Source organism: Corythoichthys intestinalis, chromosome 6 (assembly GCF_030265065.1).
Source record: "Corythoichthys intestinalis isolate RoL2023-P3 chromosome 6, ASM3026506v1, whole genome shotgun sequence".
NCBI classification, from domain to species: Eukaryota; Metazoa; Chordata; class Actinopteri; order Syngnathiformes; family Syngnathidae; genus Corythoichthys; species Corythoichthys intestinalis.
Genome location: NC_080400.1, coordinates 53,099,598 through 53,243,776, shown reverse-complemented (window position 1 = coordinate 53,243,776; position 144,179 = coordinate 53,099,598). Strand labels below are relative to the sequence as shown.

Genomic DNA, 144,179 nt, shown 5'->3' with positions numbered 1-144,179 from the left:
AAACCGAGGACATTTTCCTCTCAGGTAGAAGTTTTTGTAGCTGCAAGACGCTGAACACTGTTTTAGCATTTCTGGAGACCCAAGAGTCAACTACGCCTGTATTCCTCTGCAACTCTACTGAGCCCGATTATCAATCGGTAAGAGTTTTGACTGTTCTTGTGTGCTTTAACAGTAGCGCGGGGATTTTAGAAGCAATCTAGCGCTGGCGTCATTGTTCTTGTTTTCTTCCTTTTTCTATATTAAACATTGTATTATTTGCAAAAGTGTGCCTGTTACTGACTCGCTGCGGACCCGGAAATTTCGTAAAACACCATCCAATCCTTCAATTCAACTCGGCACATCATCTCCATTTCTTCTAGCATGATGCGGGTATGCTAATTCTTGCCTGGCACGGACAGACTGTTCTCCGTGTGTTTTTCAAATACTGAGAGAATAGTCTGAGACCCAGCCCATTAACGCCCTCTCGAGCAAGTACAAAATCAATCGATAAATCAGATTCATTTATTTGTGTGACGTGCTCTTAACGAGCGGTGTCACTCTTCCGCGTCGGAAGTCGTCTCCACAACACAGATGGCGAACAGGAGAGCCGAAAATATGTTCCAATCCACGGTAAAATCAGTTTTAAATTACCAAAAAGACATCGACACAAGTCAGTGACAACAGTCTGTCTCGCGCTAGCCATGTTGAATAAACTCCGCTCTCCTCGTATGTTTACTTCCGCGCGCAAGTCCCTCATCCCGCCCGTCGCTGATTGGTCCACTCCGCTGTCTGTTTGCTGTGGCTTGCTCCGCCCTGAAAATTTTATCCGCTTAATGGTGGCCAGACTCAATAGCTGGACCAGCGGTGAGTCTGGAGTACCAGGCTATGCTAATTCTACTAATGCACAAAGATGAAGGTCTGCTACTTTTATTCGTGCACAAAGCACAAAGTTAAAATACGGGTAAGAGTGCCAACTAGCGTCTTCCTCGACACACATATTCCACGTGTCTTATGCTTGCATTTTATGCTCGAGCGCTCCTGGCGGTCGTTAGAAAAATTGCCGCATCATTGCATACGCCGCAGGATTCAAAATGAGGGAAAAAAGTAGCGGCTTGTAATCCGGAATTCACGGTATATATATTTTCAAAATAAAAATCACTTAAATAAAAAATAAATAAATAAATAAAAAAAATCATAGAAAAAGTTTTTAAATGCGAAAACATATTTGAGACCCAAAAATTTGCATTTTAACATTTAGTTTTTCATTAAAAAAAAAAAGTTTTCTTTGATTTCAGCAATCCTTATTGTGTTTGGGCCATATTATGGGTAGGGCATTTGTGTCCAAATCATTCAATCCCCCCAAATGTTGCTTCAATCATAAAAAAAATATATTTTCAATCAAAGAAAAAAAATCATTTATAAAAAATATAATTGCCCTCCCCATTTTTTTTCTTTTTTTGAAAATGATATGCAAAGCAAATGACCGTCTAGGGTGTTAGTAACATGATGTGCTCGAAATATAATTTAGACCCATAATGAAAATATATTTTTTTGTTCATTTCATTCATTTTTGTTGCTTGTTTTCTTGCTTTACAACTTTTATATATACATAGGAAAGTCATTTACATGCAATGACACTTTTTCGGCCCTTAAACTCCGGTTATGATTGTGAGGTCACGAAGGGCCGACATAATGCGAACATTTTTAATAAATTGACGAACGAGACGCAACCTAAGAAGACTGAGGCGGCCGGTTGGATTGAGTGACCGACTTTGAAACGTGTGGAATGAATCAAATACTAAATTTAGCGCAAGCTAATGGATTATTTCATCAACTCGAGGAAGAGGATGAGCCAGATGTCTTTGTTTTCTACGGATGAATCAGCGAGTGAGAAGTGACAGAAGCGCGCAAATGGCGGAAGAGTGGGCTGTGTGATATAATATGTGACGTAAGTTCTGTGTCCTGTTCAAGGGGAAACTAAATGGCATTCCTGAAAAAATTGAACTGAGCTAGTTTATTGTCAATATTTTTGAAAATACTTTTTTTGAATGTTATATTTGATTTTTTTTTTCACTATCAATCGTTACAATTTTTATATAAATGTGTGTGTTCGAAAAGCTTGATTGTAGGAATGTAACTTTTGATAAGGTGATGGGGGCCATACCTAACCTTACAAAGAGATATCCTTCAAACCCTTTCTGTTTTAGATGGTACCGTATTTTTCAGACTATAAGTCGCAATTTTTTTCATAGTTTGGCTAGGGGGTGCGACTTATACCCAGGAATGACTTATGTGTGAAATTATTAACACATTATGATATTATTTCACATGTTATTCTGGTGTTTTGGAGAGACACTGATGGTTTGGTAAACTTGTTAGCATGTTCTTTATGTTATCTGAATAACTCTTAATAGCTATAGCCACGTTCGCATTTTGCCTTCGGCAATGTGTGTTCAATTGTATTATTGACTTTTTGATATTGAAATGCATGCTTTTAGTTAGTGGGGGCGCACTCGAACTTGTTTACGTGAAGAAGAGCGCTCACACCCTAGAAGAAGACGAACAGCTACGCAGCGTCTGAGCGAGAGAGAGAGAAACATGGCTGCGAACATACGTTCATTGTTTATGCTTGTAAAATATCTCTACAGAGGCAACACCTGTGTGTATCATCTTTTCTGTTTTTTTTGTGTGTATTCCATCCGCGATCGGACACTTAGAGCCAGTTGGGTGGTTGTTTGAACGATGTGCTAATGGTAGCGAACGCATGCTATCCGTTTGTGTCATTGCTGTAATAGCAGCTAATTATCATTTATTTACGTTGATGCGATCCTGTTTGGTATCGAGGACGAAAATGATATGTAATATTTCTATTTTCAGTTTCACTCTTCAACTGATGGTGCCATAACGACGGCCAAAATAAAGTCAGCAAATTATACGGACGTCCAGCATCGTCATTTGGGAGTTTAGCTCACTGTATAGCCAGGACCGAGCCGTAGCGTCCTGGTGAGGACAGTATATTCACATTTCGTTGTTCATGCATCATTTAACATTATCATACTGTACACTTATTCAGCATGTTGTTCTCTATTGTATTTTTATATTAAATTGCCTTTCAAGATGACATCTTTTCTATGTGTTGGATTTTATCAAATAAATTTCCCCCAAAAATGCGACTTATACTCCGGTGCGATTTATATACGTTTTTTTTCCTCTTCTTTGGGCATTTTATGGCTGGTGCGACTTATACCGAAGAATACGGTAAATATATATTCATTCACTATTTTGAACTGTTGGTCGACTGCATATCTGCTGTTTCTGTTGAATTATCAAACTATTCAGTCTGTTTTTTTCTGTTGAATGTTTGCCCTAACAAGTTGAATACATTTTATCAAGCTTCAAAACGGTTTGTTGAGCATGTTTGGTTGTCAGTGGGACATCAATATTACAAATTTCGACAAATAAATTTGGGATTAATTTTCTTTTTGGGTCCAAAACAATGTTCCCTCTAATTTTTCAAGTGTCTGAATTGAAGACTTTATAAATTTGCAGTGTATAGGCCTACAGGACAGGTTAAAAAAGGGGAGAAAAAAATGTTTCACCGCTTGTTCATCTTTATGCATATACTCCAACAGCCATTCCATCTTAAAAGAATCACATTTCTTTTTTACTTTGGCTTGATGAGTGTAATATCGCTGACCGTTCGGGTTTTTTTTTTTTTTTTTTTTTTCAATGATAAGGGGTTAGCATTTACGTCTCCTAACTCCACTGCACTGTTGTTAGCTAGCTAACTTGCACACTGCCTTTAGGCAGGGCCAGAGCTGTATAGAGTCGCGATACTCTTTGTTCTCGCCGCCGGTGATCACGTGGTTCATGTGGGGCATGAGTCGTTCCAAGCACAAGCAGCACTGTAGTGGTTTTCACTGGAATTGACAGCGGTTATTGTGACATTTATGGAAAAATGGATAAAATCACGTATCTAAGTATTTGATTATGTGATTGCATTATGACATACATATGTAAGTGCTAGTTTTACATTTGGAGTGGTCAGGCGACAACTGAAAACTATGTGAACTCTATCGCAGAAGGTAACTTTCCCATGTTGTGGATTGAGCATATCATGTTTGTGTTAGCATGAGCACGGGAAATCGACTTTTACGTTGAAATGCAAGATGATTTAGGTTTTTCTTTTTCTCAACTAGAATACTGTTTTCCAGAGAATGTCTAGATTTCCTTGATTCACCTACCTGTGGTGATAGATTAAAGATAACGCCATTTATAACATATTTTGTTCCCAAGTTCTAAGTGGTAGTTCAAAGTTTGTTTTGTCGCATTGACATATAAAAACACTTCTCTTTCCCAAAAGTTTGTGTTTGTGGTCACGACTTTTAAATTCTGTTTTCCACTTTCTACTGCTTATATATATAAAGATTATATATGTGTTTGTACAGTTTCCTTTTTATTTTATTGACTTAGTTTGACCTGAAACACAAAGAAATGACATGTAACAAATATTTCCTGCATAACTTAACTAAATTTTGAATATAGCCTCTAATTTTAGCAAAACCAAACCTGTACCACTTTAAAGACATTTTTCAGTTTGGACCCAAGCAACACAAAATGATTACAAGACAGGAACAACCTTTTATGATTTTCCTCAACATGGTGTAATGTATAACAATAACAACTTATTACCCTATGATAAAGAAAATGACATTATTTATTGAACAATTGGTGAAATTGTGTCATGGTTCATTGTACACGCCTAACATTTTATAGATCAGTGGCTTGTGATGTTTGGTTGTGCAGCATGGTTTCTCCAAGGACCAAGAGCAGCAGAAAAAATGGATGGATATAGTCAGTCATCAAAACGAAATAAAAGGCTGTTTTTGTTTGTTTGTTGCCTTTTAAAAATAGACTTAGTGCCCACAGCCAGCAGTAACCATCAGCAGGCACTAACAACAGCTTGATGTGGATCATGAAAATGTTACCTAAAAAAAATGGTTTAAATTTAATTAGTTTTTTATTTTAAAAAATGTGTCTATTATTTGTCACCATCACTTTTCAATCTGTACACATCAACATCACTTTTCAATCTGTACACATCTCTGAAATATAATCATGTCAAACATTTTGGTGTAAAGAATACAGGTTGTCATGTATTGACATGGTAGTCTTTCATGAGGGGGATACCTTAGTTAAAAGCTTACAAAATCGGGCTAATAAGCACATGAAAGCCAGTTGTCTACCAATACTCACAAATACAGATGAGTTTTTATGTCACAAACGGCCTCTGAAACAGTTGACAATTTAAAAGAGGTAGTGACTTAATGAAACTATCCCTGGCGATTCATTTCTAGTTAGCAGACTCAGCTTAAAAAGTAGGAGAAAACTGCTCGTCAACCATGATGAAATATATGTATAATCACGCCACACACATACAAATAAAGCTCAACATATGGATCATAAAGCGCCTCTGCTAGAATACAAACTGTTGAAAATTCAAAAGGGATCATTTTTTTCATCAACTTACCTCCGAATATACTTTACAGCCAGCCATTCGTATGAATGCTGTCCCCCCTCGTTGAAGCCATGTTTGGAACTACCCGTGGCTCCACTACCCGAAAAACCCGGAAGTAAAATCGTATAATTGATCCCAATGGGAGTGTCGTAACCCTCTTAACTCATTTGCTCCCAAAAAGGTATAAACACGTTCTATTTTTAATTGTTTCAGTGTCCCAAAGACGTATTTATACGTGTTTTACATTTTTTTTCATAAAAGACATCTCTGGGTCCTGATTCAACTGAGCTCCAAAGCACAAAGCTGACAATCAATTTTAAAGCAATAAAACTGGCCACTGGAGGGCAGTAGCGTATTTGGTAAGACCCCCAACCCAATTCAACAGCAACGAACGTCCGGGCAGCACGGTCGGAGCGCTGGCGGAATGATGCCAGGCAGCGGACAACCGGGCAGAACAACCGAGAGGACGCCCGGGATGCCAGGCGCTGGACAACCGAGCAGAACGACTGGGACCACCAGTGCAGCGGGCTCGCCGAGCAGACCCCGTAGAGAGTCAAAAAAATCCATCTTTATGAGAGAGGCAACGATGAGGGAAAATTTCTAAAGAATGGTAAAAGATATGAACTAATTTTTTTTCTGCTGAAAGAAGAGAGTCTAATCTTTCCTTTGGTGGGTTCCATGTTTATTTAGACCCCAATCACCAACGTCACACAATCACGTGATCGCTGTATTGTGCCGCCATATTGTCCGTCAGTGTGTGTCCACGTTGTCATTGATCGTAGTTTCTAAAGGTGGATTCACTTGCAAATTATGGAAGCCCCGGTGCTTTCAGACGCTGTAAACTCATTGGATGAGTTGCATAAAAGCCGTTTTTGGAAAAGCTTCGGTCGATCTAGTCGCCAGATCCATATTTGATGCCCAAACCGATGTTTTCTCCTGTCCGGTCCCATCCCGTGCGTCAGAGCTCGTCCTGAGACCACAACATTTCCAATCACACTCCAGTTTATGTCACGATGAGGAGCCAAAATCGGCACCGGCCCGAATATAAACCGACATTTGGTCAGCTGAGCATCACCGTTGTCACGATTGTAAAATGAAACTTGATAGACAACGGGCGGGTGTGTGCCGAAAAATAGCTGCCGCGTGAAATGTCCCCCCCTGACGGGAGCGCTTATTTATAAAGCTTTATTGACGTGAAAACATCAAATGTTTTCATGGACGCATTACAGTAATGGATTTACGACTGTAAGATCAGTTTTAAATAATTAAATTACACAAAATATTAGTAATGTATTTTAGTAACAAATCGTGAACTGGGCCACATAACAAATCTTTGAACAGAAATGTATTAGTCCACAGGTTTTCATGACCATATCCCAATGACAATCGCACAGGTATGACATTTATTAGTTCAAGCAGAGTAAAATAATACATATTCACGGTACAAGAAAGTCGTTTCTGTGTGGGCGCTCCCGTCAGGGGGAACATTTCATGCAGGGCGGCTATTTTTCGGCACAACACCTATTGTTGCGCTCATCTTCTTGCTGCGCGAACGTGGCGACGAGCTTCGTAGTCTCCGTCTGATGATGTCTGCGATCGTGTTGGCATCATATTGATGTTTTCGCTGCTGTCTAACGGCTGTCGACACAAACGCATCGTGGACCGAGATAAAACAAACCGTGCTGCTTTCGAGATTTGCCCTTTTAACAATGGGCAAACAGCAACTACTAAAATGACCGTTTCTCTTCTCTGTTACTGCAACCAACCGCCACACATACCTCCACCATTTTGATCAATCAATGTTAACGATTGTCAGGAAGGTTTTTGGGTTCGTTTACTAGGCGGTGATTCCTCAGACAAGCAGAAAAACACGCAGTAATAGGAGGAATGTACGTAGCGGTAATATGTAAACACGATGAGCTGACGGATAATATGGCGGCACCAGTCAGGGGGGCGGAGTTGTGACGTCACGTGATTGGGGTCTATAGCAATAGAACAGAATTTTCTGTGGGCCTTGCAAAATCAGTCAGAATTCAGTAAAATGGCCGGGAGCGAAGGGCCTTGTTCTGGTGAAAATGGCTGGGAGTGAATGAGTTTATATATGGCAATGGGCAGGGCAGACACTATGCACAACACTGTCAATGCTATGATTGGCTGGGCAGCGTAAGTGAACTGTATCGTATTATTGGCGAGACACTGAATGGGAGCGTTGATTTGGCGCATTGATCTAACCAATAGGAGCTTTGCGTTGCAGTATCGAAGGCACCAATAGACGTCACATGACGTCACAACCACGCCTCCGCGCCATATTGTCCGTCAGGTCGTCGCGTTTACCCATTACCGCTACGTAAATTCCTCCTATTATGGCGTGTTTTTCTGCTCGTTAACATTAATAATCAAAATGGTGAAGGCGTGTGTGGCGGTTGGTTGCAGTAAAAGAGAAGATAGACGGAGAGACTTGAAATTCTACCGTATTCCGAGAGACCCAGAGAGGAGAGCGAGATGGACTGCTGCCATTCGACGAGAAAACTGGGCACCAAACAATCACCACAGATTATCTAGTAGTCATTTTATATCGGTAAGATGCATTTAATATATATTTAGAGGGTTTTGGGCTGACAACCACAATTAAAATCATTGCGAGGCTAATCGCCGACAACATACAGTTTCAAATTCAAGATGCTTATTTCTTCCACCATCATTATATTTTGAATAATATTTAGCTGGTACCAAGTGAAAGAAGCTGGACGCGTCTACGGATCATCAGTTAAACAGGTGTGTCCAAACCTTTTGCAAAGGGGGCCAGATTTGGTGTGGTAAAAATGCGGGGGCTACCTTGGCTGATTTACATAGAGCAATATATTTAAACAAATTTTAGCAAGCCCTTCTGTGTGTCACATTTGCTTTAATTATTTATTTTTATTCATAATTTCAACAATCTCGTCTTTGTGACGTTCTCTTTCGACACTCGGGCTCTTGCGAAATACTGCTGCTGTGAAATTAAACTAGCTTCAAGTTGCTATAATTTCTCGCTGCGTATCTTCCCTGTAATGTCGTACATGTCAGCGTGTCTTGTTCGGTAATATCATTATCGCGTCACATCAAACTCTTTGAAAACAGCGACTGTCTCTTTGCAAATGAGGCAGACACAGTTGGTGCGTGTTTTATTGAAGAAATAGTCCAATATCCACCTATCCTTGAAGCGTCGGCCATCGCAGTCAACTTATTTTTATTGATTGTCGCCATTTTAGAAAATTGGAAGTAAAGGGTCACACGGGGTAATGTTGCTTAGAGTGCTGCTCTTAAAGTTTTTCAAACTTTCGTGAGAATAGGCTGATTTTGTGTGGACAAGATAGTTGTAGATATCAGGGTAGCAGATGTCAGGCAGAGGGGGCAAAGACAGCGGGTCGAAAAATATCGATTTAGGCATCAAATATGGATCTGGCGAATGGATAGACTGAAGCTTTTCAACATAACGCCTTTTATGCAACGCATCCAATGAGTTTACAGCGTCTGAAAGCACCAGGGCTTCCATGAATTGCACTATAAATTGCACGACAAATTGAAACCATTGAGAATACGGATAAACAATGACAGACAATATGGCGGCCGGATACAGCGACACGTCATTCTGTGACGTTGGTGAGTAGGGTCTGTAGGACTCAGGAGTGTTGCGCTGACACATCACTGCGGTGCTGACAGTGACACTGCGTTTCTGTTTAATTTTATTTTGTGCGCTGCATAGATTGTCTTGTTCGCTGAGTATGTGCAAGCAGTGTGCAATTGCGCACGCGCACAGCTGAGACGGAACATTCGTCCAAATTATTGATTATAATTGGTCAGTGAAGAAAACAAAAGTTTGGACATAAAGGATATGGTGTCCTGAAAAAAAGGGACCCAATCAGGCAATTGTAAACAATTTTTTCTTTGAAATATAAAAGGCAACACCAAAGGAATGCAAATTCAGACAAAATAGGCTCAGGTGTTGTAGGGTTAAAGACATTAGACCCCAATCACATTGATGAACCGCTTGATTTTTTTTTTTTTTTCAGCAAAAACACGCCAAATATTGCCAACAATCGCCCTGCTTTGTCAGTGTTACATCAGTAAACCAGCGAGCACTGTTAGCATCATATAAGGTGGCGTACCAAGTTGCTCAGTGCAAAATAACCCCACACCATAGCAAATAAGCTGCTACTGCCTGCAGCAAAAATAAAAACGGTCCCTCTTTCCAATGACACTGTTGTTTTTGTTATATTAATTTTTGTTTTTTCGGTCGAATTGTTTAGCATATTGTTCTCATAAGTTGCTAATCACTTTGAATTTATTATTATTTATTGATTTTATAAAATTTTATTTTTTTTACTATCAAATGGTCAAAAATGGACCTTGAGTGTATTTTTACAGTTTGGATGTGACTTTTTTTCTTTATTATTTATAAATTCACACAAATTGATGCACTTTAAGTCTTTTCTGTTACAAACAAAACAATGTTAATGTAGTTATACTTATTTGTAAGTTGATCTATATTATTTTTTCTTTAATATTAAAAAGGACACAATGTGATGCAGAGGTGTATTTATAATAATAGTTTTACAGACAAATGATACTATTTACAGTGGCGGCAGACAGTTGTGGGGGCGCAAAACATTTACATCTTCTTGGGGAGACAGAAAATAATTGAGAAGCACTGATATAGAATAAGCAATGGAGGAGCACGTGAATAGTCTGCCAGGCAAGAGAGAAAAAAAAACAATATTTGTGGTGACAAGCAACTACTTTGACCCAAGGGAGGTTCTAAATGGATAATTATCCGTTCATACATTATACTGTATTGTGAAAACATGTCTCTAAAAGTCTAAATCAGGGATCGGGAACTTTTTTGGCTGAGAGAGCCATGAACACCACATATTTTTAAATGTAACTTTGTGAGAACCATACAATATGTTTAAAACTAAAAATTAGTTATATGTGCATTTTATGTAATTTCAACTTCAATTTCAAGTACAATAAGTCTGTGAATTCTGTTTAAATTTAAATTAAATAATAAATATTAAATCATATTAAAATAGCTATTCTAATATTTTTTTGTGTCCACAGATAGAGTCACCCTGTGTTTAAAATGTTTCATCTTATTTCGTTTTTTGTGGAATATATACACAAGTTTAAGCCGGAAAATACTGTTGTACTTACGGTTTTGAACCAGCAGAAGGCAGCGTTCGCTTTGTAGCGTGCATGGGCAACAAGTGTTCGCATTTTAATGCGACTCTAATGCGAGACGGACATTGTTAAAAGTAATTTTTTCATGTTTCAGGTAAGAAAAAGAGTATAATTTGACTGTGTATATTAGCGGTTTGCTTTATTTTAGGATGATTGTGATGTGTACTGTGTGTTAATATAGTTCAGAAATATTTTAATTGTTATGAATGTTTATGCATGACTGCAAATGTGTTCGTAATAATAATAATAATGATAATACATTTTTTTTCTAGAGCGCTTTTCCAGCCACACAAAGACGCTTCACACGAGAGATGGAATCACAGTAAGAACAAAACAATCGTTAAAAAAAAAAAAGATATTAAAAAGATAAAGGATTAAAAGCACAATAAAGAGAAGTAAAAATTAGGGGTTGTTCAGATCATGTTTTTTTGCTCCCGATCCGATCCCGATCGTTTTAGTTTGAGTATCTGCCGATCCCGATATTTCCCGATCCGATTGCTTTTTTTTTTTTGCTCCCGATTGAATTCCAATCATTCCCAATAATTTTTTCCGATCATATACATTTTGGCAATGCATTAAGAAAAAAATGAATAAAACTCGGACGAATATATACATTCAACATACTGTACAGAAGTACTGTATTTGTTTATTATGACAATAAATCCTCAAGATGGCATTTACATTATTAACATTCTTTCTGTGAGAGGGATCCACGGATAGAAAGACTTGTGACTTTGTAAATTGTGACTAAATATTGCCATCTAGTGTATTTGTTGAGTTTTCAGTAAATGATACTGTAGCTGTGTGTCGTGCTACCAATTTATATATCTTCTCTGCGTTGGGAAATAATATAAGGTATTAAGAAAAAGATCAATTGCTACCTTGCTTCCCCACATTGCTTCCCATGATATTTCTAATCCTAGAGAGAGGGATTGCAAGGCTTTAGCCAATTAAAAAAAGGCTCCAAAATCTGCCAACATTCACTCTACTCATTTTACGCTGCTGTTTATCTCTCTATATAGGTGAAACGGCGCCATTACAGATTGAGCTCGACAATGCGTGAGTGGCTCGTGCAATGCGTGCATTAATTGCATTAAATATTTTAACTAGGGCTGTCAAACGATTAAAATTTTTAATCGAATTAATTACAGCTTAAAAATTAACTAATTGTAATTAATCGCAATTCAAACCATCTATAAAATATGCCATATTTTTCTGTAAATTATATATATATATTCTGTAAAATAAATTGTTGGAATGGAAAGATAAGACACAAGATGGATATATACATTCAACATACGGTACATAAGGACTGTAGTGGGCATTTCACTCTCCTGTCATTTAAATCTGTCTATGCTGTCCTCACTCTGAAGCGTCTACTTTTTCCAAAGCTAGACAGCTAGTGAACGACGCCTTAATAATCAGACTTCTTCCTTTTTCATCTGATTTATTAATAAAATGGCCTCAAACCATTGTCCTCTTTAGACCGTCGTAAAACTACAAAAAAAAGTACACAAGCATTGCATTAGCAACAACATTAGCTTAGCACGCTATAGAGGTTCACTAAACATAAACAAAAACCGTCTCATACAAAAAATATAATATTTCGCTTACTAACATAATATGTACATTCTTTACAACAACCATACTTACGGACAAATCTTGTCCAAGGATCATATAAGCACAACATTACAACGTAGGCGTCAGCCCGAGACGTCGTGCAGCCATATTGAACTGGCAAGAAAACAATAAACCATGTCGCAAAGCGACCACAAGAGTTCACTGTTAGACAGCACAAAAAGCCTTGCTGTAAAACTTACCAAAAGGCAGAATACTGTCTGAGCGGGACATGTGCGTTAATTGCGTCAAATATTTTAACGTAATTAATTTAAAAAATTAATTACCGCGCGTTAACGCGCTAATTTTGACAGCCCTAATTTTAACGTGATATATATATTTTTTAATTAATTACCGCCGTTATTGGGATAAATTTGATAACCCTACCTTAAGCCTAAACTAAAGACTCTGGATGTGTGTAACATATTATGTCTGTAACGTTAAATACAATTAGAAAACGATTTAATAAAAAAAAAATATATATATATATATATATATATATATATATTAAAAAAAGGCATGGCCGATATTTTTTTGCCAATCCCGATACTTTGAAAATGACGTGATTGGACCCGATCGATTGGCAGATCGATCGGGACATCTCAAGTAAAGATATAACAGAACTAGGGATCATGGTGGGTAAGAAAGAGTTAACTGGTGTGTTTTGAGTCTGGATTTGAAAAGTGAAAGGGTAGCTATACTGCAATACTGCAGATCATTGGGAAAGGGAGTTCCAGAGCTGGGGGGCACACTGACTAAAAGCTCTGGAACCAAAGGTGGAGAGACGGACACGCAGGACGGAAAGGGGGAGAATAGTGGAAGAGCGAAGTGGACGGGGTGGATTGTTTAAGCAGAGTAGATTGCAAAGGTAGGGAGGGGCCAAGCCATGGGGTGCTTTGAAGGTGATGGTGAGGATCTTGTAATTGATTCTTTGTTCCACGGGAAGCCAGTGATGTTGACTGAGGATGGGGGTGTTGTGGTGTGTGGCGGGGGTCCGAGTGATGAGGCGTGCTGCTGAGTTCTGGAGGAGCTGCAGTTTTTGGAGGGACTTGATAGGGAGACCAAAGAGCAGTGAGTTACAGTAATCAAGCCGGGAGGTTAGTAGACTACAGACCAGGGTGGAAGCAGTATGGCGGGTGAGAAAAGGGAGGAGACGAGAAGTTGCAAAAGTGGAAATAGGCTGATCTGGTGATGCTGTTGATATGTGACTGGAAGGAGAGCGTGCTGTCGAGGATGACACCCAGACTCTTAACCTGAGTAGAAGAAGAGATCGGTACATTGTTGATGGTAATAGAGAACTTATGGACATGAGAGAGCATTGTGGTTGTTCCAACTAGGAGGACTTCTGTTTTTGAGCTGTTGAGTAGGAGGAAGTTAGAGGAGAACCAGGAGTTAATGTCATCCAAGCAGAGGGTGAGGGGAGGAAGGTGGGAGGGAGGCGGTTGGTTTTGAGGAAATGTAGAGCTGGGTGTCATCCACGTAACAGTGGAAGTGAATGTTGTGTTTGCGGAAGATGGAACCGAGGGGGAGAATGTAAATAATAAAGAGGAGCGGCCCCAGGACAGAACCCTGTGGCGCACCAGCGAAGACAGGGAGGGATTTGGATTTATGGGGGCCAAATTTGACAAATTGTGTGCGGTCGGACAGGTAGGAAGTGAACCAGGAAAGGGGTGTGTGGGTTATATCAAGGGAGGAGAGTTGATCGAGAAGGATTGTGTGGGAATTGGTGTCGAAGGCGGCAGTGAGATCGAGGAGGACAAGGACTGATAATAGACCAGAGTCGGATGCTATGAGGAGGTCGTTTGTAATTTTAAGTAAGGCTGTTTCAGTGCTATGGAGTGGGCGGAAACCGGATTGAAACTGCTCGTTAATGTTGTTGGTAATAAGGTGAGTAGGTAATGGCGAGCAGACGACGAGTGAATGCTAGTAATGTCTAAAATGCAGAAGTTACATGTTTTGTCCCAAATCTTGTATTTGCTTATTATTATAATTGTATAAGAACTCTCATTTTAGAGCAAATAAGAAATGAGCTGTCTGTGTGCAGCAATGCGAGACATTATTTTTTTCTTGTTTCAGCTGTACAAGAAAAATGAAAATAAAACAAAATTAAATGTGTAGCAACAGACTGAAGCATTTAATCTCTGTCTGCACCACGCTAAAGATGCATAGCTATTATTTTAACCGACTGCCACACGCATCATCAGACTTTTGCGTTCTCCACTGCCGCACTTGTCCTGAAATTTGAATGTCGCCTGATCAGTGGCTTGCCAAAGGAAAAAATGTGAGTGCTCCTTTACTGGTTGCTCTTTTTAACGCTCCCTCTGTGGCCCTTAGGTTTCCCCGAGGTCCTAGCGTCCTTCCCATTACATAACAATTTTTTTTTTTTTTTCTTTTAACAATTGAAGATTTGTCTGCGAGCCAGATGCAGCCATCAAAAGAGCCATATATGGCTCGCGAGCCATGGGTTCCCGACCCCCGGTCTAAATCATACCAAAACATTTGGACTCCAAAGTACAACACAATCTTTCATCATGCACTATAGTTCAAGTTTTATGTCTTGTCACGAGTTTATCTTGCCCTCCTTTACCCCCCAAATAGTCTTCAATCACAGCTTCTGCTTTGGAAAATTTGAGTGTTTGTCAATGCACTAACAGAGCACATGTCCACCTCAGAAAAAGCATTGCTTTAGGATCCATTCCAAGCATTCCAATTAGACCCAGCAACATACTTTTGAATACAAAGATCTAATTGAATTGGAGCACACTTTTAGGAACAAATATTAAATGCCACTTATATTGTCAAACTCTAAATGCAAGTTTAGAAATACTTTCAGATGGAAAAATCCTTACTTTTAAGTTAAAAGATGATTTTGTTTTGGTGTTCAAAATCAAGAAAGAGTGACACCGAGATCGAGTTTTCAAAGCAGGACCAAATAGCAATGGAAAACAAATGATGCAATCTTGCTTTGACATATTGTAAATATTGAAAAAATGTATTATGAAGCATAATGAGATGCTGTCCTTCTTCAGCAGAGCCTTTTCTGTGCATCAGCACAATGTGAATGTGTTAGAACATTCGTATATCATTTATGATCACGTCTGTGCTCTTACGATAGGCCATATTGTGACGGCGATGTAGCAATTTTTGGCAGCTGAAGGGCAAGTTGAGCTTTGATATTTCATGACCATAAGTGTGGGTGTGGGGGGGGGGGCGTAATGGGTAGCTGCAGAGGCAGCGCACACATGAAGTTGTTCAGCAAGAGCATCTGCTAGCCTCTGGCACTCCATCAAAGGCAACGAGACGAGGACAGTAAGAGAGGAAAACATGAAAGTGAGACGAGTTGGGAGGGGGGCTGATGTTCCAAGGCATATGGTCAGTTTGGGGGAGGCAGATGTTCTATACAGAGAGGAGAGGTGAGTGGTCATACGTCCTGTTGCGTCAGCTATTTCAGTATCCCCTCTGTCCCCTGAGGGGACCGACAGACAGATGTGTTGTGAGGGTGCAAAGGCATGCTGGTTCTTTGAGGAATCCGCACTTCCCTTAATGATATTTTCCATCCTCCTTCACACTAATCACCAGCTCCTCAGCATCAACACTTATAAAGTAGACACTCATACTCCGAGACTTCAATGTTCTTATCCCAGCTATCCATATGCCCACCAGCTTTTGGAGGAATGAGCAATTATTTAGCCTGTTCTCTCGAGAATGAATGAGGATTAGCAGAAAAGTCACATACACAGGTGAAACATCTAGAATTCTCATTTTATATTTGGTGGACACACACACACAAGCAGCTGGATTTGAAATAGCTCATTTTGCGCTGCAGTGGGTCTGACCATTTGTTGACCCATTCGCTGCAAACGAGAAGATACCTTTTCCTCTTTTACTGCTGCTCCCACCACTTTCCCTACTCTACTCTTTATATTTCGTATCCATGAACCACCATCTTGCGCTCCTCACTTGCTGTCGCATTGAAATGAAAAACAAGAAATGAAACATATCCTCGTCTTCCAGTTCGAAAAATGCTAACTAAATACGGTGGTATGAAAAAGTATCTGAACCTTTTGAAACTTCTCACATTTCTGCATAAAATCCCCATCAAATGTGATATGATCTTTGTCAAAATCACACAGATGAAAAAACTGTCCGCTCTAACTAAAACCACCCAAAAATTTATAGGTATTAATATTTTAATGAGTATAGTATGCAGACAATGACAGAGGGGGGAATGGGTGGGGTAAGGTAACCATCAAATTTTATATTTTGTGCCCCCCTTTTGGCAGCAATAACTTCAACCAGATGCTTCCTGTAGCTGCAGATCAGTCTGGCGCATCGATCAGGACTAATCTTGGCCCATTCTTCTCTACAAAACTGCTGTAGTTCAGTCAGATTCATGGGATGTCTGGCATGAATCACTGTCATTAGGTCATGCTACAGCATCTCAATGGGGTTCAAGTCTGGACTTTGACCTGGCCACTCCAGAAGGTGTATTTTATTCTTCTGAAACCATTCTGAAGTTGATTTACTTGCCGTGTTTTGGATCATTTTCTTGTTGCAGCATCTATCCTCTTTTTAGCTTCAGTTGTCTGACAGACGGCCTCAGATTTTCCTGCAAAACATCCTGATAAACTTTTGAATTGATTCTTCCATCAATTATTGCAAGTTGTCCAGGCTCTGAGGCAGAAAACAGCCCCAAATCATGATGCTCCCTCCACCAAGCGTCACGGTGGGGATGAAGTGTTGATGTTGGTGAGCTGTTCCATTTTTCCTCCACACCACACATGACGTTGTTTGTTACTCCCAAACAATTCAACTTTGGTTTCATCAGTCCACAAAATATTTTGCCAAAAGTTCTGTGGAGTGTCCAAGTGCCTTTTTACGAACATTAAACAGTTGCCACGTTTACATGGAGCCAAATATTCCAATTTCAATCGGAATATTTGTTCAAACCGAATAAATGTGTTCCATATAAACACCTCATTCGGAATGAACAGGCCCAAACCGAATGGAATTTCATTCCGATTCACAGGGGTGGAATATTCCTTTTCCCAAACCGATTAGAAGTAAAATTATATCATGTAAACAGGGAAGCGGAATGGTGTCTGGCTGCAGTCTTTCTGCACATGCTCCGTACTGACATGGTGACGTCACTTGGTGACGTAAGTAACGTCACATGCAACATGGCTTCCAAGCACACGCACAGCGCACCCACACAACTTTTTAAATGAACGGCGTGTCATGTTTTGTTTCTACTCGAAAAGTTAGAACAGCAGCTGATCTGACGATCGATCTCCATGTTTTGCAACGTGACGCTTTGTTTTGAATAATCTGCGCATGTCAGACGGCAGTTGTCAAACGTCCTTTCGGAATAAAGGCAGACACATGTAAACGCTGGATCGGAATAGATGAAGTGACATGTAAACAGCTGATGTGAAATTTCCATTCGGAATGATTCTAATCGGTATGAAAAAAAGTCAGCATGTAAACGTGGCTAGTGACAATGTTTTTTTTTTTTTTTTTAAAGCAGTGGTTTCCTCTGTGGATCATTCTTGGCCTTAGTTTGACATATAATTGTGTGTGAGATATTGGACTGTGCCAGGGATTTCTGTAAGTCTTTAGCAGACACTCTAGGGTTTTTTTTTTACCTCCCCGAGTATTCTGCGCTGAACTCTAGCAACATTGTCAAACTTCCTCCATTTCCTCCATAGACAACTTCTCTGACTGTCGATTGATGAACATCCAGACTTATACAAATGGTTTTGTATTCTTTCCCAGGTTTATACTCGGGCTGTCAAACGATTCAAATTTTTAATCAAGTTAATCACAGCTTAAAAATGAATTAATCGTAATTAATCGCACTTCAAACCATCTATAAAATATGCCATATTTTTCTGGCAATTATTGTTGGAATGGAGGGATGGATACAACACAAGATGGATATATACATTCAACATACTGTACATAAGTACTGTATTTGTTTATTTTAACAATAAATCAACAAGATGGCATTAACATTAACATTCTGTTAAAGCGATCCATTAATAGAAAGATTTGTAGTTCTTAAAAGATAAATGTTAGTACAAGTTAATAGAAATTTTATATTAAAACCCCTCTTAATGTTTTTGTTTTGATAAAATTTGTAAAATTTTCAATCAAAAAATAAACTAATAGCTCGCCATTGTTAATGTCAAAAATTACATTACACTATGGTGCTTAAACCCATAAAATCAGTCGCACCAAAGCGCCAGCAGAGGGAGACAAAAAACACAAGTAACAATTGGACATGACACTGTTCTGTCATTTTAATTTGTTTGAGCGGGGCATGTGCGTTAATTGCATCAAATATTTTAACGTGATTAATTCAAAAAATTAATTACCGCCCGGTAACGCGATAATTTTGACAGCCCTAGTTTATACAAATCAACAACCCTTGATCGCAGGTCCTCAGACAGCTCTGTGTACCGAGCCATGATGCACATGAGACAATGCTTCCCATCAAGGCAATTCTTACCAGGTGTGTGTTTTACAGTAGGCAGGGCAGCTTTAAACCATTCATCACTGATTGGGTAATGGGCACACACCTGACTTAAATTATTTGGTAAAAAATGGAGTCAATTGCTCTTTAAGTCTCCATAGGCAGAGGGTTCACTTACTTATTTTTCCCGCTTTTGTCATTGTTTGCATGCTATCCCCTTTAAAAAATGAAAATTTATTAATGTTTGTGTTGTTTCAGTTAAAGCACACACTGTTTTTACATCTGTGTGATTTTGACAAAGATCGGATTACATTTGATGGTGATTTTATGTAGGAATGTGAGATATTCCAAAAGGTTCAGATACTTTTTCATACCACTGTTATATTTATTTAGCACTTCTATAGCAGTAAAATAATCTTAAAATAATGATCTCGTCAAAACGCTTTATGTTTTTCTCTTTCCAGCTGCCTTAAAAAGGGTTTATAAATAGGGCTTGGGACCACGTTGCATCATGGTCAGATCATCTACCAATCTGGCTACCGCTGACGTGCTCCTTTGCCATTTTTCCTCGTCATGAATTTCATATTCTGTCTTCTGAATTAAAATATGGTATGGCATTGCCTGATTATTTTAAGGTGAAAACATTGATAACAGAGAAGGGACTGCATTTTAATTGTGCTATTGTCCTTTTCCAGTGTTATAAATGCTTTTCATTATATGCAAGAAAGAAACTTTTACAAAAAAACTAACAGATCTGTGAAGTAAAATATTACACATTGCATTTATTACTCCCAGATTAATACCCACATGCACAGCATTATCAATCAACCAACAAAGTAAATGGTTTTTATCCATAAATATTCCCAGTTTTCATATGGAGTTTCAATGCACCTGGCACGGGTGAGACAGTAAGTGACAGCTGCCTTTATTGGCATCTTTTTTTTTTTTTTTTTAATCTCTGACTCAAACGTATCGATTCGCTATGAATTCGAAAATGATTTTTGTGAATGCTAATGCGTAAATACCAACTCATCTTAATCTTTGATACGGATGTCTAAAAAGCAAACAGACATGCTCCTTGGTTTAACTTTACATACCTTCACCTTGTAGACAGTGTTGATATTTTTTTTGCCTGCTTCATGGAATAAATTGGAGTAAATTGCACATTAGAGCTGTTTAATTTTTGAAATGTGATACTCACTAAGTCCATACTCAAGGTAAAGGATAAAAAATATCTCTCACACACCACTACTCTTATACTGTAAAAGATGTTTAGTACACATACAAATCATTAGGTTAGCATAGGTCGTAAGGTTTATTTTTTTTGACAGATATCAGTTTCCAATGATAGATTGTAGCTTTTCCAAAGTAAATTAACTCCCCTTTCTGTTTTTTTTAACATGTACTTCACGACCCAAAAACTGTAGCAGTCACCCTTTTTCATGCACATTTTGCACATTTTTCATGTTCTTGTAGCTAACAACCATCACAGTCCATCTTGACGGACGTCTTGATGGCCAATCACAGCCTGCCATTGTCAGCCAATTACATTCTGCAAGCCAAAGTCACAGACTCACCACTATACTACAAGACTATGATGCAATAATTGTCAGATTGTCAGTCTCTTTTGATGAACACAATCCTCTTGGGATTAGTCTGCAATATAGAAATTTACAAGAAATTGCTCTGCTTTGAGTTCTAAAGAAATTTGTTATTGTGGATACCTAAATCATTTAGGATATAGCCTGCCATTACATAAGATCAGTGTGTTGGTGATGGGGTCCGTGAACCATCCGCACTTTGGGTCAACATTAAGGCCGCCACAACCACTAAGGCAAAAGCGGTTCTAAAACCCTATGTTTTAGGTGTGGGCCTAGGCACTTACTATGTGATAAAGTTTGTTCCCAGAACAATCTTAAGAGGTTTACCTCCCTGCTTCCTCTGGAGTCAACCCTAAAAGGAGCCTTGCTTGTAATCAGACTTGAATCTTCTAAAACACTACTGTTCACTATTTGTCTCTGGCACGCTGACTTACAAGGTGCAGGTCATTTCGGTGGCATCTTTTGGAATTGGAGTCAGGCCAAATAGGTGAGGAATAAATAAGGTTCTTTGCAAAAAGTTGATAGTGGTAGGATCTGGGTTTTGGTCTCAAACAAAAGACAAAGGGGCAGTTTACATGGTGACACCAAGACACGATGACTGTGTTGTGGAATGGCGTCGCTTCATATGGTATCGGCGAAAACGGAAGGATAAGACACAAGCCATTGAATCCGGGCTCCAAAGTGGAAGGATTCGATTGCGGGGGCTTGGGGGGCTTGCTCCGCATCCATATCAATTGAAAGCTCCCGCGACGATAACGTCAGCACTCGCACACGTCTCATTGGCCGTGTGCAGCGGTGCTAATAAACATAAAAAAAACAGCAAATATGGCGGAACGTCAGCTTTAATTTACTGTTTTAAATAATATTTAAATTTAAATATGTTGAATATTTCCATTCTTGTGCCTTTTGGAGCAAAAGAAAAATGCACACATTTTCTATGGGGTTGAGATCTGGAGACTGGCTAGGCCACTCCAGGACCTTGAAATGCTTCTTACGAAGCCACTCCTTTGTTGCCCTGGCTGTGTATTTGGGATCATTGTCATGCTGAAAGACCCAGCCATGTCTCATCTTCAATGCCCTTGCTGATGGAAAGAGATTTTCACTCAAAATCTCTCGATACATGGCTCCGTTCATTCTTTCCTTTACACAAATCAGTCGTCCTGGTCCCTTTGCAGAAAAACAGCCCCAAAGCATGATGTTTCCACCCCCATGCTTCACAGTGGGTATGGTGTTCTTTGGATGCAATTCAGTATTCTTTCTCCTCCAAACAGGAGAACCTGTGTTTCTACCAAAAAGTTCTATTTTGGTTTCATCTGACCATGACACATTCTCCCAGTCCTCTTCTGGATCATCCAAATGCTCTCTAGCGAACCGCAGACGGGCCTGGACGTGTACTTTCTTCAGCAGGAGGACACGTCTGGCACTGCAGGATTTGAGTCCCTGGCGGCGCATCGTGTTACTGATAGTAGTCTTTGTTACTGTGGTCCCAGCTCTCTGTAGGTCATTCACTAGGTCCCCCGTGTGGTTCTGGGATTTTTGCTCACCGTTCTTGTTATCATTTTGACGCCACGGGGTGAGATCTTGCATGGAGCCCCAGATCGAGGGAGATTATCAGTGGTCTTGTATGTCTTCCGTTTTCTAATAATTGCTCCCAAAGTTGATTTCTTTACACCAAGCGTTTTACCTATTGCAGATTCAGTCTTCCCAGCCCGGTGCAGGTCTACAATTTTGTCTCTGGTGTCCTTCGAGAGCTCTTTGGTCTTGGCCATAGTGAAGTTTGGAGTGTGACTGACTGAGGTTGTGGACAGGTGTCTTTTAAACCGATGATGAGTTAAAACATGTGCTATTAATACAAGTAACGAGTGTAGCCTTGTTAGACCTCGTGAGAAGAAGTAAGACCTCTTTGACAGCCAGAAATCTTGCTTGTTTGTAGGTGACCAAATACTTATTTTCCACTCTAATTTGGAAATAAATTATTTAAAAATCAAACAATGGGTTTTTCAGTTTTTTTTTTCCACATTCTGTCTCTCATGGTTGAGGTTTACCCATGTTGATAATTACAGGCCTCTATAATCTTTTAAAGTAGGAGATTCTTTGGTTCATTTGGTGGTTGACTAAATACTTATTTGCCCCACTGTAAATGCAAATTTGAAATTTTTCGTATTCTCAGAGAGTCACCATGTAAGCGGACCCAAAGTAGTAAACTAAAATTTTTTTAGGAAAGAACTTATGTGGCTCGAACCTACGTAAAGATCAGAAACAAGATATGGACATAAACCCTAATAAATCAGGGAAGAACACACGAGACCTGAATTCACAGAGTGATGAGATACACATGGGAGCACATTGGTACACAAATAGTCTGAAATATCAACAAATCTTAGCTGCCTCTTACATTCCTAACCATAAAAAAGGACAAATTCTGCAGCAGGATGGTGCTCCATCGCGTACTTCAATCTCTAACTCCAAGTTCCTCAAGGCAAAGAAGATCAAGATCTTTCAGGACTGGCCTGTACAGTCACCAGACATGAACATCATTGAGCATGTCTGGGTAGGATGAAAGATCATGCTTGATCTTTCATCCTACCCAGACGAAACCCAAGAATGTTGATGAACTCTGGAAGGCATGCAAGACTGCTTTCTTTAATGTTCCTGATAACTTCATCAATAAATTGTATGAATCCTTGCCGAACCGCATGGATGCAGTCCTTCAAGCCCATGGAAGTCATACAAATTATTAAACTTGGATCTCACAGCATCACTACTTAATTGGCTTATGTTATGTAACATATTTTTGTATTTGAAGTATATTTTTTGTTCAATTTTCACACTACTTTCTGTAGGCGACAAAACTTTTGTCTTGCCAAAATTTGACCTTTATGTCTTCATTAAATTATAAATCTTTTTTCAGCGAAACAAATATATTTTTTGTACATTCAACATAATTTGGGAGGGTCTTAGCTTTCATATGAGCCATTTCTGAAACCAATTGAATAATCAAAAGTCAGGTTATTAGCAATTGTTTCTACAAAATGGATAAGCGACAAGACTTTTGTCAGGGACCGTATATATCTTGAGACTGTTCGTGTTCAATCCGCGGTCCAAGCTCAATTGTTATTGAAGCTTTTGAAAGCTTAGGTTTATAGAAATTGTAAACATCCATCTTGCCTCCTCCTACTTTGTATGATTCTTGTTCATTTCATTCATTTTTGTTGTTTGTTTTATTGCTTTACAACTTTCATAGACAACATTTTTAGCCTAATTTGAAAGGGGAATTTCAGAATTTGCAGCGTGTCAATTATTTGTTAGTTTCATGGCTCCGAAGTGGCTAAGATAGCGCGAGTCAATGGTGCCTGCTTAGCATGCCAATGAAAAAAAAAAAAAGTATTAACAGATCTAGCATAGTCAAATAATTTCAAAGTGCAGATCATTGTTCAAAATACCCACGCGGCCAAAACAATGTCACACCAAATTGCCGTAATTACTTTCAATCTGAAGGACTTTCACAGGAAGTTTTAATGACTTTATCCTGAAAAGAACCAACACTATTGATTGCATGGGTCATCGTTGATTCTCATGCATGCATATGTTGTTTTTTATTGGTATGCTAAGCAGGCACCATTGACGCACGCTAGCTTAGCCACTCCGGAGCCCTGAAACTAACAAACTGCACAGAATTTGTTGAAATCAACTCCAGCGACTAATTGAACCCCCAATAACTCGAAGTTTAAACGTTACGTCAAAAATTCTCAACTTCCCCTTAAATTTATTTATAGAGAAGTCAACGATATTTCCGGGGGGGGGGGGGGGGGGGGGCATTACCACCCATTTCCTCCCCTCAATCTCCGCCTATGCTGTGTCGGACACTTGTTAACCAAAAAGAGAGGGACAAATTAAGACATCCAACAGTAGAGACGAGAAAACCTGCGGGAGATTGGACTTAACTGTGGCGTGATAAACGGAGAAAGTGCAGCCAGACAGCTCCAGATGGAAGTGTTTAGTGAGTGCAGGTGTCTCTGGAAGTCAGAAAAAGGAAGAGAATGAAGGTAGAGTGGGTGATCAAATGTTGGAAGTTGAGATAGGAATGTCAAGGGGAGCTGAGAAAAGCCCCGGGTTATCTTGAGGAACAGACAGATAACTGGATCGATAAGGGATACAGGTAGGAAAGTTCCCAGTGTATCTTCTGGCCAGACAAAAGATGATAAAGACACTTGATGGTGGAATGAGAAAATTCAGGAAATTGTAAAGCAAGAGAGTGTTGCATGGAAAAGTCAGGGAACTGAAGAGAGCAGACAAGCGTACAAGGAGAGGACACGGTAGGTGAAGAGAGTTAAGTGACAAAGGCCAAAATGAAAAGTTGGGCAGATAGAAAAGAGAAAAGGACTTGCATAGCTTGGTAGTGCAGAAAGACTGAGATGAGAAGGATTAAGTTTGATTTATCAAAGTCCCTGTCAAGTCTAAAGTGAAATGTCTTATGAATAAGACAAAAGTCAAGATTGCTGTTAACAAGCCTTGCCCAATTGTAATAAAATCAAAATAAAGAACATATCAAATGAATCTGACACACTCTAACACATCTTGACAAATAGTTACCATCCTAGCTTTTGGACATGTCTAATTAATGCATTGAAAACAGGCTCAATTCTATAGAATGGTTGTGCAGTATTGTATGCACTCAAATATCTATTGTATGCACTCAAATATCTAGAATGCGAGCCAAAGCCTGAATAAGAGTTGCTGTTTTTAATATACAGCTAACTTTTCCATGAGTATCTCTGTTATGAAAACGCACACACAACACACTGTGAGGTGCTCGGTCATCCAAGTCTGAAGTCTGAAAGTTTTTGTTGTTTTCTTTAGGGTTGTTTTCTTTTTGTAATTTTCCCCGCTATCTGTACTTCACTAAATGACCTCCATGAAGTTGGCCCCCCATGAGGCGCAAATTTATAGAAAAAAAATTATGTCATTGAGATATTGAGATATTTATTTCACAGCTGACGAAGCGTACCAACTCTCTCAATCACAGAGGGGTGTCCCAACAACTAGCGCAAACAAATGGCACCCCATCAGGTCCATTTTGCAGTAAATGGGGGCTTAAGATATTGATTTCGAGTGATGACGTGACTCACAGCACAAGCTGAAATTGTTACAGCACAAACGAACACAAACATAGCATAAACGAATGGGACTATTTCGGGTCCATTTTGCCATATATGGGCATACGTGGAGATTAAGGGACGCCGGGGGGGCAGAGCCCTCCCTGGTGGCCGAAAATGTCATTGCATGGAATTGACTTTGCTATATATGAATGTTAAATTAAGATTTTGAGGGTAAAATGTTGTCTATAAAAACTGTAAAGCAATAAAACAAACAAAAAATGAATAACATGAACAAAAAAAAGTTCTATAATAAAAATTATTTTTCAAACAGATCATGTGACTAGCACCTTAGAGACGATCATTTGCTTTGCTTAGCCAAAACCACCTGAGGACAAAAGAGGCAAGATGGATATGGGTCATTTTTTCAAATCTAAGCTTTCAAAAGCGACAACTATTGAGCAAGAACCAATATTGAAAATGTGGACCATGAAATGCTGGAGAGCGCCAAAATGGTGAGCGGAGTTTCAGTTTGGCCCACTAAAGACGTTAATTGTACGACAGAGCCACCACGGGGCGTACCACATTCAATGGACAATCATCTTAGTCAGGGGTCGGCAACCCAAAATGTTGAAAGAGCCATTTTGGCCCCCCCAAAAAAAACAAATATGTCTGAAGCCGCAAAAAATTTAAAGCCTTAAATAAGCCTAATAATGAAGGCAACACATGTTGTATGTATCTGTATTAGCTATATTAGCCTACTATCAAAATGACTAAGTCGGCTAAAAACACATAATGAGCCTTCACGATTTAATGTTTATTTTCGCTGCAGTGCATCCAACGCACCACGTGACTACTCTGTTGTATGATGCAACCTCAAGTTTAACTTCATCACAATATTAATGAATTGTTTCATTCCGTTTATAAAATTACAGAAATGCAATAAGAAATCCGATTTTTGATGGTTTCGAAAAACAACAAAATGGAACGTGCATAACGTGCCCCTTAACTGGGCATGTCTTTGATTTTCTTTATTATCTCGGTTTTGTCTGCAAATAGGTGTTCTGATGTGCTGATGAATGTCTCCTTCATGTACTCACCAGCTGTGAACGGTTTTCCACGCTTTATTATCTCCCGAGTTGCAACAAAACATACAGCAGTAGTGGAGTTTGGCAGTGCAATTGTCATGTTCTGCTCCTGGTCAGATTTTGTGTTGTTGCAGAGCCAGCTGTGGGGCGTTCCCGACGTCGCACCTGCAGCTAATCACTGCTTATCAACAATAGTATAAAGACGCAGGCGATCCACTGGAAGGACACCGAGATATTTTCCTTGCTGGTCGCCATTCGATATCCTCGTATTTGAGTAGCTTGTTATTTGTGTAATTTCGCCCCTGCCGTGGGTTTTGTTCGCCTGTCGCTTTAATTTTGTATGCCTCTACCTTGTGCAGGTACGTGAGTGTATTTTAGTTGTTTCATTGGCTCTCTGCCTACCACCTTGGTTTGCCCTCGCGTTTGTATGTTGATCCCCGTCGACCTCCTGTCACGGACCCTTTTTGTTGTTTCCCTTTTTACCACGATCGCGTGTGTTTTTGTATTTAATAAACCCTTGTACGCTCCCCTCAGTCGTTTTTTGTCTGTTGTGAGTCCAACCTTGTTTCCGCGTTCGCGGACCCCGACAGCAATCCACTTCTTAAATCTATTTTTGCACTCCTCTACGTTCTTTAGAAGTAATGGAATCGCACTTTTTCTCTCACTCCCAATTGGGTACTCGGCTGCTGGACTGCTGGTGTGTTTACAATAGCCTCCCGCCCTGCTGGTAGAAATGTGTGTCGCAGGCTATGACGCAAATCTTTGTTGAGAGAAATTTTGAAATTTACAATCCACACATTTTTACAGCATTGCAAAACGTTAAGAATGTTTGTGTCATTTTTGTCCCCCTACAGCAATCATATCAAAACAAAAAAAATATTTCCCTCAACCATCTTTTTCCATTTTTAAATATTTTTGAAAATGCTCAAGGGGAGCCACTGGGACAGCGCTAAAGAGCCGCATGCGGCTCTCAAAACACGGTTTGCCGACCCCTGATCTTGGTCAAAAGCATAGCTGTCCTAAGCAGCCTGATTTAGATTTCCCCTAAAAAAATGATGGAAAACAAATAAAAACAAATAAAAAAACACTCATTTTCAATGCCTTATTATAAAAAAAAAAACTATCTGGGTCTTTGAAAAAAGACCCAGACAAATATTCGACTGTTGTCGACTGAAATGACTGGACTGTTACACAATATGTTGTTTGTGCGTCCCTGGCTGATGGGGGACGGATTTCGATAAGCATCTGCTTTTCCCGTCTTCGTCTTTCCTTCGGGTAAAATTCCACACTCTGAAACTGTCAATGATTTTGATGATGATGACAATGACAATAAATTCATTCATTCATTCCTGGCTGGAATATTCAGTCAAAAACGGTGCGGCGTCAACTTCCCCAATAAGTAAGACAGAAAAACATGTGCGCTCACACAAGCACATACACACAGCTGGGATGCCTGTATGTATGAGCATGGGCTAAGCTACTATCCAAGCATATATCTTGTATGGTAATTTTATTGCTGGCACTGCGTTTTGGGGTCATCAACATGCTTTGCCCTCCCTGCCACAAAAGATGATGAAAAGCCAAACTCAGCCTATGTAAATAGGGGTGTGTGTGATGTCATCACTCTAAATTAATATCTCAAAAAGCAGCACAACCAAAAAATTTTACAGCACAAACGCAGGACAAACAATTTACACAATTTTTAACCCTTTTTAATCAAAATGGGGGGCTGGTTGACCTCAGATTGGCCCAAGGGCGCAGGTTGGTCTCAACATTGGTAGGGACGCTATAACAACCTGCACTGTATGCACATAATACTAACAATGATCCAAATGAGGGATGGCTAGCTTGACTTAATTGTTCCTTTTGGCTGGCCTGACCGCAGTAGTTTTGCAGGTTAGCAAGTTCACAGTTTAAAGGGCAACTGAAGAGCTTTTCGGATTTCGCTCTTGAGTGTTTTACTCAGTTGAATTGTATTAAATGCATCATTCGCTGTCTCAAAAAGTCACATAAAAAAAAAAAAAAATAAATAATTGACCGCGTAGTTTTTGAGTTATGGCCATAGCAACACCATAGCAACGAGGGACGCGCCGCCCTGCCGACCGCTACCTGATGACGTAACTTCCAGGAAGCGTCGCCACCACTCTGAACACGGAAATATAGCACCACGCTATCCTCGCCATATATTGCAAACATTTTCTGGGTTTTCCTCGCGAAATTTGTCATTCCATCTCGATGTGTAGCGATGAATTGCTCACAGGAAGACTTGAGACTCTATGAGTGGTCCAAAAAAACTTCTCCTGCAAAGGTTTGGACCGTTTTTGTGAGCATGCATACAGGTCCCCAATCGGCTCATTGTTTTCATCATTTCAGAGACGACAGCTTTGAAAACCTTCAACAATGCAACCTTGGTTTTACAAAGACGTAAGTAGAGACCCTTAATGGCTTTTTATATGATTCTTCTATGATGCACTTCTGTTGATAAACGAGGGGGACTCCTACTGCCTGTTTGTTGAAGCGCGACATTTTTTTTTTTTTGCTGTTGCCCTGTCATAAGTAGATAGGTTTGCTGACAGGTCAACTCATGTGATTTTATTACTATATCAATAGGTATTATGTAAATTCAAATGTCCCCAGCACCAAATAAGTCCTTGGCTCGTTGTTTTTTGGCCTGTCACAGGGTAAATATAAAGCCTATTTATAAAACAATCCACCTGCCAGGCCCTAATGTATCAAATACATCTCAATAAAACAATAACTATTGTACTACACATCAACATCAAGGTCTGCCTATTTGAAGAGAGAACAATAGCATCAAATAGATGCTGCTTTGACTGGGGCATTATTATTTGATCACCAATAAATTATTATTAAATTAAACTAAGGATTCATCCAATGTTTTCATGCTGCTATGATTTTTTTTTCTCCAGGAAGCCAAACATAAAAAATTAAGCGGCGGAAACCCTCAACACGATGAAAAAAGCGTTGCAAGTCAGTCGCCACCCAGTTTCCCAAAATCAAGAGAGAGTGGGTCGAGTCATATGACCCAAGTGATGCGGTGTCCAGCGATGACGACTGAAGAGATGCTGAATTTCTTCCGTCTGCGACATCAGATGACGATGACTGAGGAGAAATAAATGTAGCAAATTTTGATGACATAAAATCATAAACTAGTCATATATACAGTACACATTTTTAAAAAGAAAAATCTAGTTACCTTCATATTTTAATGATAATGATTTGTCTTTGTATAGAGAACACTTAATGCTACAGAAAAGAGTAAATACATATTTCCCACTGCCATTATCATTTTTCAATGTTGCGCTAGTCCGTTGCTATCCTAACTTTGTGTTGCTTACTAAATTTATGTTCTTTGATGTGTGCCATTGTGTGCGTGGTATAACTTAGCTTTCTATGTTGTCACAATCTGACAGCGAAAGCTGATGCTGATTCAACATAAATCTGGTATAATTTATTATTGTGGCCTATTGAATATTTTTTCAGAATGTAATATATAATTACAATATGGCAAATGGTGTTATACTTATATAGCGCTTTTCCACCTTTCAAGGCGCTCTACACTATCTCGCCATCTACCTACTGGTGACGGAGCACCAGGAGCAATGTGGGGTGCAGTATCTTGCTCAAGGACACATAGATGAGTTCATCAGGGCAGAGAATTGAACCCTCAACCTCTGGTTTGGGGGACAACTACTCTACCACTGAGCCACGCCACCAATATATTACATAGCAATAGAATACTTTAAACAGTCAACAAAATGTGTCAATGTTGTTTACAATTTATGGTTTTATTTTTTTAATGTAATTCATGCCCCTGTCAGTGCTTCAGCCTCCTCAAGTTTGGCTCTCACGTCTGGGATCTCCTGACGACACAGGCATACTCTTGGAAGGGTAATTACTTGATGGTTTACAGCAAAACCTGGAAAATAAAATCGTTTTATCATTTATTTTGAAAAATCAATAACATATCATTCATTTAGCCCCATTTGGGCTAGCTTTACCATATTTAGATCGGTAGGAGCTGTCCCATTACCTAATATCCAGTTTTAGCTATGTGGAGAGCATGGAAAAATATACAACCATGTAATCGCATTCTCTCAAATAAAAAAATCACAATGCTGGACTTAGGCTTACCACTCACTGTCCCGTTCGTGAAGTGTCGAGCTGTCAATTGGCGTCATGACGACATCTGCTGTGTCAGGTAAATCGCTGTCATCTGACGCCTCAGGTTCAAACATGTAGGGATTAATTGTAGTTCATCTTTCCTGGGAGCCTTTGCCATCGGTAGCGTCACGAAAGAGCGATCTGAATGGTTACCTTTGGTGGAAATATCACTGACATCGTTGTTGCTGCTATGCTAGCTGTGGATAGTCTTCTCTGTTGCGTCGGGGAATCTACGTCACACTTCCGGTTTTGCGAAGGGACCATTAACGGAGTGCAAAAAAACTAAAAAAAACGCAAATTATCCTTGCAATTACGTGTTGATAATGATCATCATGGTTGTTTTGACGAACTCGTCCAAAGTTTATATTCGTAAAATTACACCAAAATCCGGAAAGGTTTTCAGTTGCCCCTTAATGTGATGCCAACGCTGACGAAGATCAGACTTTTAGTAGCAAAATTATTGGTGTCTTCCCCACCTCCACAACATTGATGTCTTTTTACATTACTTACAGTGGCTGCTGCTGGCAGAAAAAAAAAAAAAAAACTCTAATATCCCTCCTCTTTGAAGGGGCGGAGGAGGCGGCATGTTGTCGACATGAACCCGTTGGTGAGTGCGCTTGTGTTTGTGTGGTGGTCATGTCATCAGCCAAAAAACGTGTGTTGGAAGGGGGGGGGGGGGTCGACCAGCACATTTAACAAGTGAAAATGGGTCATTGTAATCTATTGTAATTCTGTATCTGAAGATAATGAAAATAATTAACTTAATAATGGTAGTGTCTATTCTATCCTTACAACATCTAAGAAGACAATCTACATTACCTATATAACTGGATTTTGCATATAATGCAAATAAGATTGTTTAAAAGTTTGTGGGGACAATTTGAGCATCCTGAAATGGTAATGGTAATGTTATGTCCCTACAGGGCCTATAAAAGAATTGTTAATATCCACAAATAAATAAAAGCACAAAAAATGTTTTTTGCACAAACCAAGCACAAACGAATGACATAATTTTTCTATAAATTTGCATCTGATGGGGGGCCAACTTCACGGAGGTCACAAAATGGTATGTTTGGAGGCAATGCTGAAGAAACCAGATTAAGAATGGTTTGGAGTATGAATAATGGATCTACAGATGAAGCAGTGTTGGAAATGAGGCCTCCAGAGGAAGACCATAGAGGGGATTACGAATGTGATACTAACAGATACTGTAGCTGAAGATAGAGAAGATGCTGAGGACAGGGGTTTGCGGTGGCCACAGATGAAAAGGGTTCAACGGTTAAGCCGAAAGGGAAAGATGAATCAATAACTCATTTATTGCCAGGATTCCTTGTCATCTTAATTGTAGGAGTGGAGCTAGTTACCTAATTTGATGTCATCGCTGAGCTACTTTATCTTCATTTTGCTGTGAACTCTCTGAGCTCAGGCTGAGACACCCCTTTCATCAGAAAAAAGGTATGATTAAAAGACAAATAGGTGCAAAATTAATGTAACATAGACCACTTGAGGATTTTTCACGGACTACCAGGAGACCGAGCTTTGATAAACACGGCCATAGACTTCAAAACTCTATTGACGTGACACTTCGTCATTCTTTGCATCACGCCTTACCATAGGGGGCTGAGCTTCATTTAGTAATAGTCATTCGAAGACAGCACATGTTCATGTCTAAGCCGGATTTAAGCTTGGATTTTTGAAGAAGTACGAAAGCTGTACCACATACAAACAGGAAGGATTGTCTCAGGAGTGATTTGTTCAAGGATTCAAGGTAATTATTATATTTTTCATACCATGCATGCATTTTTAAACGTTGTGAAAAAGATCGCTGGGAGAAATCATCCGCTACTGCATTGGCATCATAGTTCGCCATAATTACGTAAAATAAACGCTAACTGCACAGTTTTTTTGCTTTTAACAAAGAATGGAGACTGCTTTACGTCTATATCTATGAAGAATTCGGGGATTTAAGTATTTATTCACAAGAATTTTCACCAGAAAAGCTCTGTTTACGTCAGGTGGCCGCTAGCTCCATTCGCTATGAGAGTAGCATTGTACTTCGACATATTTACGTAAAATAAACGCTAACTTTACGGTTTATTTGCTTTTAACCAAGAATCGAGACTGTTTTACGTCCATATCTATGAAGAATGACAATGAATGACAATAAAGGGCTATTCTGTTCTATAATAAGTTGTCATTGTATATAGAATGTATTAATAATCTATTTATAAATTATTTATAATTGATTCTGAATGTTTTCCTCAAGTACGAATGGGTGAATGGGTGTGTGTGTAGGGGGGGTCAAGACATTAGCAAATCAAACGTGTGTTTGAGGGGAACAAAAATCAATATCCAAGCCTTTTTTTCCTGAGCAGACGGACTGCCACTGTTGGAAGTGGCTTGCTTTGTCCCTGATCTGTGGTTCTTGTGGGTCATGGCTATCTGTGCCTGTTCTGTTTGTGTGTGCTAACATAAAGTTTGCGTACTCTCTGGCTTGGCAGGCTACATGGCATAATTCCCCTTGTGTGCAAACTGTGGATGTGGACACAACAGTGTGTGAATGCAATTTGCATTTTCATCTGACCTTGTGCTTTTTGTTATAGCCTTAAAGCCAATTAATTCCCACTGGGCATCTGTGATTTTGGGTTTATTACACATACGAGCACAAATGTGCAAGCCTGGCTAGTTCTAGACACACACAAGTGAGAAAAATGCAACAAAAGAGGCATGTATTTCATAAATTAAAAGGTGTGTGAATTTGGTCTGCTTTAAAAAAAAAAAATGTCACATGGCGGAAAGACCAAGAGAAAGCGGGAGGGTGGACGAAAGGTAAGTTGCCAGGCTGTGTGCGACTCGTCTCCTAATTCTTTGTTTATATGTGAGTGCGTGTCTATGTGGGCGGGTAGAGAACAGAGCATGAGACCCAGCGAACGCTTGTGTGGAGGCAGTTGCCATGGCAACAGAGAACGTCCTTTCTGCAGGAGGTCTCACGACTGTCCCAGAATCCTACATCTCTGCCGTACCATGTCCTTTTTAGTTTGTATCAAAGATTTTGATACTGTTTTTACTATTTTTCTTTCTTTTTTTATGTGAAACCCAAACAAAATAAACACTCACCAATCTCTATTCAAGCCCTTATAAAACCAGGAACCTCAGCTAACATGCTAACTTTTTTAACTAACTTTTATATCGTATTTCAAAAACATTTTCCCCAGCCAACCAGCAAAGAAGCAGTAATACAAAAACTTGTACTTAGGTCGACCGGTTTATTGGTTATACGCAGGGCCGGTCCTGGTAACTAAGTGACCTAGGCGAAGGTTTGGCTGTTGTTGGGAAAAACCTCCGTAAAGTTGTGCCCCCATCAGATGCAAATTAATAGAAAAAATGTCATTTGTCTGCACTAGGTTGGTGCACGTTTGTGCTGAAATTTTTTTAATTTGTGCTGTTGTCATTTTTGAGATATTAACAATTCTTTTATTGTTCAATCTGAGGTCAACCAGCCCCCATTTTGATTAAAAATGGCTAAAAATGGTGCCATTCGTTTATGCTACGTTTGTGCTGTAAAGAAAATTATTTGTGCTGCTATCGTTTTATTAGATATTGACAGAGGCGTTGCGTCCCATTAGGCAAACCAGGCAATTGCCAGCCAGCAGGGGCCCCCAGAGGGCCAACAGATTTAGCACACGCAGCTTTACTGCACTGTCGCAGCGACAAGTGTAGGGAGTGTTTCAATACCATGGAATCATTTGATAGATTATCTAACGTTTCTGTTATCAATCCCAATCAGCACTAACCATGTCACGTACTGTAGATTATACATACTTAAGAAATTCCAATCATCTAACACCTTCTGAGGCTAAAAGAACACAACTACTTTCAAAATGCTTGCATAATGTATCAGGTCATCCATAAACTAAACCGTAAATTAAGTGACCTCATCCCAATCAGTACTCCTCAGCACACATATACTACTAGAAGAAAACATCACATCACAGGAAAAACCAGACTAAAGTCTACAAGCTTTGGGATTGTATGCAGAGGACCACAGATCTGGAATGAACTGGACGAAACACTTAAAATGTCACACTCCATCTCTATTTTTAAGAAAAAACTGAAAACTCATCTCCTTGCTATGTATGTTTAATATGCTGTCTTTGAATAACATTCCTAAGGTATCACATGTCAAATCCGATGTAATCAGAATTTTGAAATTTCCCATAGTTAATTGCATGTATGTGTATGAATGAGTGTATGTGTGTGTTGTTTGACTGGGCCCCTACTAAAAGCTTTAAATAGCTTATTCGGAGTGTCCCTTTCATACATCTTGTCAGATGAATTGCTTGTATATATGACCATGTTCATGTGTGTACCATGATACGATGTGTGAATAAACTAAACTAAACTAAACTAAACTAAACAATACCACAAAATTGTTTAAAGAGTGAGGCGCCTCATTATTCACGTGACTACTTAAAGAAATAGTGATTTTTTTTTTTCAAAAAAAGTCTATTAATGGGTCAGTCGTATTCCTCGTCGAATACTCTATAAGAAAAATATAACATATATGTATCTAAAATAATCCTAAACGATTTTATTAGCAATTTTAATACTCTTTTTAGCAAGGTTCTTTGGGTATGCGTATGTTCCCATAGCAACCAGTCCTGTTATTGTCCTACGTCACAAGCACTGCGTATTCTGGGAGGAAGAATAGGTGCGCATTTCGAGCAGAGGACGGCCACCTGTTAAAATGTGTGCGTCCATGAACGAATGTAAGTACATCCATATGAGTCAGTGTAAAGTGCTTAGTTTTCGCCACTTTTATGCCCAAGATGACCGCAAATGCACGCAACGTGCACTTACACCCCCCCTCCACCTTTGTGTTCATTAAACTGCGCGAGTATGTACCTGTATGTGTGTCACGTGACTGAAAGTGAGAGTAGGCGGCGATCTGGCCTTTTTTAAATTGGCAAAATGAAGTTACCCTTCTGGAAGCGAAAAAAGAAAGAAAAAAAAGAAGAAGAGGAGAAAAGGAAGCAAGACAGCGGTGAGTGTACTATGTTACTGTAGTTTTATGTCCTAATGTAGTAGAAGCACTGCAGACTAGTAGTAGTAGTAGTATTTTTATGAACTAAACCAATTAACTGCCTTGACTTGTTGTAACTAGTTTTTTTAGCGTTTGCTAACAGCATTGCAGCATGCTAGCATTTCTTCATTCATAAAGATGTTACCTAAAACATAAAATCAGTGTTTAGAATCAACATACGCACACATTTTCATCTGGGACTTTTTTCAGAAGGTGTCAGTCTCCCCCAGGGCAGCTGTGGTTACAAAAGAAGCTTACATCTACTGAGTGTGGAGTGAATGAATAATGCAATGGGGGGGGGGGCACTTTGAGTGTCCTAAAAAGCGCTTTATGAGAGCGAGGCGTTATTACACTTTTATTAAATATGCTATTGCTCCAAGTCCAACTGGCCCCTTACTTGCACAAGCTCGAAGGGCCCCATGTTGCTTGTTGCCTGGGGGCTCCGGGGACCCTTGCTATGCCTCTGGATATTGAGATATTAATTTCGAGTGATGATGTAACTTGTAGCTTTCCGTATCCAACTCCATCGGCTGACGAAGTGTACCAACTCTTTTAATAACAGAGAAGTGTCCCGAAAACTAGCACAAATGTAGCAAAAACAAATGGCAACCCTTTGGGTCCATTTTGCAGTAAATGGGGGGCTTGAGACCAGGGGTCGCGTTAACCGAATATTTTCCGTCGTTGACCGATTTTTTAAAACGGTGACGGAAAAAACTGAAGTCCATCTGTCATTTTGACAGGTTGCAATTCACACCCCAGACCACAAGGTGGCGAGTGATCATATTAATTAGCTATTGTCTCTCTTGATGCATGACATCGTTGGCCTTACTCTGAAAAATGTCAAGGCAACTGAGTGTCCGAAGTTTCTTCAAAAAGCCCCAAAACGACGATGGTGTTGATAAAAGAGGTGAAAAAAGAGGGACTGCACAAGCGGGCACGCAATTTAAGTCCATGCGCACCAGGAGGAAAGTGTGTTAATTTCATTGTTCCATATGTAACCTCATCTGCTTGATGTGTGATGATGGCACGGTGTGGATTCTCTGTTAAGCTTGTTCGGACAGAATATTGATTTAAAATGAAGGAAAACTAAATACTATTGAATATGTTGAAGCGGTATGCAATGTTAAGAGTCTTGTTAGCTCGAATTGCTGTGTCCAGCCCAGAGGTTGCGCTAGACATTTTCGTAGTCTGTCATTTTGACTGACAGGGTCATAAAAATCCAGTCATAATCTATTTTTACCAGTCACTTAAATTTTTAAAATGATAATGATGACATATTCAATAGTATTTAGTTTTCATTCATTTTTAATTAATATTGTAACGCTTGCTTGGCGGCGAAAAATTAGACACGGAAGTTGTATTTTTCTCCCTCTTTTTACTCTGCTTACCGCCAACACCAACAAAACAACTCCACTCCCAAAGAAAAAGAGGCAACTATATAGACCCCAATCACCAATGTCACACAATGATCTTAATTGTGGTTGTCAGCCCAAAATCTTCTAAATATATATTAAATGCATCTTACCAGATATAAAATGACTACTACATAGTCTGTGGATCGTTTGGTGCCCAGATTTCTTGTCGAATTACAGCAGTCCATCTCGCTCTCATCTTCGGGTCTCTCAGAATACGGTAGAAATTCAAGTCTCTCCGTCTATCTTCTCTGTTACTGCAACCAACCGCCACACACTTCTTCGCCATTTCGATTATTAATGTTAACGAGCAGAAAAACACGCCGTAATAGGAGGCATGTACATAGCGGTAATGTGTAAACACGACGCGCTGACGGACAATATGGCTGCTCCAGTCAGGGGGCGGAGTTGTGACGTCATGTGATTGGGGTCTATAGACAAGTTTCCTGAGCGAAATACGGGCGCCGCCATCTTGGAAAATGTCTGCTTCGCACTTCCGGTCCGGTCGAGTAGCAGTGTATTAGCAGTGTATTGACGACGATAAAACTACGAAATCAAATCAGAGCAACCCATGGAATCTTCAAAAATTGATTCAGCACGACCTAGATGACACGTAGATGAGATTGGATGGCAGTTCGTGTCACTTCGTTGATCGTGGACAAAATTATTAACAACGGTCAGCCTGTGTTAACGTGAGGAATGGATTGATACTACGGCCATTAGTGACCAAAATATGGTGAAATTACAAGTTATATTACATTTGCCGACTGCAGAAGGGCTGACATGGATTGTTTTGTTACAAGGAAATGCTACAAGGTTATGTACATATGATGTAAACACAAATAGTATGTCATTCTTTTTTTTATTGCAGGCATTGATCGCAATAAAACATTTAGACATGATTCAATTTCTTGTTTTATTTAAAACGATTGGTGCACTCCAAAACAGGTCAATACATCACATTTATAAAAGTATTGCAAAAATAGCATACGAGAATGTGATATCAGACCGCAGAGCTCCGGAGCCCCGTGAACAAATAGCGCCATCACGGAGGCCCTCGGCGGCATTTAGATGTGCTTTTTTCCCGTCCTCGGTAATTCCAGCTCCAATAGCATATATTTAAAGATGCTACCGTTCACAAGTTCGTAGTTGGATCACGGCGATCTCGGCGAACCACTGTCTGTCACAATTCTTGCCTCTCTCGGCCTCTCCCGGGAGTCGAGCTGTCATCATCATTGTGGAACGCAAACGATATATGTTCGATATATGTCCATCAACGTACAAGTCAAGTTGTCTTCTCTTTTATAACAGCATTTCCCAGCTGTAAACAAACGAATAAAAAGTTGTAACACTTGGATTTATGCGGTGCATTCAAACACGATTAGCAACAGGCGGCTAGCAGCAGTAGTAGCAGAAGCTAGTTGTTGTAAAAATGATAAAACTTCGTAATTACAATCATCATCGTAATATCAATAGCAAAGGCAACAAGTCGTTTCATGCGCCAGATTTTAGGTTTCGTATTTTTAGAGCACATTACCTTCCATAACAGCGGGGGCATGACTGCAGGAGCTGTCAGTTTTGTACATCTCCTTCCCTCCCACCTGTATGACGAGTACGAGCACCCATGGTTTGGAAATCGACATGGTACGAAGCATGGAGGCCTTGGCTTGGTTCTCCACCCGCCTACATCAAAATAACATTCCCGGGATCTTGTATAAAGACCTTCCAACTTCGATTCCACCGCCATTGACTTCAACGGTAAACAGGCGGAAACGGAAGGGGAAGGAAGACATAAGGAAGTAAACCGGAAGTACCTCGGAAACTTGTCTATACACAGGCGGCAATCTAGTCCACCAATTGGATGACGCGCTGGCACACCGGGTGCACCAATAAGAACCTCGTGTTGATGTGTCAATCACGGTGCTGCCGCCAGACCACGGTGACGCTACAATATTCTGACGGAATAGCCAATGACGTCATGCATTAAGAGAGACAATAGCTAATTAATATGCCACCCTGTGGTCTGGGGTGTGAATTGCAACCTGTCAAAATGACGGACGGACTTCAGTTTTTTCCGTCACCGTTTTAAAAAACCGGTCAACGACGGAAAATATTCGGTTAACGCGACCCCTGGTCCAGCCGCTGTAGCTCTGCTGCTCTCTGTGAACTCTCTATTCAAGCCGGAACGTGTGCGGCTCTTAAGTGTCTCTGTCACGTGACTGTGTCGTAGCCGCTAACTCGCTCAGCCAAATGGACACACAAGTACGGAAGGTGAATTATGGCAAAAAAAGGGTCACCACAATGTCATTATCATCATTTTAAAAATTTAAGTGACGGGTAAAAATAGATTAAGACCGGATTTTTATGACCCTGTGAGTCAAAATGACAGACAACGAAAAAGTCTAGCGCAACCTCTGCTTGAGATATAATTTCAAGTGATGACGTGACTCACAGCTACGTTTGCGCTAGTTGTTGGGACACCCATCTGTTAAAGAAAGAGTTGGTATGCTTTGTCAGCCGCGACGGCATCTGTTAAAGAGAGAGTTGGTATGCTGTGTCAGCCGCGACGGAGGTGCTGCGATTCACGTCATTACCCGAAATGAATATTTCAATATCTCAAAAATGATAGCAAACGTAGCACAAACGGATGACACAATTTTTAGCCATTTTTCTTAATCAAAATGGAAAGCTGGTTGAACTCAGATTGGCCTACAAAAGAATTGTTCATATCTCAAAAATGATAGCAGCAAACGACATTTTTTTCAGCACAAACGAGCACAAATCCAACACAAACAAATGACATAATTTTCTATGAATTTTTTGTCTGATGGGGGGCCAACTTTACAGAGGTGTTGGAAAATGTTCTGGCAGCGTTGGAAAATGTTCTGGCAGCGTAGCATGAGAATTCTTTTTCCAGAGTACAGTGGTACCTCTGCCTACAAAGTTAATTCGTTCCAGGACCTTGTTTGTAAATCGAAATGGTCGTATGTCGAGCAGGACTTTCCCATAAGAATACATTATAATCCTATTAATTCATTCCACAGCCTGAAAACCTACACTAAATCCTTAATAAATGCTGCTGGTACTACTGCAAATAGCAATTACACAGAGCAAAACAAATTTTAATTCTGAATAAAAATCTGAATAATAATATAATATTAGTAATAATCATAATAATACCTGTAATAATGTACCAAATGGGGTATTAATGTGGCAGATGTGTTTTGCGTGGTGTACCTGAACGCACAGCGTAGCTGACTTGAAAGTGTGAGGGAAGGAGGGAGGACTCACTTTCACTTTGTCCAGCTGCGGCGGACAGTAGGCATGTTTTGTTGCACAAGTTCTAGAATAAATGATTAAAAACGTGACAACGCTGGGGACCTTTTGGCAATGTTACCACAATAATAATTGTAAACTTAACTTATAAAGACTGTCGAACGGAGGTCGAAGGAGGACCGTCGAGATTGTACACGACGGTATTGTAAAGTCAGTTCACGAACGCGCCAGCCATGCTCATATTTTTGTATCATTTCCATGGTAAGCCTCACCTTAATCCTTTTTTTGCCACCTGCAATAACATTCTTGGAACCCATGTTGATTTCTCTCACAAGAAAATCCGATGTGCTTCAGTCTTGCAGGAAAAAAAGTAACTGCGGCGCGTCATAAATCATCGTATTTCGAGCATTTCGTCGGATGTAGAAAACAAATGGCGAGTCAAATTTTTCGTCGGCTGTCGAAACGATCGTGTGTCGAAGCGATCGTGTGTCGAGGTTGCCTGGCACCGCCAGACTATTCTCCCTGTATTTTTCAAACACTGTGAGAAATAGTCTGGGACCCAGCCCATTAACGGCCTCTCGAGCAAGGTACAAAATCAACCGTCCAATCAGATTCGTTTATTTGCGTGACGTGTTCTTAACGAGTAACGTCACTCTTGCGCGCTGAAAGTCGTCTCTACAACAACACATATGGCGAACAGGAGAGCCAATCCGCAGTAAAACCAGTTTTAAATTACCAAAAACACATCGAAACAAGTCATTGACAACAGTCAACATGGCTCGCGCTAGCCATGTTGAATAAACTTCTCCATTCTCTGGTCACGCTAATTACTTGTCACTTTAACAACAAACAGACTCAATCGCTGGAACAGCGGTGAGTCTGGTATACCAGGCAAGTGTCGAGGTACCACTGTATTCCTTTATCCCCTAAAGAAATTTGGCACCCCCTCCACTAGATGGCGCCTATGACCAGGGTAATACTAGTATGATGTTAAACCATTTTTCAAATGAAGTTGAAAATATACTTTATCTCCATGATGTTTATTATATCCAAATTTACTATTTTTAACCCTCTACTCTTCCTTCTAGATTAGAAAAACATTCTCCAAGAGATTATTTATATATCTGTATTTATTAACTAGAATTGTTTATTTGGTAATTGTAGGATGAAGATGGAAAAACCTTAGAAAAAAACACACTAATGTGTTGTCAGACCTTACCAAAAAAAAACATGCAGAAAGTATTGCATTTGCTCACTCGCAAGCACACGTCTATAGTAGTAGGATAAAGTACATCAGGAGCTATAATTTACCACGTTTTCCTTAACACTGAGTTTACACAGATGCCATTTCACTCATCTTAACTGCTAAGAATCAAGGCTGTTTTTTTGTTTTTTTTTAAACTAAAACACTGCAACACAATCACTGCCATGGCTTATAAAGCAACAGAACACTAAAGAAATTCCCAATGACTCATCTCATCCATAAGCACCTGTTTAATTCCAAAGCCTCTATCTAGTACTGGCGGCTATCTTGAGAGAAATTGCTAAGATTAATCATCAGAAGCACAGGGAGTAGATTATGGCCATATGATCAATGCAACACGTCACATGCAAGTTCAAGGAATGTGACCTGCGTCACTGAAAACATCTAAATCTCTTTCCAAGGTCCATTCCGTAACAGTCTGGCGCCAGGTTTACATTTCCAACCAGTCAGCTGACATGCATGTTCACAAACACGCCTAAGAAATGAAGACAAGTGCATTTCGCACACATAAAAACAATCATAGCTATGTTCCATACTTACTTCCAGTAAACACATATACCTAATTATTATGATTATGTCATTCTGACATTGTTCAAATGAGGCTATTACAACCATGGGGCACACTTGATGGCAAAACAAATATATTTAGGTAGCCAGAAATGGAAACAGGCTTATTGCACGTAAGCAACGCAAGAATCCTAAATAAATCCTCTTATTCACATGCCTAAATAAAGATTATTAGTTGAATTAAGATTATGACTTGAATCAAGACTATTCTTTGTTAATTGGCTGCTTTTCATTTGCAGTTACAAAATTGCATGTTTTGTAATGAGCTCATTTTCCTTAAGAAAGCACACTCAAATGTCATTGTGTCATTAACCGACACTACAAATACGAAAGCTTTGTCTTTTTTTCACCTCTACCATCTGTGCCTTCACCTTTTCTCTTCTTTCGCCTTCATCGGGTAGCTTTCAGTCTCAAAGACACACCTATGTTATTTATAGCCATGGTTGCAATGATCTGTATTCCAGAGAGAGACAATTCTGGAAAAAGTGCAAATACAGTACATAACCCCATCTGAGCTCTGAGACTGTACTTATATATCCACCTTTCAACAAATTTATTTCAATTCGGTCTCATAAGACTGCCATAACACCATCATAATTATGACATGAAATTGTTGAGATGAAGAAGATCTGGAATAATAAACAATCCATCAGGTCAGTATGAAGAATTTAATTTTTTTTAAATGGCTAGTTGGTTTAGATTATATGCCATGTGTAATGGCAAAACCCCAATGGTTATCGCAGTTATCTTAAAAGTAGAGGCTGTGGCTCGTGGGATTATTACGTACTAGTCCTTCTCAAAAAATTAGCATTTTGTGATAAAGTTCTTTATTTTCTGTAATGTACTGATAAACATTAGACTTTCATATATTTTAGATTCATTACACACAACTGAAGTAGTTCAAGCCTTTTATTTTTTCAATATTGAGGATTTTGGCAAAAAAGTCAAGAAAAAACAAAAATCCCCATCTCAAAAAATTAGCATATGATGAAAAGGTACTCTAAAGAAGCTACTAACCTAATCATCTGAATCAACGAATTAACTCAAAACCCCTGTGAAAGATTCCTGAGGCTTTTAAAAACTTCCAGCCTGATTCATTACTCAAAACCGCAATCATGGGCAAGACTGCCAACCTGACTGCTGTCCAGAACGCCATCATTGACACCCTCAAGCAAGAGGCTAAGACACAGAAAGAAATTTCTGAGCAAATAGGCTGTTCCCAGAGTGCTGTATCAAAGCACCTCAGTGGGAAGCATTTGGGAAGGAAAAAGTGTGGCAGGAAACGCTGCACAACCAGAAGAGGTGACCGCACCCTGAGAAAGATTGTGGAGAAGGGCCGATTCCAGACCTTAGGGGACCTGCAGAAACTGTGGAATGAGTCTGGAGTAGAAACATCCAGAGCCACCGTGCACAGGCGTGTGCTGGAAATGGGCTACAGGTGCCGCATTCCCCAGGTCAAGCCACTTTTGAACCTGAAACAGAGGCAGAAGAGCCTGACCTGGGCTACAGAGAAGCAGCACTGAACTGTTGCTCAGTGGTCCAAAGTACTTTTAACAGATGAAAGCAAATTTTGCATGTCATTCAGAAATCAAGGTGCCAGAGTTTGGAGGAAGACTGGGGAGAAGGAAATGCCAAAATGCCTGAAGTCCAGTGTCAAGTGCCCACAGTCAGTGATGGTCTGGGGTGCCATGTCAGCTGCTGGTGTTGGTCTACTGTGTTTTATCAAGGGCAGGGTCAATGCAGCGAGCTATCAGAAGATTTTGGAGCAGTTCATGCGTCCATCTGCCGAAAAGTTTTATGGAGATGAAGATTTCATTTTCAGCACGACCTGGCACCTGCTCACAGTGCCAAAACCACTGGGAAATGGCTTACTGACCATGGCATTACTGTGCTCAATTGGCCTAATTGGCCTGCCAACTCTCCTGACCTGAACCTCATAGGGAATCTGTGGGATATTGTGAAGAGGAAGTTGAGAGACACCAGACCCAACACTGTGGATGAGCTTAAGGCCGCTATCGAAGCATTCTGGGCCTCCATAACACCTCAGCAGTGCCACAGGCTGATTGCCTCCATGCCACGCCACATTGAAGCAGTCATTTCTGCAAAAGGATTCCCGGCCAATTATTGAGTGCATAAGTGATATAATTAATTGAAGGTTGACTTTTTTGTATTTAAAAACGCTTTTTGTATTGGTCGGATGAAATATGCAAATTTTTTGAGATAGGGATTTTTGTTGTTTCTTGACTTTTTTTTTTCCAAAATCATCAATATTAAAACAATAAAAGGCGTGAACAACTTCAGTTGTGTGTAATGAATCTAAAATATATGAAAGTCTAATGTTTATCAGTACATTACAGAAAATAAAGAACTTTACCACAAAATGCTATTTTTTTTAGATGGATTTGTATATTAATTTAACTACTGTTAACCCTAATCTAATTGTTTTATATCTGATAATTTTGTTGTTAATTATGGAGGAGCATAAACAAAATGGAGGGCAAAAATTAAGTCTTGTTTCACTCACCTGTGTGTCTAGATAGGTTTGGTTTTCACTTTAGTCTTTGTCCAAGTCGCTATGTTATGCTGTTAGTTTGTTGTCGCTGTGTTAGTTAGCCGTGTTTTTCCTGTTAATCGGGCTTCTTTTAAGACTACATGCATGTAATTTTCCCAACTGCGCGTCAACACAGAATCTTAGGGCTTCCCTACCCACCAAATCCCACTGCATGGTCATGATGCACTTAAATTTTAGGAAACCACAGTAGTATCCCCATTATGTATACAAGTCTTCCGCTCTTAACATGCCTGTTTGAAGATTATTCTTTTTCTCCTATTTGGTTTCTAAGTATTTGGGGGGAGAAGTTAAAAATGAACTGCAACCGTCTGGTTCAATCAATGTGCTCACTCGAAACCTACAAGCAACAAAAAGCCCGCAATCAATATACGTGATAAATTAAACAGCCCTAAACAAAAAGCTGGTTCTTTTACTTGTTTCATTTTTGGGGGGTTGTAGAGTGAGCTGGGTGGTGTGAGCAGGGAAGTGAGCATCTGGGAGTAGTTGTTAATTCCTTCCCTACCCAGGAGACGTGCACCTTGATGCGGTTTGTAATCAGCTCTCACCATTAATTAATTAGCATTTAGTAATCTCCTCCAGTAGTGGCTTGTATGAAAATGACCTTTTGTTCTTAACATAAACATATTACTGGATAGTGTTTCGGGTCATTTTTAACATGAGTTGAAATTACAGTATATTAAAGTAGTTTACAATTGTAGGTATATTAGGAGTAACGCTAATAAAGCATCAATTATTTGCAAATTTGTGCTATTCACGCTTGTTCCCTTTCCCCGCTGTTTCTTCAGGTCGTGAGGTGTATGGAGCTCAAGAACAGCAAAGTGTTAATAACAAAAGTTAGTCTGTCATTCTTTTCCATGTCGCTCGCCACAATATTTACTAACTAAATCAATGTGAAGTAAGTAAAGGTGTTGAAGGGAGCTCTGGATATACTACTGATTATTCATTTCACACCAAGCATCAACAAAACATTAAGCAGCGTGTCAAGAGCAAATGTCTCTTGTGTGTTGAATACATGATTGAGTATTTTAAAATAATTTTTAAATTCCACTGACTTAATCCATTTAGTGTTCTCCCTTCTCCCCATTTATTTGGTGGTAGGGTCATTACTGTTTAAAGATGTGCAGTTAAAAAATAGCATGTGCTGTTTATATTATAGAATTATTTCAGGTTTAAAAAAAAAAAAAAAAATGAAGTTCACCTGCATATGATGAATTAGCAGCACTAAAGCTAACTAAGGTATCACTTCAGTACTGAAATCTGGAAAAGGTTACTGTAATTAATTCAAGTTAATCTGAGTACTGCAAATTCAAAAGAAGCAATTTACCATAATTCCAATTATTAAGGTTAATTTGAGTTGTTAAAACTTAAAACAATAATTAACTAAATTACATCCAATTAATGTAAGTAACATAAATTACATGTTCTAGGGCAGAATGTTTTCATTCTTTTTTTTTTTTTTTTTTAAAGTAAAGTCAACTTATCATATTTGACAGTGTGACACCCCTTGCAGACCGCAGTTACTGTCTGCACGCAACATCACAAGGAGAAGGAGGTGGGGGTCTGGGATTGGAGCAATTAACAGTGTCACTCACCTCGGGTTTGATTCATAATGTGATGAAGATTTTTTTTTTTTTTTACTTGAATATTGGGCATAGTTGTATAATGTATATGTGTTCTTTCTGTTAAGAATTCTTCAAGTCGTTTTATAGTTTAGATGTTAATTTACTTTCTAGTTAGAGCAGCACTTTTATTTTCGAAACTGCTCGTGCTTTTATTTATAGTTCTGCGTTTCCCTGTTCATGCGTCTGCTCCTTTAATGATGACGTAAGTATGCCTTGTAAAGTGAAATAAATGCGCTGCACACAGATTGTGAACATGCCTCACAATGCTAGGTGGAGAAATAGTTGTGTGAAATGTGTTTTCGTGCCTGTTTTTTTTTATTTTATCGTTCACACTCGTAATTTCATAGTTGCTAACATGTTTTTTCTTATCGGTTACGACTGTTAGCATCATATCAAAATAATTAATGTGAGTAGTAAATATAGTGGCTTGAAGGGAGATAGTGTTCACTATAGTTGGTTTATAGTTAAATGATGTGAATTAATATTTAATAAGCTAAACACATTAAGAGGTCTGTGAATGTTGACTACATATCTGCATGTTATTCACCAGATACTAAATGTGTGTACATGTTTGCACACCTGCACAACAGCCCAAAAAAGTATTTGATTTGATCTCTTGTGCTCTCTAACCCCTGTAGTGATCGACACATCAGAGATAAGTAGTCACAGGTAAAATCTTCCATCCATCTTGATTATTTCTAAAATATTTTATTAATGCTTGAGATGTTAAATTAATATTGTCTTTCACATATTGTATTTCACACATTACTTCAACTGGTTTTATAGTGTTAATAAATATAACAATCTTAGCAAGTACTGAGTTTTGGCTACTTCATGCTCTCAGTGGCGGACTTGGCAATTTTGGGGCCTAAGGCGAACATATCCGGGGGCCCTCTTCATGGGTCAGGGGTTAAAAAGGTGAGAAGGGTGTGGAAGAAATATGTTCCGGTACACTAGGGCTGTCCTAAACGACAAATTTTCTCTTAATTAGTCAGCCGACTAGTTTTACGATTAGTCGACTAATCTAATAATTTTCTTTTTTTTACTAATTTATCGATGAAATTTTTGTTGACACTTATTAATTCACAAAACCATTTTGGAACACTTAAATTCTTTATTACAGTACAAATAATCATGCAAATAACAATAATCAATCACAAATAAACAATGAGGTTAAATGCTTATAGCATTTACTAGTGCAAAAGAATGGAAAGTAAACAGATTCAGAACACTGACTTTGCCTTTCCAGCATTATTCAAAACAATTCTTAAAAAAATTCTAGCATTATTATTATAGTATACTACTATATATAATAGTAGTATAATAATAATAAAAATTATTCATTGCCAATCATATTTGTCATAAAGAGTGTCATTTGAAAGCTATTCTTAGTGTAGAATCTGTATTCTGTAGTATTTACTCAACATATTATAATATTAAATCTGAAGTAGGTGGGATTAACTTCAGAAATCGTTATTTATATGACGAACATGACGTGCTTTTATTTTGAAATGTTCACCGGAGCTACGTTCGCTAAACCCCTAACCGAAAGCTTTACACTCCATAAAAAAACATTCCTCGTCATTGCTTGTGGTGTCACTAATAGATTTAATTTTTAGTAAATGCTGTTAAAGGGCAACTGAAGAGCTTTTCGGATTTCGCTCTTGAGTGTTTTACTCAGTTGAATTGTATTAAATGCATCATTCGCTGTCTCAAAAAGTCACATTAAAAAATAATAATAATAATTGACCGCGTACTTTTTTAGTTATGGCCATAGCAACACCATAGCAACGAGGGACGCGCCGCCCTGCCGACCGCTACCTGATGACGTAACTTCCAGGGAGCCTCGCCACCACTCTGAACACGGAAATATAGCACCACGCTATTCTCGCCATATATTGCAAACATTTTCTGGGTTTTACTTACGAGATTCGTCATGCCATCTCAATTTGTAGCGATGAATTGCTCACAGGAAGACTCGAGACTCTATGAGTGGTCCAAAAAAACTTATCCTGCAAAGGTTTGGGCCGTCTTTGTGAGCATGCATACAGGTCCCCAATCGGCTCATTGTTTTCATCATTTCAGCGATGACAGCTTTGAAAACGTACAGCTATGCAACCTTGGTTCGAAGACATAAGTAGACCCTCTGATTCTAAAATTTGATGCACTTCTGTTAATAAACGACTCCTACTGCACGTTTGTTGAAGCGCGACATTTTGTTGTTGTTGCTGTTGCCCTGTCATAAGTAGATAGGTTTGCTGACAGGTCTACTCATGTGATTTTATTACTATATCAATAGGTATTATGTAAATTCAAATGTCCTCAGCACCAAATAGGTCCTTGGCTCGTTGTTTTTTGGCCTGTCACAGGGTAAATATAAAGCCTATATATAAAACTATCCTCCTGCCAGGCCCTAATGTATCAAATACATCTCAATAAAACAATAACTATTGTACTACAACATCAACATCAAAGTCAGCCTATTTGAAGAGGGAACAATAGCATCAAATAGATGCTGCTTTGACTGAGGCATTATTATTTGATTACCAAGAAATTATTATTAAATTAAAATTAGGATTCATCCAATATTTTCATGCTGCTGTGATTTTTTTTTTCTCCACCAGGAAGTCAAAATAAAAAAATAAGCAGCGGAAACCCTCTACACGATGAAAAAAGCGTTGCAAGTCAGTCGCCACCCAGTTTCCCAAAATCAAGAGAGAGTGGGTCAAGTCATATGATGACCCAAGGTGTCCAGCGATGACGACTGAAGAGATCCTATGAGGCCTGCCAGATGCTGAATTTCTTCTGTCTGCGACATCAGATGACGATGACTTAGGAAAAATAAATGTAGCAAATTTTGATGACATGAAATCATTAACTAGTCATATATACAGTACACATTTTTTAAAAGAAAAATCTAGTTACCTTCGTATTTTAATGATAATGATTTGTCTTTGTATAGAGAACACTTAATGCTACAGAAAAGAGTAAATACATATTTCCCACTGCCATTATCATTTTTCAATTTTGCGCTAGTCCGTTGCTATCCTAACTTTGTGTTGCTTACTAAATTTATGTTCTTTGATGTGTGCCATTGTGTGCGTGGTATAACTTAGCTTTCTATGTTGTCACAATCTGACAGCGAAAGCTGGTGCTGATTCAACATAAATCTGGTATAATTTATTATTGTGGCCTATTGAATATTTTTTCAGAATGTAATATATAATTACAATATGGCAAATGGTGTTATACTTATATAGCGCTTTTCCACCTTATCGTTGTATAGAGAGCACTTAATGCTACAGAAGAGAGTAAATACATATTTCCCACTGCCATGATCATTTTTCAATGTTGCGCTAGTCCGTTGCTATCCTAACTTTGTATTACTTACTAACTTCGTATTGCTTACTGAATTTATGTTCTTTGATGTGTGCTATTGTGCGCTTGGTATAACTTAGTCTTCTATGTTGCGTCACAATCTGACAGCGAAAGCTGATGATGATTCAACATAAATCTGGTATCATTATTGTGGTCTATTGAATATTTTTTCAGAATGTAATATAATTACAATATATTATATACCAATAGAATACATTAAACAGTCAACAAAATTTGTCAATATTTTTTACAATTTATGATTTTATTTTTTTAATGTAATTCATGCCCCTGTCAGTGCTTCAGCCTCCTCAAGTTTGACTCTCACGTCTGGGATCTCCTGACGACACAGGCATACTCTTGGAAGGGTAATTACTTGACGGTTTACAGCAACACCTGGAAAATAAAATCTTTTTATCATTTATTTTGAAAAATCAATAACATATCATTCATTTAGCCCCATTTGGGCTAGCTTTACCATATTTAGATCGGTAGGAGCTGTCCCATTACCTAATATCCAGTTTTAGCTATGTGGAGCGCATGGAAAAATATACAACCATGTAATCGCATTCTCTCAAATAAAAAAATCACGACGCTGGACTTAGGCTTACCACTCACTCTCCCGTTCGTGAAGTGTCAAGCTGTCAATTGGAGTCATGACGACATCTGCTGTGTCAAGTAAATCGGCGTCATCTGATGCCTCAGGTTCAAACATGTAGGGATTAATTGTAGTTCATCTTTCCTGGGAGCCTTTGCCATCGGTAGCGTCACGAATGAGCGATCCTGAATGGTTACCTTTGGTGGAAATATAACTGACATCGTTGTTGCTGCTATCCTAGCTGTGGATAGTCTTCCCTGTTGCGCCGGGGAATCTACGTCACACTTCCGGGTTTGCGAAAGGGCCATTAACGGAGTGCAAAAAAACTAAAAAAAGACAAATTATCCTTGCAATTACGTGTTGATAATGTCATGGTTGTTTTGACGAACTTGTCCAAAGTTATATTCGTGAAATTACACCAAAATCCGGAAAGGTCTTCAGTTGCCCTTTAACCAGCTGTTGAGTGTTATTGTATGAATGATTGGAACTGTACTGCATTCTTTCACCACAGGATGTGCTGTTGTGTATTTTATGTTCGGTGTGAAGAAGAAGAAGAAAGTTAAAAGAGGCATTAGCGGCCTCCGGCCTGTTCTCAACTTCTCCCTCACTGCACTTTGGCTCTCATGGAGAGCACGTTTGTTCATGTGTTCAAAATAAACGATAGCCGACGTGCAAAGCAGCAAGTGAGCTGTAAAAATAGCGAGCTTAGTGGGGTGAAAAACTCAGGAGAACTAAGTGAAGCTAACAAACAGCTAAGCGGAGCTAAGCAATGTTAAATGGAGCTAAGCGAAGCTAAACGGCGCTAAATGAAGCTAAGTGATTGATACTCAGTCCGTTGTCGTGGAACAGTCCATTGTAGTGCGTGTGTGTGTGTGTGTGTGGGGGGGGGGGGGGGGGTCATATGAATGCAGCATTCAAATGGCTTTGTTTTTTGTTTTGTTATTTGTTTGTTTGGTATGCTGACATAATTATACATGACGAATAGTTGGGGTGCTGCTGTCTCCGGTGGCCCAAGCCTTTGCTTGGTGGGGCAAGGGCAGCTGGTTGGGGGCCCCCTACTGGTTGGGGGCCTAGGCTGATCACCTACTTCGCCTGAATAGAAGATCCGCCTATGCATGCACTTTATTTTGTGGGTCAACTGCTGTTTTTTTATATGTGGGGTGGGGCGCCAAAGCGTCTTCTTGCCGAGGGCACCAAGTAGGCTAGGAACGTCACTGGACATGTCCACTTTTTAAAGCATGTCCAGGCCGTCCGACGGGGATTTATAAATTCATTAAAATGTTGGGTTTTTGTTGTTTTTTCGCAGGCGTGTGTTGAAATTTATTGACGTTTTACACAGAATACAATGGTTCTATGGTGCCTGTGACGTGTTCCAAGACAGCCTGCTCAGTGTTTGGTTCTGCTATGCTCAGTAACAGAGAAAACAGACGTCAGAGCAGTGTTCCATTGTCCCCCAAAGTGCTAAAACAAACAAAAAAATAAAAAATGAATTGGTGTTTTTGTTAATCAGTATTGTTGTGAGGCTACGGTTTGATTTACATTCTTTCACTGGAAAGAGAGCTTTTAGTTAAAATGATTTTTTTTTCTTTTCTTTTTTTTACAGAAGAGGTATTACATAGAACATTATTTCAGATTACATATTTGTACAGTGAGAATTGAAATGACAGCTATTATTTTGTTCAAGGATAATTCGCTAATACAGAAGAGGCATTTTTGAAAATATCTATATGTCATTGTTTCATTCCATATTTTTTTTACTTAACAGTATTATTATTGTATTGTTTTAGGAATAATACAGCCTGTTGAGTAACCTCTGAGAATTTGAATTTGTGTCTTAAATTATACAGCTAATATTTGATTATTAAACTGAATTTTCTATCCAGACGGAGGACGCATACTTTGAATATATTAAAGTTATAATTATAAGCATTTCAAGGGAGGTCCGAGTGTTCTCTTTTTTGGAAATCAAAATATGGTCAACCTAGTGTAATGATACTATTGCATGGTGATGATATGTCCAAAATTGTTCGCGATTACTTTGATCAAAGAGTTTTGCATTTCACACACAGTTCAATGTCACCGTGACACTATTTGCAGGTGTTGTCGTTGATAGATGCTACTTCAAGGGCAACTTGGATCAGTGCTCTGCTTCTGCTGCACAGTACTGCCATCCCAAAATGACACAAGTATTAGGGCAAATGGAAAAGAGGAATAGTGGGGAAAATCATTTTCTCACAATGTATTGTAATAAATGTCTTTGGCGCACCATAAACAAAATACAGATGTATTCATAATTTAAAAAGATTTGCAATATGATGAAAATCAAACAGCATGGAGTGCTAAAACAGATTACAATCTCCCACATTCTTTTTTATTTCTCTGTGTTGGTGCACACCTGGTCAAAAGTGGACTCCCTATGGGCTCAGAAGAGGAGCATCTTTCAACTCTCATTCTGTCAGTTGACATTGATGATCATTGAGCCACAATGTCTCCATCTACAGGCCCCACCTGTTCAAATAGGAAACCATCTCACAATGGATTCAAGTTTCCCTGCGGCTAGAAAAACAAAATTGTGACTATGAACAGGTCTGCATTGATCCAATTGCAAAAACAGTGCCTGTGACTCTGTGACTAAAGAGGCTGTGGATGCTGTCAACCCAAACAAAATGATAATTTGACACAAAAGAGGAACATGGTCAAGTGTAATGATGGTAGTAAATGAGAAAACAACAGACTTGTTCAAAATGTGCTGTAATCCGTTGAGAAAAGTACATTGTCAATGTAATACATAACATCCCAGTGCAACGGGTGACTAATTGCATCTGTCTATGTTCAACACTGGGCTTAATTACCACAGTTTCTTGCTGACATAATAACAAAACTTGTAAATTCCTACGAAACATGAAAGTAGACAACTTCAGTACATAAATTACAATACAGCTACTATTGTAAAGGCTTCATAAGTAGTTTTAAAAGGCTAATAATAACAACTAACATATTTGCGAAGCATTAGCAAAATGGACACATAGAGCAAAACATGCTCTGTGTAATTACTGTTTGTCAAGGTGGAGGTTGGTTGCGCTCGCTCTAAAGACACTATACTGTAGCTATTTAAAAAAACTTTAACAATTATTTAAAAATCAAATAGTATCCATGTATAAGCTTCGACACAAGTATTAGTTGCAGGGGCGTAGGTTTGCATAGGGAGGGTAGGGACATATAACACTACCAACTTTTCGGGATGCTTAAATTTTCCCCACCAACTTTTAAGCAACCATTTTCACATTATATAATGAGTTCGGTTATATAGGTAATTTCCATTATATTCCCATATGTTGTAAGAATGGAATAGACTCTACCATTATGAAGTGAATTATTTCAATTATGTTCAGACTTACATTGATCTCTTCTCATCTTTTCACTTGCTGAATGTGCTGGTCCATTTTTCCCCCTCAAAGGCACGTTTGATTGGCTGATGATCTGAACCCCCCCACCACCACCACTTCCCGCCACACAGACACGCACGCACACTCACACACAGGACTGGACTGGGACAAAAAATCGGCCCGGGCATTTTGAGCCGAGACCGGCCCACCAGGTATTGATGGAAAGACAATTAAGCCTATGAATGAAAACAAACTTTCTTGTGACAATGCTTTCACGCTGTCTTGTTGGTGTATATATACTTAAACATAAACTTAAACATACACCATCCTTCCAGTTCCAATATTCTATACAGTACTTAGCGGATATCAAAAGGCTGCATGGTCTAGTTAACCTCCTGAACAATGTACAACGTATGATGGGATCCTCAAATTAGGACAGGGATTAATACGGAATAGAGGTGAGACATGATCATTGATGAATATATTAAAATGAATAAATGACAGATTTAGTGATTTTTTCATAGACTATTTATTTACTTTATCAATAAAAGTGCAAATAAATATATCCACAGAATAGGCCCTCAAACACGGAGACCTTTAAAAAGTGAAAGGAGACAGAGGAAGATAAGTGATAAAGAATAACACTTTATGGACTTGTATGATCACAGTACTGGTTTCTAGAAAAAATCTGGGAAAATAGTTGCATCATATACTCCATATAGTACTTACTTAGGGCAAACTCCTGAACAAACAATGAACAAAGTATGATGGGATCCTGAAAAATAGGGCACAGAGTTGAGATGAATATTAAAATGTGTAAATTACAGACTGTAACTATAAAAACACAGAGCACAGACCTGTTTGTATGTCTGTACCCTCATCTGTTACCTCACTGTCAAAAAAATGTGATAAGCCCCTTTTTTTGTCATGTACTGGATCACAGTACCCAGAATATTGGCAGAATTCAAATCATAATGTGTCATTTCATAGCAACTACCATGGCCATGTCCTGTATTTTTTTTAATTTTTTTTACAAGCAATCTGGGCAATTTTCTTGGAGTTGCATATATGCTGAAAATCGCCCTATCCTGCAATGATAGAGAATCCTTCAAAAAAAAAAATCCTGGATCAAGACAGTGATCCGGATCACCTCTAAATCTAAATTGAATCATCTCTTCCTTGTCCCAGAGTGGACATTTCCTGAAAATTTCATTAAGATCCGTCCATAACTTTTTGAATTGTACCGTACACAAACAAACCAACTTAGCAGAAGTAATTAAGTGATATTTTCACAGACTAATGTACTTACCATATCAATAAACAGTAACCTTGAACCTCCACTGCAGCAACACTTTGCACAGCAACACCAAATGCTTCCTCAAACATGGGAACCTTCAAAGTGAAAGGAGACAGAGGTGAAAAAGAATGTCACCTGATGGACTTGCTCTGATGATCACAGTGCTGGTATTTTTACTCAGTTGAATCATGTATTCTATACAGTACTTACTTAGAGGGATCAAAAGTCTGCATGGTCAAGTGAACCTCCTGAACAAACATAGAACATGATGGGATCCTGAAAAAAGGACAGAGAGGAACAGAGATGAGATGAATATCAAAATGTGACCACGGCAGCCTTCCAAATGGAGTGATCGACTTATCATAAATATGGTTGAACTTTGCCAATTGAGACCACTCATAAACTGTCATATAGTTGAGATTTCGCACTTTTGACAGAAGTTTGAATGGAAACTACCAGGCTAGATCTTGCCTGTGTTGTCTTACAAAAAAAAAGTTATGTGCTCGGACGCGCCGGCGCGTCCGCTCGACCATATAAAGTTTTTAACTACCTAACAAATAGAGATAATACTTAACTAAATTAATAAAATAAAGTTACTTAAGCACTAACATAATTACAACTAGAATAGCATCATAGAAACCGTCCAGCATTAGAGAAACCCCATCATGTTAGTTTGCATGCACAGCTAGCTACATTGCTTAATGGCCTAATTATAACTACTGGCGGTGTTAAGAGTTAGTGAGCGCAATTAAAATAAACTACACCCACGCTTAATTCATATCTGAACCAGATAGACTGCAGTTCAACACTTCTTACCTGAAGCCCTTCCCCTCATCCACCTGACGGCCACCCCCGCCATCGTAACCTGCGGTTGCTGCTGTCGCTGAAGAGGAAGCTCCGCCACCGGCAAACATCTGTGTTATTTTAACACATTTAGCGGCATCCGCATGAAGGGCTTGTCTCTTTCTATCTCTAATTTTTTCCGCGCCTCCTTTCCTTTTCTTGTAGTTATCCATTTTGTTTATCTCCTCTCTCTATGTCTGATTAATGTATATCTGATACCTCTGATCAAGAGGGAGGGGGCATTGGCCCTCGTTTGTAATTGGTCCAGCCCATAACCAATCTTGACTGATGGGCCGATCTACCAGTTTTGTGTACCAATGTGATTAATGCCGTTAGGTAAAAAAAAATTTAAAAATTCAGGACCGGCCCAAAATCGCCATCGGCCCACCGGGCAAATGCCCGGTATGCCCGATGGCCAGTCCAGCAATGCTCACACAGCCCCAACAGATTCATGTCAACAACATGCTCCTCTGCCCCTTTTGAAGAGGAGGGATATTAGAATTTTTTTTTTTTTCAGCCAGCAGCACTGTGAATAATGTAAAAAGTAGGGCTGTCAAAATTATTGCATTAACGGGCGGTAATTAATTTTTAAAATTAATCACGTTAAAATATTTGACTCAATTAACGCACAAATGCCCCGCTCAGATTAAAATGACAGCACAGTGAAATGTGTTCATGTTGTGTTTTTCGTAGTTTTGTCGCCCTCTGCTGGCGCTTGGGTGCGACTGATTTTATAGGCTTCAGCACCCATGAGCATTTTTAAAGTAATTATTGACATCAACAATGGCAGGCTACTAGTTTATTTTTTGATTGAAAATTTTACAAATTTTATTAAAACGAAAACATGAAGAGGGGTTTTAATATAAAATTTCTATAACTTGTAGTAACATTTATCTTTTAAGAACTACAAGTCTTTCTATCCATGGATCGCTTTAACAAAATGTTAATAATGGTAATGCCATCTTGTTGATTTATTGTTATAATAAAGAAATACAGTACTTATGTACCGTATGTTGAATGTATATATCCATCTTGTGTCTTATCTTTCCATTCCAGCAATAACTTACAGAAAAATATGGCATATTTTATAGATGGTTTGAATTGTGATTAATTACGATTAATTAATTTTTAAGCTGTAATTAACTCGATTAAAAATGTTAAACGTTTGACACCCCTAGTAAAAAGACATTAATGTTGTGGAGTTCAAAACAAGGGCGGCAGAGGTGTCGGATGGCGCCCAGCAAGTTAATATCATGACACTCTTCTCTTGGATCGCCTGGCCTTAAATACAGTCTTGATGAGTTTTGAATTGGCTGCAGTTAAGACGCCGGGAAGGCTCCCTCCATAACAAAACATGATTTGACCAACATTTTTACCAACATTGTGACAGCTGATGCCGACCAAAAATGACGTAATGTCCGGGTTGCAAATCGCTCCAGCAATCCTCCCAGCACAGAGATCGCCAGTGGGCAACACGGGACAAGTCTGTGAAAGTGCCCAAACCGCGTCATTCTCGGGACATCTTTCCATGCGTGAAAGCAATGGAGCGAGTAAATCTCACGCCACCTTACACGAGAATTTTCCCTGAATATGTGTGTGAAAAGGGCTTTGGTTAGTTGATTTATTGTAAATAATATAATTACAACTTTGAAGTTAATACATTTGATAAATCGGTATTTCATTAAATAATTGGTTCATTATCGTAATTGTAAAAAAGTTATACAATTTAAACATTGGGAATGAATTTTGTAATTTAAAAAAATGATAAACTTCATAAATTTGTTAAATAACAAAGTAAAATATATTGACTTGAAATTTTTGATAGATTTTTTGTAAGTAGTAGAATATAACAATTTGGACACATTTAACCATCTTCATACAAATTATATGAATGGTAGTTACCGTTAAATACCACACAATTTACATTAAAATGACAAACTATTTCACTTATTTCATGTTCACATTTTCTTTTAAATTTTAACTCATAACTCTATAAGCCCCAGTCAAAAAAAATTTGGACACAAATGCCCTGCAGTTGACTTTTCACCATTCAAGGGTTTGCCCATCCTCTCAGTCAGAGTCACCTAGGATGAACTCTAGCTCATCCATGCCCTTAGTCAGAAATATTGCTAAAATGGATGATAATGAGGAATATATTTCCTTATACTCATGTATAATCATACGTATTCATTCATTGATGTTGCTGACTTCAGGCGTGTTCACAAGGTCCCTGTTCTCTTTTCTTTAAATATTTGAACTTTCCTGCTCAAAGATATGATAAGGGGGAACACAGGAATTTATTGTTTACACTTTGTATTTTTCCACATTGTATGATTGTATGGTTCAGCCCGAGAGGCTGAAATGAACCTGCTCATTTGCAAAGGAGCAATATAAACTGTATCGTTCAAACGCGCTTCTTTCTCTTGATTTCATCAATGACGAGGTCCGGGTTGGTTTACAATTGGACTTTCTATAATTATTCTTTCCTGTCTTTTTGTTCTTATTCAATTTGATAGTTTGTTCTATGTTTTATTCATAGTTCTTTTTGTGGGTCTTAGTCTTCTGTTCATGTAAGAGATCTGAAAATTTGTAAAAAGAGAAAGTCGATTACGTTTGCCTCGACAATTTTTGTCTTGAAAAGATTGGATGGAAAGGTTCGCAAGTTGGAAAGGTTTTTTCACACAGATCTGGTTTGTATTGCATCTTTATTGTAGCAACCCCTGGGTATTAAAAATACCCAATACACAGGCAAATACAACTAAGACAAACTCTCACACATCTATCGATCAAATTTGGAGGAGGCGTAGCTATTTTCATTCAAGCAGAAGATCCCTGGACTCTAACTATTGATTCTCATTTAGCGTGTCTTTAATTCCCAGCCAGGTCCGCCTGCCACAGCCGCCACTTCCCACTGACTTTATTGACCACATCATTCTCCATCTGAGCTCACTGTCTGTATTTTCTTTTTGACTCCTTCACACTGCATGCCTCATAGCATTTTATAGACAACTATACGTAGCTACAATAATTGACAAACATTTGCTAAGACTTTTTCTCCCCATTTGAAGTGAGTATGACTGAAGATCAGTGTTGTTATTGGCAGACCTTTTCGTTTTAGTCTTTTGGACAATAATACTTAGTCTGAGTCATATTTTGGTCATTTTAAAATGTGCTTGTCTTTGTTTTGTTTTTTGTTGGCGAAAACACAGACTAATTTTGTCTAGTTTTATTTATTTTTTTTCTGTCCTGTTCAGCTGCTTGAAAATGGAAATCTGGTTGTCCGATTGGTCTGAACAGTTTTAATGGGAGTATGACATACGGTCATTGTAATTATTATACATGCCTCGTTTATTAGTAAAAAGCAGCGAACACGAGTTATGGGGGGACAGAAGAAAAGAACGAGAGAGAAACATAAGAAGTACAAACAACAAGAAATACATTCAACACCTACACTAACTATGAATATGTTGGTGCTATCGTTAGCCAGTTGTATTTCCAGTTGACACCATGTGGGTGCCTGGTGACCAAGGGAGAAAAAAAGAGGTGGGGGGAGTCAGAAAGATAAGTGATTGGGAGGGGTGGAATGTACACAAATCAGCCATATAAGGTGTAGAACACAGTATTTGTGCGAATCCCTTGTGAGTCCAAAAATGTGCCCCAGCCATTTGGGAGGGGCGAGTCGGCGCAGCCCATCTCTCATCCTGGCAAAGGGGCCTCTGTCATCCCCCCGGGAACCACCCCAATCCCCTCCACGCCCACCACAGCACCGGACTACTCCTAGCACCCCCCCCCCACACACACACACACAAACACTCACATCATAAGCGATGAGTTTCTTCGTTACCCGCAACCAGAACTGTTGTACCGGATTACATTGCCAAAAAGCATGCACGTATGTATCTGGAGTATCTTCGTTAGCGTTTATACAGTTATCAGATTGGGAAAATCCCATTTTGTACATATTAGACTGAGTAATTTACCATCTGTGCAGTATTTTAAACTATAAGTTGAAGATTCTTATTCTTAGTCATTATAAATGTATTATTACAAATGTGGGAGCAGTAAATTTATCTAATGTTACTGATTTCGTTTAGTTTTGTTCATTTTTTATCAAAATGTCCAAAAATAAATAAATAAAGGTATCCAACAATTTTGAATGAACATTGACAGACGGAGCAAATATTGTAGCGTCTACAAGGACCAACACCAATTTAGTGATATTACACACTCAGTAGGAAAACAGTACATTATTTTCCATTAATTACTGTATACCCACCTGGATGCCACAAACTGTATGTGAAAAAAGGTTGTCTCAGAGTTTAAGAGGATGCTCGTCGTTAGCATTAGGCTATTCACGTAGCGAATGTGAATGACATGCTAATGCTACAAGTTAAATTTGATATGTGATGATCACTCAGCACCGATCTTTAAAGGCTAAAGCAACAGTGCACATTCTCTCTTGCCAAAATAAGAAAACAAATCTTACCTTGTGTGTTTCAAAACAAACAAGCCTGGAGAGGACGCTGGTGAGTTGGAAGGGCACAGCACCTCACATGAGTGACACAACCAGACTACAGTATGCTATGATGCAGTGTACACATGAAATGTTAAACACTTTGCGAACACGTGACGGAAACTAGGGGGCATTTCCGTCTCATTCTCGTCTTGTCAGGCGTAAACTGGCATTCGTTTTGTTATGTTTTAGTCTCCAAGACGGATATTTGGCTCATCGTTATGAAAAGGATTGTTCGTTGACGAAATATTTTTGTTATTGTCATCGTTGACAAAAACAACACTGCCAGAAATTCTCTTGTAGTCTTATGGTTTGTTTACATGGTGCCACTGCAACACCAAGACACAACAATTGAGTTGCGGAATTGCCTTACCTTTACATGGTGATAGCAAAAACGGAAGGCTAAGACACAAAATTTTGATTCCGGCCTCCAACGCGGAACGATTCGATTGCGGTGTTTGCGCCGCAACCATATTAATGGAAAGCTCTCGCTCCGACGACGTCAGCACTCGCCCGCATCACTTTGGGCATGCGCAGAGCGGCTACTAAAAACAGCAAACATGGTGGAACGTTGGTGTTAATTTACTTGAATTGAATTTTTAATATTTAATGTTCACATTTTTTGTGCCTTTTAGAGCAAAAGAAAAACAAAACCTGTGTACGCCATTGCTTGGAGGGGGCGGGTATATTGTCTTGCGAGCTGAGGAGGTTGTTTTCAAGGAAGTGCATCACTGGCTGTCGCCTTGTAAAAGTGCACTATCCTCTAGGGCATGGCATGAATACTACATCGTTTTCATGCGGAATTGCGACATTGTTAGAATGGAAATGGAACTAAGACGGAACCATATAAATGCAAACATGAAGTTTGCTGTTATCTTGGAGCGTCACAATATAATTGGCCTTGAAGACTTCAATAGCATATGCGGAATTCACTCAATTTGAAAAGTATTGAGGAACTGCAGCTTTTGTGTGCAAAACAAATGACAACAGAGTAGTCCAAGGTAATGCTGTTGTGTTTCAAAGCAGTATGGAGAACTGGCTGTGTGTGAAAGGCTTTAAGTTAGCATGAGATCACATGCTGCTTAGGGGGTGAGTCTTGTGATTTAAATCCCATGTTAAGGAGCCTGTATTCTGCTTTTCTCTATGTCTGTCTCTTTTGGTCCTCTGAAAGAACGAGCTGTCTTGTTGCTCTGGAGACCCGATTAGAAGAGATAAATGAATCTGTAAAATCTCCTGATAATGTGCATGCATGGGTACGCTTGAGTGTGCATGTATACAAAGAAAAGGGTTTGGGTTTGACACACAGTTGCAGAAAATTCCATTTATAGCTCAAGTAAAACCACACCTTCCTTCTTCTTTGTACTCTTATGTTACTTCGAGCCAAGTACTTGCTGAAAAGTTTGATTTATTTAGTATAGTTTAGTGGTAGAATTTGTTTTCATATATGGCATCAACCAGTCTTCTATTTTTGCTTGACCTCAATATGGCCTAAAAAGTGTTGCAACTTATCTCAGCTGACTTTGGATCATTCTTTGCTATCTCAATGGAAACCCCTTACTCTGCATATTGGCATGATAGTTCAAATACGGGGAACCAACGTCATCATTAGCAGAGCCAAACGACCCCATTTGCACATAACATGAAACGAATACAAGCAATGAAATATTCATAGGATTTCATTGAGATTTATACAAAATTGGATTTCGAAATTTCTGGGTACCTCCTGATTTCCTAACAATATTGCAGAGTTAAAAGTGGAAGTTAAATTTATGTGGGTTGGGGGGGTTAGTTGAATAATGGAAAATTATTATGAGGAAACGTTACCACGTATGTATTTCACCACTGGTGGGGTGTGCATTGTGGATTGGGCCCCCATCACCAGTTATCCAAATGTTGGGGACATTCTTTATAAACTTAAATCTATATTTCTATTAAACATTTCATTTAACAACAAAAACTTAATTTCATCGAAGTCTCGTTGGCATCGGCCAGCAATTGAGTCTGCAGGTTGACCTGATTATCCCGGGCCCACGAATGGATGGCGCCCGTGAAGATCCTGATTTAAAAATAAATACATTAAAAATTGATGTTTTTGTGTTTTTCAATTAGAATGAATTGGGAAATGCAATTAATTGGTTATTTAAAATACTGTTATATTAATAACATAAATTGAGATAGTGAACTTTCAATCACAGTTCTTCAGCATATTGGATATTCTGGAGGCTCCTCATTATACTAAAGATGGAAATTCGCAGTTTAAAAACGGCCACGCAAGGTTTATCAAGAGTGCTACGGTATACTATATCAAGGCAGAGGCACATGATAATTTCTAAAAGGATAAAATACCATTCCGCTCTAGACTGAGAGAAACAATGTGTATTCTTATGTGCGTTGCTGTCTTATTCAGTATATTATTCTGGCTCGGTTTCTTCAAACATGAATGGAAACATGCTAAAAAAATATCATGCGCGCTTAAAGTGCCTATAACAACAAAAAACATTGTTATTTCATATTTCACACAGTATTTTATGCTCTTGAATGAAATGGACTACTTGGATTTATGTGGAAGCGATCGATAAACTTATTCAATTTTTTTGAATCCCATGCCATGAAAATGAGTGACTTCCTGGACTGACAAAGAATGCGAATGTGACGTCAGCAGGATAATCATCTTCAGTATACAACCAATACTACAGTATACGGAACGACTTCGGATTCATCTGATTTTGTGGATTATTTCATTTGTTTTTCGCATCACGGCAGCCCAATGTGCTGCAGGCTTTTGTTGTTGCACCAGGGAGAGGCGTGTGAGCCTTTTTGGGTTTCAAAAAGTTCCCATTCACCGCGGATAATGGCCAAAACAAGTCCGACAACTGTGGGACCATTGTGAGGTGAGTAAGATACCTGTTTTATATTATGTCATATACTGGGATCATGACACACGTCTTAATAAGGAGGTGGCTTACATTTTGTGGGTTACAATGCTCCTTTTCCACCGAGAAAGCCACTCGGCTTGTCACAAACCACGGTCACTTCCACCCCCTCGGTCCTATTCGGGTGCCCGCCGAGAATGCGCTTTCCCCGGTTTAGCCACGAGCAGCCCCCCACTCCGACGTCGGGCGGTTTGGCTGACCGATCTAGCCTGCTCGGTCCTATTCGCGTGCCTGCCGAGAATGCGCTTTCTCCGGCTTGGTCACAAGCAGCCTCCTGCTCCGACGTCGGCCAGTTTGGCGGGCCGATCCAGCCCGCTCGGTCCTATTCGCGTGTCCGCCAAGAATGCGCTTTCGTCGGCTTGGCCATGAGCAGCCCCCACTTTAACGTCGGCTGGTTTGTCCAGTGAGAAGGTGCTATTTTCGGCATTCATTCCCAGCGATGAGCACTGCCAGCCCGCCATGGCCGCAGCAGAACGACGAGCCATAACTTGCTCGCTGCCGGGGGCTGGCCGGTCGGTGAAGACGATCGGTGAAGACAATCAACCCCACCACCGTGTGTGATATGTCCGGGGTAGTTTTGTGTGATTTTTCGTTTTCAAAAGGTGAGAATAAGACTTGGAAAAGCTGCTCAGTTTGGGGTTAGCATGTCGGCTAGCTGTCCCGCCTCCTGTTTTCTCCGAAGCAAAAGTCGGACTAACTCCGGTGGCATAAAATACCGTTCGGGAGAGGAAGAAGTTGGCAGTTTTGACCATTATGCAGTAATTACGCCCTTTCATAGTGAATACTGTACATGCATTTTCAATATTTCATATTCTATTTAGCACAAGACTGTTATTTGTCATGACCATACCATTTATTTAGCAATTGGGGAAAATATTTAGATAAAAAGAATATCCTGTAAAAATATTGGAGTAGAGAGATTGAAACAATCATGACATTTGCTGCCCTCTGTCGTATTTTCCTCATTCTTAATCTTCCACCTCAATGGGCTGAATTCTAAATCAGATGAAATCGTGACCCTGCGGACGTCATCATCCAGCTGGGGACGCTAGGGCGCTATAATGACAAGCGAGTCTAAACGGCAGATTAAATGACTAATTTCTCGTCATTTTCACTTTGCCAAATTGTTGCATATAGTCAAATCGTCTCTAAATATGATTCTAATTCACATAATAATGCTATTTAAGATTTTTTTAATGCTATCACAGGCACTTTAAGCACCGGTAGTTTGGTTGACAGTTGGCACAGGGGAGGGGTGTGGTTTGAGCACAGTCACCGGACATGCCAACAGTGTCTCAGCACTTACAGGTCATGCCTTTTTTCCCTCCCTTTTAAAGCCTTATTGTATATACTAATATATTTTTTTTAATTTCATGCAAATTTGGTAGGCTTGTGAATACCAAGTCTGTCTTTTCGCCCAATCAAACAATTTTTACTTTGACTTGACAGTCTTTTAAATATTAATAGTAACTGCACTCAATCGATTTTCGGGGGCTTACGAACTTCATGTACTGGCTTGAATAGGGGCTTACTGACATTGGGAATGTACACGGCCCAGAATTTGGTGCTACGCCTTGAGCAATGGCATTGACATTGCAATACATTGAAGCTGAACTTTCATTTAAAAAATTAAGACTACAGATTATTGGTAAAAAAAAAAAAAAAGTTTCAAAGATGTAAGCTACAATAATAAAGAAAATTTAACTAAACCACTCCAACTGACAAAAAAAAAAAAAAAAAAAGTTTTGAAACTTGCTGTTTTCAAATAATAATTGCACATTTTAAGTGGGCCAAAACAATGTGTAAGTAACACAAAATTGTATTTTCAGGTCAACTTGTGTATACATCAATTACAGTAATACAAAATTCAAATAGAAATAAAGAGGCAATAATCAAACAGAAAGAAAAGTTGTGATTTTAATCATATTCATAACTGGACACTTATTCTTTTTGGTTGTCTAAATATAATATGTACATATTTGTAGCGATGTATATTCGTCACATAATTACAAATATTACAATATCAAATAAAATATTTACAGTATACTGTGTATTGTGAAACAGCAGATCAAAACTACCGGTAAAATACAGTGGTATGAAAAAGTATCTGAACCTTTTGAAATCTCTCACATTTCTGCATAAAATCACCATCAAATGTGATCTTTGTCAAAATCACACAGATGAAGATACTGTGTCTGCTTTAACTAAAACCACCCAAACATTTATAGGTTTTTATGTTTTAATGAGGATAGTATGCAAACAATGACAAAAGCGGGAAAAATAAGTAAGTGATCCCTCTGCCTAAGGAGACTTAAAGGGCAATTGAAACCAATTTTTACCAAACACTTTAAGTCAGGTGTGTGCCCAATCACTGATGAGTGGTTTAAAGCTGCTCTGCGCACCGTAAAACACACACCTGGTAAGAAATGTCTTGATGAGAAGCATTGTCTGATGTGCACCATTGCTCGATCAAAAGAGCTGTCTGAAGATCTGTGATCAAGGATTGTTGATTTATACAAGTATAACACCATTTACCATTTGTATAAAACTGGGAAAGGATACAAAACCATCTCTAAAAGTCTGGATGTTCATCAATCGACAGTCAGGGAAGTTGTCTACAAATGGAGAGAGTTTGGCACTGTTACTTCTCTCTTAAGGAGTGGCCGTCCACCAAAGATGTCAACAAGAGTTCAGCTCAGATTACTCAGAGACGTAAAAAAGAACCCTAGCGTGTCTGCTAAAGACTTACAGAAATTCCTGGTGCAGTCCAATACCTCTGTGCACACATCAACTATATGTAAAACTATGGCCAAGAATGGTGTTCATGGGAGGACTCCATGGAGGAAGCTACTACTGTCTAAAAAAAACCTTGTTGCTCGTTTAATGTTCGCAAAAAAGCACTTGGACACTCCACAGACGTTTTGGCAAAATATTTTGTGGACTGATGAAACTAAAGTTGAATTGTTTGGGAGTAAAACACAAAGTCATGTGTGGAGGAAAAATGGAACAGCTCATCAAAATCAAGAACTCATCCCCACCGTGAAGCAAGGTGGAAGGAGCATCATGATTTGGGGCTGTTTTGCTGCCTCAGGGGCTGGACAACTTGCAATCATTAATGTAGAGTGAATTTATAACTTTATCTGGATGTTTTGCAGGAAAACCTGAGGCTGTCTGTCAGACAGTTGAGGCTAAAAAGAGGATGGAGTCTGCAACAAGACACTGATCCAAAACACAGAAGTAAATCAACTTCAGAATGGTTTCAGAAGAACAAAATACACGTTCTGGAGTGGCCAAGTCAAAGTCCAGACTTGAACCACATTGAGATGCTGTGGCATGACCGAAAGATAACAATTCATGCCAGACATCCCAGGAATCTGACTTAACTACAGCAGTTTTGTGGAGAAGAATGGGCCAAGATTAGTCCTGATCGATATGGCAGACTAATCTGCATTTGATCTGGTTGAAGTTATTGCTGCCAGGGGGTGGGGTGTGTGTGTCACATTTGATGGTGATTTTATGCAGAAAAGTGATACATTTCAAAAGGTTCAGATACTTTTTCATACCACTGTACATTTATTTAGCTTGTTAATCTTTCTTGCACTTGAAAAACAGCATGCATTTGTTTGTTAAATTTTGGAAGCATGTTCAAATCTATCCAGAGTATAAAAATATTATGAACGATTTTATAATCTTCTAATTGCATTAATAAATAAAATATTTGGTCAGTGGGTAAACTACATTATGAAAAAGGCCACGTTAATTGCACGTTTGATGGGTTTTAGTAGCTTGATACAGTGGGCAGTGACGCAGGAGGACAGCAGCCTCTTCTCAAAATGTGAGAGAATATATTACTTAATATCAACTGTGGTTTTGTTGAATATGAAAGAGCGCTGCTTTGGATTATTGCTGAGAAAAAAGGGAATACTCTGTTTGTAGTCATTAGAAAGGCGATAGAGAAGAAATAAAGAAAACCAAAGAGTGGGCAGAAGACAACAACGGAAAGGTCATAAGTGACAGCCAACATGTATTCAAGATCTGAACCTTTAGCAGAGATTTTGTTTCACTTGCTGCAATCGCTCTGTGCATGTGGTCATTGAGTAACTGCGTCTCCATGGTTACAGAATTGGGAGCGCTAAAGACACGAGTGACCTTGTCTTTGACAGGCACGCGCAGCCTCGTCTATTGTTCTTTCTTTTCTTCATTTCGTTCATTCCTTCAGTGCTCGCCCTTCTGCAGCCAAGATGAGCTGTCTAAGGGGAAAGACATTCTCCCTCAAAATTAACAAGCTCTGCCTCCAGACACTGACCAACTTTGTGTGGAATGACATACACAAGGATGCCCATGCGCCAGGAGCCATTACTGCGATCTGAAGCAGGACGAGCATGTCCCGCCTCTGTCTGTCTCTAACTGGGGAGTGATGGTGTCCGGGACCTCTGACTGGAGCATGTCGTTCTCACTGGAGATGATGTGTTTCACCAAACAGTTCGCTGCCTCGTCAATGTTGATGTTTTCCTAAGCATGGAGAAAAGAGGAGGTGGAAGCAAACAAATGATCAATGCAAAACAATTTGGTATAATGTAAATCCAGAACAGTTAAAGTTCAAACATCCCAACACCCTGAAAAAAAAAAAAAAAAAAAAGAAACAATCAAAGAAAAAAGAAAATTCTCCGCAAATAAATTGACAGACCTCAAATAAAAAGCAAACTGCATCAGATGAGTTCTTTTATGTGGAATACCGTAATTTTCTGTCTATAAAGCGCACCTGACTATGAGCCGCCACCCACCAAATTTGACAAGAAAACGGCATTTGTTCATAGATAATCCGCACCGAACTATTCGCCACAGCTATCCTCACTGTATTATGGGATATTTACACCAACAGAACCCTATACACGCCGCGCTGTACAATCGGGGACGTCAGCGTCCCCTTGATTTCTCTGGGCGATCACGTCTGTTGTATTCGTCATAAACACGTCATTTTTGAATAGACGAATAGTAGCTCTTTCATTCAACACCAGATGGCAGCACTGTCGCATCGTAACTAAATGGTTTTAGTTCGTGTCAGTGGCCACCACCGTACATCTGCAAAGTTTTATATCCTCTGATGGAATCATCAATTTTGATCAAAATTATATTGAAAATATGGCATCACAACAACAAGGCAGGGGCAGAAGAAGGTGTGGAACACCAGGAGACGACCATCCAGTCCGTAGGAGGCGAGAACGAGCAGCAAATTATGCCAAGTCTGATAAGAAGTCTCCAGAAAGACGAGAGGAGTTGATAAACAATGGCATTGATCCCCATTCAAGAAGGTAATACAATTAAAACAAATTGCCATTTATCATGAATATATCAGAGATCCAGTTAAATTAGATTAGATTTGAGCCCTCCAGACTTACGTTGAACAGAGTGACCCTCACTGCTGAATCAATAACATATTGTATTATTACATACGTAAACGATGACAAAAAATTGTTTTTATGTTTTTAAACTTCTAAAATCCATCAAAACCCCAAAAATTCATTGATAGATTATGAAATAACATTATTATACTGTACTTTTATATATTACTTATTAGAGGCATGCGAAATTTCCGATTCTTAGATTATTCGCGATTCAGCCGTGGAATATTCGAGAATGATTCACAAACATCTAAATTCCGATTATTTAATTATACCAGGTAAAGTGGAACTAAAACACAGTCAGTGCGGTCTTCGCGACGCAATGAGGAATGGACCAAGAGTAAATATCATGTTCAACTGATGCCGCCAGATAAAAAAAAAAAAAAAAAAAAAAAAAAAAAACTGACTGCGGCCGACAGCGGCTACAAACAACGCCCAGTTGCTAGTTGCTACAAACAAACGGCCACATAATGCTATGGTAGATATCACATATACAGTATATAGAACTAGATGCGAAATGACAGACAGTGGTGGCGTTAGTACACGTATCGAGAACTAGATGCGAAATGAAAGACTTGCCGGCGTTAGTAAACAGCCATCTTAAAGCAGTAGACTTATCTGGAAAGCTCTGTTGTAGCAATCCTAATTAACGTTTTATCCAAAATACTCCTAAATCAGCAAAATCTTGACTTGAATGTATTTTCAAATGATGAAAAAGTTTTAAAACTGTCACGTTAAAAGTAGACAGAAGGGAAATTATGGAATAACGGAAGCAATTTTAACCATTTTAACGGTTGATTCACAACATTTAATTGAATGTAGTTTAAAGCTGCTGATACAGAATGGGGACTTTTATTTTATTTATTGTTTTGAACTGTTAACATGACACTGAAACAGAAGTTTGGTTTGGCCTGAGAGGATTTTTGAACAATTTTGGAACTAATGTTCGAAACATTAATAGCGGGGGAGGGGGTGCATCAGTAATAGAATCGTAGCCTCTGAATTGTAATCGTAGTCCAATCGTAAGGTACCCCAAGATTCCCTCCTCTATTACTCATGTGTGAATTTGAAAATACAGTGTGAAAATGGCTCTTTGTAAATAATAGAATATATTTTTTTTCACTTGTCAGGTCGACCCGTTACATTATTATACTGTACTTTAATATATTACTCATGTGTGAATTTGAAAATACAGTGTGAAAATGGCTATTCGTAAACAATAGAATGTATATTTTTTTCACTAGTCAGGTCGACCTCTGCCAGGGCCAGAAATCAGTGCAGGGCCAGGACGAGGACGAGAAGTACAGCCAGAGGCATGAATAGGCCCCTCCCTGATGTAGAAGATGATGTTTCATTTCATTGAAATGAATAGAAAATGTTGAATAAAATGTTTTTCATGTTTCATGACAATAATGTCTATTGTTTACAATCTATTTTCAAAATGTACCATATTTGGAATGTAAATTAGTCTGTGCTCATTGGCTCAACCTCTTATCAACTACTTATCAGTGGTCAAAAATTTACTGAGATTTATAGCTTATCGGTAATCAAGCAAAGTGTGTGATTTTCCATATTTGGTTGGCATTTGAAATTCTTCAACTTTAACTGGTTCTGACTAGGGATGGGATCTGGGGACTAACTCGGGTTTTTTATTTCGATTCCGAGTTTCTATTCCCTGACCGCTGACTAGAAAAAAATAGCTGCCGAACACCACGAAGAAGAAACCACATGAAGTGTGTGTTTGTGCATTGCAACTTGATTTTAATCTTAGTCACTGTGCGGTGGAGCTCAAAAGATTGGCTCAACTTCACAATGAAAAATGACCAGTCAGTTCAGTGCAACATTTGCAACACAGCTATATAATGCAAAAGTGGCTGCACGACCAATGTGATTAAACACATCCGGCCTCATGGAATACTGTATAAGTGCCGAGTAGTGCGTAGCTGAGTGCCGCGTATTTGATGCGCTGCGCCGGACCTCTACCAGTCAGAACCAGGTAAGTAAAACAATAGATTACTGTATGTCTGTCTTCTGCTGCCTCCGCGACCCGACCAAGCGGTCGAGAATGGATGGATGGACGGACGGACGGATGGATGGAATAGTACGAGAATTAGTTGTATTATTACGTTGTGCTAAGGTAGGTATAAAAGCAGCTACGTAATTTATGTAGCGTGTTGCCGCCTCTGTTAAAAACAACAGCATTTAAAGATCAATAAATTATAATCAATAAAAGAATTTAATAATGCTTCGTCATAGCTCCCAGCTAAGGTACATGAATGTAAAGTGTGTAGCGGCTCACTTACCCTTATGTAACATTTGCGACTCTCATAGCAATAGTATAACTAATCTTGGAGTCCTTTTTTAAAATTGATTAATTTGGCCCTAATACTGCGTTGTATCAACGTGCATCATTAGTTTTTTTTTCATGTGCTTTGCTAGTGATACGTGACATTTATTTATCTACGCTGTGAGCACCAGTCACCAGTTGTTACGCATTCAAGCTTCACCTACACTCAGTGAACGTGTGTTCTCCACTGCAGAAGACACTATCTGTCCAGAACACTCACGCTTACTGCTTGAGAAGGCAGATATGATCATTTTCCTCAACAAAAACTGTTTCTGATTTTGTACTTCACCCGCTGCTAATCTGGACTGGGTTTTACAAGTTGTTTTTTTGTTTGTTTGTTTGATATTCTGCACCAGGCTAGCACATTAGTCGGAGCTCAATAACATCTAAAAATGCCTACAGCATAAGACACTCTAAAACATAGGCAAACGAATATGTGCAAATGTTTTCTACGTGAGCTTTTGGAAAATAAACATCTTTGTGATAGCGTACTCCTAGCCTCGTAGAGCCTCGGTTGCTCTATGATCAAAGGCACAAATGGTTAATCATCGTTAAAATTGCAGCCCAATTTGACATGTGCAGTGCCAATTCATTCATTCTTTAAGTGAGAGGCTGTTCTCAGCAGCGTAAGCGTGCAAGCGTGAGTGAATTTTAGTGGACTCACTCAATGAAGCATTTAATAAAGACAAGCATTGTTACATTTTATTCTCGTTTAAAAAGAATTCACATTATGAAAGCGGCACGGTGGGACAGTAGCTGGCATGTCCACCTAACAGTTCTGTGATCGTGGGTGCAATTCGGGCTCTGGCCTTTCTTTGTGGAATTTGCATGTTCTTCCCATGCTTGCGTGGGTTTTCTCCGAGTTCCTGCCACATCCCAAAAACTGGGCATGGTATGCTGATTGAACCCTCCAAATCCAAATTGTCTGTAGGTGTGAGTGTGTGCATGAATGATTGTGTGTCCATATGTGCTGGCTGGCAACCTGTTCAGGGTGTACCTCACCTTCTGCGTGGAGTTAGTTGTGATAACCTCCAGTACCCCCATGGCTCTGGTGAAGATAAGCAGTTCAGATGATGAATGAATGATGGAATTATATGGATCTTATGGAGAGTGATTAAAAATATGGTGTTAAAGGTGATCCTATGGGTGCGCGTACATTTTGTGCTGTTGCACCTTAAGAAAAAAGTTAGGTGCAATCAATGCAAATATGTAAGTGTGGAGCATTGGCAATATACTGTACAGTGCTGCTCGAAAGTTTGTGAACCCCACAGCGATGGTCAGATTTTTTGTAAAAAAAACTAAAATAACCTTATTAAATGTTAAGTTATACCCAAATCCACAATACTGACATTCCAAATAATGGACTGAAACAAAAGAAATAGTTATATTGTCATTCTTTATTTAACAAAAGTGGTTGATTTAAGAAAAACTCAGATATCATGTGTGCAAAAGTATGTGAACCCCTTCAGTTAATAGGATATTGCGCCTCCTTTTGCAGAGATTACCTCAACCAAACGGTTTCTGTAGTGACTAATCAGCCTCTCACATCTACTTTGGGGGATTTTTGCCCATTCTTCCTTGCAGAACGCAGTCAGTTGAGAGAGGTTTGATGGGCGTCTGGCATGAACTGCTCGCTTCAGGTCCCGCCACAGCATTTCAATGGGATTTAGGTCAGGACTTTGACTGGGCCAGTCCAGAACACGAATCTTCTTCTTTTTCAGCCATTCCTTGCCTGTATTGCTGGAATGCTTTGGATCATTATCATGTTGCATGATCCACCTTCTGCCAAGCTTTAACTTCAAAACAGATGGCGTCAGGTTATGTTCTAGGATTTGACAATATTCCTCAGAATTCATGATTCCCTGGACTATGTGGAGTTGTCCAGGTCCTGAGGATGAAAAGCAAGCCCAGATCTTGACATTCCCGCCTCCATGCTTCACTGTTGGGAGAAGGTTCTTTTGGTGGTATGCAGTGTTGACTTTTCGCCAGACATGGCGGTTTTGGTTGTGACCAAACAGTTCAATTTTGCACCTACATCAGTTGATGAAAACTCTTTTTAATTTAGTCTCGACAACACAACTGTTAAAAAAACAAAAAAAAACTACTGAATTGATTGATTAGGAAATCAGGTTGAAATAATAGAAAATTCCAAAATGTTGAGGGGGTTCACAAACTTTTGAGCAGCACTGTATATCACAATGTTCATTTTTTTCTCGTATCGTTCAGGCCTATCCTAAACAGAGCTATTCAAGTTATCTGGTGAAAGATTTTCTAGTTTTAATATCGCAAACATCCGAAAAATCGCAAAGATAGTTTTTTACAATATCGTTCAGGCCTAATGTTTAATCATTATCCGTAAAATGGATTTCATGTCTATCGTTGTCAACGGGAGCGAATGAGTTAAACAGCTTTACATATTTTGCATACACATTTATGTCTTATTTTGTAAAATTAGCAAAGAGGGTGCTGTGTTACGTGGGGTTGGGGTTATTAGTACATACTGTATTATGTACAAGCTAAAAAACGTATATTTCATAGATGTTTACCAGTGTCTAGAGTAGGCATGTGCCGGTATGAGATTTTGACGGTACGGTAACCGTGAGCAAAAATACCGCGGTTTCACGGTATCACGGTATTGCAATTATAGCTCCCATAAATTTTGAGATGTATGGGTTAAAAAAACAACAACTTTTTTCCATTGAACAGGATTTTTTTTTTCAGACCATAGTTGCAAATTGGAACATGAATATATTGTTAAAATAAATAAATTATCCAAAAAAAAAAAGAAAAAATATTTGAAATAAAATTAAAATAAATATAACTTATAGAATATACTCACAGCAACAGCTCAAGTTGCACAAGATTACAGCAAGAACAAAATCATTTCTATAAAGTAAAAACTTCTGAATAAAATTTTTTAAAATTTATACTGCATGACTTTTTTTTGAGGGTGGAAAAGCTTAAGTGAAGTTTCGCCATTTTCAGCCACTGTGTCAACTCTAGTCTACATGATGTCATGCCTTTGTGTTAAAAAGAACATCAGGAATTCATAAGTTAGGTAAAAATGTATAAGTCAGTTAAAATGTCAATATTGTTGTGGAAAGGTTTCATCTAAAAAAAAAAATAATAATAAATAAAAAAAAAATAAAAAACACATTGGGAGTGAGACCTCACCTTGATCCAGCGAACGTGGATTTGTGCTTAGGGCAAGATCATCGTTCGCAATTAGCGATCTTTGATGCTATCACTTTTTCCCCTTCATTCAAGCGAATCAAGCTTGTTTTCTCACTCTGCGGCTGTAACACTCAACGAAGTTGCTCTCCCAGCTGAGCCTAGGCTAACATTCATCTTTGTAAGCTTTTACTTAGTATGTATATTGAATTTGAAAGGAAAATGTGTGTTTTGTTTTTGGCTAACTTTTTCCATGGTGCTAATCTGTGGAAGCTACTCACATGGAAAAATCTAATTGTACAACATTTTAAATGTATTCATTTTGTATATTAAACTTACCACGATTTGAGAGCTCAATAAATTGAAGAATAGTACGCCTCATGTTTGGAGTAATTGTTTTTGGGTTAGCTGGCTGTGTAGCCGATAGCGTCACTCTCACACACAGCAACAAACCGGAGGGGGTGGGCGCTGCTGCGCTAAGCCGCTTCTGGCTGCATTTTTGACACAAGAAAAATAGCGAATACCGTCCTACGGTCTGACGGAAATTTTTAGTGGTTTTGAAACCGCGACATTTTCACACCACGGTAAACCGTGAAACCGGTAACCGGCACATGCCTAGTCTAGAGTTGTACTTCCATTCCCAAATGACACATCTAATATGTCTCTTTCTCATGTCCCAATTTATAGAAAATACCATTAACACTCCTCACCATGAATCAGAGCATTGCAGCGCCATATCTCTGTGTGGTGAAAACATCTACAAGTACATGCACAGCTATTTGCTTTGCCCCCCTTAGCACCTGGCTGTGACATTCTTGCTGCACATCACCAGTAAAATGTAGGGCCTTTGCGGTTGTGTCCTTGTGTCGGTTCAAGTCAAGCAAACCACAGAAGTCCAGAATTTTGTCTTGAGTAAACATGACTCATTGCCTTGAGAGCATATATTAGAGCAGAAAACAAAACAGATAAACTGACTCAAATTTCCATTTGCTTTTGTTTAAGTGTTTCGGTTAGTGTAGTTGCATCCAGAGGAGTCAGCTACCATCAGCAGAATTTAATGCCTCTCCGATCAATTATTATACAGCTGGGTGAAGTCCCAGCTGAACACCATGAATGATGATCTTCAAACATGCAATTGAAGTGTTTACTATAATGACTAATAATATCTGAATGAATGTTCAGTGGAGCACATTACCATGCCTTTGCCCTCAATGGCCCTAAATTACATTATCCTATTTAGAGTTAATATCTGCACAAAAACAACATACAAGTGTACTAAAACGGACAACTTCACATTTATAGTGTGGTGGAGCAGACAAATACACCACTACATTTATTATTAGCCTAACTAGTGCGATCGGTAAAAATATGCTTTAGAGAAGGGGTCCTCAAATACAAATCTTGAAGGTCCACAATTATTTTTTTCCATAAAAGCATGGGTCCATTTATTAATGTCAGTCAAGTGCAAGGCAGGTCGAAGGTGGTAAAAGTGGTTTTCTTTTGACCCAAAAAAATACAATGTACATTCCGATTAAATAAAAATAAATTACCAAAATATTTTTTGACTTAAAAATACAAAAAAAAAAAACCAACAACAACATGCAAGTACAGTGTTTACACATGTACACGAAATAATTGACAAGATCTGTCCTTAAGGTGCAAACAATAACTATTGACAGTACATTTTTGTAACTGTAAAACACTGCTGGGCAAAAAAAGAAAACGTGCAAGTAGTACAGTACATGTTCACTTGCTCAGAACATAAATGACAAGCTCTGTCATTAAGGTGCAAACATAACAATTATTGACAGTAACTTTAACTGTAAAACACTGCTCAATGAGAGAAATGGCATTTGGGGGTCATAAAGCTGTTTACTCACATCATCAGCCAGTACTTCAGTGCGTCTTGTGGTTGATAAATCTGAGAGTGAGATTTGTTTGATTTTTGTCGTCATTTCCCTTCTTTTCTTTCCCTTTCACCATTGCTGTCATTACCTCAGTCATATATTTTATTATTTCTCAATCAGAGAACTGCTTCTTATATTTGGCCAACACTCGTGATACTCTGAGTGAGCACTCCGTTGCTATTTGTTGTTGTGCCATAGATTTAACAATAATCTTGCTTGACTCTTGATACAGTATGACTGCTTCAACCTGTTAATTTCTTGCCTTCTCAATTCTGATTTAGGAGGAAACATCTTAAAAAGAGCTGTGCTCTTTAACATTTTACTTTTTATCAGAGCAACTGTCTTTAAGCATATTAAGCACATAGGTCTGGTACTTGCAATTGGTAAAATGGACGCATTCCATTCCTCATTTGAAACGGCGATTTTGGTTGTCCACTTTTCTTCTCTTGGTCACTTTTGAGCATGCCATTTTGTTAGATTCGGTCTTCTACTGGTGGCATGTGGGGTGTTAGTGAATTATGCTTAACGTTGTGAACTTGAACATTGCCTGCATACAGCGAAAGTGCCAGGGTAACACGGGGAAATAAATAAATCACGTGTGGTCACAGTATGACTCATGTACACGACGGCATGTACAAACAGATTGCAAAGTGCCGGGTGCTACTCGTGTTTGAGGTTGGTGACACTGCTGCAGTCCGTCCACGCTAGCTAGTAGCATGCAGGCGCTCTCAGCCAATCAGCGCATCCATGCACGCTCTCTCAATCAACGCAGGCTCTCTCAGCCAATCAGTGCATCGTTGTCATAGAGATGACAGAAGTGAGAACATGGAAGAAATTTGATGAAAAATGAAACAGAATTTAGCGATGGAATAGTAGCACATAAGGATAGATCGGTGATTCATACAAATGATTTTTTTCCCCGTTTTTTCGTTTGTCCGCGGGTCCGCAGAGATGTGTGCCGTGGTCCGATCGTGGACCGCGGGCCGCTAATTGAGGACCCCGGCTTTAGGGTAACTATTGTGCACACTTCTTGACACATTTATAAGGGACGTATGGCTCATTAATTAGAAAAGGGTCTCCACACTGAGCTGTTACCCTTATGGTGGTGGAGTTTGTTTGTCATAATAGCCCTAGAAGCAAGCTTGTCACCCAGGGAACACAAGTACAAGTTGAGGAACCAGATAAAGCACCACTCAAACGATCCCCATGATTTTCTTTTTTTTTTTTTTTTTTTTTTTTTTTTAATCAAAACCTTTTGGAACCCAGCACAAGTAAAATAAGTCAGTGACACATTATCAAAACTGAAGTTTTGGTATAATCACAAATCTCAACTTTCCATTGACATGCCAACCATTTTGCTATGTTTCATGAACATCGGTTCGAGATTGATTGGGAGTTTCCATAAATGTTATATTAAGAACAGGGATTTGTATTTTTGCATTTATTTTAGTTTACATGGCATTGCACTTTGTAAGAGGGATGCGTTGGCAAAATAAAATACAGCGCTACATACGAATTTAATTTGTTTTAGGATCTGGTTTGTAAGACAAAATGGTCGGATAGTGAGCAGGATTTTCCCCATAAGAATAAATTATACATTTGATTAATTCGTTTCACAGCCCAAAACCTATGCTAAATCCTTAATATATACTGTTTATACAATTACAAATAGCAATTACACGAAAAACGAATCGGGTTCTATACGGCGGTTGTGTTTTGCATGCTGTTCCTGAACACACCGTGTGGCTGATGACAGCGTGATAGAGGTGCGGAAGAGTTTTTACTTTCTGTTTTCATGTTGTTGTTGGTGTCGTTTACGGCGGACAGTATCATATTGTGTTGCACAAGTTCTGAAATAAATGATTAAAAACCAGGGGAAACTGGCGATTTCTTTGCCGATCTTACAATAATAATTATTGTCACCTTAACTTATAAAGACTGGCAAACAGAGGTCGAAGGAGGACCGTCGATATCGCAGACATATTCCGGCCGTAATGTCGAGCCTGTTCACTGATGCGTACACCAAACTCATATTTTTCTATCATTTCCATCTTAATTTCAATGGTAAGGGTCACGTTTTCCTTTTTTTCACCACCTGCACCAACCTTGATTGGACCCATGTTGATTTCTGGTACAAGAAAATCTGCTGTGTGTCCCGTCTTGCGGGAAAACAATTAAATTGTGACGCTGTGATAAATCGTTATATTTTGAGCATGTCGTCATATGCCGAGGCGAATGACGAATCAAATTTTACGTCGGATGTCCAAAGGCTCGTATGTCGACGCGATCATATGTCGATGTACCACTGTACTGTCAACAAATTAAATCTGCCTTCTCCAAATATTACACATAGGCCTAAATCATGATTCAGTATATAATAGCAAAATTGTTTAATGATGATGAACATATCTTAGAACCACTGTATTTTGTTGCCATTGTTATCATGTACTGTATGTGACTGTCTGGCAACCAGTTCAGTCTGTCACCTGATGTGATGCTAGGACAGTATTTTTCAACCTTTTCCGAGTCACGCATGTTTTTAAATTGGAAAAAATCTTGCATCACACCACAAACCAAAAATGTTCCAAAATTACTTTCTGTACCGTATATTTATAATAAAATGATTTCTCTGGGCGGCACGGTGGCTTAGTGGTTAGCACATCTGCCTCACAGTTCTGAGATCAAGGGTTCAATCCCGGGCTTCGGCCTTCCTGTGTGGAGTTTGCATGTTCTCCCCGTGCCTGCGTGGGTTTCCTCCGGGAACTCCGGTTTCCTCCCACATCCCAAAAACATGCATGGTAGGCTGATTGAACACTCTAAATTGTCCGTAGGTATGAGTGTGTGCGTGAATGGTTGTATGTCTCCTTGTGCCCTGCGATTGGCTGGCAACCAGTTCAGGGTGTCCCCTGCCTACTGCCCGTAGTTGGCTGGGATAGGCTCCAGCACCTCCGCGACCCTCGTGAGGAAAAGCGGCATGGAAAATGAATGAATGAATGAATGATTTCTCTGTATTTATACTTACTCAGTGTGAGCCTGTTTAGATGAACACAAAGCCGATATCCTGGCAAGAATCTTCTTCAACAGCTCTCAGTCTCCCTCTGATTTCATTGTTTATTTTTTATAGCGGTTAGGCTTGAAAAGCTGAGAACTATCAGATAGGGGGACTTTAGTAATGTCTTTAATCACATCTCTCTGACAATGGCTTTGCAAGCAGGTAGTATTAATGTCTCTGCCACAGTGTGGGACTTTGGATTTAGCAACACATTCAGCAACAAGGCAATTGGCTTTGAGGGCTTTCTCATTTCCTTTGTAGTTTTTCTCAAAAAAGCTGCCTGGTTCGCTGTGTTTTCACAAAGGCGAACAAAATAGTCCATCGACTTCTTTTGAAGCGACAGGTGTTTCGTTTGGAGATGACGTTTAAGCGTGCTTGGCACCATGGTGCTGTTGGATCACGTTCAAGAACTGCTTGGATTTCTAGTCATCAGCCACCTTGTTGTCCTTGACAATGTGTTGGAATGAAACACGGGGAGGATTGACGGTCCTTACATATGGATAAAACGGAAAGGACACTTTCGTGTATATCTTTACTTAACGAGTCTAATCAAATGTACACTAAACGTGCTGGGGTCCACATTGTTGCTGACTGCAAGGCGGCTGATGCATAGAAATCCGAGCAGTTCTTGAACACGACACGAGCAATATCTTGCTCATCTGCACACGACCGAGAACTTTTTACCTACTCCTTCCTTCCTACTGCAACTCCATCTGATGACATAAAAAAATATAATAATAATAAATAAATAAATGCAACATTGGATAATTTCTCGCGGCACATCGGTTGAAAAACACTGGGCTCAGATAGGTTCAAGAACTCCCGCAATGAATTAAATTTATAAGGTAGAAAGTTGTATTGTGGGGAGTATGCATGAGGCGATTTTTCTTTCCTTACTAAATGCCACAAAGCATCCTCCTTTTTGGTGTTGTGTAAATGCCCACTGTAATTGAAAACAATTGTTGCAGTTCCAGATGCTGACATTGCTTTGCATCTAATTGTCTCTTTTGCAGGAAGCTGCATCAGCTGTGTCTTTCTTTTGTGGTTTGTCTGAAAGGCCCAGGTGAATCTATGCTGGGCCTCCAATGCATTCTCTATGCAGCAATTTTGCAGAAAGGCAGTTTGGAAGGGGTTATTGAATTTGAGGCCGATTTGGGCCGTTAATATCCCCCCTGATTGCAATTGATTAGAAAGTCTGTGTGCGCGTGTGTGTGTGTTTTACCTTAGCAGATGTCTCAAACCACCCGACAAAGCCATTCTCCTGGCAGAACTGCTCCATCTTTATTCCATTATTGGTGAGTACATCCCGTCCTTGGTCACATTTGTTAGCCAGGAGCACCGTGGCCACATGCTTCCCATTGGCTAATGTCACTTTGGAGTCCAAGTCCTCCTTCCATTTGGTGACTGCCTCAAATGAGGCGGGCCTTGTCACGTCAAACACGATGAAGGCACCCATTGCCTCGCGGTAGTATACGCGGGTCATGTTACCAAATCTCTCCTGTCCTACAAAAGACCATCACACACACATACACACATAAACATCATGCAAACAGACACACAAAAAACATAAATAGATGAGGGTGAGGATGCATAAATGACATATTTGGGAAACGTGTGCATTTTCTTAAGTACACAGGAGAAATATGGCTCCAAATGCATCTAATGTTACATTAGGCCAGCATTTGTCAAATAGTGGGGCGTGCTCCCCTGGGGATGGCACATGTGACATCGAAGAACATACTTTTATGCCGTACTGGAATAAAATCTAATTGCACATCCACTCATTTTCAAAGTGTGCTCAGTATTCTTGAACCAAACATGAGCACACAGCAAAGAGCACAAGGAGCTAAGACTAGGAGATATGACAAAGCAAATGTAGCGTTTGGCTTTGACTTTAAAAGGCCGAGTTATACTTCCACGTCAGACCTGCGGCGTCAAGGAAGACCCGATTTACGACCCTGCGCCGTAGCCTGACGTGGTCCTATTGATTTTTCAAACCCTAGCGTGACATCAACGCATATGACGTGGCGGAAATGGACTGTGGTTGGTTTGCTCAGACTGTTGTTTCCGGTTTAGCGGGAAATCACCGCCATGGTAAAACATTATTTTTCTAGATGCAAAAATGGACCAAGCCGATGGGAGTATCATCGAAGAGCAAGTCTCGTAAAGACATCATTAGGTTTGCCAAATGGCAAGGTCAGCGATTGAATATAAAAATGGAAGAACCACCGAGACGTGTGTGTTCGGAATCGAGTGGCCACACGAAGCAGTGACCCAGTCGGCCAAAAACTGCCAGCTTTTTATCACTTTATGTCGTATACTTGGTTGGTGCACTTTATCATTTATTGTGTACATATGTTTGCTGTGAGTCTGTGACTTATTTACGTGTCACACTTCAAGTATATAAAAAAATAAAGCACAGGTTTGGTGTTAAAAGAGTTGTTTTGATCTTTAATTTTCAATAACAGTTCACACACGATACATCATCACTGATTGAGAGTACCTCGGTGCTTTTTATGATAACGTTAGGATCAAGGCTTCCAACGCAGTTTGGGAAGTTCCATAGACGGCAGAAATCTGCTATGGCTTCCCACTGGCTGGTTGTAGGACACGGCAAACAAATCGGGCTGGAGGGCTTTACAGACCTCGGACAAAACGCTGGACGCAGTGCTCGACGCCAGTTTGAAGCCAGCCGCCACAGCTAGCTGGTTTTCACCCAAGGCTAGAAGAAGGCATCAAAAGTTGGACAGACCGCCTCGAAACCGTCTTCCATTTGTATGATCAACATTTATTCAATGTTGATGAGCTGAAGATCCACATTCAAGCATTCCATCTTGCATTGTTTATTTTTTCTCTGTTAAACTAGACAAGAGGAAGTCAACAAGCATGCCCCAAAACCGTACAAACATAACACAACACCCCATCTAGTGGCCTGGCGGCGAATTACAGAGCAACGCGTCACCTAGCCGGAGAACCATCGGATGTCGAATGACGCCGTTGTCGCTGCGCTGTCACCCCAACGCAGGAGCATAACTCAGGCTTAATACAGTGGGAGACGACAAAAGACCAGTTTGTTGACTGTGTCTAAAATTTTTAGCAGTCGACAGCAGGTAGCCAAATTAATTAAGAAGTCATTTAAAGATATTAGACCATAATCACATTGATTAGCCGCTTGATTTTTTTTTTTTAACAGCAAAAGCGTGCCGGAATATTGACAACAATCGTCCCGCTTTGTCAATGTTACATCAGTAAATCAGCGAGCACTATTTGTATCATATAAAGTGGCATGCTAAGTTGTTCAGTGCAAAATAACCCCACACCATAGCAAAGGAGCCGTTTCTGCCTGCAGCAAAAATAAAAACTGTCCCACTGTCCAATGACACTGTCGTTTTTGTTCTAATATATATATTTTTTTGGTCAAATTGTTTGGCATTATGTCGTAATGAGTTAATGTTGCTAATCAATTTGAATTTATTCATATTTATCAATTGTATTCCATTTTATCTTTCAGTATTAAATGGTCAAAAAATGTACCTATTAAGTGTACTTTTACAGTTTGGCTGTGACTCTGTTTTTATTTTATTTTATTTTTTTAAATTCAGGCAAAGTTATTCGCTTTAAGTCTTTTCTGTTACAAACAAAACAATGTCTATAAAGTTATATTTTTTTGGAAGTTGATAATAATTTTATAAACAAATGATACTATTTACAGTGGCAGCAGAGAGTTGGGGTGGCGCGAAAAATTTACGTCTTCCTGGGAGCGGGGGGCGTAACAGAAAATAATTGAGAAGCACTGCATTAGGTTAACACAAGGTCAGGATTTGGTCCCAGACATGACACGAAAGGTTGGTGTGTCTACATCTGAGCTTGCCATAAAAACACAATAAAGATTCAAAAGCCCTGCTGGGATGTGTTATGGAGACCTTTTTCCCATCCTCAACTACAGTGAACACTTCTAAGACTTTCAGAAGTCTTCACAACATACAACCTGCTTTTATTCACAAAGTGTTGTCCAAAGGTCTATCCTGCTAGAATTCTACAAGTAAAAATTAGAAAATTGCTTGCATTTATAGTACACCAGCACAATATATCTTTTGAACATCGCCATCGCATTGTGCGTATGCCCAATAGTCCTATCGCAGGACATACGATTGATTTGTTTCCTTTTTTTTAATGTAAACTTTTGTTTTTCTTCATTGAAGCAGCAATTGTGAAGAGACATGGCTTGTTGGATCCCTTTTATATACACCAATCATCATCATTCAAATATACTAGTAAACCCCCTTAGCCTGGATTAAATTGTATCATATGCTACTGATACTTGGGATGTCCCGATCGCATATTTTTGCACCCCAGTCAGAGTCCAAGTCACCTGATTTTGAGACTATGCTGATACGGAGTCCCGATTCGATACCCCAAAAACGTTGTGGGTTTTTTTGTTTGTTTTGTTTTGGGTTTTTTTACGCTCACGCTGACAAGAACAGCCTCTCACTTAAACAATGAATGAGTTGCGACAGCGCACTTCAGACTGTGGACCAATCTTGACAATGATTAACACATTTGTGCATTTGATCATATAGCTATCAAGGCGTCTCTGGCCAGATCAAAGCTACAAACGTGTCAATCATCTTTAGCTTTAAGTACCAAACGCCAGCTGCACTGGTGACCAAGAAAAACAGTTTGGCCGCACTGCTTAGATGGAGGGAGGGTGAGAGGCTGTACAAGTAAGGAACAGAAAAACATAAAACACGATCCTTTTCGCCCGATTCCGATCCACTGAAAAATGGTGCGATTGGCCCAATTTCCGATCACGTGATCACAAGAAAGCCCGCAAACCGTTTGCTGAGGACATGTCAACAAAGCACATGGATTACTAGAACCATGTCCTATGGTCTGATGAAACGGGCGGGCTTTCTTGTGTACCGTCTTCAGAAGAGGCTTCCTCCTGGGGTGATAGCCATGCACACCAATTTGATGTAGAGTGCGGCATATGGTCTGAGCACTAACAGGCTGACCCCCCCACCTCTTCAATCTCTGCAGCAATGCTGACAGCACTCCTGTAACGAGTCACATGACATTTTGGAGGGAAAATGACAAGCAGTAATGAATTTGGACATTTAGGGATGTGTGTAGTTTCTAAAGGGTGTACTCACTTTTGTTGCCAGGGGTTTGGATATTAATGGCTATATTTTGAGTTATTTTGAGGGGAAAATAAATTAACTCTAATATGTAAGCTGCCCACAGACTACTTTTGTATTGTGTCAAAGTGTCATTTTGGCAGTGTTGTCCCATGAAAAGATATAGATAAATATTGGCAGAAATGCGAGGAGTGTACTCACTTTTGTGATACACTGTATTATACAGGTTTGCCAAATTTCTCCACACTCAATATTGTTTATGAACACATTACAGATCATACTCAATACAACTCCTCCAGCTCATTAACCAGATTTCAGCGGATGAGTTAATGCTTGATAAGGCTAGGACTCAATTTTACATACAGTACATGGACCTGGGTGACTATTTTGTTGAGAGTGCAGGGGTCACCAAGGCCATGTCCAAACGTTTTTTAAAAATGAATATTTTGCCCCATCCATCAAGAAAATAAACTTAACGGCCACACCACCTTATTTGTGGAAAAAAAATATCATCCACATACAGCGAATAAGTGTTTTTTTTTATTTTTTTTTAAATTATTATTACGTGTTTCTTGATGTGCATCAAAGTACAGAGTGAATGACAAAAAGTAAATAAATGGTTCAACGATCGTATTTTGTCGGTCTAGCCCCTGCTTTGTGAGATGTTCGTGGGTCGCGCACGGTTGCTTATGTGTTTATATTAGGGCTGTCAAAATTATCGCGTTAACGGGCGGAAATTATTTTTTAAAAATTAATCACGAAATATTTGATGCATTTAACGCACATGCCCCACTCAAACAGATTAAAATGACAGCACAGTGTCATGGCCACTTGTTACTTGTGTTTTTTTTAGGGCTGTCAAAATTATCGCGTTAACGGGCGTTAATTAATTTTTTAAATTAATCACGTTAAAATATTTGCCGCAATTAACGCACTCGGCCCACTCAGACAGATTAAAATGTCAGTACAGTGAAAGGCCAACTTGTTAATTGTGTTTTATGGAGTTTTTCCGCCCTCTGCTGGCGCTTGGGTGTGACTTGCATATGTTATGTGGCGTAATGTCGCCCTCTGCTGGCGATTCAGTGCAGCTGATTATTTGGGTTTCGGCGCGCTTTTCTGACGTGATTATACGTCGACGCGAACTCACACTAATAGACAGTGCTATTCAGACCAGCTAATGTCCGCATCCAGTATTCAGTGGCAGTTCTCATAGCTCCATCACACTGTTTGTGTCTAATACATGCATCGCTTGTGAGTTATATTCCTCCTTTGTTTATAGTCATGAGCTTTAGATAGTTATTGATGATGTGTATTTGAATTTGTTCACATATATGGTGAAATGCAGTTACATTGTTAGATGCTTGTGAGCTAATTGGCTAGTGCTACTGCTCAAATGGACACGTGTGTGTACATTTTATGTTATTTTGTGATTTATGCAAGTTATTGACACATTGCCTTGTTATTTTCAGTTTTACAAAAATGCAAGAAACGTGCTCCTGTCAAAAAGAGATGACTTCAGTAAAGCCCATGCAACTTTGCCACACCGTCTGATTTCTTTTTGGAACTTATGTTCGCTATCTGTCAATTTGTGTACTCACACACATTGAGGACAGAATAGGGCTACTAGTTTATTTTTTGATTGAAAATTTTACAAATTTTATTAAAACGAAAACATTAAGAGGCGTTTTAATACAACATTTCTATAACTTGTACTAATATTCATCTTTTAAGAACTACAAGTCTTTCTATCCATGGATCACTTTAATAGAATGTTAATAATGTTAATGCCATCTTGTTGATTTATTGTTATAATAAACAAATACAGTCCTTATGTACCGTATGTTGAATGTATATATCCATCTTGTGTCTTATCTTTCCATTCCAACAATAATTTACAGAAAAATATGGCATATTTTATAGATGGTTTGAATTGCGATTAATTGCGATTAATTACGATTAATTAATTTTTAAGCTGTAATTAACTCGATTAAAAATTTTAATCGTTTGACAGCCCTAGTTTTTTTGTGTTTTGTCGCCCTCTGCTAGCGCTTGGGTGCGACTGATTTATGGGTTTCAGCACCAAATGAGCATTGTGTAATTATTGACAACAACAATGGCGAGCTACTAGTTTGTTTTTTGATCGAAAATTTTACAAATTTTATTAAAATGAAAACATTAAGAGGGGTTTTAACATAACATTTCTATAACTTGTACTAACATTTATCTTTTAAGAACTACAAGTTTTTCTATCTATGGATCGCTTTAACAGAATGTTAATAATGTTAATGCCATCTTGTTGATTAATTTTTATAATAAACAAATACAGTACTTATGTACCGTATGTTGAATGTATATATCCGTCTTGTGTCTTATCTTTCCATTCCAACAATAATTTACAGAAAAATATGGCATATTTTATAGATGGTTTGAATTGCGATTAATTACGATTAATTATTTTTTAAGCTGTAATTAACTCAATTAAAAATTTTAATCGCTTGACAGTCCTAGTTTATATATGTGCATTATATATTTCTTCAATACATTCGTGATGTATGTGTGATGGTGTAAGATTCCAAAGCTTTGTGAGCGTAAGCGCAGTCCCCAAATGTAAACATGGATTTAAATTATGTTTTAACGTTTTTTGTTGCAGGCACTGACGTTTCCACTGTTAAAAAAAACGGTTATCTCCGGATGTCGCATCAAACACAGAATTCGCAAATCTTCGATCTGGTCAGTTTTTAAAAACCCTCGTTTTTATTGCCCAAAATGTGCATCTGCATGTGAATGATGGGCCAAATGGGTTGCCAACAGACCCGGATTACACGGGACAACCTGGAATTTAGGAGGTTCTGATTGAACTTCCTAAATTTCAGGCTTCTCTTTGAGAGATACCCTGCTACGTGTGGACATAGCCCAAGTCCGGTCCTTGAAGGGCGCCTATGCAGCCTGTTTTCCATGTCTCCCTCCTGTAAAACACCTGAATAAAATGATCATCTTATCAGTTAGCTCTGTAGAAGCCTGATAACGATACTGATTATTTGATTTAGTATTATTCTAAAACACATTTGAGACATGGAACACAAACTGGATAGACGCCAGTAGACCACTGGTCAACAGAGCTTCTAGGATCTTTCTGAACATGATTGATGTCCTCCATTCTAGACTGAAAAGACTTACGGTACCTAAGTCTTAAACAATTCAATCATGTATAGTTCTTTATTCTCAATTGTTTTTGACCCGTTGCAGATAACAATACTTCCCCTTAGGAATTTTCTTTAGTTTTGAGACATTCAAGGTAAAACCACATAATCTGACATTTTTTTGTTGCATATCCTATATCAGCGGTCGGCAACCTTTGACACCGAAAGAGCCATTTGAACCCGGTTTCCACGGAGAAGAAAACACTGGGAGCCGCACATCTAAAATGAAAAAAAAAACCTTCTACTACTTTACCGCAGCATGTTTCTTATGAAATCCACGTGCTACAGAGAAAATTACATTTTATTCATTTAATGAACACATTTTGAACATTTTGAATTCTTGAAAAATAATAACAATGAATGTCTCTTTCAAATAAATTAAAAAGCTGAATTTAAATTGTCCATGTAGCAAACGAAAGCAGAAAAATGCCATGAGGCGTCATCCTTATATCCATTTATCTTATCTAAAATGAAGATAACACTGTATATATTGCTTTTTCTTACCTTTACACTTTGTATAAACAACTATAGTGTGGTTATGTCTTATGAAGTGCTACGGAGAAAATTAAATTTTACCGATGTAATCACAGGCGATTGAGTACGCTGCTGCTGAATTGATGTCTTTGATTTGCTGTTTTGTGATATTTTCTGCCATTTTTATGGTTCTGTCTTTGACAGTCTTCGCAGAGAGAGGCATCTCTCTGATTTTCTGCACAATTTCGTCTTTATTTTTAAAGTCCGCAAATAAGTGTTCTGAAATCTTAAGGAATGATTCTTTCATATATTCTCCATCTGTGAACGGTTTCCCATGCCTGCCTATTTCCTGAGCGGCCACAAAGCTTGCATAAGTAGTTGAATTTGCAGACTTCACCCACTTCTTGAATTGATTTTTCGTCCGGTCAGCCTTCTGCATCAGTTCCGAAACAGCTTTTTTCCTCTCTTCTCCCTCTGGATATTTTTCAGCAAAGGCTCTGTGTGTATTGTTAAAATGTCTTGCGACATTTGACCGTTTATTGTTAGCCAGTTTTTCTCCACAAATTAGGCATACTGGTAGGCCACTCTCGCTCGAGGTAAATGCAAATGAATCTGCCCAGGCATCATTGAATGTTCTATTTTCTTGAGATATTTTTCTTTTCTTACATTTCTCCATTGGCTTTGCCGGTGTAAGTACATTATCCAAACCCCTCACTATCTAAATCCCCCCGTCGGCGCTTGACAGTGACGTCTCGCTATTCTCGCTATATGATTGGCCGATGGCCGATGAGTCGAAATGCTCTCCCGTGAAATGCCTGTTTAAAAATGTTCCCGTTGTTTTTGAGTTGTAGTACCTTAAAAAAGCTTTACTTTTGATTGAGTACTTTTTGGCTGCCGCACGAACGTGGCGGCGTTTCAGCGGGTATACCAGCTTCCGCAGTGTGACGTCTATTTTGAGCGACGAAAAAATAATATCAAATAATTTAATTAATATTTTAATATTTCAAGATCACAATAATCTTCAAATTTAGAACTAAAATAATATAAAAACTAACACAAATAAAACACACTTCAATTAAATACAAAAAAAAAAAAAAATTTTTAGTAATTTATTTTCCCAAGCCAATCAGAGCCGCATTATAAGGATGAAAGAGCCGCATGAGGCTCCGGAGCCGCGGGTTGCCGACTGCTTAGCAGATGCAAATACATTATCCAGTTCACCATATTAAGGACATTGTTTGTCCTAAAAAATGGTGGCCGCGGCTCATTACTATAATGAAAATGACGCAGGTGCTTGACACCTTTATCTGTTACATACTTTAGCTTCTCAAAGCAGCCATAAAGCTAGTTTGACTGGTCATTAAAAAACTTAAAAGATTTTTGTATTATTATTCTTACAATTGTGACATAAACTAAAGACAAAGCACTGTGTGGGGCGGCTGGTGGCTTGTTGGGGCGCCTCTGTGGTGCTAGGGCCCACGCTGAAGTGTGGGTGGTTTCCTGGTTATTAGCTGTCATGGTTCTGTTCCCCTCACGGTTGAGGCATTTATTCACATATGCCCTTTAGACAGCATCTATCATAAAGGGACATTCTAGTCAGAGAGAACGTTCCCACGGCTGGTGCAGCATTATGCATTCAGACAATTAGATACGTAGATTTATCAGTGGCTTTATCTGAGACGGTAAGAATTGCTTTCGACACAGTGAGTGAGCAGTGAGTCTTGGGTGTTAAAACTTTGCAATATGGCTCTGGTTTCTTGATGTTCTCAAATTAAACAGATCCACTTCTGAGAGATTTTCAGGCCAACCGCAACTGCCTATTCTTGAAAAAGCAGTGAATAAGCCATCTTAATCGGCAGTACAGTGGGGGTGGTGGCGCGTCCCCTCATCCCATCCCTGACGGCTGGTTGATGGGGACGCGGATGGTCCGGGGGACCACCCTGGATGACGGCGGCCCCCTTGCTGGTACTGCGGGAGGAGGGATGGGCTGTGCTGGCGCAACATCCCCCCCCCCGATTGGCTGGGGGCGGCTACTGCGCCATATGTCTGATGGGATTCACGTATGACTAGCTGTTATTAGACACAGTCAAGTAGAAAAACTCGGTGTCAGGATTAGCGATCAGGCAGCATAGAATAGGATGCCCACATATCCACACTCACAAGGGATTCACACAAATACTGGGTTCTACACCTCACATAGCTGATTTGGAGAGGTGGGAATATTTGAGCAACAAACAATTCGATTACGATTCAGAGGCTACGATTCGATTATAAAACGATTATTGCTGTATCTCCCCACTTTTAATGTTTCGCACATTACTTCCAAAATTGTTCAAAAATCCTCTCAGGCTAAACCAAACTACTATTTCAGTATCAAGTTAACAGTTGAAAACAGTAAATAAAATACTCAAATCCCCATTCTGAATCAGCAGCTTTAAACTACATTCAATTAATTTAATGTTAGGAATCTACCATTAAAGTTGTTAAAATGGCTCCCGTTATTTCATAATTTCCCTTCTGTTTACTTTCAACATGTGAAAGTTTTAAAACTGTTTCATCATTTAAAGATAGATTCAAGTCCAGATTTGGCCAATTTAGGAGTATTTCATATAAAAAGTTAATTAGGTTCGCTACAACAGAGCCTTCAAGAGAAGCTGCTTTAACTGCTCTAAGATGGTGGCTGTTTACTAACGCCGGCAAGTCTGTCATTTCGCACTTAGTTCTCTATACATGTTCTCGGGCCGCCGTCTGTCATTTCGCATCTAGTTCTACATATATTTGATATCTATCAGCATTACGTGGCTGTCTGTTTGTAGCAACTAGCAACTGGGCGTTGTTTGTAGTGGCTGTTGGCCGAAGTCAGGTATTATTGTTTTTTTTTTAATCTAGCGGCATGAGTTGAACATAATATTTACTCTCGGTCCATTCTTCATTGCGTCCTGAAGACCGCGCTAACTGTGTTTTAGTTCCGCTTTACCTGGTATAATTCAATAATCGGAATTGGGATGTCTGTGAATCGTTCTCGAATCTTCCATGGCCGAATCGCGAATAATCTAAGAATCAGAAATTTCGCACCCCTCTACTTATTTGTGTACACGTCACCCCTCCCAATCACTTATCTTTATGACCCCCCCCCCCCCCTTTTTCTTCTTGGTGATCAGGGCCCGAAAAGGTGTCAAACGGAAATACAACTAGCTAACGATAGCACCAACATATTCATAGTTAGTGTAGGCGTTCAATGTACTTGTTGTTGTTGTTGTTGTGCTTCTTTTGCTCTCTCTCCTTCTTTCTTTTGTCCCCCCCATAATACCTTTCTATTCCCTACTTTTTCCTAATAAACGAGGCACGCTGAATGATCACAATGGGAGTATGTCATCGTCCCATGTGATACATTCAGACCAATCAGACACGCAGATTTCCATTCTCCGTTTCAAGCAGCTGAACAGGACAAGTGTAAAAAAAAAAAAAAATAATAATAAATAAATAAATAACATACGTTAAGCAATTATTTCGTCACTTCATCTTTCATCTGTTATTTGCTTAATACTGTACAGTGTCAGCTGTTTTAAAAACGTGGGGCTGGTACAAACACATTCTACATGTGCCCCACGTTACTAACAACTACTAAGACTAATAAACGTGTGCAAAAAAATGGATACAGAAATATATAATTGCAGCCCTGTTGCCAATACACTTGACAAAAAGGAGACTCGAGAATCAATAATAACATCGATTCACATTCTTACCACTGCTAAATGTGTGTTCAAAGGTACTTATAGCGTATTTACTGTGCATTCTGGTGAAGAAGGCCAAGTTTATTATTTGAATGTTTAATTCTTATGATAGTAATGATCAAGTTCAAAAGCTTTTAGTATATTGTTCCAGAACTGTAGTCTTCAGGTAATGTTATTTAAATCTTATGTCTTCTTAGTTCTGATATTGCCAGCTGTTTTGATTTGTGTTACAGCTACTTGATTTTCATTGAGCTAACCTATAACCTGTCAGGTGAATTGTTTACATTTCTTGTTTAATGTTAAGTGCATTAGGACTCAAACTACAAGATACTTTGCTATCCAGCAAAACAAAAATATAGGTGTCATACTGTCATACATATATGATATTTTAGTGGCACAGTGGACCCTTGTTATATGAACATTTTAACTTACCTTACCTCGAGTTTTTCACGATACAAGCATCGTTATGAGACAAAATGAGTCTCATTAGGCGAACAGATTTTCACCATATCAGTGCCAGAAAAGCCTCTTTCGCGTTTAGCTGTCCGAGTGCCTTCCTGCCAGGTGGCATGCAAGCTCTCCCTTGCATTGTCTTTGCAAGTTTCTCGGTATCCCGCTAGGGGGTAAACGAGCATCTAGCATCAACAAAATTCCCCATCTGCCTCATTGTCTCCAGTGATGGAATTTTGTATTGAGATGCATCCAAATCATTTGTGCTTACAAGTGAACATTAAACAAGTCTTGCAGAAAAATGGCGACCAAAGACAGTGGTGAGAAAAAGAAAAGAATACTCAGAAATGAAGCAAAAAGCAAAAATGTGTTGGCGATTTTTGTACTGGTTCCTCTACATACGAAGTTAATTCGTTCCAGGACCTTGTTTGTAAGTCAAAATGGTCATATGTCGAGCAAGATTTTACAATAACAATATATTATAATTCCATTAATTTGTTCCACAGCCCGAAAACCTACACTAAATACTTAATGAATACTGCTGGGACTTTTGCAAATAGCAATTACACAGAGAAAAACAAATAAATTATGAAAAATAGGAATAATAATAATATAATAATAATAATAATAATACCTGTAATGATGTAACGAATCGGGTTCTAATGTGGCAAATGTGTTTTGGGTGGTGTACCTGAACGCACTGCGTGGCTGACGTAACAGAACGAGGGAGGACTTTTTACTTTCATTTTTCATGTTCAGCTGCGGCAGACAGTAAGCATGTTGTGCTGCACAAGTTCTGAAATAAATTATTTAAACCTGATAAAGCTGGCGATTTTTTGGGCGATCTTACAATCATAGTAATCGTCACCTTAAGTTATAAAGACTGGCGAAAGGAGGTCGGAGGAGGACCGTCGCGATTGTAGACATTCTACAGCCCTATTGTCGAGCCAGTTCACGGACAAGCACACCACGCTCATATTTTTCTATCATTTCCATCTTCATTTCAATGGTAAGCCTCACCTTTTTCCTTTTTTCACTACCTGGACAAACATTCTTGGAACCCATGCTGAGTTCTCTCACAAGAAAATCTGTTGTGCATCTGTCTTGCAGGAAAACAAAGAAACTGCGGCGCTGTGATAAATCATCTTATTTTCGAGTATGTCGTCTGATGTAGAAACAAATGGCAAGACAAATTTCAAGTTCTACAATCTGCTAAGTGCTTGTATATATGAATAACAATGTTATACAGTATGGAGAAAATACATTCATGATATGAACACATTCATCTTATGAGCTTCGTCATGGATTGCGCTCGTATCATTATGGTCCACCGTATTATGATTTGTATTGCCTTTTAGTTCATGTATCAGGATACCAGTGTTGTGCATGAATGCGTTCAAGAACACCTTCATATTTTGGGCCAACGTGAACGCATCATATTTTTGTCTCATGAACGTTATTGTAAACGCGCTCATTCTAGCGGTTGTGAGCGGCGTTCATAACCTCTTTCATTGTTAAGTACCGGTGTTGTGCAGCAAAGAGCATACGTGACTACTGCAGTATGTGTGATGTCTACTCTTTTCTATAACCTAACTCTCGCGCACATCTCACTGGATATTATATAACAGAACAGTGATTTCCCCCATCCCCCAAGTCTCATCCCATTGGCTGCGTGAACCCAAGGTGACCATGGGACACGATGTCCGTATACCACATTCATAAGTTCAGAATTAGAACCTTTCTGGCAAAACTCTAGATAAAGCCATAAGCTAAAAACACTATTAAAAAAATAAACATTAATAAAGGAAAATTATCCAACCTGGTAAGCTGCCTGAGGCTGTCATGGGTGTGTTGTTTTTGCAAATATGGCAGCTTTTGCTCCCGAAGCTTTTATGCGGTGAATAATCATTCTTTTACATTCGGTTGGACTTTATTTAGCATCTTTGTATAATACTTAAAATACTTGCATCAAAAACATACTTTTGCAACATGAATACGGCGTAAATAAATGCTTAACGGTACTGGGAAGATGCGATGAGAGAGAACTTTCTTTCGTGTGCATCCATGACCAAATGTAAGTACATAATTCCTTGATTTGTAGAAAGTTTTGGGTGTTTACTTTGGAATCGTTGCATTTGCGGCCGTTTGTAACGTTACGCGCATGTGCAGGACCGCAAAGTTTCTGATGGTGTACAAAATCTGACAGAACGCTGGCTTAGTACCAACATTTAAGTGAGAACAGGTCAGTAACAACACAGATTTGAAATTGAATATGAAGATGAATCTGACACAGTTTCAGTGTTTCAGTGGAAAAAAATAATTGCTGTCCGTGGTCCTATTATCGACTCTGTCAATAATAGCTTGCAGCAATTATTAGTGGAGAAGAAAGAACTACAAATGTTAAAAAATAAAACGTAAACAAAAGAAGAACTACAAAGTACAAACGTTCATTTATTTAACCATGACCTTTATATCAAATTTTTGAACTATGAAGTATGAATTGAACAGTTTATTTTAAAAATTGTGAACTGCAATTTCAACTAGTTCATGTAGAAAATGAACTTTCCCAACACATTTGTACAGTGGGGCAAATAAGTATTTAGTCAAACACTAATTGTGCAAGTTCTCCCACTTGAAAATATTAGAGAGGCCTGTAATTGACAACATGGGTAAACCTCAACCATGAGAGACAGAATATGGAAAAAAAACAGAAAATCACATTGTTTGATTTTTAAAGAATTCATTTGCAAATCATGGTGGAAAATAAGTATTTGATCACCTACAAACAAGCAAGATTTCTGGCTGTCAAAGAGATCTAACTTCTTCTAACGAGGTCTAACAAAGCTCCACTTGTTAACTGTATTAATGGCACCTGTTTTAACTCATTATCGGTATAAAAGACACCTGTCCACAACTCAATCAGTCACACTCCAAACTCCACTATGGCCAAGACCAAAGAGCTGTCGAAGGACACCAGAGACAAAATTGTAGACCTGCACCAGGCTGGGAAGACTGAATCTGCAATAGGTAAAACGCTTGGTGTAAAGAAATTAACTGTGGGCGCAATTATTAGAAAATGGAAGACATACAAGACCACTGATAATCTCCCTCGATCTGGGGCTCCATGCAAGATCTCGCCCCGTGGCCTCAAAATGATAACAAGAACGGTGAGCAAAAATCCCAGAACCACACAGGGGGACCGAGTGAAAGACTTACAGAGAGCTGGGACCACAGTAACAAATCAGTAACACAATGCGCCGCCAGGGTCTCAAATCCTGCACTGCCAGACATGTCCCCTTGTTGAAGAAAGTACACGTCCAGGCCCGTTTGCGGTTCGCTAGAGAGCATTTGGATGATCCAAAAGAGGACTGGGAGTATGTGTTATGGTCAGATGAAACGAAAATTAGAACTTTTTGGTAGAAACACAGGTTCTCATGTTTGGAGGAGAAAGAATATTGAATTGCATCCGAAGAGCACCATGCCCACTGTGAAGCTTGGGGGTGGAAACATTATGCTTTTGGGCTTTTTTTCTGCAAAGGGACCAGGACGACTGATCTGTGTAAAGGAAAGAATGAATGGGGCCATGTATCGAGAGATTGTGAGTGAAAATCACCTTCCATCAGCAAGGGCATTGAAGATGAGACGTGGCTGGGTCTTTCAGCATGACAATGATCCCAAACACACAGCCAGGGCAACAAAGGAGTGGCTTTGTAAGATGCATTTCAAGGTCCTGGAGTGGCCTAGCCAGTCTCCAGATCTCAACCCCATAGATAATCTGTGGAGGGAGTTGAAAGCCCCTGTTGCCCAACGACAGCCCCAAAACATCACTGCTCTAGAGGAGATCTGCATGAAGGAATGGGCCAAAATACCAGCAACAGTGTGTGAAAAGCTTGTGAAGAGTTACAGAAAACGTTTGGCCTCCGTTATTGCTAACAAAGGGTACATAACAAAGTATTGAGATGAACTTTTGGTATTGACCAAATACTTATCTTCCACCATGATTTTCAAATAAATTCTTTAAAAATCAAACAATGTCATTTTCTGTTTTTTTCCCCACATTCTGTCTTTCATGGTTGAGGTTTACCCATGTTGACAATTACAGGCCTCTCTAATATTTTCAAGTGGGAGAACTTGCACAATTAGTGGTTGACTAAATACTTATTTGCCCCACTGTATGTGTTGGGATACATATCGTATCGTGACCTCTGTATACATACGTATACTAGTATATACGTACTATATTGTGACACTGTTGGCAATTCCCAGCTTGAACGACTACCACTACTTCTATTAACTTGATTTTATCGTAGACCTTTTCTAGATTAAAAAAAAGTATGAAGAAACAATTTATAAATACATACTTTAGTAATAAAATGAATCTTCATAAGTTCTCAGTAGATATTCAGCATAAGAGCCAAAATTGGTTGGCTCCACTTGCCTTGAGTCAATGTCTTATATTAAATAAATCCTTCAATTTGCTGAATGCTTACCTCCGAGGAAAACGTTTAACATCGCTGTTATAAAAAGGATACTCCCACCAAGGTGAAGCACTAAGTAACAATGCGATCCCACTAATTCACACACAACTAATTGAGTAACCTGAGAAAAGGCTTTTGGCAGAACATTTACAGTTTCTTCTAAGTGGGCCACAACGAACACTCTTGGTATACAACCCGCTAGGCCTTAAATCTGGCTCACATGAGGCAGAGACACATGACTGCTTGTGCTTAGTGAAGAAAGTGCAACGGAGGGCTGTGAGCAGCAGGTCAACCTCAGCAGACATTCACGTGAGATGATCCTGCTATTGGAAACTTTGGTTCTGTTCTCTCAGCGACACACCATCATTCGTTATCAGAACAATCAAATGTCAAGAACTGGGTCTTTTGTATCGGTATTATGGGCTCTTAGTCTTTGCACATACTGTCAACCATGGCTTCATTTCCTTTGGGGGAATGGTGGTTTAACCCTTTTCCAGTTAGGGGGACTATAACAGTTGTATATAATGTCTCATGTAAACATCTGATTATGAGGCTTTTAACAGATCGATTTTTGGGGGGGGGGTTACAGAACACCACAAAATTTGTTCTTGAAGAACCGCAAGCAGTAGCATGACTTTTGTTGGTTTCCAATGTGCACATCGATGTTTTAAGCAACCACAGATTTCACGGCAATTTTGAACACATGATTACATTTATCGCTCTTTCCCAGAACTTGCTTTCCCTTTACACTGCTGTGCATGATTATGCTGAATTAAAGGAGATACTGTAGACATACAGTGGGGAGAACAAGTATTTGATACACTGCCAATGGGTTTTCCCATTGACTGTGTATCAAATACTTGTTCTCCCCACTGTAAATAAAGAGATCCCAGGACTGAAAATTAACTTTAACAGCAACGTTTGCTGGGTCCAATGACAACATATAGGGTAAGATTGGGCTCAACCTACTCATAACGACGATAAGCAGCCCTACACTATTTTTTTTTTTTTTTGCTTCTCTATGGACACAAAGCAGATAACCTGTTTACTTCCCATGTCTGCCTGACTTCTTTTGAGGTTATTTTTCTGTGTAAATAACAGAGAATGTATTCGCATATTGATAGCACTTATCTAATGTAACCACAATGACACCAAATGTGCCACTCATACCAGATTAAATCATAGGGGAAAAAAATGGATTTTAAAATCTAGAATGGTCCATGCCATTCACTATGCTTGTATCAAAATCATTTAGAAGTTTACATAACTTGACATAACAATTTCTTTGCCTCGAAATGTGATAAATTAGCATTTCTTGGCATGAACCGGTGACTGCAGAGGTCACAATTCTTTTCAGAGCTGTAATTGAATTTGGAACTTTCCACAGAAGAGATGCCACTTATGTGTGAAACAGCTGTAAACATGCAAAGTGAGATAGTCACATGTTTCTAGCCATCCCCCTTGCACATCACATGCACACTATGCGTCTGTATACTGATGTCATACGTATTGAAGAAATTAAACCTTTCATGCAACAATTAAGAGTTTGTTTTTTTTTTTCAACCCTAACAGGACACTCATTTAACTCATTGGTTGCCCGTTGTCATTTTGACTGGAGGGGGCGAATTGAAAGAATGTTCATTCGCCCCTCCCAGTCAAAATTAATTGGATGGCTGATGTTTTCAAACGGTACTGAAAGTTGAGCAGTTCACAACCAGTCTTCCAGGTTTAAATTGGACAATATAGCCATCAATGGCATGCAATGATATTCCTAGGGAAAAAAACAACTTTTAGTTGTTAGTTTAATAGCTTTTAGAGTTTTACTTGGGGCTGTAACCAGAGTGTATTTCATTTTTTTGTAAATATTTTAAATAATGTATTTTCATGATTGATTCATATGTTATCAATATTTAGGGTTAGGGTTAGGTATATGAAAATGATATACAAATTATAATAATAATTAGCTAATCATTAAAAATATATACAAAAGTAATTGCTGATAGCTATATATTTTTTAAATTGCCAAAAATAGCCACATGCCCTATAAACGATTAAAGGTCTTTAGTGTTTTGATTACATATACTGGACTGTCTCAGAAAATTAGAATACACAATATTCTAATTTTTTGAGACAGTCCTGTGTATATATACAGGACTGTCTCAGGAAATTAGAATACACAATATTCTAATTTCCTGACTGTCTCAGGAAATTAGAATATTGTGTATTCTAATTTTCTGAGACAGTCCAGTAGATTACATATATAGCAAATAATACATTTTATTTAACTGTCGTGGTCGCTGTCCCTGAAAGGGTTAACTTGACCAAAAAAAACCCATTACAAAATAGGCATTTAATGTTTTAACATGGACTTAATTCAAAATAATAGACTCTGTGCTGTGATGTTACGCTTGCTGAAAAAGGGAGAGAAAAAAAAAGGTTCATTGTGGTTGGAATAACACAATTAATCACTCAATTGCACTCCTCGTGCTACTTATGTATTAGTCTATTACTCGCTACTTATGCTTCTTTGCTAAAATAGGCTTGCAACATATTTTTTTTAAATAAATAATCACATTCCCTTTTGTTAAATACATAATTTTGTAAATAGCGTGCATAAATGTGCTTGAGTGGTAACTACCTGCGATGTCCCACAGCTGAAGACGTACGGTCTCCTGGTCCAAGTTGAGCACTTTGAGGGCAAAGTCTACCCCGATGGTAGCTCTGTAATTTGGGCTGAAATTGTGGTGCACATAGCGCTTGATGATGCTGGTCTTGCCTACGCCCAGGTCTCCTATGACCAGGATCTTGTAGAGGTGCTCCTTAGTGTGGTTGTTCTGCATGGCGGGCGAGGCTAGGAGGTCCAGGGCCAAGCATTAATCCACTCGAGTGGAAGTGGCCGCGAGACGAAGTGAGGTGGAGACTCGCGAGTATGAGAGGAAAGGGAATGTGAACTTGGACTCACCCACTCCACTATGGGTGGGTGGAGGAGGTGTTTGGAACTTGTGACTGACCCGGAGGGCCGCCTTTGGCCGCTGTATGTGCTTCAAGTCGCGAGATGAAGTTAAACTAGGTAACCTGAGAATCCTTGCATTCCATGTTATCTATATTGTGTAAATGTTCCTAATGCTAGGGCGTTTAACAGTAGTACACACATTAAACCTCACATTCTGCATTCCCATTACAGTGGTACCACTACTTAGGAACATCTCTACATGCAGATTTTTTCAGGTTAAGACACGCCTCATTGGAAAATAATGCCTCTTGTTACGAGAGAAATTTCAGGATACGAAAGGCAAAAATTTGGGATTCAGTACTCTCAGCCAGAATTTATTGACCATAACATACTTATAGCTGCTCTGCCGTTGGCTATTGCCTAATATTCCTGGCATCCAGCTGGCTACGACGAACCTCTACTTTTTTGTGTATGTGTGTATCCCAGCGTCCTCTTCATTTGCCCCTTGTGGGACGACAACTTTACATGAGTGTATTAACTTTTATTCTTTACGCTATTCTTGTTTTTTTTTACATTATGCACAGCACAACTGATTTTATGTTTATTGTGCAATAATCATACGCAGAGCTGTGGCCGAAAGGTGTCTTTGCATGTAGTTGACTTTCCTATGTATGATTTTAAAATTAAGAGTTTTCTGGTAAAATATTGTCTATAAAAGTCGTAAAGCAACAAAAAAAACAACAAAAATGAAAAAAATGAACAAAAAAAGATATATTTATAACAGGTAAAAATTATTTTTCGAACAGATCATGTCACTAGCACCTTAGACTGTCAGTTGCTTTGCTTAGCCAAAACCACCCAAGGACCGAAGAGGCAAGATGGATATTCGTAACTTTTTCAAACCTAAGCTTTCAAAAGCGACAACTGCTGAGCAAGAACCAAGGGTTGAAAATGTGGACCATTTTGACCCACAAAAGACGCTAATTGTACAACAGAGTCACCACCGGTGGCTTGCCAATGTAGTTACCCCCGTCAAAAATTGTATCCCCTGCCCGCGGGAGCATTCACACACACATTAGTTATGGGTTATGTCGACTTAAACAATTAGACAATTAATTGAAGCTATAAAAGAACCACAGTTATATATTTTGGACCTCGACGTTTATTAAACTGGAGAAACTATATACAGGTATTACAGTAATAACAGTTATAGATCATCCTACGAGTAAAACAGTAAAACATTATTATTATTATTATTTTTTTTTTTTTTTACGTTCAGTAAGTATTTTACGCTATACGACAAAAAAAAAGTTTTTTTTTTTTTTTGATGGATGGGACATGTTTTAAAACCTTGTAGATAACTAGATCACCAAAACACTGAAATCAAGCAAATCAGTGCAGCGCAGGCAGTAGCTCCGCCCAGGGGATACAGTTTTTGACGGGGGTAACTATGTGGTAACTACGTACTATATTCAATGGTAGATCTTGGCGAAAAGTATAACTGTCCTAAGCAGCTTCCCCTCAAGAATGATGGGAAACGCTCATTTTCAACTTATGATAAATATTCTTGTAAGTTAATTTTATTGTTGACACTGTGTTTTGAGGTCATCAACATGTTGTGCCCCCCTCCCCAAAAGTCAAACTCCGCCTATCACAATGATCTAATTGTAACGTGTATTTGTTACTTGTTTTGATGCATTTTATAAGAGATTTATGTCTGAATATTGCTATGACCGGATTAGGGCATTTACATGGAAAACTCTTCTCCACTTACGAAATGTTTAAAGTTAAGAAAGTACTTCTAGAATCAATTAATTTGGTAAGTAGAGTTACCACTGTGAAATTATGTATTCACTGTGTTTTCTAACATCTTTTTGTAGCTGTAGAGATATTTGTTCCTGTGTGTTTGTTGATTTTACTTGGAACATTCCTTTCTGTGTCGTTCGTCTTTCTGACTATAAGATAAAGAGTGCAGCTCTCAGCTTCTTCTCTGAAGCTGCTAACACAGCTGCCTATTGAAATTCCACTTTCTTGTGAGTAACTTCATGGGTTAAGATGGGGGCCTGCCTATTCGCATTTGGAATCACAAAAAGTGTATGCGTTGAGAGGTTAAGGCAAAGCTTCTCAAAGGCACCTGGGGCACTCGAGGACATATATCCTGGCCGGCTAGTTTTTGATTATTCTTTCCTTAATAAATGTATTTATCGTAGGTGAATATTGCTTTCTTTTTGTTTCTGAATCGTGTGTCAACATTTCCTGTTCATTAAGGCAATAAAAGAACATGTGAAAAGAGAAAATCAACAATTTTTTTCTTTATAGCTCAACAAGCTTTTCCACATTACTTGGCTAATTCTTTTAAACAGGGAAAGCATGACATAATCACAAATTCAACCTTCAGTAACAGCCGGGTCAGCTGTTGTGCTTCAAAAGTCAAAAGCCAGGACTTCCGGGACGCGTATGGAGTAGACGCGGGTTTTTTGAGCTCCCATCCGCCGCTTCATATTTTCCTTTCTTTAAGCCTCACCTACACTTTTTTTTTTAGGTAGAACTTGACGTCTTCGTGACTATTTGCGGATATCAGCCTAAAGTCCTAAACAATTTCGAACATGGCAACAAAAGCTACCAGAAAGAAGTGTGACACGCTGGCCCCAGCCGTACCCGAGGATTGCATGGAGGCTCTTGCGAAGTTACTCGAAGAGCATAAGACTGCACTTTCCGCGGAGTTCAAATCGGCAATCGCACCGCTGGAGGCGAAATTGGACGTCGTGCAGACGACAATTATTGATCATGGGCAACGTATTTCCTCACTCGAGGCGAATGCTAACGAACTCAGCGACAGAATGGAAGCACTTGAAGCCAAATGCGCGGCTATGGAAGACAGCTACAACAAGCTAAGAGCCAGAACCATCGATCTCGAGTCACGTAGCCGCCGCAACAATATAAGAATAGTTGGTCTCCCTGAGTCGATTGAAGGCACGCAGCCCACATTGTTTTTCGCCGAACTATTGAAGGAAATCATCGGCGAAGAGATCCTCGTCGATGCCCCTGAGCTCGACCGGGCTCACAGACTACTTGTAGCCAAGCCAGCTCCAGGATCCAAGCCTAGGGCGGTGATAGCACGCGTCCACCACTACCAGACGAAGGCGTTGATCATACGGGAAGCCCGAAATAGGAGAGGCAAGCTTACCTACCGAGGAACACCGGTTGCCATCTACGATGACTACTGCCCTGAAGTGGTGGAACAACGCCGGGTTTACGCGGAGGTGATGTCGCGGCTGTATCGACAAGGCTACAAACCAGCGCTCCTGTATCCAGCCAGGCTACGGATCACCACCAAGGACGGGAGGAAAAAGTTCTTCACTTCTGTGGAAGACGCCACAACCTTCTCGAAAGCACACCGTGACAAAGCGTCAGGACCCTCGGCTGGAGAGTAGGGGTAAACGCTAACATTTTAGTTGATCTCCGCGTTGACATTTGACTACCTTTGAGGCGTCGATAACCACAGTGTTTTCTCCGGTCGCCTCTCTTTTCCATTTCCTTTCCCCCCTCTCCTATTTAGATCACAGCACAATTGACTGATGCGCTGATTCTTAATTTATTTTGATAATCATGTTTTTGTGTCGCATTTACTATTTGACTGGGGGTTCTGATGCTGTTATGTTAATAGTTCAACCCGGCGAATGCTTTCATTATTTTTATTTGTCATCATTTTCATCATTATTTAATTTTGTTATTATTATTATTTTCTTTTGTCTGTTTACTTCTTCAGCCTTTCATGCTGGGCAAAACGATTAGACACATTGGGGCTACTAATTTAGTGGCACTGTTGCACATATGAGAGTGGGATCGAGATTAAGTGGATAGGAATTAGGAAGTAAATGTATCGTATAGGGAAAGTTAGGAAGAGCTTGCAACTTACTGTTGCTATCTGTAAAGTTTTTTGGAAGGTTTTTTTTGTGTTTTCTTATTTATTTCAATGGGTTGGGGAATGGGGAGGGAGAAGCAGTTCTTCATGCTCTAATTTAGGCACTTTAAGGGCTTGTACTTTTATTTTTTATTTTGATGATGATGTGGCAGCGCTATCACAAAGCTTTATATTATATTATGTCAGTACCAATATACTCTGCAGATTAGACAATACATGAATGGTGATCTTAATTTGGTAAGCTGGAATGTCAAGGGCCTAAATCATCCAATCAAAAGAAAGAAGGTATTTAACCATCTAAAGCAGTTTAAACCAGACATCGTCTTTTTGCAGGAGACACATATACGAGCATCTGAGCACCTCAGGCTTATGACGGGCTGGTCAGGGCAGCACTTTCACTCTGCATTTGAAGCCAAGGCAAGGGGGGTTTCTATTTTGGTTGCCAAACATATGCATTTTGAACCAGACAATGTCACAGCTGACTCAAATGGGCAGGGGCGGACTGGTAATCTGTGGGTTCTGGAGGATCACAGAACGGCCGGTGCCCTGGACGGCCGGCGGCCGCCATTCATTATGCATCACTGTTTTTATCCCCCCTATCCTCTGATTATCTACAGTTCGCATCCAATCCGACAGGTGGCAGCAATGCGCCTGGTTTTTCACCGCCAATCTGATAGACTAGGAACGACGAAAGTACAGAGTAGCCTTCATTGGTTCCTTCCTTGTGGAAGCAAAATAGCGACGAGTGTTAATGCACAATATGGATGGTGGTGGCAAAAAAACTGAAAAGAGCAGGGTGGCGCGGAGAAGGTTAGAGAGAAAAAATTAAAGAAACTGGAGAGTGAAGCATTAAAATGTCATAAATCGACAAATATTTTCGCAAGCAGCAGTCTGGCTGCAACGGCCACGTCGGGTAACAACAGCTCAGCTCCCGGCGATGGTGAGAGGGAGCTGCAGCCGCTCTGACGTGCAGACGGTGCTGGGAGAGAGAAAAGAAGAGGGAGGGGGCAACGATAAACTGTTGGAAATTCCCCAGACAAGCGCAGGGCAAGTAAATTGGGATGAAGAGGGTTACTTGCTCTGTAAACTGGCAATTGTTATCCATCAGGTAGCTACATTTTAAATCAAATAAATGACAATTAAAGGGTTAGTGCCAGCTAGTCGATGTACCCGTTTGCAATCGTGTCAAGTTACAGTATGCTAGTCCTACTATCCCTCTCCTAAGAAAAAATATTTTAGCCGTAAAACAATGTATGCACACGCAGCATAGCAATATTAATTCAGAAGAAATATAACAAAATATTAATAAAATGAATGGTTTTACTTTAAAGTTTAGGTAGTTAAATTGATGTTATATACATTATTAATCATTTATATATCGTTTTGTTTTCTGGTTAATACTTTCCAATGAAGTTTATGTATACAGGATTTGTCTTGAAATGTGTATTGTATTTTCATTGAAATTTATTATTTGTATGGCAAGATTAATTATGGCAGGGGTCTCCAAACCGGTCCTCAAGGGCCGCTGTGGGGCCTGTTTTTTGTTTTAACCGATCGAGTACCGACAGTTTAACCAATGAAGTTTCTGCTAAAACAAGCAGCACCTGACTGCAATCAACTGATTACACTTGTAAGACACCAGATTGGTGCAGAGGTTTTGTCTTGTTTTGTTGGAATGAAATCCTGCGCCCGCCGCAGCCCTATGTGGAATAGTTTGGAGACCACTGAATTATGGCATAAACAATGAAGTCATTTTATAGACAGAGATCTATAGAGATATATTATAATCAATTGGATACGTAAAACTTGCTTTGAAAAATAAATTCTTTCATTTGTTTATTCAGGTTGATCATAGAGCTAGTACAGAAAATGAATCCAACTCCAGTTCAGCCTTGCAGTACTTTGAGCGCCCGTAGTCAGACAGTCACAGTCTAGACACATTTTCTTCATTTTTCTCTCAAAGTGCACGAAATTGGTGCATTTTACAATAAAATGTAAAAAAAAAAAAAAATTCTCCCGGGAGGGGCATGTTCCCGGACCCCCCTATGGGGTCTGTGTTTCCCTTCGAATAGCGATTCTTATGGGCTGGGCTGAGTCAAAGTCCAGGGCTGCTTTTTAGTCCCAGTCCGCCCCTGCAAATGGGAGATATATAATCGTTACTGGGAAACTTTTTAACACCAAAATTATATTTGCTAATGTTTATGCTCCTAATACGGATGATGTCCGCTTTTTTGATAATTTTTTCTCCCTTCTTAATGGGTTGGATACACATTACTTAGTTTTAGGGGGGGACTTTAATTGCTGGCTGGACCCGAGTCTCGACCGCTCCTCCAGCAGATCAGCAGTAGTGAGTAGATCTGCATCATGTATTCAATCATTCATCGCTGAATTTGGGATTTCGGATATATGGCGTTTTCTTAACCCTAGAGAAAAACAATTCTCTTTCTTTTCCAGTGTCCATCACACTTATACTAGAATTGATTATTTTTTTATTGATAGCAGACTTATCCCTCGGGTCAACTCTTGTACATACCAAAGCATAGTCATATCTGACCACGCCCCTATCGTGATGTCGGTGTCATTTCCCAATGTTCCCCGGCCTATGAGGCACTGGCGTTTCAACCCTGTTGTACTTTCAAACCCACAGTTTTTTAATTACATAAAAGACCACATTACTCTTTTCTTTGAAATTAATTGTTCACCTGGTATATCCTCTCTTCTGGTCTGGGACACATTTAAGGCATATATTAGAGGGCAAATTATTTCATTTACTGCAAACCTGAAGAGACAAACGCAAAAGGAGCAATCAGAGTTGATATCAAAATTCAGGAGATTGATTGTCACTATGCTCTTGATCAAACCTCAGAGCTATTTAACCAACGTGTAGAATTGAAAACAAAGCTGGACCTTCTCACTACTTACCAAACTGAAAACCTCCTGTTAAAAAGTAAAAGCATGTACTATGAGAACAGTGAGAAGATTGGGAAATTGCTAGCTAATCAATTAAAAGGCCAAAAAGCTAAACAATTTATAACACGTATTCAAACAGACAATGGTGATATTTCTCTCGATCCTACTGAAATAAATGACACCTTTAAAAGTTTTTATGCCCAGCTGTATACCTCGCAATTTAACAAGTACGATGATGATGATGATGATGCAACTATTGCAGCCTTTCTTGACCCTCTACCCATCCCAACCATTCCATCAACATTACTGGGGAAAATGGAGGGTCCTGTGTCCCAGGTGGAGATAACCCGGGCTATTGCATCCATGCAATCCTCGAAGATGCCTGGCCCGGATGGTTTACCATCAGATTTCTATAAGACATTCTCAGCATTACTCTCACCGTACCTTGTCACCGTTTTCTCTGAGTCACTCAGGCTTGGTTCACTTCCTCAGTCCATGAATGAGGCTCGTATAACTCTCATTGCCAAAAAGGGTAAGGATCCCACACGCTGTGCTTCTTACCGACCAATTTCTTTGCTGAATACAGATGCAAAAATTTTTGCCAAGGCAATAGCACACCGGCTAGAGGAAGCTGCCACTTTAATAATAGCGCAGGATCAGACGGGTTTCATTAAAAACCGACACTCCTTCTTTAACACTCGGCGGCTCTTTAATATTTTATACTCAAGCCCGAGTAATGTTCCTGAATGTATAGTCTCACTTGATGCCGAAAAGGCGTTTGATCGGGTAGAGTGGAAGTACTTGTTTAAGGTCCTGGAAAAGTTTGGTCTTAGTCCAACACTCATAGCATCGATAAAATTGCTGTATTCTTCTCCCATTGCAAGAGTTCAAACAAATAGCATAAGTTCTCAGCCCTTTGCATTGGGTCGTGGAACCCGCCAGGGTTGTCCACTAAGCCCCATTCTTTTTGCCTTGGCAATTGAACCACTTGCAATTGCACTCCGGAACAACCAGGATATTTCTGGTATTTGGAGAGGAGGTACTGAGCATAAGGTGTCTCTGTATGCAGATGATCTCCTCCTGTATGTGTCTGACCCCAACACCTCGCTTCCAGCTGCTCTTACATTGCTTGAGCAATTTAGCTCAGTGTCTGGATACAAAATCAATATATCTAAGAGTCAATTATTCCCAGTTAATAGAGAAGCGCTGGTTTTGGACAATAGCAGCACCCCGTTCCAGATTGAAGAGAGACAGTTTACATATTTGGGAGTGGTCGTTACAAGGCAGTTTAAGAATCTTCTAAGAGATAATTTTACTGTTTTGTTAAATCAGGTTAAAACATCATTATCACAGTGGTCTCCCTTAACATTATCGCTTGCCGGACGTATAAACTCAATAAAAATGAATATACTTCCAAAATTTATGTACTTATTTCAGAATATTCCAGTACTTATTCCAAAAGCCTTTTTTGTTTCTCTAGATTCCATAGTTTCCTCGTACATATGGCAAGGAAAAAGGCCTCGGGTCGGTAAAGCCATATTACGGAGACCAAAGAAGGACGGAGGTATGGGGCTCCCAGACTTTCGTCATTATTACTGGGCTGCTAATATTCGCTGTATCGCTTTCTGGACTCATTTTTATCTTCAACTGGATGGTCCAGGCTGGACGTCTTTGGAGCTGGACTCCTGTGAAAATGTCTCTCTTCCTGCACTTCTAGCTGCATCATCAGACTGTCAAATACCAAACTCACTTAACCCAGTGGTACGTCACACCCTTCGTATATGGGTCCAGTTTAGGAGATTCTTTAACTACAAACTGTTTTCTCTCTTGAGTCCGATTGCCTCCAACCACCTTTTCATCCCCTCTTCTTGTGATTATAACTTTCGGATATGGCACGATAAGGGTATCAAATCATTTGCTGACATGTTTGAAGATGGACACTTTGTATCATTTACTCAACTGACTGAGAAATATAATCTACCCAGAACTCACTTTTTTCGTTATTTGCAAGTCAGGCATTATGTGCGCTCTAATGTGCCCAATTTCCCCTTAGTACCCAGTCCTAATCCAATCGACCGGTTTCTCTCCTTTGATCCACTTTCCGAAGGTGCACTGTCAAAACTGCATAACTACATTTCGTTATCATTGGGTTCAGCTATTGATAAGGTAAGGGCAGCTTGGGAACAAGATTTGGGGCATCTCCCTGATAATTTGTGGGAATCTATACTATCTTCAATACATAAATCATCAATCTGTGCTAGGCACTGCCTTCTTCAGTTCAAGGTGGTGCACAGGGCTCACATGTCCAAAGCTAAACTGTCCAGTTTTTACCCGAACATTACGGCCACCTGTGATAAATGCAAATTTGGGGACGCTACATTGATACATATGTATTGGCTGTGCCCCAAACTGCAGAAATTTTGGTTTGATATTTTCCAAACTCTGTCCACAGTACTAAATAAGAATATTAACATCAATCCTACCCTTGCTTTGTTTGGTATTTTTCGTGAAGATAATGATCACTTGTCATCTACAGAACAACGTATGGTCACCTTTGCTCTGCTCTTGGCTAGACGCACAATTTTGCTACAGTGGAAGGGGGCTGCCCTGCCCACGCTTATCCAGTGGCGTCGGGATTTAATGTCTTGCCTCAAACTAGAAATGTTGCGCTTCTCTTTGACTAGGTCAAGGAGAAGGTTCCATACGACGTGGGATCCTTTTCTGACGTACTTTCACAAAACTCAAACAAAGCCATGAGATATGCTCAGATGTTCGGAGGGAACCCTTGAGACGTATGGATAAATACAATCATTCTCCTCCTATTTTTACATTTTCTCTCTCTAAAGATAAAGATATATACAGATATGGACATAAATGCAACAGCTTTTATTTTGTGATGCACTGCCTTTAACTCATCATTGATATGTATTTGTTTGCCTAAATACTATAGTTATTCAGGACATTTGGGGTTGTGGGTGGGGAGGGTTTATCTTGTGTTATCTTGTTTGTAAATTTCTGTTTATATACATGAAAAAATTGAATAAAAATATTTGAAAAAGAAAAAGAAAGAAAAGTCAAAAGCCACAAGATTTAGTGTAATAGAAAAAAAGAAAGGAAGGAAGAAAGAAAGAGGAGAAAAAAACTGAAGACACAAAATGCAATATAAATGCTAAGAAAGAAATCTCGAATGATCAAAGTGTTCCTGTAATTTGTTAAAATGAATTTTATGGCCATCACATCAATGTGTATACTAAGAAATGCTTATCAATGTTTATCTCCCTTTATTATTATGAAAGGCAAACATACATGGTTTAAAACTGATTCATGAACATATGAACATTGGCTGTACTTCCCTGAGACAAACCAACAAGACCCTGACAGGCAGATATGGCAAACACTTGACAATTCCCTTTATACCATCACATGTGTAAGTTCAAGCCACAATAGCAGTGCAGTCATTAATTGAAGAGAAGCAAATTGAATTTTAAAAACATTCCATAGATTTCAAAATGACACTCAGTTACAACTAAAATTATAAACTAACTCACAAGTGGAGCTGAAACGAAAGCTAACCAGCATACTTGTGATTTCCATTTTAGAATACTGTTAAGTCATTAAACTGTTAGTCCCAAATTGCTCTTGATCAGCAATGGAAGGGTTTAAAACTACAGCTTGAAGAAAAAACATTGGGTCTCTCTTACAGTGCATCCTAAAAAATCAATTAAAAAAAGCCTTTAGAGTTTTGGAATGGGCTTGGCTGCGACTGCGATGCTTTCGATGGAACACTCATCGCTTCCCCGGCGGATTCGGAAGTAGCCATCTTCTCCCCAGCTGGTGCCCCAGCTATTCTTGACAAGCCAGTATTTCTGGCCAGTCATATGACAGCGGCCGTAGCCCACCAGCAGCACAGCGTGGTTTGTCAGCTCGAAGGGATTGAAAGATTCCGAGATGCCTGTGTGATGGTATATTCCTTCCTTGTAGTACATGAAGTCCGGGTACACCTGCAAAAAGCGTTCATACTGTGAGCCAAAGTTAAAGAAGTAAGCATGGCATAATCATCATTCAGGGCATGTCATATATTTGTTTTATTCATGATTTTTAGTCTTCATATTTGCTATATTTCAGCTGCAAGGTGAAGCGGAATGTTGGTGAAATGTTTTTTTTTTTTTTTCTGAAGAGCTGTAAGGCTTCTGCATTCCATAATTAAAGGTTGGTGTTACGTTCTTACGACCAAAAGGCAACGTGATCATCAGTCAACTGGTGCATGTGACAGAGTGCCACAGCAAAGTGAAGGGCACTAAACATGCTTCTACTGTATGGTGGTGTTAGCATTTGCCTCTTAGTGTGTTAATAAAACCTGTTTATTTCATTTTTATTGTGTTTGATTATATTTTTATTCAGATTACTCAAATCTTTATTTGGGGCAGCTTTATTTGACATCTTCATTTCCACGGGCAAAATTGATACGATATACTGTATGTGACAATTTAGAAACGGAATTAGTGAAACACATAAATTAAGGTATTGCTATGCATTCTAATAGTGCAGACAGATTAGATACACCCTGAAAATGTGAGACAATTGATCCGAAACTACAACCACAGTTAAGAGTGTAACGGTACATGTATTTGTATTGAACCATTTCGGTATGGGGTGCTCGGTTCGGAACGGAGGCGTACCGAACTAGTTTCTGACGTAATATAACCCTTACTTTTCGAGGCTGTGAGTCGATCGGGTTACAGTTTCTTTCTGTAGATTATATTTACTCCGTCTTCTCTACTAATGAGGACCAACACGGTAAGACAGTATATAACCCAGAAACGTCAACGGCGCGACAACGTGGCCGCCACGAAAATGCAGTGAAACGCGGGCGTTAAAGTCAATCAGCCAATGCACACAAGTCGCAGTGCGGCCGCGTGTTAGACGCATCCCAGTAGCGGCTCAACACGACGCACACGTAAAGAACGGCAGAGTTTATTATTTGACTCTTGACGCGGCCCTCCTGCTTCAATACTACTAGCTAGCATCGGGAAGACCGGAAGTCACTTGTGTAAAAATATGGTGGATGCATATTTTCAAGCTAATATGCAATCGTAACCCACTTTTTGAGTCAGATCCCTTGAGTGGCAGATTGGGGCACAGTTGACCTGTCTTTGTTGATTTACTGCTGTCTTCTCTGCTATAATAATAACCAACACTCCCCGTGTTCAATACAAAACCATCCTACCACAACAAAACAAGTAGGAACTAATATTCACATAGGAACTAAAGTTATACAACATAAAATATACAATATAAATGAATACTACATCACATTTGTAAAATATAAACACATAATAAAATAAATAATAGGCCATTTAAATAAAATGAAATGAGCTAAAATACCTGTAATTAAATAATAAGAATAATGCACACAGCTCCTGCTTACACAATTAAATTTATTAATTTCTGTGTAGCGCTTTAGCTTAAGAAAATCCACTAATAAAGCTTTTGAAAACCGTTTATAAGAAAAAAAATGATTTGTTGAGGCATTTCATTGGTAAAATACATGTTAAAATCTTTGTCATTGGGATTGCTTTTCTCTTTAGCACAGGACTTCTTTTTTCTTCTTTCTTTCCGAAAGAAAGTATATATATATACACACATATATATATATATATATATATATATATATATATATATATATATATATACACACACACATACACATACACATACACATATACATACTGTATATATACATATAGGCATAGTGTACAGCAGTGCTTCTCAATTATTTTCTGTCACGCCCCCCCAAGGAAGACGTAAATGTTTCGCGCCCCCCCCAAACTCTCTGCCGCCGCTGTGAATAGTATCATTTGTCTATAAAATTACTATTATAAATACGCATCTGCCTAACATTGTGTCCTTTTTTTTCTAATAAAGAAAAAAAGTAACATAGATCGACTTATAATAAAGTATAACTTTATTAACATTGTTAAAAAATACACTCAAGGTACATTTTTGACCATTTGATACAGAAAAATTAAATGTAATAAAATCAGTAAATAATAACAAATTAAAATTGATTAGAAACATTCACTCATGAGGACAATAAGCCAAAAAATTTGACCGAAAAAACAAAACTGAATAAAAGAAAAAAAAGAGTGTCCTTGGACAGGACAGTTTTTATTTTTGCTGCTCACAGTATTTATCTCCTTTGCAATGGTGTGGAGTTATTTTGCAATGAGCATGGTAACAATGCTCACTGGTTTACTGATATAACACAGACAAAGCAGCACGATTGTTGGCAATATTCGGCACGTTTTCACTGAAAAACAATCAAGCGGCTTACCAATGAGATTGGGGTCTAATGTCTATAAGTGGCGTCTTAATTGATTTGGCTTCTGGCTGTCCGCTATAATTATTTTTAGACACAGTAAACAGTGGTCTTCCCTCATCACCCACTGTATTAAAAGTCAAAGCTAAAAGGCCAACGGCACGAAAAAAGCGCATTCTCGGCGGCCGAGGTAGAACCGTAGGTGAGGGCGGTCGCCGTGACGATCCCAAGCCGAAAATGGCACTTCTCGGGCGGCGACGTGAGAACCGGACAAGACAGTGGGTCGCTGCGTGAGTGAGTCCGGTCAGAAAACGGCGGTGGCACACTGCTCTTCATATCTGTTTTCTGTGTGTGCTGAGTGCTCTTCCTTAGTTCAAAAATACTGCGCGCACTCTGAAAATCAGAGCGCCACTGCCACCTACTGAGTGGATGTGCAAGTACACTTTATTCCAGTACGGCAAAAAAACAAAATAAAAGCATGTTCCCCGAGGTCTCATGCGCCCCCCTGGCATCGCTCTGCGCCCCCCCAGGGGGGCGCGCCCCACTATTTGAAAAGTACTGGTGTACAGGAACATCTGTGCCGAGTACGGACTGGAGACCCCAGAGTCAAGGTAGGTGACACCTCCGAAGGTGGTCGAGAACAACCGAGCCAAGATCCTGTGGGACTTCCAGATCCAGACGGACAAACTGGTGATGGCCAACCAGCCTGACATAGTGGTGGTGGATAAACATCAGAAGACAGCAGTAGTGATAGATGTAGCAATCCCGAGCGATAGCAACAACAGGAAAAAAGAACATGAAAAGCTGGAGAAATATCAAGGGTTGAAGGAAGAGTTGGAGAAAATCTGCGGAGTGAAGGCAAGAGTGGTGCCAGTAGTGATCAGGACACTAGGGACAGTAACCCCCAAGCTAGGTGCATGGCTCCAACAGATACCAGGAACAACGTCCGACATCTCCATTCAGAAGAGCGTAATCCTAGGGACAGCTAAGATCCTGCGCAGGACCCTCAAGCTCCCAGGCCTCTGGTAGAGGCCCCGAGCTTGAAAATACAAATATAAATATGGTAATACCTTTGCAAAACAGGAAAAAGACAAAGTGAATCCAGTAGAACTTTTCATTGCATCTTTGGTATGGGTGACAATAGTTGAAAAAACCTTTGGCTCTCAAAGGCCAAAATAGTGCTAAATTCGGGAAATTGAAACATGTATAATACTAGCCCAGCAGTAAGAAAGTAAAAATACAGTCATAATAAACTTTGAATGAACTGAACTTTTTTAAGCCTCTCAAAGGCCAAAGTGCCACTTTCATGAAATTATAATAATAATAATAATAATTGACCACAGCATCCTATTAGCCTCCCTCTTTATGCACCAGCAGGGCCGGGTCAGGCCCAAAATGTCAATTATTCACGTTCGGGTTGGGTCAGGTCGGGCCGGACTTCTCTCTCGCTAATTTTTAAAAGATAAATATACATTTATATCAGGGCTGTCGAAATTATCGCGTTAACGGGCGGTAATTAATTTTTTTAATTGATCACGTTAAAACATGTGACGCAATTAACGCACAAACGCCCCGCTCAAACAGATTAAAATGACAGCACAGTGTAATATGTACTTGTTGTGTTTTGTCGCCCTCTGCTGGCGCTTGGGTGCGACTGATTTTATAGGTTTCAGCATCCATGAGCATTGTGTAAGTAGTTATTGACAACAACTACTAGTTTATTTTTTGATTGAAAATTTTACAAATGTTATTAAAACGAAAACATTAAGAGGGATTTAATATAAAATTTCTATAACTTGTACCAAAATTATCTTTTAAGAACTACAAGTCTTTCTATCCATGGATCGCTTTAACAGAATGTTAATAATGGTAATGCCATCTTGTTGATTTATTGTTATAATAAACAAATACAGTACTTATGTACAGTATGTTGAATATTTATGTCAGTCTTGTGTCTTATCTTTCCATTCCAACAATAATTTACAGAAAAATATGGCATATTTTATAGATGGTTTGAATTGCGATTGGTTGCGATTAATTACGATTAATTAATTTTTAAGCTGTAATTAACTCGATTAAAACTTTTAATCGTTTGACACCCCTAATTTATATATGTATACTAAAATGATCCATGGATATTAAACTAAGGAATACTTGTTATAAAATAAATAACTTGGCATGCCTGCGCACGTGAATGCCATGGCCCCGCCCTCTTTATAATCTTCCCCTTCTGCAAGTCCCCATCCAGTACATTTTTGACCTGGTATTTCCTTTTCGATATGGAGCAGCAAGAAGTGAAACCCACTCTGAAGACAGGGGAATTGACCAACATGCACCGGTAGGAGTGGGGTATGGTTGATTGTTGAAGATGCTATACCAGGTGTGTGCAAACTATTCCACAAAGGGCCGCAGTGGGTGCAGGTTTTTGTTCAAACCCATTAGGTTTTACTAGTGCAATCAGTTGATTGCAGTCAGGCGCTTCTTGTTTGTGCTGAAACCTCAATGGTTAAACTGCCTGTGCTGGATCAGTTGGAACAAAGATCAGGACCCACTGCGGCCCTCGAGGACCGGTTTGCCCACCCCTGTGCTTTACAGAAACCTGTGTCGGCTTCGCTGAATGTATACGAATGTGGCGCTCTGCTCTCATACCAGAAATATATTTAACAAACTTTTCCAGTGTTGTTTCGTTATGTACCGTATTTTTCGGACTATAAGTCGCAATTTTTTTCATAGTTTGGCTGGGGGTGCGACTTATACTCAGGGGTGACTTATGTGTGAAATTATTAACACATTATGATATCATTTCACATGTTCTTTTGGTGTTTTGGAGTGACGCTGATGGTTTGGTAAACTAGTTAGCATGTTCTTTATGCTATAGTTATCTGAATAACTCATAATAGGTATGGCCACGTTTGTGTTCTGCCATTGGCAATGTGTGTTCAATTGTATTATTGACTTTTTTATAGAAGAAGAAAAGCGCTCACACGCCAGAAAAAGACAGACAGCTACGCAGCATCTGAGCGAGTGGGCGAGAGAGAGTGAGCGAGAGAAACACGGATGTGAACCTACGTTCATTGTTTATGCTTGTAAAATATCTCTACAGAGGCATTGCCTGTGTGTATCATATTTTCTGTTGTTCTTGTGTGTTTTCCACCCGCGATCGGACACTTAGAGCCAGTTATGTGGTTGTTTGAATGTTGTGCTAATGCTAACGAATGCATGCTAACCGTTTGTGTCATTGCTGTATTCATTCATTCATTCAATCATGAAATTGATTTGTATTATTTCTATTTTTAGTTTTACTCTTCAAATGATGGTGTCATAACAACAGCCAAAATAAAGTCAGCAAATTATACGGACGTCCAGCATCGTAATTTGGGAGTTTAGCTCGCTGTATAGCCAGGACTGAGCCGTAGCGTCCTCGTGAGGACAGTATATTCGCATTTCGTTGTTCATGCATCATGTAACATTATCATACTGTACACTTATTCAGCGTCTTGTTCTCTATTGTATTTTTATATTAAATTGCCTTTCAAAAAGTACATATCTGTTCAATGTGTTGATTTTATCAAGTAAATTTCCCCCAAAAATGCGACTTATACTCCGGAACGACTTATATAAGTTTTTTTTCCTCTTCGCTGGGTATTTTATGGCTGGATCATTATCCAAGGAATCCCTGTATATCAAAAATCTTCCTGACTTTGCATCAAGAGATTTTCTTGATCTAGATCTTATTACATTTTATTTGAATACCTCTTATGTATACTGTATGCCCACATCATGTTCTCTGCAATCCCAGTGCATTTCCTCAGGCTATCAATTAATGACTACTGTATAAAACGAGCAAACATAGTTGATACCTCAAAGGCCACCGCCATGGGGCCATTCTGTACCAGTTCCAGCATCATGGCAGCCTCACTGCAGCCGCCGTAAAATCCTCCCACGTAGCTGTATTCTGCTACGTAAGTCCGACTGCATTTTTTAGGGACTCCGCAGGGAGTGTTTTTTCCAACATAAGGAAAACAGGACTCATCCACGATACCGAAGTCCTGGACGTACTTTCCAATCAGGAAAGGAAAGCCACCATCACAACCTGAAATGTAAGAGAGTAAGAAATACTTGAGAGAAAAAACTAGAAGTCAGGCTCTACTTGCAATCCCTAACAATTAAAACTAATCACATTTGCCCGAAATGAATTAAACCTGTTTGTAGTCTGCATTACTATGTTTAGAACTTTTAGTTTAGTGATACTGCGTACGGAATATTAATGCAATACTAAGTTGTTTTGAGTAAAACTGTTTTGTCAAAGGTCTGTGAAACAGTTACGATACCTTGAGAAAATTCAGAGCAGGAAACAACTTGTTGGGGGCTGAGTATGGGAGTCTCACTGTTGTTGGTTCGGATTCGGATACGAGCCTCTAGCATTCCCATGGAGGCGAAAGAGTAGCAGCTACCGCATGAAGCTGGGAAAGGGACAGAGTTTGTAAAATTAAGTATCCCTGCACATGAGTCAAATAAATATACCAAAGAAATGGCTGGCAATGTCTTGTACTGCAGTAAAATGTAGCATAAAATGAACTGAAGTAGAGTTGGGATGTATAAAACTACAGTGGTACCCCTCTCACGAAATTAATTGTTTCTAGAAGTAGTTTCTTAACTTAAAAATTCTGTAAGTAGAGCCGCATTTTCCATGTAAATGCCCTAATCTGTTCCAAGCCCCCCAAAATTCAGACATGATTTTTTATATTGCATAAAAATGCATCAAACATGTAACAAATACATGTTACAATTAGATTTTTCAACAGTAAACCTACAATCTGAGTTGTGCATAATGTAAAAAACCAAGAATAAAGAATCAACATTAATACACTCCTCTAAAGCTGTCGGAACATGAGGGGCGAATGAAGAGGATGCTGGGGTACACACATACACTTACAGTAGAGGTCCCTCATAGACAACTGGATGCCAGGAATGCTAGGCAATAGCCAACGGCAGAGCAGCTATAAGTATGTTATGTTCAGTCAACTCTGGGAGCTGCAAGTACCAGCCATACTGTATTTTTGCCTTTCGTATCCTGAAAATTTCCACTGAGGCGTATCTTAACCTGTAAAATCTGTATGAAGAGACATTCTTAAATAGAGGTAACACTCTACATAGTAATATAAAACTAGTTTATTGTAAACATGAGCTATGATGTTCCTAAAAAAACAGGAATTATAGCTACAGTCTATTTTTATTCAGAAAACAAACAAACAAACAAACAAAAAATCAAGAAATAATGCCAATCCAAATTTGGGGTGTGTTTTTTTTTTTTTTTTTTTTTGGGTCACCCTGTATTCGCTTTTTAAAGTTAGCGGGCTGGCGAAGCTGAACCAGGGAGGGATGACAATGTCATCATGCATGTGACTAAACGCTCCTATCATGACAGATGGTGTGTGCGGCATTCGACCCGCAGCAAGAAAAAAAATGTTGTGCACCCCGTCAACTGTTGCACAGCCTACGCAGAGGTGCTTTGTGACTTACCAGTCAACCGGGTGACATATTGACAAACAAAAATCAAACTCACAATTACACCAACTGACAATTTTGATTCTTCAATTTACTACCAGGCAGACCTGCAAAGCACTGATCCACCATGTTGCGGCTTTTACCACCAAAAGTGAGAAACAATAACTCGTCGTGATCATGAAGTAATTGGCAAAAAAGCAAGGTCAAGGCAATCTCTGCAGTAACACGTGCTACAGGATAAGTGATTTTGAAAAGCATCCATGTTCCTTTGTGAGTCAAAGTCAAGCATTAATGAGCAGCCACCTGACTTTACAGGCGTGAACGCTTCAGCACAACACAGAAGCTTAGACTAGAGGGCTTCACGTCAAACACTCCAGACCTCTCCACATCCTAAAGCACAGGCCCATAGAGTAGCTCTCAGACACTCCAACAACTCAGCATGCCTAATCCCTCCACTCACATACCAGGCTGTGCCGAAACACAAGAGTGCACCGAGACTTGTCGGGCCTGCAAGGTGGGAGGCAAGCAAGCTGCTGCTCAACGTCTGCTGCTTGCTGGCCATGCTGAGCACGTCTACTAGTATGTGCAAGACTGCATCCAAGTTAATCTTTCCGGAGTTATATTAATGGAGAATTATTTTTGTCATAGCTCAATAACCCTATAGAAAATAATATACCTTGGTTTCGAACAGGGCTGACAAAGTTTATGCCATCCACGTTCCTCCAGTCCCAGTGCTCCGGTAGAGCTGCTGCCAACTTGGCTTCTTCAGCAGTCACAGAAGTAGGGTGAACATGGCTGAAGCACAGTAAAATTACATACATGGGTCATTTTCACAGATATACTCAACTCAATTTCATTTTGAAAACCCAATACAGAAATTTCACTGAAATAATTACTTCGTTGGAGTGTGATACTGATACCACTGATACCAATACTAGTACCGGAAGCTGCCCCCGATACAGGCCTTAAAATGCAAACATCTGTATCGGTGAGTACTAAGACAGCCCTACGCAAGATGGCTGCTAGTTACAAAAGTTACTGTAAAAGAAGCAGCTCTTGTTGCCCTTTCCAAGTAGCGTTGCCCACTGTCCCTTGAAAAGCATTAAAGTATTTTAAGAAACGGCCATGTATACACCCCTCAGCCCCCGCTTTTGGCTTAGGTCACACATTGCATTTTTTGTACATTGTAATGGATGTGATGTTTTTCTGCTAATACCTGAGATCACACACTCGGGGTGGAGGGTCGTGCGTGTGGGTGTGTGTGCGTGTGTGTAGGTGTGTGTGTGGAGGGGGGTGCGTGGGTGTGTGTGTGTGTGTGTGTGTGAGGGGGTTAGTGTGCCTGTGTGAATCAGGCTTGACAACAAATAAAATAAAAACGTTTTTTTTAAATAAATATATATTTGTATACTAAAATGATGTATGGATGTTAAACTAAGGAATATTAGTTATAAAAATAAATAAATTCGATAAAACAGAGAGAAGACGCTTTGGTAATCCCAAACACGAGCCGCAGCAGAGCCAGTGCATTGTTTGCGCACATGAACGCCGTGGCCCCGCCCTCCTTTTAATCTTCCCCTCGCGCTTTGGCCTCTCCGCGAGTCTGCAACTGCATCCTCGTATTTCCTTTTCGAATTTCGATATAGAGCAGCAAGAGGTGAAAAGCAAACTAAAGACAGGGGGATTGAAAAGGCAAGAATCCACGAGTGGTGTGTGGAAAGGATTTAAATCGATAGTGGAAGATGCTACAGAAAACCGTGTCGGCCTTGCCGAATGCAACAAATGTGGCGCTTTGCTCTCGTACGAGAGCAGAAAGACCAGCACCTTGACGCTGAGCAAGCAGTTTAAAAACTGTACTTGCCTAAAAGATGATATTAGTCAAACATCGTTATTATCATTTGTTTCGAGGGCTCCACCTCTTCGTGCTAAACAGGACATCGTGGTGTTCCTTTAAATGTTATTATTTATTTTGTTTCAGTGTGCCTTAAGGCAGGTTGTTCTTTTGTGTGTTCTAATGCAAATCATTAAAATAAAGACTGTTGTTTAAAAGTATTTTAGTTTATTTTTGTATGCTGCTGTTCCTCTCATTGTCATAGAGGCGCGTAGTGAGCAAAATATCCCACACAGAAATATATTTAACAAACCTTTCCAGCTTTATTTCGTTGTGTAAATGCATTTATAATGATAAGAAAAAAAGGTAGACTATTTAAACATAACGTTTTTTTCTGCCAACTCGAAGAAATTAAAATAAATGTCTATTGCATTTTGCCGAGGAAATGACGCATGAACTATCCACCTGATAGAACAGACACAAAAATATAAAAGATATAAATGTTTATTGAATATGCATCTTACAGTCTTGTTTAACTGGGAGAATTTGTTGCAAAAGATGGGCTTTAATTTGTTATCATTATGCACATGGCATCGTCACAAAAAACGCAACCACGCATCGCATCCCCTCATTTCCTCCTCCACCTGAGTCCTCACAAATAAAACGGGCTTGGGCGTATGAATAAAACGTACATTTTCGGGGAGGTTCCGGGCGTGGGCCTACAAATCAAACGTAAAATTTCGGGGGGGTTTTGGGCTCGGGCATACAAATAAAAAATGAAATTTCGTTTTTTTTTGGGCCCGGGCCTGCAAGTAAGTTAATTGCTCGGGCCGGGTCAGGCTTTGATATACGCGGGCCGGGCCGGGCCGGGCTGGATTTTTTAGGCCCGAACTAGGCTCAAATATAAGTACATTCAAAAATCTTCCCTGCGCAATTCCGGTGATGCAACGGATTTGATTTACCCATTTGTATTATTATTCTCATGTTTACCTGTAGAGGAGGCTACTTTACATTCAAAGCAATGCAGGGGGGACGAGGAACCCAAATCCGCTTCCTCACCGGAGTAACGTCACAGACATGCGCAGTTGCAATTGAGAGAGCAGAGAGATAGGACATAACATAACAATGGCTGAAGCGGAGAAAGAGGGAGTGCTACTGTGTGTAAAAAAATAGAGAAAGCCCTGGTCTCATTCAAAGCACAAATTAAATGCTGTAATGTTTTTTTTTTGTTGGTTTTTTTTGAAAGTATACTATTTTCATTTGACTTCAACCAGGACACAAGAGCCAATAAAAAGTTGTTTAATGTCTGACCGCTTGTGTTGCCTGATGATTCATGAAAAATATGATTTGCTTTAGAATATTAATGCGTCCCAGGCTTTAATGCATCGCGATGCATTGCCAAATCGAACCGAATCGAATCGTGACCCTCTGAATCGAATCGAATTGTGGCCCTCCGAATCGTAATTGAATCGAATCGTGAGGGCAATGCCGATGCACACCTCTAACTACTACTACACTTAATGGCACTTTTTATCATTGAAACGACTAAGAAGGGGAAAACAACATATGCCTTTCACAGCTTTCAAGTTTTTTCATATCAATTTTTGGTCAAGTATTATTTGGAGAAACATGGGTGTATTAGCATTTTACAGCATATGTTTGGAGTTTTCATAAGTAAGGAAAAAACTGTCTGTCTAATGATGATGCCCATTTGTCTGATTGACGCCTCAAACAACAACAAATGACAACAACAACAACAACAGTATTAACTCATTCCCTTCAGACATCATGTCAAAAGACATCCCCTTCTTTCAAGCGCCATAGAATATTGTGTTGTATTGCTACATAAACACAGAACTTAAAAAATAAAGATTAGATTCCTATTTTTCATCCTTTACTTATGAGCAGTTGAATATCATGAACAACATTGTTAATACGTCTTTGGGAGTTAATGAGTTAATGACATGCACTGTACCCTTTGAAACAACATGATAATGATTTGTCGCAGACTTTTTTTTGATCATTTTTCATTTTGGAAACATGTTAGAAAAAAAAAAAAAAAAAGAAAAAAAAACACCCTCATTGTCCGGACTGGACTATGACTTATTAGAAATCGTAATTATTATATCATCAATGTGAACAAATGTATGTGGAAATATCCTACAAGAAGGTTTAGAGATCACTTGAAGTGCTTAAAGTTTTTGTGGTAGATTTAATATAACTTTTGAAACAATATCTAGGATACTAGATACGTTGTTGCAAGAAAAAAACATACAACTAAAGCAGCCTATACAGTGTTTTTTTTTTCTGAGCTTCCCTAATGGCTACATTACTATCTTCACTGAACATGGACTGCGCACTATGGGGCATAATCTCCATCGCACTTAAATCAGAAACGCTGGCAGCTACATGCTTTTTTGGGCTACACAGATTCTCCCATCAACATAAGTGTGCCATTATCGCACTTTAAAATCTTCACCTGGGCATCTAAAAGGCTTGAATTATTGTATATCCAGCTTCCAATTAATTTGAAACATTGAAACATCCCATTTCTAGTCATCTCACTCATTTGAGTGACACTTGTCACGCGGCTGTCACTGAGGCACATCTATACTCACTGACTGCCCAGCGCAGCTGCATTGCTGTCCAACCAAAATACAGTACATTAATACAGTGGGGCAAATAAGTATTTAGTCAACCACTAATTGTGCAAGTTCTCCCACTTGAAAATATTAGAGAGGCCTGTAATTGTCAACATGGGTAAACTTCAACCATGAGAGACAGAATGTGGAAAACCCCCCAAGAAAATCACATTGTTTGATTTTTAAAGAATGTATTTGCAAATCATGGTGGAAAATAAGTATTTGGTCAATACCAAAAGTTCATCTCAATACTTTGTTATGTACCCTTTGTTGGCAATAACGGAGGCCAAACGTTATCTGTAACTCTTCACAAGCTTTTCACACACTGTTGCTGGTATTTTGGCCCATTCCTCCATGCAGATCTCCTCTAGAGCAGTGATGTTTTGGGGCTGTCGTTGGGCAACATGGACTTTCAACTCCCTCCACAGATTTTCTATGTGGTTGAGATCTGGAGACTGGCTAGGCCACTCCAGGACCTTGAAATGCTTCTTATGAAGCCACTCCTTTGTTGCCCTGGCTGTGTGTTTGGGATTATTGTCATGCTGAAAGACCCAGCCACGTCTCATCTTCAATGCCCTTGCTGATAGAAGGAGATTTGAATGAATATTCTTGTAAGTTAATTTTATTGCTGACACAGCGTTTCGTGGTCATCAACATATTTTGCCCCCCCCCCCCCCCCCTTCCCCAAAAGTCAAACTTCGCCTATGGCCATACTGTATTTTTGCCTTTCTTATGCTGAAATTTTCTTTCTTAACAAGAGGCAACATTTTCCCATTGAGGTATGTCTTAAACTGAAAATTCTGTATGTAGACATTCTTAATTACAGACACCACTGTACATCATTTTCAATTAAACCCACCTGGAAGCCCCGAACTGTATGTAAAAAAATGTTGTCCAAGCTTTTAACACGTAAGCGTTTAAGTTTTTGCTATTGTTCGAGTCTAGCCAAGCAATAGGTATTTCCCAGTAATTACTCATTTACCAAATAAAACAGCTGCATAAACCAGTGTTTTAAGAGGATGCTCTCCATTCTGAAGCAAATGCTAATGCAAATGCTACGCTAATTCTAGGAGCTACATTTAGCGTCTGATGATCACTCAGCACAAATCTTTAAAGAGCAAAGTAGCATTGCATATTCTCTCTTGCCTAGATAAGAAAAAAAGCGCAGCCCATCCCTCCTCCCGCAGCCCGTAAAAGGAGCCATCGTCACCCCCCCGGGATCCAGGGTGGTCCCCCGGGCCAAATGTCACGCATTGTGAACATATGACAGAAACTATGTCGCATTTTTGGTCTCGTTGTCGTCTCGTCAGACGAAAACTGGCATGTCTCATTATGTTCTAGTCTCCTAAGCCACTTTTTTAGATCGTCATCGTGACGTCATCACAATGAAAAAATTGTTTGTCGATGTAATATTTTCGTTATCATCATTGTTGACGAAAACAACACTGCTTGATAGCCATATTGGGTTAAACTAGTGGTCTCCAATCTAATCTACATAGGGCCGCAGTGGGTGCAGGATTTCACTCCAACAAAACAAGACCAAGCCTTTCCACCAATCTTTAGTCTTACAAGTGTTGCTTGTTTTAGCAGAAACTTCATTGGTTAAACTGTCTATGCTTGATCCGTATGAACAAAACCAGGACAGACAGCAGCCATTGAAGACTGGTTTGGAGACCCCAGGGTTAAACTTCGGCAGTCACCTCTGTCAGTACGCTATCTGTCGTGCCTGCACTACATGTCCTGCACATGCGTGACCCATCGGCCACATTGAATTCCAAAGCGCTTTACAAAATACATTAGGTTGCTTGCACGATGGGACATGCCCCGGGGTGGGGTTGGGGGTAGGGGGGCTTTGCATATGATGAAATGCGCTCTAGTAAAGATTTTAAGAGCCATATTCCTGATTTGTGTTATTATTTGTAATTTTACTCCTAACCACTAGCGGCTGTAAATCGTGCCTTCCATTGACCTGGAATCAGCCCCGGTACCAGTGGTGTTAACAGGATGCCAGGTGTGGGTGGGCATTAGTCTTACCAGGGGGGCAAAATAAAAAAAAATAAAAAAGCTATCATCCTCAAGTACGTCAAAATCCAGCGTAGGGCTACTGCACCTTAAAACATGTTTTGTTTTTTCCTTGAGATAACTGTTGTTGTGATTTGGTCTGAACAAATAAAAGTTGATTTGATTTTATTTGACTTAGAACACATCCATAACTGAGCAGTATGGACATGCAGGTGACAATGTTTTTTTTTTATATTGTGGTTCCTCGGGTTTATTAATATTATTGTTTTTAGGGTTGTTCCGATCACGTTTTTTTGCTCCAGATCCGATCCCGATCGTTTTAGTTTGAGTATCTGCTGATCCCGATATTTCCCGATCCGATTGCTTTTTTTGCTCCGGATTCAATTCCAATCATTCCCGATAATTTTTCCCGATCATATACATTTTGGCAATGCATTAAGAAAAAAAATGAATAAAACTCGGACGAATATATACATTCAACATACAGTACATAAGTACTGTATTTGTTTATTATGACAATAAATCCTCAAGATGGCATTTATATTATTAAAATTCTTTCTGTGAGAGGGATCCACGGATAGAAAGACTTGTGACTTTGTATATTGTGACTAAATATTGCCATCTAATGTATTTGTTGAGCTTTCAGTAAATGATACTGTAGCCATGCCCAAATGCATGATGGGAAGTGGAACCATGACTGTGAGTAGTGCTACCAATGGCGTACCCCACACAGGCTATTTTTAGACCGTGACGTCGCATCGTAAAGCGGAAGTGGGACATTATAAACCCGCCCTCGCATAGACCCAACGTAAAAAGTGCTACTTTTCGCCGGTAATCTTTCAAAAATGAACATGCCGATCACGCATTGCTTTTTTAGAACTTGTAGAAACGACTCTAGACATTACCACCATGAAGGATGTTTTCTTCATACGTTCCCGGAAACCAAAAACTCGGGAGGAAAAAATGTGAAAACCGAATCAACTTGCGCGGACTTTAACACCAGCTCGGCGAATCCATTCACGTTTCATATGCAGTAAACATTATGTTGGGTTGGCATGGTCTTTCAGCCCAACCCAGACAAAGAGGTAAGCCATTTTTATATTTTTACTTTATTTTTTTAGCGTAACGTTGTGCCGTACTGCTTTTGTCTGACAATGAATGACCTGAAAGAAATTACAATGGTATCTGACTGCCACTGTTACCGTTTCTGTTATATACATATATATATAAAAAAAACAACTTTAGTAAGGGGGAAGTGTAAATAAATTATAGGATTAAGATGTGTTATAAATGAAAAAATTAAGTGTTCGTTGGCTGTCACTGAGTAGCATTTGCGATAGCTACACAAAGCTAACTAAATTACCCCCAAGAACGGTAAGAGACGTAGGACAACCAGAGGATATATAAAAAAGACAGGGCTGATGGTAAAGGATAGCTTGTTGAAACAGGAGAATGTCATTGTCAGTCGCGTCGATAAAAAAAAGCTAAAGCTATGCTTAGGTCGGCTCGTTTTTTTTCTTTCTCAGCCTTCGACACTAAAGCCATCTCTTTAACTGAACATTTTTATGTTCTTCCACATCTATGCCAGTCAATTTGGCACCAGGCACATCATTTTCGGAGAGAATTGGTAGGTTTAGCGCTGTAAACATCTCCTTCGTACACGATTTCCATTCATTTCCTATTAGGGACAAACGGTGGCTTGTCCTAGCTTAGCAACAGTAGCTAATGCCATGAATATTAATGAGCGAAAGTGACGTGTTGCTTGCGGTACGCCATTGATATATCTTCTCTGCATTAAGGTGTTTAGAAAAAGATCAATTGCTACCTTGCTTTCCCGCATTGCTTCCCATGATAATTCTAATCGTAGGGAGAGGGATTGTAAGGCTTTAGCCAATTAAAAAAAGGCTCCAAAGGCTGCCAAAATTCACTCTACTTATTTTGTGCTGCCTTTTATCTCTATATAGGTAAAACGGCGCCATTACAGATTGAGCGCGACAATGCGTGAGTGGGTTGTGCAGCGCATGCATTAATTGTGTTAAATATTTTAACGTGATAGATTTTTTTAAAAATTAATTACCGCCGTTATCGGGATAAATTTGATAACCCTACCTTAAGCCTAAACTAAAGACTCTGGATGAGTGTAACATATTATGTCTGTAACGTTAAATACAATTAGAAAACGATTTAATTAAAAATATATATATATATTAAAAAAAGGCATGGCCAATATTTTTTTGCCGATTCCGATACTTTGAAAATGACATGATCGGACCCGATCGATCGGGATCGATCGGGACATCTCTAATTATTATAGTTATTCTTTGTTCCAGAGCCCCTTTGACATCAATTTGACCCCCTTAGAATGCTTCAAAATGCACCCAAATCGGCAGGCAGGTCAAAACAGGTGCAATCTTCGATACCGCGTAAAGACAAATTCCAAATACACTATGCAGCGCCCCCTAACAGTCATTCTTTGTCCTGCCGACGCTTTAAGCCTTACTTTGACCTAGAGCCTAGATCTTGAGCCCGAACCCAACCCGACCTGAATTTCGGGCTGGTTCGGGCCCAAAATGTAAATCATTTACGTTCGGGTCGGGCCGGACTTCTTCTCTCTCGCTAACCTTTCTTAAAATAAATATATATTTGTATACTAAAACGATGTATGGATGTTAAACTAAGGAATACTTGTTATAAAATAAATAAATTAGATAAAACAGAGAGAGGGCACTTTGGTAATCCCAAACATGAGCCGCAGCAGAGCCGGTGCATTTTTTGCAAACAGAAATATATTCAACAAACCTTTCCAGCGTTATTTCCTTGTGTAAATGCATTTATAATGATCATAAAAATAAACTATTTCAACATTGAGAAAACTTACGTTTTTTTCTGCCAACTCGAAGAAATTAAAATAAATGTCTATTGCATTTTGCCAAGGAAATGACGCATTAACTATCCACCTGATAGGACACACAAATATAAGATATAAATGTTAATTGAATATGCATCTTACAGTCTTGTTTAACTGGGAGAATTTGTTGCAAAAGACAGGCTTTAATTTGTTATCATTATTCACATGGCATCGTCACAAATGTGATCACGCAAAACACAACAACGGATCGTATCCCCTCATTTCCTCTTCCTCCTGAGTACTCACAAATAAAACGGGCTCGGGCCTACAAATAAAACGTAAATTTTCGGTTGGGGGGGGGTTCGGCCTCGGGCCTACAAATAAAACGTAAAGTTTCGGTTTCTTTCAGGTTCAGGCTTGCAAGTTAAGTTAATTGCTAGGCCTCGGGCCGTGTCAGGCTTTAATACATGCGGGCCGGATCGGGTCGGGTTGGATTTTTAAGGCCTGATCTAGGCTTTAGTTTGACCCCCTCAGAATGCTTCAAAAGTCACCAAACTCAACAGCCAGGTGAACACTGGTGAAAACTTTTGATAAAATGTAAAAAAAAAAAAAAAAAATCAAAATATGCGTAAATGTTGTAGCGCTCCCTAGGAACAAAACCAACATTTCATTTCATTTCATTCTTTTTTTTTTTTTTTTAAGGTGAAAGAGGAGGTAACAAGACTTACAACACATCAGCACTATATGAATGGGATACTATGCGCGGTGCTCAGACTGCCGTTAGTACTACATCCAGTTTTCTTTGGGTGGGCAGAGCGTGCCCGTGGGTGGGTACTGCCCACCCCTGCCCCCCCTTGGTAACACCCCTGCCCGGTACACTTAAAATGACAGCTAATCATTTCGCAGGTGTTGGTAGTTAGGAGGGCACACAGTTTTTGAGTCTTTTGACTGCGGCTTAGTGTAGCGTGGAGGAAAGGAATGTACTCATTTTGTTTGTTTGGTTGTGAATATGTTTTTGAGTCTTTTGGTTTGCTACTTTTATTTGGAACAAGTGCTTTGAGTTAAGTTACAAGACGCCAGCAAAATAAACTATTGGAACTGAGAAATGGACTCGCTGTGTTGCTTCGCTTCTTAAACTGTACTGGGCGCACATCATCATCACAAACTCCTTACTATCATCCAGTACTTGACTGGGAATGCAGCTTAGTCAGTACAAAGATAATTTGAATTTGTACTCAATTCAATGCTGTAAATGTCCAATATTCGTTGGACTTATTGTTTATTACAGTGACCGCTCTCGCATTAAAACAGATATACATACAGGTAGTCACCGGGCAACAAATGAGTTCCGTTCCTACACTGGCGACGTAACCCGAATTTCCGCGTAAGTCAGAATTAACACTTTAAGTACCCCTATATACACTCTATGTCTCAAAATAACTATTGAAAAACATGTATTATGCGCCATTGTACTGTCCTCACCAAGACATTGGACCTAATTCTTAGCTAGACAGCGAGCTAAGCTGTAATTTTTCCCCTCTCACTCGGGTGCACGACTTCTTCGTGGGAGTAAATGCACTCTTCTTTGTGTGTGCGCGTGCGCTCTTCCTGATGTGCGCAAATACATTCTACTTTGTGTGTACATGCGCTCTTATTCGCGTGCGCAAGTACTCCCTGGTCTATGCTTCCTGCGCCAAAATAAAAGCACGCATTACAAAAAAAAAGTCAACATTATAATTAAATACATACTTAATTTCAATAAGTAAATATACAGTATTTCATAGTTTTTATATTTATTTTTGCGCAGGCAGTCGTGTAACCAAACTGATATATTTTGTGCCACTTCACAAAGATGGAAGCATGCGCATGACTGACAACCTCCTACCTCCTGTTGCAGCTCATGTATTCAATGTAATGTTGAGCTCTCTCCCAAAACACTAAAAGTCAGTTTTGATTCTTGTGATTAAAATTGATCCACAACATATTTGTCAGGTATTCATTTTTTCCTTCCAAAACAATTTATTGGTGCAATCTGTACCTCGTCAACATGATTCTACAGGTTTTTTGGCATTAATCATATTTGGGAAAAGAGTTCCTCAAATACTGCAAAGCATCATATTTTGGAAAAGTGTTCGTCTACTTCTGCAAAATTGGTTATCTTTCAAAAGGTTGTAAAAGGAGAGAAGAAACTCACACAGAAATACGGGAGGCTGGTCCCCCTGCTTTGTAGAGTAGGTCCTGCATTGAGTAAGTCTTATATTCTGGGTAGGAGACAGCCTTCCAAGAATTCTGGGCTGAGTTAATGGACTCAATGACGTCCTGGTTTGGTGTAAAAGGTATTTTGAGGAGCCTGAAAAGATAAAGAAAATGTCAGAGCTTGTAAAGCTTAAAGCATTCGGCTCTCATGTGAAACAAAGCTGCACGGCTAAAGTCATACGGTCATCTGAAGCTTGATTGTGCCATCTGATGATATCTTAACTTGAAAGCACAGTTTTGATAATGCAGCAGATATTGCTCACACAAAAGCTCTTCAAAAGTAAAACTCATCAGTGGCCCATGTGACAAAAATATTCATATTAAGGACGCACATGAATGCACAATGACAGAGGGTAAAATGGTTCTTAGATTTACAACAGTAAACGGCATCACACAGTTAATGGTGACGCATGCACACCACCCGAAGGAAATATTATATTAATCATGCGGGAGGGCTGTATAACCAAGCTGTGCAGAAGACTTCAAACATACAATCCATGTTGCCTGGCTCTGCCAGACTCTTCTCCCTGTATTTTTCAAATACTGAGAGAAATAGTCTGGGAACCATCCCATTAACGGCCTTTCGAGCAGGTACAAAATCAATCGACAAATCAGATTTGTTTATTTGCGTGACGTGTTCTTCACGAGCAACGTCACTCTTGCGCGTCGAAAGTCGTCTCTTCAACAACACAGATGGTGAACGGGAGAGCCGAGAATATGTTCCAATCCACGGTAAAATCAGTTTTAAATTACCAAAAACACATCGAATCGAGTCATTGACAACAGTCTGTCTCGCGCTAGCCATGTCGAATAAACTCCGCTCTCTTATGTTTACTTCCGCGCGCAAGTCCCTCGTCCTGCCCTCGCCATTTTACTAACGTCTCGTCTGCCCGTCACTGATTGGTCCACTCCGCTCTGTTTGCTGTGGCTTGCTCCGCCCTGGAAATTGTATCCTAGTGAATGGTGGCCAGACTCAATAGCTGGAACAGCGGTGAGTCTGGTGTACCAGGCAACAATCCATGAGCCAATGACTTTGGGACGTCGTGTAATATTTGATTTGATATTTTATTTGAATGCTTTATTTTGAACATATACCATAAGAAAGAAAATAATAAGAAAAAAAACTTAAAAAGCAATTTAGAAATCAGACAATAATAGTGAAGACAATAATAATAATGATAATAACAGAATTTACACAGTATGCCCAAAACGGAGAAGGATGAAGTACAGTATAAACCAACGGCCTAGGTTTGGTCTCAGTATTGGTTGGGACGATATAACAACATAACGTGCATGTTCACTTTTTGCTGGGGACGGGATATTAATAAGACCAAATAGATTGGGTGAATGGGGGTCAACGCTACATTTCTCACCACTGTGAACCAAATCAATTGATAGGCTAAATGATTAATGCAAAATAAATCTGTATTGATTTATACTAACTTTCACACTGCAAATTTATAATCTGATAGTTTTTCATAAATCTAGTTGAATATTTTCTTCATCTTGTTTTGAGTGTTAAAGGCTAGTTAACAGATTAATGGGTCAGATTCTTCCACTAACTTACTTTAAGTAAATATTACTACAGTATTTATTCTTACTAAGGCCGTACATCTAAAAGTTAGTCATTTTTAGGGGTGCACGATATCCATTTTTTGAAAGTGATACCGATATCGATAACTTCCTGCTCTTTAAGGCCGATACCGATACGATAACTGATGATATATATATAATTTTTCAATGTATATTCACCTGAGTTTTTGAACACCTGTAGGTCAAAAATACTAGTGGTGGCTTCAGCATAGATTTGCCTTTGACCTAACCAGAATTTTCATGATGACATGAACATTATCATAATGAACAAAACAAAGACAAGAACAGGTTTGACTTCAAATAGAGTACCCATATTAATATTTTCAAATAAATATAATTTGAGTCAATCACAATCAATAAGTCAACATCATTGACGATGTGTTCCCCTGAACAATAAGCACAGAACAAAAACAAAAATAAACCCAACAGGTATTGTGCTTTGTCAGCAGATAAAACGCTTGGTGCAACAGGAGAGGAGACTTTTGTCATCTTGGTCCATGAAACAACTTTCTTAACCTGGCAAATTTAAGACAGCAAGCCTATCAATAATCAAAAGGCTTTTCAATAACTTGTAAACATAACACTGTAAAATGCAAACATTTGTTAATTGCCATAGTAAGGTTCATCACTCAGTGATGGAAAAAAAAGACCTCTAGAAGACTAGAACAGTAACAAAACTTTGCATATTGGCTAAACAGGAGTGGAAACAAACGTACACATCCCAATCCACCGACATCATGCCAAAATTAACATTAACAGGCCCGATAATATATAATGTTATTGGATTTATTGGAATGACGTCATAATTCCTATTATCGGACCGATAATTATTGTGCACCTCCAGTCATTTTTCACCTAAATCAAGAAAAAAATGTTTTCAAATAATGTTTTGAACAAGATTTATTCTTGAATTAAGGATATTTCCAACAAACAAGTTTTTTATATACAAACTTTTTGCTTAAAATAGGTCTGCTAAGCTTATTTTCAGGTAGGTATTTTTCTTATTTCAAGAAACCTAAGTGAGTAAAATTCACTTGAAGCAGTAGCTGATAATTTCACTTATTACTAGTAGATTTACATTGAAATCAAGCGGATATAAAGTTTTTTTCTCTCTCAGTTTTAAGGAGGTGGGGTTTTGCAGTGCATATGTATGGGTTTAGGTGTACACAAGAAAAACAAACTTGTTAATAGTCTCTTCACTATCCAGGAATGCAAAAAAGATGCTGCAAATTCAGCGGTTCCATAGTAAACACGACAAAATTTTGATTAAGAAAGGAATATTTACTTACGTTTGATAATGGGCAGACATGCAGAAAAGTTCTCTTCAGACACATCCTGCCATGTGGCTACACACAACTCAAATGCACGCCACTCTCTCACGTTTACCGTCTTCACCGTGTCTTTAAGCATTTATTTATGCCATATTCATGTGGCGTGTGTATGTTTATGATGTAACTTGTTTATTTAATACCTTTGGATAACATTGAGAGTCCAACTGAATGTAAAAGAGTGCAGGGAAAAAATGGAGTGGCACATTCAGCAAGTGAAAAGCGGTCAATGTAAGTCTGAACAGACTGAAAGTACTGTAATTCACTTAATAATTGTAGGGTTAATTCAATACTTACATCATGGGAAGACAATCTAAATTTACTATATATTTGAAGTCATTATATAATGCAAATAAAGTTGTGTTAAAGTTGGTTGGGACAATTTGAGCATCCTGAAAAGTTGGTAGTGTTATGTCCCTACCGTCCATATGCAAACCTACGCCCTTGGTAAAAGCTTATTTAAATCTACCCCTTCTCCACTTCTCAATTAACAATCAGTCCATCATATTGCTTGTCCCATATTTACATTATGAATAAAATAAATAACTATATACATACTAGAGCCGTGCTAAATTTCCGATTCTTAGATTATTCGCGATTCGGCCGTGGAAGATTCGAGAACGATTCACAAATATCCATATTCCGATTATTGAATTATACCAGGTAAAGCGGAAGTAAAACACAGTCAGCGCGGTCTTTGGGACGCAATGAGGAACGGACCGAGAGTAAATATCATGTTCAACTCATGCCGCTACATAAAAAAACAATCATACCTGACTGCGGCTGACAGCCGCTACAAACACCGCCCAGTTGCTAGTTGCTACAAACATACGGCTACAGTAGATATCATATATATGTAGAACTAGATGCAAAATGTCAGACGACGTCGGTGTTAAAACATGTATTATTGAACAGAGATGCGAAATGACAGACTTTCCGGCGTAAGTAAACAGCCGCCATCTTAAAGCAGACCTCTCTAGAAGGCTCTGTTGTAGCGAACCTAATTAACTTTTTATCTAAAATACTCCTAAATCGGCAGAATCTTTTCTTGAATCTATCTTTAAATGATGAAATAGTTTTAAAACTTTGACAAAAGTAGACAGAAGGGAAATTATGGAATAACGGGACTAATTTTAACAACTGTAACAGTTGATTCACAACATGAAATGAATTGAATGTTGTTTAAAGCTGCTGATACAGAATGGGGACTGGAGTTTTTTTTTTTACTGTTATTTTTGTATATTTGCTTACTGTTATATGTTAACTTGATACTGAAATAGTAGTTTGGTTTAGCCTGGGAGGATTTTTGAACAATTTTGGAACTAATGTGCAAAACAAAACAAAAAACAGGAAGGGGTGCATCAATAATCATTTCATAATCGAATCGGAGCCTCTGATTCGTAATCGTAATCGAATCGTTAAGTGCCCAAAGATTCCCTGCTCTAATACATACTGTAAGTAAAGATGAAAAATAAAGCAAAATAACATGTAAATCCCTTTCAATTTATATGCAAATGAAAACATTACAAAAACAAAGTGATCAATTTCACAGTTTTTTGTTAATTTCCTCATTTTGAAATTGATGCATGCAATGCGTACCAAAAAAGCTGGCAGAGGGGCATCCTTTGTACTTACTGCGTAAACTGTTGCTCACTTTGTAATGTTGCAACTCAAACAATTTCAAATGACCGTCCGCCGCAGTCTCCCTGCTTTCATGATGTCTGCGGCAAATCGGCTCAAGGCAGTGGGCAATTATCACAAATAGCTGACGGGAATGTTTTAATGAATATTTACTGGTCACACACGTGCGAGTGGATGAAACGTATTTACTGGAATTGGCTAAAATTTTAGGTACAAGTACAAAGATGCAGGTGAAGTGTAAAGCCTCACACTGCTGCCACGGAGGCAGTCTCCTCTCTCTATCTCGCTTTGCCTCTATCTCACTCTCTCCCGGTGAGCTGTTTTCTCCCTGTATTTAGGTTTAACTTTTAGGCAAGGTATCAGGTCATTTTTGACATCTCAGCCACTCTTGTTGTGAGTAATCAGTAGGGGTGCAACGGTTCAGTTAGCCCACAGTTCAGTTTGAACCTCGGTTTTGGGATCACGGTTTTGGTTCAGTTTCGGTTTGCGTTTTGCTTTTTTTTTTTTTTTTTTTAAATAAAAAAACTGCCTTTATTTTGCTTTTAAGAAAGTGAAATAAACACTTCAAATGTAAACATTTTCGACTGTTAAAATGCCTCTTACCTCTTTGGCTAGTGTAGTGACTAACTACTGAAATACACACACAGTAGTAAAAATGTTACTTGGCAAAGTAACTGGTGTTACCTTTCATGTTTTTTTCCATTTTTTTCAAAAAACAAAACAAAAACATAGTAACCTTTGCTATGTTTGGAGGTCATTTAATGTTGTGAATCAACCGTTAAAGTAGATAAAATTGCTCCCGTTTTTGCATTAATTCCCTTCTGTCTACTTTCAACATGTGAAAATTTCAAAACTGTTTCATCCTTTAAAGATAGACTCAAGTCAAGATTTTGCCGATTTAGGAGTATTTGAGATAAAAAGTTACTTAGGTTCGCTAGGAAGATTCACTACAACAGACCCTTTCTGAGAAGTTTACTCCTCTAAAATGGCAGCTGTTTACTAACACTACCGAGTCCGTCATTTCGTATGTAGTTCTATATGCATGAGATATCTAGGCGTAGATTGTAGACTTCTGGCTACAGTCTGGAAATATTGGACCCACCTAGCCTAGCATCGCGTTTGCTACAACGTCACAACAAACACTCTTCCCTGTCCGTGTCCCTGACTTTTCTGGCGTCATTCAACCAACGTATTAACACACATTGTCTCATTGCCGAAAACGGTGACAAAATCTGAACGGAGGAAAAAAAGACGTAATGCATGAAAAATGTACACATTTAAAAATCAGTGCTCACTTGTACAAATTACGCCAAGACCATACAACTTGACAGGTATGAATTATAGTGGACCGTCACAGTTAGGTAGTAGCACTCTGTAGCACTGGACGTCCAACTATCAGTGGTCAGGGCGAAACTATGTGCTTTAGCGAAATCATCTTCGATGGCTTTGCGTGCCATTTCATAAATGTCGGGGATTACGTTGTTGGAGAAATATGTCCGCGAGGGAACAACGTAACGCGGGTCAAGCGTTGCGAATAAATGTGTGTAATGCTTGAAAATTGTTTTTTTTTTCTTTTTTCAATATTTTCTCTCCCTCCGCATCGTAGTCCATGGGGAAACCGAAATGTTGCCACACCGCAGATTTGAAAGAGCCGGGTGCTTCCTCAAAATTCGGTCTCTCCACTTCTCCGCTCGCCATAGCGTTTTGTTTTCTTTCTTGTTTCACTTTCACTCCGCTCGTCAGCGAGAGAGGGCGTTTCTCTGCTTCTATTACACAGCTGCTTGACAGCGATCGGACATTTACTTGCGAGGCGGGAATTTCTCCACAGCTGTGCTTCACGTCACACACAGGCACACAGAGCTCAACCAATTCATTCCACAAGCGTTTGGAATATATTAATTGCAAAACCGAAAAGGCGCGGTTCATAAAGGCGTATTGAACCGTACAGGGCGAACCGTACGGTTCGGCTTTGAACTGCAAACCATTGCACTGTTAGTAATCAGCAAAATAAAATATTTGGTTTTAACTTGAACACGTGTCAAGGCTCTATCATGTCACACGATGAGAATGAATGAATGAATGAATGAATTTCGAAACGCGTATCGTGACAGATTTATTGTCAGGTAAAAAGCAGCGATTAGTGTCTTCAGTTCCCCTAACACTTATTGAGTGTTACTCAGAGAAAAGTTGATATATTAGTAGTCAACTTGGCTCTGTCACAGCTTTTTTTAGGAACAATTTGCAGCAATCAATTTTAAAGTGTCTGAATATTTGAAAAAAAATGAAAGACAGAAACTACATTTTACAGTTATTAGTAGGGTATAGAAGAGGTTTGCAAAATTTTCCACAGAGATATTGTGTCACTTCTCAAGGAGGATCTTGGGGATTGAGGTTTTAATGACTAGAGTTCCTTCTCATGGTTTGAGTTGCAGAATAACATCATTTGTTATAGCTCATTGTGCAGGTGGTCAAAGTATTATGGTGGGTAGATGTTTGTTTCTGTGCTGTTTGTACTTTTGTAAAAAGACCATTTACCTGGGGCTCAGTGCTGGTTTATAAGAAGCCAGTGGTGCTACTGGTTTCAATTTCTTCCCAACAAAACAGCCCCAGTTGTTGCCTAGGACATCATGCACCCATCCTGGTAGGGTATGGTCACAGTAGCTGGTCACCTTCGGGCCCTCTTCAGTGTACTGGATAAGAAGAAGAAAATGTGCTTGAATAAAATGCCTTTGTGTGACCAAAGCAGAAAAGGAGTTCAGCAATCACATGGGTTTTGAAGCTAAAGGGGACCATCTATTTTTTTCATTACATTTGTCATGTATCATGTGTAGAACGCAGGAACAGGGACACCAACAAGTTGTCAAGATGCTGAATGATATGGATAATACAATATCATAGATACAGTAAATGTCAGATAAACAATGAGAAAATTGAATTTTGGTAAATCCGGAATTAGTATGTGATGTACTGCAGTTTTTGAAATATTACACTTTTCATTTTGGAGTAAAACAAGTCTGAATTTTGCTTTTATAAGTAACATAATTATTGTTCTGGAAATGTAATGACAGCCTAAAAAAAATAATTGAATAAAAATTAGATATCCTCTGACCGGCATCGGGCCTCTTGGAAACAGATAGCAAATTTAAGAGACTAAATGGCTCTACCACATCAATATAAGCTTGCCAACAAAACAGAGCATTTTTTTTCTTTACCTTGAAGAATGCAAACCATTTGTAGCCATTAATGACTACTTCAAAACCCTGGTTGTAGATTAGGGTGAAAAAGCCAGTGTTTCCCAGCTCGTCTTTGGCTACAGTAAGCTTCTCAAGTGTAAACATCACGGAGCTTTCACCTGTGGCTGAAAAAGAAAAAGGATATGTGTAGATTCAAAATCATCGTCAAAATCATTGTTTACACCCTGATTTGTTCTTGGACCCTCTATAGTGTCTGCTAAAATGTACAGAATTCCTTTTTTCCCTATATTTTCTTTATATTTTATTGAGTAACTAAAGTATTTTAATATAATATTCTGTTATATACAGCAACTCCTTAAACTTACATTTACCGTATTGGCCCAAATATAAGACGGTGTTTTTTTGCATTGAAATAAGACTGAAAAAGAGGGGGTCGTCTTATATTCGCGGTCTAGACATTATACCCATTCACGACGCTAGATGGCGCCAGATATCCTTAAAGCGATGTTCTGTCATGATAGATCTCAGCTACTATCCCCATTCACGACGCTAGATGGCGCCAGATATCATTGAAGCGATGTTCTGTCATGACAGATCTCAGTTACTCTCAAGTTTAACCAGTTTGTATTATTTTATTGCAATGTTTTTCCTTATTCAGATTTGTTTCAAGACTACAGTTACAGTTAGACTTCACTTTGATGGTTGCAGTTATTGCAATTTTGTTGTTTTGTCACATCATTTACGAATGTGATTGCACTTTAGTTTACATATTTAAATGTTCAGATATTAAGATTTGAATGAGGCAAAATAACATGCTTTTTCTCTCAAATATATTGTTATAATCATTTGTTTCGGATGTACTGTAATTATTTTCTGTATAAAAATGAATTTGGTGTTCAAAAAGTCTTTTTTCAAACTTGAGTCTTGAAAAAGAGGGGGTCGTCTTATAATCAGGGCTGTCTTATATTCTGGCCAGTACGGTATTACTTGACTATTACTTAAAGAGTTTGATTTTGTATGGACACGTGTTTGTATCTTCTATTTTAAGAATAGCTTTTGGTATGTGTGTTGGCCTTTAAAAGAACAAGTCAGCAAGTCAGTCAACACAAAGCAAGCGTTCATGCCCATGGAGCCAGGATTCTGGTATTATCAAATTCTGGAGGACGCGCTTCAAGGCCAATACTACTTCTAAAGAAATACTGCACATGAGGTTACTTTGCTCTGTCAAAATTGAGCCAAGTGCCGGAAGCCTTTCTAGCCCACATGGGTAGGGCTTCCCACATTTGGACAATTTCATTTAAATTTAGAGACTCATCAATACAAAAGGAAGGAAACTGGGAAAAGCAACAGTTGTCATGCATGGACACCAAGTGCTATATAAAACCTGCACACGCAGATCGGAGAAGCATATTACAGGACAATCGGGAAATTAAAGGAAAGGCGTTTATTGAGTTGGCAAAACCATGTTGTCAAAACCTATCGTAGTTAGAGTATTGGTAAATATTGGTAAATATTTCTTTTTTATATACAGTATATGTGGCGGCGCGAACACTTGCTAAAATTTATTCTGCAACGCATTATATATTCCTAATCCGATTACTCAATTATTCTATATTATACTATACTATAATTACACTATACTCACTAGTGGAAAGATTAATCGATTACTAAAATAATCGATAGTCGCTATGTATATACTGTATATATACATATACAGTGATACCTCGACATACGATCGCTTCGACACATGATCTTTTCGACAACTGACGTAAAATTAGACTCGCCATTTGTTTCTACATCCGACGACATGCTCAAAATACGACAGCGCCGTAGTTTCTTTGTTTTCCCGCAAGACGGACGCAGCGCGGATTTTCTTGTGAAAGAAATCAACATGAGCTCCAAGAAGGTTAGTGCGATGGTGAAAAAAGGTGACGCTTATAGGTTATAGGTTTCCCCTATACATAACAGATTGTGGCACCCCGCCACATCAAAGCCTTGCAATTTTTTTTTTTTTTTTTAAGGCCCTTCAAACTAGCGGCAGCCGAGTATGAAGGGTTCAGCGGCAACCTTTTCATTGTGTATTGTAATGTCCATAACCATGCGCGGCCCCCTTACGGAACGATCGGACTGGGGGGGCTGTGACGCAGGGGGAATCGGGTAAGAGAAATGGAAGAACGGGGGAGATTGCGAGAGACAGCGGTCGCACGTCGCGGCAGCCCACTGTTATTTTGTTATTGTTTTTCTTTATTATTGTTACCACAGTAAAGTGGGTAATCCAATAATGGCTCCTCTCCTTCTTTTCCATATCCGGGGCATTACAGTAGTTTGGATCGGACTTTTCGGCAAAAGTGAGCGGTGGACGGCCGTCTTGGACGGAAGACCAAGCTTGAATGAATTTGTGCTGCGAGACGCGGCCCAAACAGCGCCGTGTAGGCGTACTTATATCTGTATTATCAGGCTGTTTTGGCCGACGGATATATGCAATCACGGCTGACGACACTTTGAGAAATGTGCTTTTTTTCGCAAGTTTCGCGAGCTCTGGGACACTTGAAAAATGAGTCATACCTCTCCTTGCTAAGTTAATGGTACCTCGATGTGCGTTTGTGTGGAAAAGTAGTTATGAACAGCAACAAAAAAACTATTCACCTTCTCACCAAAACTAATAAAAATCTTGACACCGCTATTAGAATTTTCCCTCTACTCCTTGAAATGGGTCCGTTAACAGAAGGACTATTATTATTGTGGTAATGTAGTATGCATTAGGACCAAATAAAAGGAAAAATACGGGGCGCGCGGCTCTTTAGCACTGCCCTGGTGGCTCCTTGAAGCTTTTTCAACGATTTTTGAAAATGGAAAAAGATGGGGCAGGGAAATATATTTTTTGTTTTGTTATGGTTTCTGTAGGTGGACAAACATGACCCAAACATTTTTTTTATTCATTAATATTGTAAAAACATTAAACTTGAGGTGGCATTGTACAACAGAGTAGTCACGTGGTGCTTCATTCTCTATAGGATCCACTGAAGGGAAAATAAACATTTAATCATAAAGGCTAATTATGTATTTGTAGCCAACTAGTCATTTTAATAGTAGGCTAATATAGCTAATATCGATACATACAGCCAGTGTTGCTTTCATTATAAGGCTTATACAAGGCTTTTAATTTTTTGCGGCTCCAGAAATACTCTTCCAACATTTTGGGTTGCCGAACCCTGGGCGACGAGATGTAAGTCGTACTATTGCTACGAGAACAAAAGTCTTATTGTTACGTAGGGTTACGTAGCTCTAATTCAGCTACGCATTTTATGTACATGTACCGTAGTTGAGAGCTACGACATTAGCCTGGATAATGAAATATTTCAAATATATCTTTGTTAGGATTCTTCTTAAGAAAAAACACATGATTTTTTTTTTTTTTTGCCGTGGCACGACATGGTGAGGCTGTCCGACTCCGATGCAGCCCACCACCACAGCTTCAAAAAATTCTAGGGGAAACCCTGAGATGGAAATGTGCACGTCCGTGAACTGCCTCGACAATACAGCCGTAGAATGTCTCCTATCTCAGCGGTCCTCCTCCAACCTCCGTTCGCCAGTCTTTATAAGTTAAGGTGACAATTATTATTGTGGTAACATCGGCAAGGAAGTCGCCAGCTTTGTCAGGTTTGTAATCATTTATTTCAGAACTTGTGCTGCACAACATGTCTTCTGTCCCCCGCAGTATACACCAAAAACAACAGGACACTAAAAGTGAAACTAAAATCTCTACCGCACGCAGCTATCTCACTGTGACGTCAGCCACGCAGTGCGTTCAGGTACAGTACGCAAAACACATCGGCCACATTACAACCCAATTTGTTACATTATTACAGGAATTATTATTATTACTATATTATTATTCCGATTTTTATTTATAATGTATTTGTTTAGCTGTGTGTCATTGCCATTTGTAATAGTACCAGCAGTATTTATTAAGGATTTAGTGTAGGTTTTCAGGTTGTGGAACGAATTAATGGAATTATAATATATTCTTATGGGAAAATCCTGCTCGACATACTGTGCGACCACTTCGACTTACAATCAAGGTCCTGGAACGAATTAACTTCGTATGTAGAGGTACCACTGTATATACACGGTGTTCCAAAATGTTTGACCCCATTTCATGGGCCTAGAATTTTGACAATTTTCACTGGAATAACCTCAAATTTTCACAGCTTGAGTAGAAACGTTTCAAGTTTTTGTGTGTAACGTTTGGCATTTCTATCTTTTCAGGTTAAGAAATGTCGTTGACTTCAAAAGAAAAGACATTGTGTGTGTTAGGGTATGCTCAGACTAAGTCACCGAAGACAGTGCAGCATGCCTTCTTTATAAATTTTACAAAGTAGGACTTGGCACCAAAAATTTCGAGAAATTTCAGCGAGTCTGGCACAAGCTCGAATACTAACTCAACGTGTGCAGAGTCACAGGCGGTGCTCATATTGAACATTTATGAAAATCCGTCATAGAACCAACAAATATTTGTACTTTTCTTTGTAAATTTAACCAATAAAACTTATGACCTTCAACATGAAGTGTATTTAGTTTCATTAAGATCCATCAAGTAGTTTCCGAGATATGGGCACTTAGAATGGGGTCAACCATTTTGGAAGACCCCGTATAGGCTATACATGGTATGGTATCTATGAACCCACTGACATGATCAAGCAGCCTCGCAAGTAACAGGAACGTGTCTCCTGCCTCAATCGAAATCATTGATTGGGTTCAAAGTGACTTTTATTTTGACAAGCAAAGTGACAACATTTGGCCCTTTGTGAAGCCAAATTATTTTGTTTTGCTTATCAGTTTTTTATAAATGGTCTCAGTTGAAATCGGAGGGATTACAAAACATGTTGAAATATAGTTAGAATAACTATATTACAGAGTTTTAATCAGTAACTTCAGTATGTGAACGCAGCCAACATCTTTACACATGCAAAACATTTCCACACAGGGGCGGAACTTAGAGAGGTGCTTGGGGGTGCGACGCCACCCAGGCCCCACGGGCGCAAAGTAGGCATGGTGGGCGAGGAGAGGGTCAAACGCCCGATTGTCTTGAAGGGCCCGCAAAAGTGATAACGGGGCTGCGAATAATTGTGCACTAGGTCACATATTGTCACATATTTACTTAGAGGGGCAGCGTAAACATAAACCGATTAAAGACACAAAGACAAACACATATGCATGCTACATTCAAACCTATGTCAAATGCAAAGCGTTTATCTTATTTTGTTTATAGTCCTGACTTTACATTGTTATTAATTATTTTGTTGCAGTAATGAAAAATAGAAATGTATCATCCTCATCTATGTAAGGCTTTGCAGAGAAGTCATAAAAGTTTAGTAGGGTCGTAGGTCATTGTTTGAAAAAGAGAGAGAGAGAGAGAGAGAGAGAGAGAGAGAGAGAGAGAGAGAGAGAGAGAGAGAGAGAGAGAGAGAGAGAGAGAGAGAGAGAGAGAGAATTTTAATTTTAGTGAAAAATATTAATAGTTTCAGCAGACATTTGCAGTCACCCTAGTAACACTAATTATTGAAATGCTTTTCTATTTCATGTTGGAAAGAAGCACATCACATAAGTAGTTGTCAGCGTTCCTCTGATTTACTGTCATAGTTCGACCGCGATTATTTGTGAGTCCTTTTGTACCTTCACCGGAGCAGTTGACAGTCTTGTCATGACCCCCGTTAGACACCTGGAAGACCCATGTCCCCAGCAAGTCCTCATAAGTGCAGTTGGCAGGGGTGTCCCCCCAACACAGCCCGGAACAAATAACTAACATATACGCCAGAGCGCTACACAACTGCATCTTCACTGGAAACTCAAGCAAAGTTGAGCAATATGACTACTTCTTCTTCCTGCTTCCCTTGAATTTACAGCCTGAGCTAAATTTAGTAATGGACAACTTTTTAAAAACAAAGACGGTGGCCTCAGTGGACAAGATAATACCAGTACTTTTTCGCGGAAGTAGTTTGCAATGAGCTAGTTTAGCGACCAAAAGTGCCAAATAAAGTTATACTTCTATCGTCGGATAGCAAGGTATGGCACTTTCAATCAAATGGTCACCATTGTTTTGTCTTACTGAAATGAAACTAACAAAAACTGTTTTAGCTCCACCACTTTTCAGGTTTCAAACAACTACAGAAGTGGAGAGTAAGGGAAGTAACTCTATCGCTTCATAAACGATCTTTGTTCATTACACAATTTGGTTTCACTATCAGGGTCACATGATTCATTCTGCGCAGGCGCATATAGATACAAATAGTAATACTGTTGTTACTACAGTGTATTTTTCTTTAAACATGATAAACA

General features: G+C 39.3%; 2 protein-coding genes and 1 long non-coding RNA gene across 6 annotated transcripts; all 3 read right to left on the bottom strand.

Moving 5' to 3' along the window:
* Window positions 1-54,484: 54,484 nt before the first annotated feature.
* Window positions 54,485-55,426, bottom strand: LOC130917970 (uncharacterized). Its single transcript, XR_009063544.1, has 3 exons — window positions 55,244-55,426; window positions 54,664-54,709; window positions 54,485-54,529 (listed from the first exon to the last, which is right to left on the bottom strand). It is a non-coding gene; the product is annotated as an uncharacterized LOC130917970 (long non-coding RNA).
* Window positions 55,427-65,464: 10,038 nt separating this feature from the next.
* Window positions 65,465-99,853, bottom strand: rab38a (RAB38a, member RAS oncogene family). Of its 4 annotated transcripts, none has more exons than XM_057838037.1 (4): window positions 99,512-99,853; window positions 80,622-80,902; window positions 67,850-68,032; window positions 65,465-67,770 (listed from the first exon to the last, which is right to left on the bottom strand). In XM_057838037.1, exons 1-3 carry the CDS (start codon window positions 99,711-99,713, stop codon window positions 67,877-67,879), a joined length of 639 nt encoding a protein of 212 aa, XP_057694020.1. In that variant the 5' UTR covers window positions 99,714-99,853; the 3' UTR covers window positions 65,465-67,770; window positions 67,850-67,876. The 4 variants fall into 4 exon arrangements, with proteins under 4 accessions (XP_057694020.1, XP_057694021.1, XP_057694019.1 ...); XM_057838038.1 differs by having other exon boundaries at window positions 65,465-67,766; XM_057838039.1 differs by lacking the exon at window positions 65,465-67,770 and adding an exon at window positions 72,272-72,317 and having other exon boundaries at window positions 67,922-68,032.
* A 6,735-nt stretch (window positions 99,854-106,588) lies between these two features.
* ctsc (cathepsin C) lies at window positions 106,589-143,800 on the bottom strand. The gene is made up of 8 exons (XM_057839701.1): window positions 143,517-143,800; window positions 137,859-138,004; window positions 137,182-137,336; window positions 130,023-130,178; window positions 119,165-119,283; window positions 117,312-117,443; window positions 116,841-117,073; window positions 106,589-110,662 (listed from the first exon to the last, which is right to left on the bottom strand). The coding sequence occupies exons 1-8, from the start codon at window positions 143,674-143,676 to the stop codon at window positions 110,396-110,398; spliced, it is 1,368 nt and encodes a 455-aa protein (XP_057695684.1). The 5' UTR covers window positions 143,677-143,800; the 3' UTR covers window positions 106,589-110,395.
* Window positions 143,801-144,179: the final 379 nt, after the last annotated feature.

What these genes read in the sequence shown, in the direction of transcription:
- rab38a (XM_057838036.1), bottom strand. Translation starts at nt 99,713, where the DNA reads ATGCAGAACAACCACACTAAGGAGCACCTCTACAAGATCCTGGTCATA. An exon ending in TCAGCTGTGGGACATCGCAG is followed by an intron (nt 80,903 to 99,511) that starts GTAGTTACCACT and finishes GGTCTTTTGTAG; the next exon opens with GACAGGAGAGATTTGGTAAC. An exon ending in GGTTTGAGACATCTGCTAAG is followed by an intron (nt 68,033 to 80,621) that starts GTAAAACACACA and finishes CTCCATGCTTAG; the next exon opens with GAAAACATCAACATTGACGA.
- ctsc (XM_057839701.1), bottom strand. Translation starts at nt 143,676, where the DNA reads ATGCAGTTGTGTAGCGCTCTGGCGTATATGTTAGTTATTTGTTCCGGG. An exon ending in AATGGTTTGCATTCTTCAAG is followed by an intron (nt 137,337 to 137,858) that starts GTAAAGAAAAAA and finishes CTTCTTATCCAG; the next exon opens with TACACTGAAGAGGGCCCGAA. An exon ending in CTGCTCTGAATTTTCTCAAG is followed by an intron (nt 117,074 to 117,311) that starts GTATCGTAACTG and finishes CTTACATTTCAG; the next exon opens with GTTGTGATGGTGGCTTTCCT.